Source organism: Osmerus eperlanus, chromosome 17, assembly GCF_963692335.1.
Source record: "Osmerus eperlanus chromosome 17, fOsmEpe2.1, whole genome shotgun sequence".
NCBI lineage: Eukaryota > Metazoa > Chordata > Actinopteri > Osmeriformes > Osmeridae > Osmerus > Osmerus eperlanus.
The window spans coordinates 3027247-3143599 of record NC_085034.1 but is presented as its reverse complement, the minus strand read 5'-3'; the positions used below and the strand labels follow the sequence as shown (position 1 = coordinate 3143599).

Here is a 116353-nt window from a genome sequence, read left to right as displayed (position 1 = left end):
GTGTGTGTGTGTCAGTGTGTGTGTCTGTGTGTGAGTGTGTGTTTCAGTGTCTGTGTGTGTGTGAGTGTGTGTGTCAGTGTGTGTGTGTGTGTCAGTGTCTGTCTGTCTGTGTGTGTGTGTGTGTGTGTGTGGTTTTGCATGTACCGTGTACTGACCCACTTGCCCACAAAGCCTCTAAGGCCGACCATGAACAGTTCGTCCCCTGATGATCAGTCTTAATCTGAGAGGTTTGTTCAGTTTCTGTCATCTGTCGACAGCAGCGTGACGTTATGAATATGGTTACCCTTTTTCATCATTATAAAACACACAGAGTACACTTACACACACACACACACAACAGTGGCCCTTTGTCAGTGCCACCAAAATAGTTTCTCAGTGGGTGGAGTGTTTTAGCAGACGGTTACTAAGTGTCCCAAAATTATCATGCAGGGAAAGTACACACACTCACAACTACACACATACACAGTAACAGATGGATGGACACCACAGGGGGCACACATGGAGGGTTTCTTCACAAGAAGAGGAGATGAAATGAGAGAACAGAAATTGAAAAAAAGAGAAGTGGAGAAGAGAGGATGGAAGAGAAGAGGGGAAATGAGAGGACGAGAGGAGGTGACAGAGCAGGAGAGGAGGCATGTGCTTATCAGCCTGCAGTTCATTTAGTACAAGTTGTGCACTTCTCTCCTCCTCAGCCATGAAGCGCATGCACGCCGTCTGAAGTCAAGCTGTCTAAACAGCTGTCCAGTCTGTACTATACAAGTTATTATAATCTTGAAGTTGACTACAGAGTACTGTATATGGGCCAAATAATAATACCAGCAACTTGACATTTACCAAGATGAGTTTCTGAAACCCGTGTTTGTGTGCATGTGTGGGTGTGCATGTGTGTGTTATATTTATCTGGTACTAAACCTTACAATGCGTCAACATGCTGTGGCCTCTATAGACCATCCCTGCCAGTATATAGAAGCCAGTCTATAGAGGCCATCCTATAGAAGCCAGTCTATAAGGACCAGTCTATAGAAGCCAGTCTATAGAAGCCAGTCTATAAGGACCAGTCTATAGAAGCCAGTCTATAGAAGCCAGTCTATAAGGACCAGTCTATAGAAGCCAGTCTAAAGCAGCCAGTCTATAAGGACCAGTCTATAGAAGCCAGTCTAAAGCAGCCACTCTATAAGGACCAGTCTATAGAAGCCAGTCTATAAGGACCAGTCTATAGAAGCCAGTCTAAAGCAGCCAGTCTATAAGGACCAGTCTATAGAAGCCAGTCTAAAGCAGCATTGTTGGACTCCTGCACATCCTCCTCAAAACAGGCACTTCCTGACAGATTGGCTGCACACATGGAGGAGAGAGATGTGTGCATGTTCTATGTACAACAGTGTGTGGTTGTGTGCGTGTGTGCATGTGAGTGTGTGTTAGATTGAAACACCAGTTAATGTGAGACTGTGGGTGGGAAGACTGATCATTTGAGCATCTGTGAACATTACACAACATTACATCACCTCTCATCTGTGATAATCAGGGGCTGAGGTCTCAGAGAGAGAGCAGAGACCTCTCTAGGGGTGAATAAAGAGACATTAGAGTGACACACACACACACTGCAACTCAGCAAGGGAGGTCTCCCGTATTTACTGTTCTCCTCCCCCGCCATGGCCCCTCCCACAGCAAATCCCTCCCCCTCCTAAATGGCTGATTAATGAGATTAGGGGTGAGTGGGTGGTCTTAATTAAATAAGGAAGTGGATTAGTGTTCGAGTTAAGATGATAGCGGCGGTCTGAGGCGTCTGAATTGGATTCCACACAGACTTGACTAAGACACACATACATGCACATACACACACACATACACAGAGACACACAGAGAGACACACAGACACTCAATATCACCCTCCATTTCTTTCTTACTTTCTCACTCGGCCTCCCCTGTAGATATTTTCTCTGGAAATGAGATCTTTTCTTGAGGAAGCCTTCTCCCTTGGCTCTTAGCAGACCCTCCCCCCTTACCTGACACCCCCTCCCCCTTCCAGTGATGGATGCCTGGGTTGCTATACTGACCCTCTGATTGATAGGGTGGCTACATCCCTTACTACCTTCATCACTCCTTCTCCAGCCCTGGCTAGCCTGCCGTAACAAGGCTAGAGATGCAGGTTCTGAGGCAGGCCACTGATAAGCCTGACAAACCTCCATGTCTCCCTCCAGACTCAGACTGAGAAAGCCACAACATTTCCCTCCAGGTGATTGGTCCTTGTAGCTACAGGGATCAACCTCTGCAGACAGACGACTGAAGGGAGCCGGTCTCTTCAGTTTACTGGTCTCCAGGAATCCAACTTGAGATCGACCATCGTTTCTAGCCAGAGCTTGCTAGGTTGGGAGCTACTCTGTGAAGATTCTATGTGATAGTGTCATCGTTGCGTGTTTTGTAGAGGAGATGGGATTGTGTTACGGCCCTGGATGTGAAGTTGTCACTTCATGGTCTTGTTCATGGGAAACAGAGGAGCTGTGAGTTAGATGATTTTATGTGAACACACACCCTCTCATCAGAGCACACCCTGTCATCTGAACACTCCAGGCTGCACATGGGCTTATTCTTTCACAATGACTAATGTTAGTCTGAGCTCAGTGTGTGTGTGTGTGTGTGTGCCAGTGTGCATGTGCTGTCTTGTTCTTTGAGGAAAACAATCAAAGTCACTTCAGATGTCTGGCACAAAAGAAAAAATACATACAATGATTTGTCTCATCCCGTTTACCATTGATAATTATCAAATGGATGACTGAACGGCAGACGGTGAAGTTTGCGAGTGTGTGTGTAATGATGGAGTCATAGTAGTCCATCTGTCAGTCAGGGATTTAGCAGCAGACAACGCCAGTTAAAGTGTCAACCAGATGGATGTGGGTAAACTTACTGGTTTTTGTCTTCCTCTGTAGTGATAAAAACAAGAGGCATCCCTCCATCTCACCATCCCTCCATCTCACCATCCCTCCATCTCACCATCCCTCCATCTCTTCTGCTCACGTCCTGGCATGTTTCAGACAGAGCAGAGTGGATCATGGGATTGTTTTCCTGTAAGTCTCGTGAAGGTGTGAGGAGTCTGGCAGCAGGAGAGAGCAGTAGGGAAAGAAGGAGAACAGAGGAGCCAAGAAATAGGAGCGAATAGAGAGAGAGGGAGGAGCCCAGAGAGAGGAGCTTCAAATGAGGAGAAAGAGAGATGCAGGGAGAGGAACAGAAAGAGAAGGTGATAGCAAATAAGAGAGGAGCCAGCAGATGAGGAGGAGGTGATGTAGAGGAGCAGAGAGAGAGAGATGAGGAGGAGGTGATGGAGAGGAGCAGAGAGAGAGAGAGATGAGGAGGAGGTGACGGAGAGGAGCAGAGAGAGAGAGATAAGGAGGAGGTGATGGAGAGGAGCAGAGAGAGAGTGGGACGGCGTGTGGGGCTGGGAGACCGCAGTCTGTTTGGCAGGAAGTCTGTGACATTGAGGCAACATTGAGGCAGTGACAGCTGAATGCATCCATCTCTTTAGTGCATGATGCATTCAGTGTAATTATTATTATTGCTACAAACTCATCTCCCAGATGTTCAGCTATGAGCCCCTCTCTCTTTTCCAGAGCCATTCTATCCCTCCGCCCCACCCCGTCTCTCCCCCTCCCTCACATTCTTTCTCTTTTTCAGTAACCCACCCTCTCTCATTCTTCTCAGTCCCTCCCTCCCTCTATCCCATTTCCACAGTGACTCTACCTTCTTCCTTCCACTCCTCCACCCCTCCCCTTATCCTCCCATATCTCTCCATCTCCACCATCTCCACCTGTGTGTGGTTAAGCACCCCAGCCCTCCCTCCCTCCTGCTAATCAGTGTAAATGTTTCATTAGAGGATATTGTTACCATAGCACCACGTTGGTCTGTTCCGGTATTTTCTCTGAATAGGCTGATTCTTATTCAGCAGAGGAGCGTCTGGGTGGAATCAACCCAGTTCCTGGTGAGATGTTGCCACCTAGAGGCTGAACCCATCATCCACAGTCAGTTATAAAGCAGAAAGAGAGCCATGGACAGTTATAAGGCCTTATGGTGGTAGTGGAGGAAATACATGATTAGTGCTGTGAAGAGTGTTGAAGTCACATAATAGCAGGGGTCTGGATGTTTTATTCATGGGAAAAAACTATATGAATTATTAAACAGCTGTAAAGATTCTTTTTGGTACACATATTTTGCAGTAAATTCGGTACTGGTGCGTGTGTGTGTTAGTGTCGGTGTGTATGTGTGTATGTTTTGGGCTTTTTTTTTATTGAGTCAGACCACGTTTTATGGTTATTTATCCAGCTCTGTTTGTTTAAAAACAGGCTGGGTGGCCTGGGCTTCACAAGCAGCACAGCTGGACCCAGACAGAACCAGACAGACCTAGACAGACTAAGACAGAACCAGACAGATCCAGACAGAACCAGACAGACCTAGACAGACTAAGACAGAACCAGACAGATCCAGACAGAACCAGACACAGACAGAAACAGTTGCTTGTCAGATGTAGCTTTAGGGGGCTCTCAGGCCTTGAGAGCCCAAACCCTCCACATTTCTCATGCTTTTTCTGTTGTGTTCTCGTCCTCTGATCCTCTGACAGGACAGGGAAGGCCAGTCTGAGGGTTCCACCACCAGCTGCTGGGTGTGGCTCTACTGTGCAAACAATTAAACATAAATGGGTTATATAAACAGATTAATTATTACTTAGTACTGTATGCTCTGAGACAAAGTTATTTACAACTAATTGTTGTATGGAGTGCACACTGTGTACACACACCCTGTCAAAGAGACTCCACTCAAACATCACTGTTCACACACCCTAGAATGAAAGGCATGGCAGTCCAGGTTTAGCTCTGGAGTTGGGTGTGCTCTGGGAAACTGCCACAGTCAAGGAGGGAGGCCGAGTACCCACTCATATCTACAGGCTCACAGCCAGGGAGGCAGAGAGCCACGCAGGCAGTTATAGCACAGCTAGGCTTGCTGAGCGACTGATAAGCAGACAGGCAGACAGGCAGAAAGACGTCAGGCAGACCGAGAGAGGGGTTCGGAAGGGGGACGAGTCAGCAAAGAGACGGACAGTCAGACAGACATCTAAGGAGTCAGAGAGACTGACATGGCAGAAGTCAGGCAGACAGACAGACATGCTAGTCAGGCAGGGAGGCAGCCTGCCTCGAGAGGGCTATTATACAGCAGACTACACCACAGCTTTGGGCGTTGTTTTACTAACCTACTAATCAAGAAGCTCCTGGTCTGCTGCAGTCCCCGCCATATCATTTCCTTCTCACACTGCACATGTGTTTTTAGTTTACCTCCACCCACTCTCCTCTCCACTTCTCTCCCCTCAACCCCCTCGCCCCCTCCCTCATCTACTCTCCCTGTCCTCTCCCACTGAACAAGAAATAATATTACACAATAATTAAATTAGTTTATAAAGAGAGTAGAGGTGCTGCATCACTGTCGCATTCCCAAGAACTGACCAATTGCGCGCGCGTGCCCGCTACACCACAATGTTACCACGACGTAATGACATCACGGCCGCAGCTCTGATTCCTGTAGTCCAGTTCCTTCTTCCTAGTTCGTCACACTGCTTGTTTCTTCCACCGGCCAGCAGAACGGAGACGCGAAGACTACAATGTCTCATCAAACGGGCATACAAGGTAAATGTTCAGCATTTAATATACCCTGTTGCCACACACCACTGGAAGATAACACACGATCGGCTTCCAAGAAACACGGCCAGGGGATTATGGCAACTGCAAACCTGTTGTTTCGTTATGCATCAGCGACAATATTGCCCCGGTGTTCTGTATCGGGATAGCCGCGGTGCTCTGGCGAAGGAGAGGAATTCATGACAAGTGTATCCAGCGATGCGCTGTCTACTAACATAGTCCTAATATGGTTAGACGACTCAGCCTAGATTCATATTTCTATTCACAAGCGGTAGCCTATGCTTTTGCCAGGAAGCGATGATCTCTTTAAAGCGGTCAGATACTAAGTTTCAAAGATCCTTTGCACGGTAACAACCGGCTGTCTTCTCACCGACGCGTGAAATAAATCTCGGTTGTGATTGTTGAGATTTTGGTGGTGAGATACGTTGACATAGTCGAAAGTAGTTGTTTAAGTAACAAGAAGTTGTTTAAGTAAATGGTGATTAGAAACATGTCAACAATTTTTTTTTAAACAGTAGCCTAAAGCAAAAGTATTTGAGGCCAAGAGAAGGGTTGGCCTGTGCACTTGACATTGTCCTTTAATTACCATATGGATAGTATAGTGTTGTTGGCTTGATTTAGTAAACACTACCAAATATACCAATATGTTTTAGTTATGTGAGTGTAGGAATTATGTCATTTATAAATGTATTATATAGCTTTTTGTTGCCAATGTCAAGAGTTACTTGTCTAACCCAGTCCCTGTCCATGTCTCCAGCGGCGGGGGAGGTGAGGGAGATATTCGCCAAGGCCAGGAACGGTGGCTTGCGTCTCATCAAGGTGGTCATAGAGAATGGTAAGAACTGACCAGACAGCAATGATCCCCTACTCCTTCCAGCAGGAATGTCTCCATCAGATAAGATGAGGGGTGGAAAGAGTGTTCAGAGGTTCCAGGCTGGGAGGAACCACCTCTGACACCCTCTGACCTTCACCTGTCTGCTCCACCTGACCTAACCTGACCTTCACCTGTCTGCTCCACCTGACCTAACCTGACCTTCACCTGTCTGCTCCACCTGACCTAACCTGACCTTCACCTGTCTGCTCCACCTGACCTAACCTGACCTTCACCTGTCTGCTCCACCTGACCTAACCTGACCTTCACCTGTCTGCTCCACCTGACCTAACCTGACCTTCACCTGTCTGCTCCACCTGACCTAACCTGACCTTCACCTGTCTGCTCCACCTGACCTAACCTGACCTTCACCTGTCTGCTCCACCTGACCTAACCTGACCTTCACCTGTCTGCTCCACCTGACCTAACCTGACCTTCACCTGTCTGCTCCACCTGACCTAACCTGACCTTCACCTGTCTGCTCCACCTGACCTAACCTGACCTTCACCTGTCTGCTCCACCTGACCTAACCTGACCTTCACCTGTCTGCTCCACCTGACCTAACCTGACCTTCACCTGTCTGCTCCACCTGACCTAACCTGACCTTCACCTGTCTGCTCCACCTGACCTAACCAGCTTGTGTGTCCCAGCCCTGAGTGTGTGTCCCAGCCCTGAGCACCTGTGTTTGTCCTTAAACGTTAACACCTGTGTGTGTGTGTGTGTGTGTGTCCTGACCCTGAACACCTGTGTGTGTGTCCTAACCCTGAACATGTTTGTGTGTGTGTTCCAGAGCAGCTAGTGCTGGGCGGCACCAGGCCAGTAAGCCAGAAGTGGGACCAGGAGTACGACAGCCACGTCCTGCCTCTTCTGGATGACCTGCTGCCCTGCTACCTCCTCTACCGCCTGGACTCCACCAACAACCAAGGCTACGAGTGGATCTTCCTGGCCTGGTCCCCCGACCACTCACCGGTCTGTATACTCACCGCTGGCTAAGGGGGGGAGCGGGGCAGTGGGTGGGTTTGGAGTGAATGTTATTGAGCTGTTTTTGAATATTCAGACTGAGAGTCTGAGTGTCAGAGTGACTGAGATGTTATACATACATGTTATAGGTACCTTTGTCTGTTTGTCAGTTTCCTTCCAGTCACATCTGGTCTATTGTTGACAAACTTGTTAGGCTAAAGTTGTTATTATCAGGTGTGTTTGGGTGTGTGTTTGTGTGTGCGCACGTGTATCTGTGAGAGGGAGATAGAGAGACAGATAAAAGCTTGAGGTCTGTGACACTGTGGATTGCCTGTCTAGCAGAAGAGCTGCCTCTTTGTGGTGCTAAATAGAATTATTTGCAAGTCTAATGATCCATTTAGGTTTTCAACGGTAAACAGAAGACGCTGTCTCTCTCCTGGCAGGAGTCAATAAACATGGATTCCTACCAAGCACACCAGCCAAACTTGCTCTGTGTCTCTGGCTCTAGTCTGCCACTGCTAGCTTATCATTTTTCCTTGTTAGGATAGGCAGATTGTCAATGACTAAAATATGTTTTTTCTTCTCCTAGGTGCGTCAGAAGATGTTGTATGCTGCCACTAGAGCCACACTGAAGAAAGAGTTTGGTGGTGGACACATCAAAGATGAGATCTTTGGAACAACTAAGGTTAGTTGAAGCCGTTTTGCTGGATGGGATTCCTCTGTGGTCCGTCCCAGGTAGACCCCCTCACGCTGCTGTCTCTCCCCAGGATGAAGTGTCCCTCAGCGGGTACAGAAAGTACCAAGTCTCCCAGGCGGCTCCACTCCCTCTGACCGCTGCTGAGGAGGAACTCAGACAGATCAAACTAAACGAGGTACACACACACACACACAATTAAGCAGACCTTGCAGACGTTGAAAACAAAGACCCAGCCTGACGCATTAGTCCACAGTCCGACAGTCCAGTCAATACTGACAGATCAATACTGTTGATTTGGCTCGTCCAGACCAAACAGCCAGACCACTGTCCTGGATCCTGCTCTGTCTGCCTTCGGCGGGACCATGTAACAGGGTTCACTGTTTGTGACAGATGAGAGGATGGGTTGTCACGGTGACCAGCTATCTACAGGCCGACACTAGACTCTGCCCCAGCCCCTCTGCTGCTCTGTCAGTCCAACACTACAAACTTACACCCAGCATGTCCCCACCACCAGGCAGCACTTAGAGTAACACACATTGTGGGATTGATCAAATTGGACGGAAATCTCCCTTTTCCCCAAATACTTTACAGGCACACATCTGAACAGCAAACACATGCTGTTCTTACATGCGACAACATTTTTCCATAAAAGGAGATGGCCTGTGTCCAGCTGCAGAGAGCAAGCCCACCAATAGTATCCCACCAGGAAGCTGAGTTTCACATCACATGCATCTCTATGTCTGTGGTTGCGGTTAGGGCTGTGTGGCCAGATAATACAACACTAATCTACATGTTGGAGGCCGCAGGAAAGAAGCTTTCACATTTGACTTTATTCATTTGCTGAGAGACGGTGCTTATTAAGTAGATGGATGAGAGGATGCAAACCCCAATCCTCTAGGTTAAAACCAGAGAGAGCATGTCACCCGCCCACTGCAATCTCCCTTCATAAATCTTCCAGCGACATGACATGTGCGGCAGAGCCAGGCATGAGCAATGAATGTAACAGGCATCATTAATCCATCATATTCTACAGATGTTATTCAGGCCTGATTAAGAGGTTTATAATCTTCCTCAGGTTGGTGATTGCTTGCTGCACTGCTACTACTGTCTGTGGCGCTGCAAGTGCTGTTTGCATCAGTAGTGGTTTTTGATCTGCTTATGTAGGAAAATCATGTGTGTTTCATGCAAAGTTTCACACAGGGGTTTACCCTAGGTGAGAGACTTCCTTCTTCCAAATTAATCAACTGCCTCTTTGTTTGAGTTGAACTGTCGCATGACTGATTTTGTTTACACTGGATTATAATTCCTGCTCTCTCCCTCTCACACACACATTGTCTCTCTTTCTCTGTGTCCCTCTCTTCCTTCTCTCCCCCTTTACCCTCCTTCTTTCTTTCTTTCTTTCTCTCTCTCTCTCTCTCTCTCTCTCTCTCTCTCTCTCTCTCTCTCTCTCTCTCTCTCTCTCTCTCTCTCTCTCTCTCTCTCTCTCTCTCTCTCTCTCTCTCTCTCTCTCTCTCTCTCTCTCTCTCTCTCTCTCTCTCTGTCCGTCTCTCTCTCGGTCCATCTCTCTCTCTGTGTCTCTCTCTCTCTGTCACTCTGTCCATCTTTGTAGGTGCAGACAGACATTGGTGTGGAAACCAAACAGCAGACTTTGACAGGAGTGGTGTTCCCCATGCAGAGAGATGCTATCCAGGCTATGGAGCAGTTCAGAGACAAAATAATCAACTATGTTCAGCTGGTCAGTGCCTGGCTGAAATAAGAGTGTATGTGGGTGTGGTGCCTTTCTGTGGCATATCATCATCAGCATCTTCATGTTCATCTTTCCCCTACCCCCAGGAGATAGACTTCAGGAATGAGTCTATCAAGTTGTCCAGCACTGCACCAACAGAGCTGAAGGAGCTACCCAAGAGGATTCCCAAGGACGCGGCACGCTACCACTTCTTCCTGTACAAACACAACCATGAGGGGGACTACCTGGAGTCCACAGGTGGGCCTCCGCTACCCTGCAAGGGGAGCTCTGATGGAAGGGGAAGAGAGTACTGAGACTGCTACGAAAGGGAATATATATTTATGATCATTGTCTCTGTGTGCAATTGCAGAAGAGCCTAATTGCTCTATTACTCATATGGCCTGTGTGTGTGCGTGTGCATGCTTTTGTGTGTGTGTGCGCGTGTGTGTGTTCTCCAGTCTTCATCTACTCCATGCCGGGCTATAAGTGCAGCATCAGGGAGAGGATGCTGTACTCCAGCTGTAAAAACCCTCTGGTTGACACAGTGGAGAACAACTTACGCGTACACATAGCCAAGAAGGTAGGACTGCTTTTAGTAATGGATGTCGAAAGGGCTGGCCATGTCAAGTGAAGATGCAAGGAAGTACTTCTCTGTCCTCTCACCTTCTCATCCACCATACTGATATCCCAGGTAGCGTTAATGCCATGTTGTATGATTGATATGTGGTTGGGACGCTGCATATAACAGTACAGTATGAATCAGTGAATATTACATATTAGGGGTGGGGGAAAAAATCGATTCACATTTGAATTGCAATTCAGTCTTCTAGCAATTCACATGGATTCACAAATGTAAAACATCTTTTTTTTTTCTAATATTTTTTTTTTTTGGAAAACAATTTTTGGGGATTTTTCTTTATAAAAAAAAAAAAGATTTATAATCGATTTGTGACCCCAAGAATGTAGTATTCACTGTACCAAGGAGGTAAACGATCCCCCCCTCCCCCCGCCATTACATACAGAGCCAGCCTTGACAAGGAACAGCGCAGTAGTGTGTGTCGGAGCTGTAACAACTGACCTGTGTTCCTGGGGCAGATGGAGATAGACAACGGCGACGACCTGACAGGAGACTTCCTTTATGAGGAGGTCCACCCAAAGCAGCACGCCCACAAGCAGGCCTTCGCCAAGCCCAGGGGCCCGCCGGGGAAGAAGGGAGGACGCAGGATCACACGGGCTCCTGGGAAAGGAGACGCGGACGAGTGACCTCGAGCCTGAAACACCCCTCCTTGTAATTCCAAAATGGAACGGTCCACAAAGTAGTTATTTTAACAACCCCCTTGTTGTGAATCATTTCCTTAACACTCCTTTAACTCTTTAGACATCCAGGTAGACTGAACTATGCACTCAGACCAGATACTAAAAGCCATATTAACACTCCGCCCCAAAATTTGTAGCATGTCCAACAGTAGGCTTCTCAGTAGTGTGTGTCCATGGCTGCATGCACGGGAATGTAGAGCTAGAAGGCTGTGAAACAAGGACTTCCCCCTATAGAAGACCCCTTGTTTATAGCCTGTTGGTAGACTATTAGATGAAGCCATATGTATGCGAAGCCTAATGCTTTTATACTGTTTGACGTGTGTATGGAGCGTGTTTATACAAGCCTAGTTTAATTTTAATATAGAGTATATGAATCTTTCATTCAGTATATTTGTAAAAGGAACAGGGATCAGCTAGAAATCTGTTTTAGTGGTGCTGTAGAGAGCATCCTGTGATTATATTTAGCATTCTTTTACTTAAGAATGAAATCATAGAGAAGCTATTTTTCTATGCTTGTAATATTCTGTGTGTGTTAGTGAGGGTGTTTCCTTCTTAGCTGTCACAGCCTGAAGGTAAAGAAATGGCTGGGATTCAGCCTATTGTTTAGCCAAACAAATTTAGTTTGAGAGAGTCCCAGATCAGGTGTAACTACATTTCACATTGGAGGACCATCCCATAATATGCAATGCATTTGAACCACAGCAGTGCAGCAGCTTTTCTACTTGATAACGTCACGTGCATGTGTTGTAAGGAAGGAGATACAAGCATTGGGTCAGGTACGATCCCTCACAATATCGTTTGAGTTTAGGATGTGATGTAATCATATATCTGTGCTTTGGGTCAACTTGACTGTGCATGCGTAGTAGTTACGCACATAGTAAGGGAATTGGATGACATTCCCCGGTCTTCGTTGATGTGAACCACTGTTACCCAAACTACCTGTAGAGGGCGTTTCATTGTGAAACTATCATTCTTTAAACTATCATCATGTCTCAAATTATGTTTTTTCTATGGATCAAATGTCAAAAAAAGTGAAGGATAATAAACTATTTAAATCACAACCACATATTTTGGTTCATTTATATATGAATAGTTTACAGAGTTGCTTTAGGTTACATCGTGTCTATCAATGTAGGAACCGCATTGGCCCTTTAAGATCTTCCATAGTCACATGACGCGGAAGCATGAACCCATAAGAGCCGCATGTGTTTGTTTACTTGACGAAGGTAAGAATGAACCGCTAGTTTCGTTCGTTTACAGTGCAGGAAAACGGTATGTGTAGGTTATAGTGAGTGAAAAAGTATGACTTAAAGCTGACGCAATATAAATACTTACTTCTGTTAAACAGAACGTAATGCCAATATACCATCAAGTAGCTACTGTACAATTAATAACAACAGTAAAAACTAACAGAAGTTGCATAATTAATCTGGTCACATCAATTACATAATTATGTCTTTTTACTACATTTCAGGACACTTGCCTTCATTTATTTATGTGCATATGCAGTGTAATGTATTGTGGTGTATCTTTCTCTCAGAGGTCAGGTTAGTAATGAGATAACGATGGAAGATGACCCCGTAGCTGCGAGCGTGCCTGTCCTCGACAGCTTCATATCAGACCACGACGGTTTCTTTGGGACCATTAAAAACTGCTCCAGAGACTTTGTGGTCACTGAGATAGACATCGACGGACACGTGGTGACTGAAGACAGCAGCTCCGTCGTCTCTCAGCCAGGTGTATGTTACGACACCAAGGAGAGGACATCCCAAGCTCCGTCTAAGAGGAGAGAGAGTGCTTCCTCTGCATGTAGACCCAGCCTCACTCAGGACTGCTCCATCCCAGGAGTTGAACCTACAGACACAGCAGCTGGTAAGCAGCATGATGTCCCCTCTCTCAGAGGAGAGAGTTTGGACCTGAGCTTAGTCTTGGGCCAGTCCACTCATGCAGAGTTGGAGAAGTTTGTCACCACATTCAGAAACGGACAAAAGGTGCTCGCCAAGCAAGAGCTAACTCTGGGATCTTTCCCAGATAAACTCCAGCGGGCCAAGGTGCACCGCGCAGTACGACATCATTTCCCATTTTTGATGACGGTGACCAGCCAATCAGAAATCAGAGTGAAGGAGGATCCTGACTACAAAGAGCTGTCAGGATTAGTTAGTGAGGAGGACGCAGAGAACTTCTTCAGGTTCCTGGATGCCAAGGTCCCGGGGACGACGTATACCTTCAGACCTGAGGACAGGAAGCAGAACAGGACGGCAGTGCATCACTTCCTGAGCCGTAGGTTCGGCAAGCTGGTGGAAACTAAAAGCTTTAGCCAACAGGGGGTGACAAAGAGCTCCAGTGAGCAAAAAGAGAGCAGCCAGCGGGGAGAGACCAGGATCTCTGTGAGGCTGAGAGAACGAGGAAAGACCACCAAGAGGAGTGCTGGAGAACGTAGAGAAGAGCAGGAGGTCTACACTGGTGAGACAACCTGACATAGTGGCGATAGAAAAAAAACTTGATAGAAAAACCCTAAACTCTTTCCACAACCTTAATTTCTATGCTCTGTTCTCTGTATGTGTGATTCCTGTGTGTGTGTCCTCCTGCAGCCTTTACTCTGCGTAAGGAGAATGTGGAGACCCTGGAGGCAATCAGCCTCATGGCGGCAGCGCTGGACGTCGTGCCCTCAGACTTCACCTACGCTGGCATCAAGGACAAGAGGGCCATCACCCACCAGGGCATGGTGGTCAAGAAGGTCTCAGCTCAGAGGTAACACACCCACCAGACACAGTCAGCTGCCTGTTTACAGATGCTCTATGGTAATGTTGGACTACACGGTATAAATGATGCCAATGTAACGTGGCCCAAAACGACAGGGAGTGGGGGATTTGAACCTCTTCTATCACTGAGATATCCCTTCATAACTATGGTGTGTGTGTGTGTGCTGCCAGGCTGATGGAGAAGGCACCAGACTTGGAGAGGAGAGGTCTGGTTCTGTCCCGGGTCCGCTGGGCCTCCGGGCCGCTGAGCCTGGGGCGTCTGCAGGGGAACCACTTTGACCTGGTGGTGCGAGATCTGAGACCACACCCGTGTCACGGCTCCCAGAAGGACCTGGCTGCTCTGGTGCAGGAAGCTGTGGACAACGTCAAGGTGACCAACTCACATCCTCCAAGATGGTTCTCAACAGGGCCTCCTTGAATCCATCATGTCCTCCTTCCTTGTGGACCCGTGGGAGTTTGAGGAGGCTTCAGTCAGTCTGTCTGTATGTGAGCGTGATGATCAGATACTTAGTAACTGCTGCGGTGCTTCCTGCAGACCAGAGGATTCGTGAATTACTACGGCCCTCAGAGGTTTGGCAGTGCCCAGACTGTCCAATCAGATGAGGTCGGACTGGCTCTGCTCAAAGAGGACATGGTACTGTCTGATTACGACCTACACCTAGCCCTGCATACATGCATATCTGCTCAATGAGACATACCAGATCTACATTTTGACTTGGAGTGTGTGTGTGTGTGAGAGGTGTTGGCAGTGCGATTGTTCTTCACCCCAGAGGAAGGTGATGACCCTCAGAACCAGGCGAAAAGACTCTTCCTCCAGACTGGTGAGTAAATCAACACCTGCCACAGCAGACTGGAATCAACAGTGTCTTATCCTCTCCTCTCTCTGTGGTGCCCAGGTGATGCCAAGGCCAGCCTGGCGCTGATGCCCATGTCCAAGCCTCGGGAGCGCATCATGCTGCGGGCGCTGCACCGCTACGGTACGGGCCCCGAGGGCTGTGCCCGCGCCTGGCTCGCTCTGCCCCATGGCATGAGGGTGTTTTACCCCCACGCTTACTGCAGCCGGGTGTGGAACCATGCGGTGGCTCACAGGCTGGCCATGCTGGGGCACAAGCCCAGGCAGGGTGACCTGGTCTGGGTACATGGTGATACAGGGGGACTGGAGACCCTGGAGGAAGCAAACCAGTCTCAGGTAACCAACGACGCTCACACAGTATGAAAGGCTGATAATATTGCTGTAGGACTTGAGTGGAGCTCACTCCTCCACTTCCAACCTGAATCCTGTCTACTGCTCCTGCAGATCCATGTGGTCACCAGAGAAGAGGAGGAGCAGGGGGTCTACTCACTAGCTCAGGTGGGTGTGTGTTCAGTTTGGAACGGTTAATTTTGCACTTCGGGACGGTACTGGGACAGTGAGTAAAAAAGTTAAGTTGCGAGTCCTGCCTGGCTGGCTGTATTGGTTAATACATTTGTGGCGGTAAATTTGTTATTGTGGCGGGCCGCCACAAATAAATCAATGTGTGGGAAACGCTGATGTCTGGAAATGCCCTTAGTAGCTGTCCTGATGTGTGTTTCAGGTGGTTCTGCCCATGCCAGGCAACAGTGTCCAGTACCCAGAGAGCACCCTGGGAGCGTGGTACCAGGCCAGGCTGGCGCAGGACGGACTGCAGAACTGCCGTTTCAGAATCACCAGCCTCAAACTGAACCTCCCTGGCTGCCATCGCCCCCTGCTGGCCCTCCCAAGCAATCTGACCTTCAGCCTGCAGGTCCTGGGTCGGGGGGCTGGGAGGAGAGGGGGAGGAGGAGAGGAGTGCCAGCTAGAGGATGATGCAGCATCACCCAAGCCACAGAACGACACAGACACGGCCTGTCTGAATATGACCTTTGACCTTGACACTTCATGTTACGCCACTGTCTGCCTGAGGGAGCTCATGAAGCATGATCTCTGAGCTGATTTGGTTCAACTGTTGCCTAGGCGATTGAAACTGCATGTGTGTCAAAGGTACATTTCCTTTTTTGTGTTATGGCATCCTCTGTCTGTGATTTTAATAAAACAAACTGTCAAATGCCTGCTGAATTATTCCAGTTAGAACAGTTTTAGTTTAGATAGGAGTTTAGGTTCCAGTAAAACAACCCAGTGGACACTAGATGGAGACAAGGTACCATCAGCAGATATATGGCCCGTTTTAGCTGAAGGATGATACGATTATGTCAAAATATCTCACTTTTTTCTGTGTGTGATTCACCAGCGGGGGGAATATTTAAGTCAAACTATTAAATGATGGCATTCTGTGGAGTTCACCTCGAACTGTGCCTTTGGGTGACGTAGGGAAATCTGAATAATTTTCAGACAGGCCTCATCCTGTAGTTGAATTATCATTTAAAATGTAGATTGATCCCGTATTTAAATAGCTGTATACACTCTGCTCTCATCCCACCATCCAGCCTCACCTAACATCCTCCATTCCTCTCCACTGATGAGCCGCGATGTGATTTCACCCAAGGATAGCAGAGCCATCAGACACAAACCGCAACATTGAAGCTCAGCTAAGCCCCTGGTAGGATCTACTGAAATCTGAGGAAATTGTCTTCAGATGACTCGTTAATGTGGAACCTAGCCATGTGAGAACTAGCTATACTGTTAGGTTTGACTGTGTGGAGACTAGTTAGACTTTGGCTCACACTGTAAAACGACTAATTTGAGCCCGGGTCTTGTCAGGTCTTTTGGGTGTATGTGCAGACACAGACATGGTTGAGTGACTTTGGCCCAGTGCACTTCCCTTCCAGACGACCCAGAGTCAATGTTGACCCACTTAGGCGTTAAACATGACAAGTTTCTTCCATCTCTCCCTCGTTTGGAGAGATATGACGCATACATGGAGAGGCAGGAAGACTAATGAAAAACATTGCGTCGAAGGGAGGTCTTTCTGCACGAGCAGCCTTGCAAAGTGTGACTGGGAGCCATGTCAGCCTCATGTAGTTCTGAAGCTCAGCAGCTCAGCAGAAGGACACATCTTCAGGACAAGGAGGAGAGAGGAGACAACTACATTTAGTCATTTAGCAGACGTTCTTATCCAGAGCGACTTACAGTAAGTACAGGGACATTCCCCCCGAGGCAAGTAGGGTGAAGTGCCTTGCCCAAGGACACAACGCCATTGTGCACGGCCGGTAATCGAACCGGCAAACGTCTGATTAATAGCCCGATTCCCTAACCACTCAGCCACCTGACCCCCGGAACTAGCTGTGTCCACAAATCCAGATAGCTCAGCACGGTGTTCGTAAGCACAGTTACAGGTGGAGTAGTCAGCCTTATGTCATATCTCAGGGTTGTCTGTCAGACCATGGATTGGGGGGGGAAAGAAAGTTGGACTATCAGACATGGATGGGAGGATGTTTGTGTGAAGTAACTGATGCAGATGTTGTGCAGTGTTATCTTAGTTTAAACAATGTGTGTGTGTTTCTGTGAGAAGAGTTTGTTGTTGTAGTCAAATGGCTGTCTGAATATAGTCCAGATGTGACAGCCTGTGTACACTAGGTTGTCAGCTGTGGTCAGGAAAGACTGGAAAAGCAAAAGCAATGTTTTTGTTGAAGATGTCGAAATACGTTCCGTGTTTGCTAAGGAATGGAAAGAAATGCTTCAACAGATAATGTGTATTCTTGTTTTTCCAGTGTCACAGTAGCTTTGATCTTATTTTATATGCTTGCGCCTATGTTTTTAAGATGTCTGATGATGTTACACTGCTTGTGAAAAGCACTTTATGCAAAGCAGTTGCTCAAAACCTTGTGAATCCCTTCAAGGTTCATTGCGAAAGCTAGTCATGCTAATACAGATCTATGTTCTCATTGAGATACAGTGTGAAGGCTGCTAGCTTGGGCTAACTTGGCCCAGTGGGCAGCAGCAGGATGGACCGCTTGGCCATCAGGCCCGGTGACCCTGCACCTTGACCCAAGGACACATCGAGCTGTGGAAAGTCTAAAAGGATTTTATGGGGTGAATCCATTGACTGACAGTGTCAATGCTGGGATGGCACAGCAGTTCATTTCCGTAACGCAGATCAATTGGAGCTTCTGTAATGTACAAAATGCCACATGAGAGAATGAGGACACTGCCTTCATCTAGCGGGTGTCTGAAATCTGCTTTCACTTTCTAGCTCATCATTTCTCTTGATCACTCTTTCACTCTATTCCCTCTCTCTCTTTCCCCCTCTCTCTTTATTTCCCTACCTGTCTCTCTCGCTCCGTCTCTCTCTTTTGTCCTCTATCATTATTTCTCTCTCTCTCTCGGTCCAGGAGGCAGCTGCTGCAGTGCTCTGGGAAAGTGGTATTTAAAATAATCAGGAAATAACTGTCACCCCTCAGCTCCTTTCTAGAACCCTGGCAAGCCATCCATCACCTCTGACAGGAGCCGCACACACACACACACACCTTAACTCACACACACACTTCACAACTCCCGTGTGTTACTCTTTTGGCTCAGTCCGTCCCTCCCTCCTCTGTCTCCCTCTCCCCCGCTTTTCTCCTTCATCCAGCCATACCCAGTTCATCCCATCATCCTATGAGATGCCTAAAAGCTCTTTCTATCCCACATCGTGGACATGCAGCAGAACTCTGTGAGCAAACTCAGTGCACGTCTTTCTCCCGGATGTGTGTATGTGTGTGTATCCACCCATGTTAACACGGCCCGGAGGCAGCACGCAGATGGCTGTCCTGATGGCTGCTATCCTCCTGTTCTCCCCAGCCTGCTGGCCCTTCCAGGGGCCCAGCCCAGCTCTCTGTCCTCTGTGACCCATGAGCAGCACTCCACTGACTGTGGCCAGACTCACTCCCTGCCTGGCTGTGACCACCATGAAGGCCTCTGACACTGTGGGATGTGAATGTGCTTCGACCGTGACTTGGCTCCCCGTGAGCAACCTCTGACCGTGACTGATTAGGAACCTCCTGACCATCACTCTGACTCTACCGAGTCCTGAGTCTGACCGTCCCTCCTGACCCTCCTGACTCCCTCTGCTCTCCTCCGTCCATCTGGCCCTGAGAAGCAGATCCAGCCCCTCTGCTGCTGGGGCTGACGGCTCTAATACTGCGGGCCTGACTGCCACCATCCTGGGGCACAGCTACCCTGGCTGGACCTGGAGAGGAGCCTGGTGAGGTCGTCTGCACGGCCCGTTTGGGTGCCCAGACCGTCTCCGGGCACTGTCCTCAGACGGACTGACACGGTGCTCTTGCATAACCCCGCCCTCGCATTCCCCAAGTCTTAACTTCCCAGTGATCACATGTTCCAGGATCAGAGTGTGCCTGTCTGGAGACCGAACAGAACATGACTGAGGAACATGACTGAGGAAGCCCAGACTTAGAGGCCACCCAGCTTACACTCCCCTGTTCACCCCCCCCTCCCTCTCTATCTCCATCTCCCCACCCCCTCACCCTCATGAGATGTTCCCAGACAGACCTAGTACAGGACAACTCACACAGAGTCACACAGCCCAGCCACAGTCTGAATCATCCTGTATGGAATGACTGATGAAGTGAGCCAAGGCTGACCGAGGTGAACCGAGGCGATCAGATGAGCCGCGGTCAAACAAGCCTCCCCATCTCCCTGCTCCGTGTCCTTGTGTCTCCGTCTGCGGGGACGTGAAGATCGTCTGACGCATTCCGACAGTGCCTCGCAGTCGTGCGCGAGGACACCACAATCTGCCATCTCACGTGCTTCCCACTATAGCACACGGCCCAACACACAAGCACACACACAAGCACACACACAAGCACACACACAACCACACACACACAAGCACACACAATCAGCTGTCTGGCATCTAGTGATAGGAGACATGCTCAGACTGTCAGCAAGGCTGAGACTTATCAGGTTGAGGTGAGATGTCGGACAGTGTGTGTCATGCTCACAGTGAAAAAGAGGAGAGAGAGAGAGAGGTCTGTTGTGAGGTCACTTCCTCAGCCCTGCAGCCACAGTGTTGAGGTTCTCACACAGGGCCCTCCAGCCCTGCCCCTGCCCCGGGGCCACCAGGGAGCTGAGGAGGTGGGTGTCCATGAGGGGCAGTGTTAGTGTCAGAGACCATCAGCTTCACCCTTGAGTTAAAGCTCCATAAACCCCTCTGAACAATGAGCCAGCCAGGGCCCTGTGAGACAGGATTTAGTGAAATGTGTCTGAATTGGCATGTGATGGAGCCTTAATGTCCCTGGCACTCCGATGTCTCCCACCGTGTGAAATGACCAGCCAGCCAACACAAACCGCTGCTCGCCAGCATTGCTCTGCTCTGCTAGTAGAGAATGTTATTGCTTAGGTGGGAAAGATGTTCAAGCCAAAATCTATAATGTGTTGGACAATGTAATAGTATGCTTTAAGGACTTCCTGGCTCCCAGCTCCATTACATGCTGCTAATATTGCCTCATGCTGCAGACTAAGCTGTTCTTATGTCCTGCTGTGATGAGATATTTGCCAACGATTTAGTCTTTGTTAACCAAATCTTTCTAGACAGGATTTGTCGCTGTGGCCCCTGGCTATTTGTCAGAAAAACCCCAAAAACAAAACACGTAAATGGTTTCATAAGGTCCTTGAAGATCTGTTGAAGGGTGTTGTAGAATTCCCCCTGATCTTGAAAGAACTTTCCTCCAGGTCCTTCTCGCAAACTAATACCAGGGGTCCTACTGAGGCCTTTGTGATCTGCCCTGAGTCCCGCTGTAATGGCAGCAGGGCGCTGTGTCTCCAGTGCTCAGCAGAGAGAGAGCATGTGTTCCCTGGGCTGGCTATGCGTTTACCCTGCTATTAGACCTGCATACTCAACAGGCTGATTTCCATGTGGAGGTCATAGATAAACACAGGGGCAGCATTTGAATGCATGAGAAAGGTTCAGGAGGAGTTCAAGGGAAACAAGGCATCGTTTTCATAATTAGTAGGTAGGCCTGTATCACCTGGGACGCACTCACGCTAGCTATGTTGTGAGTGTGTGTGTGTGTGTGTAACAGGTGTGTGCGTGTGTGTTTACATTTACATTTAGTCATTTAGCGGACGCTCTTTTCCAGAGCGACTTACAGTAAGTACAGGGACATTCCCCCCGAGGCAAGTAGGGTGAAGTGCCTTGCCCAAGGACACAACGTCAGTTAGCATGACCGGGAATCGAACTGGCAACCTTCGGATTACTAGCCCGATTCCCTAACCGCTCAGCCACCTGACTCCCCTGTTTGCGTGCGTTCGTGTGTGTGCATGTGTGAGCAAGAGCGAGGGTTGAAGGGGCCCGTGTATCTGTCTGATAGGAGTTCTCTGTCTCTCTGACACAGCAAAAATAAGCTTTCAATTACACCCTATGGAAACGACCTCAGATTTCCATACCAAGCTCACGATTATCATCTGGAGATGGAACATAAACATGCATCCTGTCAGGACCCGTCCCATCCCCCCAGGGCTGCCAGAGACAGCCACACTCTGGGACAGCTCTCCGGCACACTTAGGCCAACAACACAGAACAACCACAAACGGTAGAAATTAATCAGGGCGTATTGGATGTGGCTCGCCGGTAGCTGGTTCCGAGCCACTGGATTCATCACAGCGAGCAAGACAAATTGAGTAGCGTATTGGTATTGGATGGTATTTGCTGTTCTTGACTGACGCCTGCTCTGTGTGGTAGGTGTGGTGAAGAGGAGGGAGGGGGGGGGGGGGGGTTGGTGTGGACGTCTCATCTGTTATTCCTCTGATTGTGATCACATCCCCAGCTGCTCAAGGACACTCGGCAGACGTTTATGTACTTCCTCCAGGAGCCTGGCTCCGCAGTGATGGATGGTGCGTTCAGGGGCAGCAGCTGTCACAGAGGAATGGAATAGCATTATTCGACTCACTCCATCACAAGCCCAGGCACTGGAGCTTTCATGGTTATTAACCCACATGTTTTACATAATCACAGTCAGTGTGGGTGTCTTATCAGTGAGAGTCTGACTCAGGAAGACAGCCCAGTATGCACGCCAGCTGGGCTATTTTTACATACGCACGTCAGAGCAGACACAGAAGACAGTGGTGCGTAGCTCTGCCTCGGTGCAAGACTGAACTTATTTGTACAGTTAATGGTTTCCCACAACCGCGCACACACACACACACTGCCACTCGTTCTCACAGAGAACCTGACCTAGAACCCCTTCTAAACTGCAGCCATGTGTCGAGCACCCCCAAGATCGCTCTGAGAACCAGTGCCAGTGATTGCTCATGTGATAGCTAATCTGTCCCAGACAAACAATCTTCCGTTTACGTCTCCACACCCGTACGGCTCTCCCAGCTCCTTCCCCCCTCTGCTCTCCTTCTCCTTCCCCCTCTCCCAGCTCCTTCCCCCCTCTGCTCCCCTTCTCCTTCCCCCTCTCCCAGCTCCTTCCCCCCTCTGCTCCCCTTCTCCTTCCCCCTCTCCCAGCTCCTTCCCCCCTCTGCTCCCCTTCTCCTTCCCCCTCTCCCAGCTCCTTCCCCCCTCTGCTCTCCTTCTCCTTCCCCCTCTCCCAGCTCCTTCCCCCCTCTGCTCCCCTTCTCCTTCCCCCTCTCCCAGCTCCTTCCCCCCTCTGCTCCCCTTCTCCTTCCCCCTCTCCCAGCTCCTTCCCCCCTCTGCTCCCCTTCTCCTTCCCCCTCTCCCAGCTCCTTCCCCCCTCTGCTCCCCTTCTCCTTCCCCCTCTACCAGCTCCTTTCCCCCTCTGCTCCCCTTCTCCTTCCCCCTCTCACAGCTCTCCCCAACCCTCTGCCACTCCACACACAGATAATGTCTCCCCTAAGCCATCATTAATTGATGAGACCTCTCCTATCCTCCTGTAAGTTGTTATAAATCTATTCTCATTCCACTCTGACAGAGAGGCTTGTGGAAACTATTAAAGTATGTCCGTGCTTGACAGTGTGTGTGCATGACTGTGTGTGTGTGTGTGTGTGTCCACTCACACATATCCGGTTACCAAGGACAACCTTTTCTTTCCATTGCCATAAATCCACTGTTAGCTGTCCTGATGATAAGGGCTTTGATGTCTGAACGTTTTCTGAATGGTGCAGATTCATTCTAGCTTTTTCCGAGTGAATTATACTCATACATAGTGTACAGTTATCAGAACCAGGATGTCACCTTCATCTGTCCCATTAAAACTCCACCCATTGTCTGAGCTGTGAACAACCTAACTGGTACATAAACAGAACACGCACACACACACACATACATGCACCCCCGTCACTGTGCTGCACCTAACACAGACACCCCTCACAATCTCTTGTTAACCCTCGGAGGTCCAACACGGCGTGACAGCCCATGTCCCGGAGGCAGCGGAGCATGCTGTACAAACCCCAAACATCCCCAGTGAGTAACGCACCTCTCAGCCTTCTGGAGGCTCCTCACCTCCCTGTGAACCCTGCGTTGGTGCAACAGCCAAACCCTTCCCCACATCAAGGAATGCTCGTGTCAAAACAATTGGACACCCCCTCATCTGATCATCTGACATCCAGTAGTACTCGAGCAGAACTCCGGGCCACGCAGGGTTAACGGGGGAGAGGGCAGTATGAGCTCATTTCGAGAGAGAATGGAGGAGCGGTCGTCAGGGAGGGATGCGTGGAATAGACTGGCATCCCTGCCACAACCGCCCCCCCCCTCCCCCCCTCCGAATCGGTCATCCTACCTAATGACTGTTCTGAACCATTCTCCTGAGATCACCCCTTTCTGGATTCTGTGATTCTGTGAGCAGAATGGAGAGGAGGAGATGAGATAAAGGAAATGTGATAAGAGGAGAAGAGAAGAGAGAACATGAGAGCAGAGGAGAAGAGAGCAGAGGAGCAGAGGAAAGGAAAGGAGAGTTATAAACCAGGGCGAAAGGTCATTCTGGTAATGATTGTTAATGGCCCATAAACCTCAGCATCGTCATAGTGATGACTACAGTGGCGTCCACACAGTCTCACATTCCTGCCATACCAGAAGATGAGCCAGACTGGGGAGGGAGTGGGGAGAGGAGGAAGGAGAGGGTGAAAACAGTCTTCGACACTCCTTCTGACACCTGGAAGAGGAGGAGGTTGGGAGAAAGACTGTAACTGTGGTTCAAACTGGAATCCCACAGTCCCAGACACTGTGTGTCTGGATTCCAGTCAGTCATGTTCCTTCCAGAAGGCAAAATAGATGTCCTCAGGTCTGCCTTTCCTTCAGCCTGTTCTCTGTGCAGAAAATGCAAACTGAATTATTGAAATCTCATGACATCTGACTGATTACAAGGCATCCATTCACCATCCGGCTCTGTCGAGTCAAACTATGTTCTCTTTGCACTGGAACACATCAAATCAAATTTCCTAAAAAACTTATGAAAGCGAAGTTGTGAAATGTGTTGTCAGACGAGCGTGTGTTGGGAGTCACTGGGGTCTCCAGGCGGATGGCTGAGAACTGATGGTGTGTGACCTCAGATGTCCGTCACTCTGGTGTAGTGGAGCGTGAGTCATGTGGATCTGCTCAGCCTCCTTAATGAGGAGGCAGGAACTGTCTCTCTGCCTCTCCTGCTGCCTCTGCCTCTCCTGTCACCTCTGCCTCTTCTACCGCCTCTATTTATGCCTCCACCTCTGGCTCTTCTGCTGCCTGTCTCTGCCTCTGTCTTTGCCTCTTCTTCTGCCTCTGGTCTTTCTACACCCATGTCTATGTCTTCCCCCTCTGGCTCTGTCTACACCTCCACCTCTGCCCCTTTGCTGCCTCTGTCTTTGAGTTCCCCTCAGCCCGTACGCCCTGCCTGTCAAACACACCCTCTCTGATGAGCTCCCAGCCTGTCGCTCTGTCACCTCGTGTCACTCTCACACACGTCTCAGTGAGCAGGGACGGAGGAAGGAACAACCTGGAAATCATCTGATTAGCTGTTTCCCACGTGTCTGCCCAGCAGCTCCCAGACAGAGACCGGCTCTCCGTCCTGCCTGGACTCTCTGGGAGGTCTCTGCTGAACGCTAGATGGATACAGACAGGAAGGATAAAGAGGCAGGCTTTAGCTTAGCTCACTAACACTGTCTTAGTGTATTGGCACCAAAGCACAAACTGTACAGACAAAAGCTTTGTAACAAAGCTGACCTACTGAACCTAATGTGGGCTGTGTTCAGTGAACCTCAGCACCTTAATGAACCTTGAAGAACCCTGGGCTGAGGGGGACCTTCCTGTCCCCCTCAGCCCAGCTCAGATGCTTCCACCCTCCCCAGAGCACGACCCTGGGGTAGGCTGGACCACCGCGCTGCCCCAGGGCGCCGGGCAGTAACCCGAGCCCAGTCCAGGTCAGGGGTCAAGGGTTAGCTGGCATTATGGTCTGGGGGGCAGGGGGCACGCCCCCTCGTGTCACGCTTTTAATTGTAATTGTCATGTTGATGGAGAGGAAAGGGACTGGAAAATTAGCGAGCTAACATAAATTAGAATGAAAGACCTGTTTTTGTACAGGGAGAGGAAAGGTTTGACACAGTGAGCTATCGTATCTCGGGGCAACCTGGTGTCAGAGGTTGAGTTGTAGCTGTGTGTTTGTAGCAGTAAGTTGTCTTTGGGGGTTCAGGTTGTAGGTCTTGTCTGGAGAGCTTCTGAGCTGTTTGTTCCCCACCATTTCAGTTTATTGTAGCGGCACTGTTGTGTAAGGAGTTGCGTGAGTACTGAAGGACACACAGTCTTGGAGTGATGGAGAGAGAACGAGAAAGAGAGAGAGAGCGTGTGAAAGATGGACAGTGGTAGGAAGAGGAGGACAGTAAAGAAAACAATCTTTCTCTGATGAGCTGATGATGTGTCCTGTCTGTCTCTTGCTCTGCTGGCTGTATCTCCAGGACAGTTCCAGAATGTTCTGTGAGTTCCAGAATGTTCTGTGGGTTCCAGAATGTGTCCTTGGAATTCGCAGTCCTGCAGCCGTGGTAGTAAAACACATGTGGGCTTGTAGAGGAATGGAGAGGCGGGGGGGGGGGGAGAGCCTCAGACCTATGCTCCCCCACCCCCCCGCCTCTCCTCTCCAGGGATCACCACCCTGGTAAGCCGCTGCAAAGGGACACGGCTGGTCTTCACAGTCAACATGTAACCTGACACGTGTGGGTTGTCCTGGTCCAGGGTGTACTGTGGGTGTGGTTCAGAGGGTTAGTGTCGTGCGCTGTCTTCTGATGGCTCTCCTGGACACTGTATAGACTGAAGCCTGGAGCAACGTTTGTTTCATTGTCCTTTGCGTAAAAATAAATAAATAAATGATACAAGATGACTATTTCTCACCCTGTCCTTCTGGTTGACAAATCAAGTCGTTGATTAAATGGTAAATGTGTGGCCACATCCTTTCCGTCTCACAATTTATTTGTAATTAAAATAATTTAATTACCTTCAAGTAAGTATATGTTTAATGGTTTAAAGTGTTACCTGTGAAGCTCTGTCCTCAGTACCTCCTTGACAGTGTGACATGCCCCTATTCACTACACAGGCCATTTTTGGCTTATCCATGTGTGAGTTCACCTCAAAGTGGCAGTTCTGCCAATCCCATCATGCCCTGGTGTCCTATGTTTCTTCTGTGTCGATGGCAAGCCTAGGCTATGTATTATTGATCCGTAGCCATGACGATGGAACCTGATCGCTAGTGACATGAAGCCTGCCAATAGGTGTCAGATGTCCTGGTCAGGTGATGATGACATCACGGTTGTTAGATCATCACTGTGGGCCTCACTTCTAAACACAATCCTGGAGTTGATACAAACACAAAATCAACTTTCAGATGGAGCTTACACAGCCTAGTTTCAAATATAGCACTCAGCACTGAGGTACACCATGCTCTCCGAATTACTGAAGTGCAATTTGTAAAAAGGTTGTGTATAATTAAAATGCAATTATTCAGTTTTAGTTATTCATAAGTTTGTGCTTACATAAGTGGTACATTAGGCTAAATTATGGAATGAAACACATTGCAGCTACCAGCATACAGTTGCATGCTCACAAACACACACTCACCCTTTCCTTGTATTGACTAGCAGACCAAGGAACTCAACTTATCCTATACTCCTTTGGTATGAGTCTCCAAGAAGGACAGTCCTGTTGTGACTGGAACCCTCTCTCTGTCCCCTGCAGGAACGCTCACAGCAGGGGTTTGTGTCACAGTGAATAAAGAGTGTGGAAATCATAACATAGAATACAAACAAAATCATACATGGAGCAAGACACACCATCTTAGCTGCAGGGATGAAGGAATGGAGTGTTTGAGGAGGGCCTGCAGCCTGTTCGTCTGTTGGACAGGTCCATGAGGGACTGTAGCCTGAAGACAGGTAGAGAGAAGTCAATCTGAGTTCACCTGTCTGTCTGTACGTGACTATATCTGCCCATCTGCTTGTCTGCTTGTTTGCCTAATTTCTTGCCGCATGCCTGTCTAGCTGTCTGCCTGTGTGTGTATACGTGTCTGTGTGTGTGTGTGTGTGTGTGTAAGGCTGTGTGTGTGTAAGGCTGTGTGTGTGTGTGTGTGTGTGTAAGGTTGTGTGTGTGTGTGTGTGTAAGGCTGTGTGTGTGTAGCCTTTGGCCTCACTTGCCACCTGCTCTAGTGACTGACGAGACAAACGACATAGTTTCCAGAGAGCAGTGTTTTATGGGGGACAGGTAACACCTGTCGAGAAGGTTCAACAGTCTCCATGCAGATCTGTATGAGTAGGGCTGTTTGATCTGGGGTGTGTGCGCAGGTGCCCATGTCGGTGTGTGTGTATGTGTGTGTGTGTGTGTGTGGGGGGGGGGGGGGGGGTGTTTACATATTATTGGTCCTATGCTAGTAATTAGGCTAGTGAGTTGAAGTATTGATTCCTGGCACCTCCTCATGGTGATAGTATTGATCTATTGATGGGGACCCTGTGGGACTACACACAGTGATGTAACCACTCTCCATGTTGAACCGCACCGCATCTACATCGCCTGTCATGCGTTCCTCAATCCTCCCCCCACACACACGCTCTCTTTTTCTCTCTCTTTCTCTTTTTCTTTCTTTCTGTTTGTGCCTTGCAACGAAGCATGTCAAAATACACAATCTCAGTGTTCCTGAGAAATGGTTTGCATGTGAAGTGGGATCTCACAACAAGTTCTCTCCTTTTGTCTTCCTCCTTGGTCGACCTCAATGTATGCTGCCTCGCCCCTACACAACGTTTAATCCCACTGTACATCGCCAGATGACCAACAATGATGTCAGATTATCGTCTACGGGGGTTTGGGGGAGAGTCTATTGTGAAGAGCCACAGTGTGTGGCTCTTAAATCCCTGGCCTAATATTTACATTAAATCCTGTGTTCACCGCAGGGGGCCAAGTTCTTAGTATGTCTTTAACAAGGACTGACACAGTAAAGCTAACCACCCCCATCCTCGCCTGCTCATGGTCAATCAAGCAAACGAGGTTAATCAAGCTCCACTGTTTCAGATGGCCTGTGTGTGTACGCCTCCCCCCCCCCCCCCCCCCCCCCCGCTACAATGGCATTGTTTATGTGCTCTGAGTGATTACTGTGTCCAACCCCCCTTTTATTTTCAATTTTCCATAATGCTTCTGTCCCCTCCCCCTTCTGTCCCCTCACCCGTCTGTGGGTGCGGGTCGTACCACCTTGGAGACGGGGGTGGGGTGGTGGGGGATGCGAGGATGGGGCCGTATGGCATCAGGACTGTCCTCTCTCTAACTGTCACCAGGCGGGGGAGAGGGGGCGTGTTAGCCTGCACTGGCAGCATTGTGAGCCAATGTGGCGTGAGTAATGTTCGTTGGGTTTCACCGAGGGCCCCTGGGCATCGGCACAAACAAAGGACCTGGGGGTGTGGGGGACAAACTGTAAGACACACACAAACACACACACACAGAAACACGCACACACAGACGTACATATAGAGAGATGTTAGCCAGCTGACATTACTGTAATGGACACCACTTTTCTTTCATAGACATGCATTTTGTTTACTCATCTGAAATATAGTATAGCATGTAAAATTGCTCAAATTAATATATCTTTATTAGTAAAGACCATTATGTAAGTACATTTAGATTTCCAGACATGGAGTCAGGCCATGGAACATTCCAGAATCATTCTGCGTTCCCTTTCTCAGCAGTGATCAGGTCAGAGAGTTTTGGAATCAGACCATCTTGATAAACTTACAGCAGTAATCTGTCTCAGTCTCTCACCATCGCTATGAGTCTATCTCACATCTCAAACAAATGGGACATGAAGAATAAACCAGGTTATGTCTAAAAGCTCCAAAGGAAGATTTACAAGATTAACCATGCGTAGCCCAGCACTTGCATTTGACAAACTAGATTTGGTGGAGGACTGGTAACACAGAAGAAGCTTTGGATGTGATTAGCTCAGGCTAATGTGACTAATGTGGCTGTAGACGACACAGTGCCTTCTCCCTAAAGTCAGAGTTACAACGTTAGCTGTCAGAGATCCACAGCCCACTTAACCACATGATGAATGGTTTAATCCCCAAACTACAGAGGGTCAGCCGGAAATGCACATCAGTCAAACCAGCAAACCCCATCCATTAAGCTCCTGGCACAACACTTTATGAAGCTCCTAATCCAATTGCTTGACACTGAAGGAAATCCCTGAGAAGGAGTCACTGGGTGGCAGGGGGGTTTCAGACCCTAGGTCTCCCACATGAAAGACACGGGTCAGCTCAGTAAGCCGAAGCCTTTGGTGGTGGTGAAGCCTCCCTCTCTGACCGTGATGAGGCTCGTCTGGTCTGCAGCTCGAGGGTGTCGCCACTGCTCCCCCCGAGACCCGCGACCTTTCACCCCGCTAGCTCACAGGTCATCTCTGAGGTCAGCCCTGGACTGCCCGAGTTCCCACCGAAAGAGTCTGAACCCACAAGGCCACGGATACACACACACACACACACACCTAGCCGTCTGAAGAGATAGACAGAGGAAGAGACCTCCACAGTTCCTGATTAACATGTGTTCTGACACACACTCAGCCAGCCTGCCTCTCCACCTCCCCAGGTGAGCAAGTATCACTTCACCATTTAGATGAAATTCAGCTTTAATGTTTGAGCAAGGACGTTATTAAGTTTGCCCAGAGTCTAGAAGTCTAGCGATCTGTATTAATTACACATTACGGTAATAAGTAACCAGTGATTTATGGTGCCGCTTTTGGTGTCAACTGCACTGCAGCAGAGACAGGTATCATTAGTCTGCTAGACTCCTAAGTCGTGGCCGTATAAGCATAATGAGGTCTTTCATTATGGTGCGGCAGGAGAGGCACCAGTAAGCTGTTTATCCTACACTCTCTCCCTCTTCCTACTCTCTCTCACTCTCTCTCTCTCTCTCTCTCTCTCTTACTCTCTCCCTCTCTCTCACACTTTCTCCCTCTTCCTACTCTCTCTCCATCTCTCTCTTACTCTCTTACTCTCTTACTCTCTCACTCTCTCACTCTCTCTCACACTCTCACACTTTCTCCCTCTTCCTACTCACTTTCTCTCTCTCTCTCTTTCTCTCTCTCACACTTTCTCACACTTTCTACCTCTTCATTTTCTCACTCACTCACTCTCTCTCTCTCACTCTCTATCTATCTATCTCTCTCTCTTACTCTCTCTCTCTCTCTCTCTCTCTCTCTCTCTCTCTCTCTCTCTCTCTCTCTCTCTCTCTCTCTCTCTCTCTCTCTCTCTCTCTCTCTCTCAGTCTCTCTCTCTCACACCTCATTGAGGCTGTTTAACTTGGCACTAAACAATGTGGGCTATCAAACCCAAGCCTGCTTTCTCTCTATCACCCAACCCCCTCCCCTCTCTCTCCTGTACTCCTGGCTTTTCTCTCCCTCCTCTTTTCCTTTCCTCCCTCACTCCCTCCATCTGTTTCTACCCCCTTGGTCTCTAACGCTGTCTTCTCCCTTTTGCTCTCCCTCGTAAACCTCCTCCTCCCTCACTCTTCCTCTTCCTCCTGGGCTCCTCTCCCCAGGCACGTTGACATCATTGTGCAGTAAGCCAAGTTAAAACAACAGGCTGTTTTAATGGGGGCCCAGATCTCACAGCAGGGCCTGTCTCCTTGCTGCTAGCGTACTGGACTACTGGCCTGAGTCTGACTGGGTTTATTCCACTTCAGTGAACTGTTTTCCTGTTGTTCCAGATGCTATTGAAGCTCCTGCCTCTGCCCCAGCCCATAGCCTTAGCTTCCTAGCCCTGGCCACGGCCCCGGCCCCGGCCCCAGCCCATAGCCTTAGCTTCCTAGCCCCAGCCCTAGCCCTGGCCCCAGCCCTAGCCCTGGCCCCAGCCCTAGCCCTGGCCCTAGCACTAGCCCTGGCCCCAGCCCCAGCCTTGGCCTCTAGTCTTAGCCCCCTAGCCCTAACCCTAGCTCTAGGCCTAGCCCTGAGCCCCTCTGTCTTAGCCTTGTCTGGGTTGGGCTGTTCACAAACATCTGGCTCTGGAACAAAAAGTGATCCCATGTGTTTCGCTGAGCTGTGTTCATTGTCTCCTCAAGCAACCTAATTCTCACAAAACTGCAAAAAGAAAAGAAAAGATCTGCCCGAAAATACAATAATGGTTACATCCTGTAAAGAAGATTGGCCACGCTGGGTTTTCAGAAAAAATATTTTCGGTTGGAATCCATCTGTTATCCTGCTGTTGCAAACCTGAAGGAGTGTACACTGCTGGGACCCAAGGACGACATGAGAACAAGAGGTGGTGCTTTACTGCTTTCATGATGATCAGTTGAAAGCTGTGAGTCTCAGAGCAGGGTCAAACAGGTCAGCTCAGTCTGAGACAACAGTCCCTCAACACCCAGACACCGTCAGGTTGTTTGATGCCAAAGCAACCGTGTGTGGTGCTGCCATGGTGATGAGTCATAGGTAACAGGAAAACAGAAAGTTACCATGGCACTTAGTTGTGTGAATGCTTTCTCTCTCTCTCTGCCATACACACACATGTATAGCGTCCAGTGGAAGAAACCAACGCTGACACAGCAGAGTTTTCTCAACCCTGAAACGATGGAGGTAAAGATCGGCTGTTGTCAGATTCCACCTGAGGACCTTTCTCTTATGCTTCCTCTTGGAGACCAAAGCCCAGAGAAGGAAACCTACCTCGGTCACAGAAATAGCTATATACCGTAGGGTAGATATGGAGCCATTGAGTATCATGTCCATATTGGCCATACCTGTGACTACATACCTGGGACAGTCTGTCCAGTCATTTTACCAGAAGTAGAGAAAGAAAGAAAGAAAGAGAGCGAGAGAGAAAGAAAGAAAGAGAGAGACAGAAAGAGAGAGAGGGCGACAGAAAGAGAAACAGACAGAGGGAGTGGGTCTGTACAGAGAGACCAAGTCAGGCTAACAGTGATGAAGATTCAGCTTGATGCTGGCTGCAGTAGATTCCCTGTGATGTGGGGGACCTGACCCTGCATGTGCTTTCACTGGCTAAGAGAGATGGATGATGGGTGTGGGGGGAGCCTTCAGAGAGCAGGAAGGGGAACAGGAGGAGGGAGAGTTGGACAGAGGAGGAGGAGGCATGTTCTTTGCAACACAAGGAGCTGGAGTGAAGCCAAGAATTCTGGGAGCTAGCGAGTTCTGAGGAAGTGCTGCATGGTGGGGTATCTAACCCCCACTCCCTCCGCCCCCCCCCCCCACACACACACACACACACCCCTCCCCTCCTCACCCCCTCACTACTCCTCCTCTCCATTCCTCTCACCTTCCCTCCACCCTCCCACCATTTTTCAACCTCTGCCCTCCTTCTTCACTCCCCAGTCCTCCACTCCGCTCCGCTTCCTGCCCCAACCTATCCTCCTCTGCTACTTTCTTGTCCTCTCTTATTCCAATTTGAAGGAGCCAGAAGACAGACATTTGGCTGGAGTTGTGAAGATGACAAGAACATTCATTTCTGGGGACTGTCAAAATGATTCACTTTACTGGTAGCCCCAAAGGGGTCGACCTCATTGCTTTTATCCACATCCTCGTGTGTGCGTGTGTGTGTGTGTGTATGTGTGTGTGGGTGGGTGGTTGTGTTTGTATGTTAGTTTGTGACTGTGACTGTGTGGATTTGTATATGTTACAACAATGATTCTTTGTGTGTGTGAAGCCTAGCCCTTAGGTGTGTGTGTGTGACATTCCTCAGTGTGACCCTGAAGCTACATACCGTCAGCCACTTCCTCCTAACTACTCAGACCCCCGCTGAGAGAAGTGAGCTTGACACACACACACACACACACACCAGCCACACACACACCAGCCACACACACACCAGCCACACACACACCAGCCACACACACACCAGCCACACACACACAGAGGTTTGTTTCTCTTTCAGATTGACTCACTAAACAACCAGTCAATCCTTCCTCCCCCACTGCTTTCTACCTTCCCTCATCCCTCCCTCTCCTCCTCAGCCCTCCTCCCCATCCCCCTCTTCCTGTCCTTTAGCCCTTCAACCCTAAACCTTCCCCTCCATCATCCATCCTTTTAATTACTGCTAGGAGAGAGCTAGGGACTTCTGGAGATTTCAGCAAATTGGGCCAGAGAGCCTGAGAGTCAATCAGCATGAACAGTCACTGCGAGTGTTTAGGTATGCCTGCTATGTGACTGGTGGAGGTAAGGGAGAGTTTCCGGATGTGGCAAGCATGTGTGTATGTGTGTGTTAGCCTAATTGGGCTAGGTTAGTTTGAGTGTCCATAGGGGGGTGGCCTGGACAACCAATCCACTTAAAAGGATTAACAATTAACCAGGGACCTCACTTCACTGTCACACACCTGTCAGAGACAAATACCACTGGGAAGCCAAGAATCTGTATGTGTGTGTGCGTGTCAGCAGGGGGTGACCACTGTTGATTCCCCACAGTCAGTAATCACCCCCTCGGTGTCTGGAATGCCAGAGAGGAGGAAGTGGTTTGTCATGCTTCAGTCATTCCGTTTCTTTCCCCTCATAAGAAGACGTGTTGGGCCAGAGAGCTTGACTCTGGGCCTGCCTTGTCACTCCAGATCACCATGACCGCTCCACCTGGGAACAGAGGGATAGTGGCATGTAGATGTGGCAGGGGAACGTGAAATCTTCTCCAGATTCGAACCCTCTAATAAGGCCTTTACAGAGGAGGAGGGGCAGGTGGGGGGGTTAGGGGTGTGTGTGGGGAGGGGGGATTACATATGAGACCACTAGGGCCTCTCGGCTGGTTGACAGGGAGACAGGTTAGCTTTCTGACTTCTTGCCAGTTGATTATTTGACAGACTGGTTGATTAGCTGGTTAGTTGACTAACTAGTATGGCAGGTGGGACAGCATTGAGTAACCTGACGCCTCCTCACTTTGTCACCCTGAGACAGTTGTGGAAACGGATGCTATATGTGCTTGCATGCCCAAACACCCATGCATGCATTCACACTCAGAAACACACACAGACTCAGAAGTATGTGTGGCACTCAGCTCAGGGGTTCGTCTACATACCTGTGGCACATGTCTAAATGGCAACCAATTGATCACAATGATTGTCTTCCCATGATGTGGGATTCAAAGGCTTGCATTCTAAGTATAGTCACTCAACCGTCAAGTCCAAGTTGTCTCAACATAAGACACTTGAAGAAGTGGCCTCTAATGATCTGCTCTAGTCCATGAGGTTTTCCAATACACAAGTGTTTTCTTTTTCTTTTATTCATATAGTGCATATATAAAGTACATCAGAAGGTCAAGGATCAGAAATATATTGTTCATTATTTTGGTGGAAGGAACCTTGTATTGACCAGTCACAGTGCAATGTAACCACATCTCAGCTACCAGGCTCTTGAACAATAATACTAGTAGCTTCACTTCAACCTGCCTGCCTGCCTGCCTGTGTGTGTGTGTGTGTGTGTGTGTGTGGGGGGGGGGGGCAGAGGGGGGCAGCGGGGGGCGTTGTCTGAGCCAATAAGCAGAGAGCAAAGCTAATGTCATCTGGCCGCTCGTGAGCCTCGGTGTGCTTTAACTTGTAGTGCTGAACAGCGCTGTTTACTCTGGGTCCTCAGCTGTCGGACTGTGCGCTGAAACCAGACCGCGGCTCCACGATGTCAGGAAAGCCGACTGCTTTCTAGTATTGGATTTCAGATACTTCTACTTTTCGGTTTAGCTTGTCGTCTATGACGACAAAAGTGATTATTCTACCAGAATAAAGGAATAATCCGTCAGGACCGAATCCCTAATCGGAGTCTGGTGAGTGTCTGTTCCCAACACAGTTTTGTTGTGTCTGTGTTAGGGTGATATCACATTGCAGGTTTAGTGCACTTTTCAATTATTTGCATTTCTTAGTCAACTGTGTTAGAGTTTTAAGACGTAGGCAACTCAATAATCTCTAGGTGTGCGTCGACGCACACCTAGAGATTATTGAGTTGCCATCATCCATCATGCTTCACATGTAAACTGCCTTCTCGTCTCTGATGGAGTTTGTCTACTTTTCTGCTGTCTTGCGAGAGGTGTGGTCCTCACGAGCGGTGCACTGTCACATATGGATGGTTGGCTCTGGTTTCAATCGTTGTTTATGGTAGAAATGGACCAGCATTAAACTTCGAAGAAATGGGTGAACACTGAGTAGCTTGTCGAAAAAGTCGAAAGGGATTTTCAACTTCGGCGCAAAGACGCGCAGAGAAGTGTTTGCATTCTGGTGCTTGACGCGCAGCGCGACTATGTGGGGTTCCAGATGTGTGGACTCAGCTGTTGCTGTCATTCAGAGTTTTTTTCTTCTTCTCTCACTCTCTCTTTCTCTCTCGCTCTCTCTCTCTCTCTCTCTCTCGCTCTCTCTCTCTTTCTCTCTGTCTCTCTCTTTCTCTCTGTCTCTCTCTCTCTCTCTCTCTCTTTTCCTTGCCAGATACATCCATCATTAAGGTATTCGGTCTGTGAAACCTAACCTGTAGTGACGCTAACTACCTATTCAGCAGTTGTCAAATTTACTTCATCGAATATAACCCTTTAAGTGTATGTTGAGACTTGATATGTGTAAATTCTCCCCAGTCGTTCAAGGCAGTTGCCAAAGTTGCCCTATTAAAAAACCGCAGTGATGATAGTGGTGTCACCTAGTGGTAGTTAACGACGATGCACAATACAAGGTGACTGCATTTGTAAATAATAACTGAACAAAACGTATAATTGCAAAGTCATATACCAGATGTGACAGTGTTCCAAGGCAGTCCAGTCCTCCGGTGAATGACAAACTACACCAGAAGCATGTTACTGCTGACTGAGGGGGTCTAGGGAGGGGTCAGTAAGTCCAGTTAATACTTCAGCCATTTAGACCACATGGAGGGCTTTCTAACTTACCTTTACCTTTAGCTCAGGTGACTGGAATGCATCACTGGAATGCTTTGTAACAACATGTGATGATAAGCTATTACGTTGACCTACCTGAGAGTGAGGAGAATGGTTTATTTTAGTGAACACCTAGGTGTAAGTTAAGCATTCTTTACTTCGTATTGGGTATGTTTTGTTTGTTCTGTGTGATCGTCATAGAGACTTCTTGGGAACATGTTTTCTGCATCAGCACCTTAGAAAGCCAGTGTAGTCTACTACCCCGTACAGTAGTTCTGTGTATACTTGGGTGTTTGAGGAAACAGCAAATAAAATGTTGATGTTCTTGGACTCCATTCTGGAAAAACTTTTATTGGTTAACTGACTGAGAGGTTGGCTGGCTGGTTGGCTGGCTCCATAGTCCACACACCTAATTCTTCATATTATTTTTGTTAATAATGCAATCAAGCCCTAATGTAGGGGTCGGAGTCTGTGTTCTCTCTGTGTAGACTTCCTCTATATGTTAGGGCATGCAGGGTCCAGTTCATATTCTCTGCCAGTCGGTTTTTGTCCCAATGGATTTACTTACTCTCCGTGTTTACGTTGGAACTGAAACAGCTATGACATTAAATAAATGTATCCAACATGAAGCATAAACATGAGTATGAAATATATATGTGTATGGGAGAGAGAGAGAGTGTCTGTGTGTTTGTGTCACCTCATCCATTAGTGTGTCAACAAGGCTGTTTGTGCAGGGCTGAGGTGTAACCAGAGTAACCGTGCACAGAGCCTCGACTGTCCTCCCAGAGAGAAGCAGGGCTGTAAGCTTCTGCTGACCACAGCACTTTCCTGCCTGGACGCTCCAACTTTGCACTGAGGCCAAGTTCTGAACAAGTGGAGTGACCAACGCTCTGTCATGGGGGACTTGAACTAAATTTGTCAGTCAGGCTAATGTTTGAAGACCGGGGTTATGAGACATGTGACCAGCAGAGAACAACAATCTAAAGGTTAGAAAATAGGACAGTATTGCAAGTTTGTGTTTGTGTGTGTTTCTATACTTGTCTGCATAGTACTCATGAATCATGACTAGTGCTTGAGGGATAGTCAGTGAAGGGTGAGTTTGTTCCAACTCCTCGTCGGTGTTTTCACACCAAGCTCCTCTGACCTGAAGCAGTTTTCTCGTTGGATGAGGAGGAAGAAAGAACACTTCCAGAATCTCTCTCACTCTCTCTACATTGGTCGTTATCTAGATCCAGTTCTTCATGTTGTGTGTTAGGACTTGCAAAGCAGCAATGAGGAGCCTGCAGCAGAGAATGATGCTGTAACTGATCTGGGCTGTTTGGACACTTGTGATTCATGCCTCACAGTGCAAGTCAGTTAGGCACCACCTTAATTACCCACACACGGCTCTGCATTTGATGATGATTAAAGGAAGGCATTGGTTTTCTCTCACTATCCCTTTTCAGTCTGCTCTCTCGTGGCTCCCTTTCTCTCTGTTCCCCCACTTCACACCTCCGCACACACACACACACACACACACACGCAAAGTCGTCAGTAATACTGATACCGGTTATTAAGCCATTCAAAGTAATTGTCATTAAAAGCATGTGATAAAAGGCTGTAGAGTAACGGTAAACACCATAGCTAGACTCAGGGTCTGTACGCACAGACAGGTGGAGTTTACCATGACCACATAATTACTGGATGATCTCTCTGAGCTCATAGCTACATGAACAACTTACACAGTGACTTACAAGCAAACCTAATCCCCAAGCTTTGATAGGCGGTATCTGATCTCCAGGTGGGGGGAATGTTCAGACAGTGGAAGAAGAGAGACAATATGTAGTCTTTGACACCTGTAGACACTGCTGTTATACAGGAGATATATGGGAGAGAGGGAGAGAGAGAGAGAGAGAGAGAGAGAGAGAGAGAGAGAGAGAGAGAGAGAGAGAGAGAGAGAGAGAGAGAGAGAGAGAGAGAGAGAGAGAAACTGTCGATTCCAGCCAGCTAATACACAGCCAGAGTGGTTAGTAGGTTCTGTAACCACAATATTAACAGTTATGATTAAAAGCTTGTAATTAATTGCTATAAATGCCAACATAATTAGGAGGTTGCTTCACTGAGGGATTCATTCATCTTCCCAAACCAGTCAACTGTCGAATCCAACATGTGTGGACTTGTTTTTCCTGCATGGATGTGAGTGTTTCAGTTTTCTCCGGGGAAAGCTCTCTCAAAGAGCCCCCACCTCCTGCAGAACCCACCCCCTTCAGAACCCCTTCCCCCAGGCCATTAGACAGCAGGACGCTCACCTCCCAGCAACATAGCCCATTGGCTTCAGGTCAGCGCTCTACTCAGGAGTGGGAAGAGTGGGATTGCAGTATGTAAGAGTGTGTGGTGTGGAGAGTAGGATTGCAGTATGTAAGAGTGTGTGGTGTGGAGAGTAGGATTGCAGTATGTAAGAGTGTGTGGTGTAGTAGGGGATAAGGTTGTCTTCATTTCTGTGTGTTTGTCCCCAAACCTCAGGCCAGACCACGCCAGCACCTAGAGAGGCTGTGTGGAATGTTGCTGTCACTGAGGTGTCACATACAAACCCAGCAAAACAACCATTTATCTTTTCTCTGTCTAACTCTCTCTCTCTCTGTCTCTCTCTACATCCGGCTCAACCTTTGTCAACACATGTAAAGCTTTATAGGTAGAAACATATACTATATGGGTACAGTGTAGGGAGTGAGATGGCTGAGCGGTTAGGGAATCGGGCTATTACTTAGAAGGTTGCCGGTTCGGCCGTGCCAAATAACATTGTGTCCCTGGGCAAGGCACTTCACCCTACTTGCCTTGGGGGGAATGTCCCTCTACTTACTGTAAGTCGCTCTGGATAAGACTGTCTGCTAAATGAGTAAATGTAATATGGACAGGGATTTGTAGTATACTCGAAACAGTTTCACTCTTCCTCCTTCTCCTCTTCCTCAGCATTGAGTCGGGTCTCACTGAACAACTAGGCCAAACTAACCAGCTTAGTAAACTGTGTCAGGAAGCCAGAAGCATTTAGGTTGGTCATGGTACCCACTGCTTGTCACGTTAGGACTTACGAATTATGGGAAATCATGGCCTTGTGTAATTGTGTGTGTAGTGTTGAGTGTGATGTATTGGATGAGTGTGTGTGTGTCTGTGTGTGTATGTTTATCCTGCTTGACTGACTGCTCCCCCCTGAGGCCTGTCATTACAGGCCTGTGTGGCCTTTCTAAGGAGAAGGGGAGAGAACTGGGAGGGGGGGAAGAGGGAGGTATTACATTATACATCAGGGCGACGATACAACGCTGTCTCTCTCTTCACCTTTCTCTCTCTCCCTCTCATCTCTTTCTCTCACTCTCTGTCTTTCTCTCCAAGGACTTTGATGTCGTTGCTAGTCCCCTGGCGGGGTGTCTGATGTCTAATGGTCATTATGATGGTGTGAACAACAGTGTCCCATCTCCTGTGGGAGGTGGTGAGGACGTGTGAACGTGCTCTCCCTCCATGCTAATCATCTCTGTTATTACCTGGCCTCACACTCCATAGAGGGGCCCGACACACAAAGAGATCCCTCCCTGCTCATGTCTATGGGCTCACACACATACGGTCGCACCCGTGAGGTCTGCTTACGCTGTCTTCCACCCGCTATACTGGAGAACTAGCTTAGCGGGGGAGGCTGCTGTGAGTCCAGAAGCCTACATGGACCGGAAGACAGATGAAGGTAGACCCACGTGTGGCGTATGATTCCTGACTGTCGTCGCTACTGACGGCGTCCACATCGATCGTCCGTGACGGGGATGTGAAATGTTGTGACACATATGTCTCTCTCACGAGCAGCTTTGCCTCCTGCTTGGCGTGTATTGAAAGCGGCTGGTAATGGGATGTGTGGCATTGTGCGCTGACATGGTATAACACCTCTTCCCTCCACCAATCTCTCCTGCACATCATAATCCCTCAGGATATCATCCAGAGATGGATCACGACACAGACAGGATTCAGGCTCCACAAGCGCCACTGTAATCTATCTGTGCGTCAGAAATAGATATCTGATCTGAGATAAATATTGGGTACGTTTTCAAACTAAAGAGGTTATTTGTACGTCAGCTAGCTGTTGTTCCTCGCAGGTCTAACCGTGGCACTGCGAACTGACTGTCCAAAGGTTCTAGAACTGTAAAACACAGGTTATTCACAGGTTACTTGGATAGCATGCTGGTGTGTGTGTGTGGGTGTGGGTGTGGGACTGTAACTGTGGCGGTGAGTTGGTGGTTAACAGCAAGGTCCTAAGTGTTCTGTCAAAAGAGGAAAGTGAAGGGTAATTTGGATTCAGTTTCAGGTGCACAAAAGTCTCAGGGATGGGGTATCAAATCTCAGTGAGTGAGCAAGGTGTTTTAAATGTTTTTTTATTATTGCTTGTGTTTATTGTTGCAGAGGTGTGTTAATAACTTGCTGTTAGGTTGTTAAACCCTGGCACACCCCATATCACGCAAACATGTCATTTTCTCTCTGTGTCAGAGGATATTAACACTGCCCTGGCACTTTGCCCTGCACCCACTTGCAGAGGGAGAGTTGAAGGTGTGGAGCACGAGAGGAGAAGCAGGGAGCCTAACCAGCCTGCCTTCACAGCGCCGGCATGCATCTCTGGTTGTAACGGGATAGGTAGCGGAGTTAGCATTCTGTTAGCAGAGCGACTGTTCTCTTATCAAGGGCTTGTTGTCTCCTAGCATACCTTGTGTTCTGGAGTAGCATTTTGTTAGCAGGGGCTGCTGTTCTGTTAGCAGGTGTGAAGGGTTGAAGAGGATTGCTCGGTCTGGGTGTGAATGGCCTACATATTGGATGATAATGGATGTGAATTGAGACGTGAATAGTCCCCCTGGAAGACCACTTGACAATAGAGAGCCAGTGAATGACATGCTAATTTACATCGCAATGGAAACACTAGACTCCTGTTATTTTCCAAGGGATGGGTAGGGGGGCAAGTTAAGATTAGATGACCCTAGGCTTGGTCTGGCCTGGTTCTGTGTAGTGGGTTGATTTTCTGGTATCTGTCAGACGTGCCTGTGATATGTAAAGAACTAGCGTGCCTTATCAAACTATCTGTGTTGTCTGGTGTCACAGCTCCTGTATGCTGGCACAACAGTCTCACATCATTAGCACACCAATTCATCCCAAATAAACACAAACACTCGAAGAACATGAACAACACAAGCACCAGCCAGGACATAATTAACCTTGTTCCAATGTTTAGATGTGAATAGGACCTCATGATCAAGCAGTATGTTTCTAATGTTTACATCAGGGGCTTAATTTAGCTGTCAGGGCTTTCCCTTGGTGGTGAATTAAAGGTCAATCTGAATACAATACTGCACTTGGATTGGAGGAGATGAGAAAAGAGGAGGGGTTAGGGTTGTGTAGGTGTTTGCGTGTATATATATATATATATATGTGTCCATTTGTTAATGTCAAAGGTCACTGTATAAACCGCTCGTTTTTCATGTAGACTGGTCAGAGGTGGACATGTGAATACAGCCAGGGCTCCGTCCATTCAGGCGTTCACGCAGGTTCACTGGCTGTCAGAGACCCACCCCCCACCCCCCCACCCCCCCACCCCTCCACCCCCCCACCCCCCCACCCCCCACCCCCCCACCCCTCCACCCCCCCACCCCTCCACCCCTCTGGGGTGGAGGGGTGAGGGGGGGTTCCAGAGGGGCTGGGGCGGACACCCTCCAGAACACAGACATTTCACCCGTTCTTTGGTCGTCCTGGTCAAGCAAAGAGTTCTTTTCCTCACGTCCTTGACATTTCCAGAGCCGTAGAATGCTGGTATAGATTAGGATCTTGAAAGGGAAGCTGGAAAGATGTTATTTTCAGATGTACCTGAAAGTGGCTTCTGGGCAGCGCTGCCAAGAGAGCCTTTCTGGAAAACTTGAGAGCTTCACTTAAAGTTCTCAGACTGAGAGAGCTGCCAAAATGTCTTTCTACCCCCCCTCCCCCTCCCACTTCTCCCCCTCCTCCCCCTCACCCCTCCATCTCACCCCTTCCTCCTCACCCCTCCCCCTTGCTTCTCCTGATGTCATTAGGACAACATCATGTGTCATGTGACCCGGCACAGCCGGGTCACATGACACATTCCACAGCCTCCCAAGTGGCAATCAGGCCGTTGTCATGGCGAGGAGTGTCTTTGTCTGTCTGGACAATGCTCAGGGAAGCATCCATCATGTGGTCTAAATAAAAACAGTCTGTCCTAAGCTTCACCATGATGGATGAACCAGGAACACTGACAAATCCCAACAACGTTCCGCCACGTCGGTTGGTGGAAAGTCAAGGCTGAGAGAGGTTTATTCGTGCACCCGGTGAACGCAGCAGGTCTGCTCTTCTCGCTACGGCGAACCGACCACTTTTCCCAGTTCGTCAGACTGTAGAGTGTTGAAGAGAAGTGTCACCCTTCAACAACATCATTGTGAGCTGATTAGGAGGGAGATGAATTTCGGGGGTGGGGGTGTAGGTGTGGGTCCTCTCTCCTTCCTCGTTCGGGCAGCAGTGTGACGCCTGGGCTTGGTGAGAGAGACTGGCCTCCTCGTGAGAACCAGAGATGGAAAAAGTACACACATCCTTCACTCAAGTAGAAGTACAGATACTCATGTTTAAAAAGACTCGGGTAAAAGTTGAAGTGCTGCCTACACTTATTCAGTCAAGCTCCAGTAAAGAAGTATGGGCTCTGACCTACTTAAATAAAAAGTAGTTATTACTACTACCTGTTTTAGTGTCACGCTGGTGACACTGGACCGATATATCACTATAGATAGAGAGAACAGGCTACATTAAGATTAGGAGTTTGGTTGGGTTTATAACTGTAAAGTACACTTTGAGGTGTTGCAACAACACACCAGTGAAAACGCCAGTTCCTGTTAATGTTTGTTTAGGCCTGCCGCCCTGCTGTGTAAGAGGCTGGAGCTCATCTACATGCAGGCTCTGCAGGGGGAAACCAGCGCAGGATTGAGGCTGTCTCTCCTTTCATCACAACGACCAGCACTGTCCTTGAGGCCAGGCACTGATCCAGCTGGTCATCAGGAGAGAGAGAGGGAGGAGAGAGAGAGGGAGAGACAGAGTGGGAGAGAGAGGGAGCGAGTGAGAGAGAGAATGAGCTAGAAACAGATGTTTGTGATAGAGACAGATGAAACCAGATGTTTGCTTTAGCCAGTTCCGGTCTGTGATGTAACATCAACATTACAGATGGGAGGTCTGGAGGGAGAAACAACGTTGAGAGGGAGAGAGAAGGAGAAAGAGAGAAACTGGACTGTCATCTGGATGAAGGAATTCTGAGTGGTGAGAGGAGGGAGGGGGGGAGGGGGAAGGGGGAGGGGCGTTGTTGATTCTGAAGAGTGTGTTTGAAGTGCGGAGAGAGGAGGGCTGGGCAGAGAGAGAAGAAGGAGGGAGGGAGGGGCTGACTTCAGCCTGACTGCCACACCACACACACACACACACACACTTACTCCCACACACTCTCACTCCAACACACACTCTCCACTTGGAGCCAGAGCACTTGGAACCAGAAATATCTCCTGTCTTTGCTGTGGGGGTCAGCCAGACTGACCGTAGCCTCGTGGGACATTCTCTCTGTGGGTTCACCTGATCAGCCTCTGCTGGAAGCAGGCTTGTCTGTGTAGTGTAAGACTGGATCTAGACTGTATCTGAGGAGAGTGAGCGGGTCCTGTGCCCATGTTAGATACCTGCTGCTGCTGCTGCTGCTGCTCTAGCAGTGTGACTGGACGAGGAGTGGAACCACTCATCTCAACTGTTTGTAGGCTGTGAGAACTAGCAGTTCAAGAGAGTAGCATGCTCCTTTTACAGGTAAGACCACTACATTCTTATTTATATCTTAATTTGATGCCACCCAAGTCAGTTAAGAACAGACTGGTATTTAGAGGGATGGCCTACGACAGTATTAATCCTCTAGATCCTCCCAGTATTGATAAGTCCGAATTCAGCCGTGCTGAGGCTCTGCTGTGGGTGGCTGTGCTGTGGCTGTGCTGGAGGCGTCTCTGTGCAGAGGCCTTGAGCACAATACTGCACTTGGATTGGAGGAGATGAGAAAAGACCCTCCTCTTTTCTCATCTCCTCCAATCCAAGTGCAGTATTGTTAGGGTTGTGTAGATGTGAGGCCCTGCTGCTCACACTGACATCTAGAGCTTGTATACCCAGCTCCTTAAACGCCTTTTTCAAAAGTTTTTTACCCCCCCCCCCTCACCTCCCCTTGTACACAGCTGGGCTTTAAAGGGAAGGTATGGATAGAGGCAGGGGAGAGATGGCAGGGCCGGCCGAGAGGGTAACGGCTAGGCTGAGGTTAGAGGCAGACGTGTGTTTTTGTTTTGGACAAAGACGGACATTGTGTTGTTGCCAGCGTTGTGCCCAGGTGTAACATGAGCAGCCCCAATATTCCCATATGGGCTCCAGACTCCTGGAGAGGGGTTCTGGAGGGGGTGGCTGTTTTCTGAGAAGCATTCGTTGACTCTTGTTACTCACTGAAAATCATCATTTCAATACTACTCATCAGGCTGGAAAGTTCTCCTGCTGCAGTGAGAGATTGTCTTCTACCAGACAGAACCAGAGCTGATGGTACCATCGCTACTCTGATCAGTCAGAGTAACACTGGATCTTCTAAGTGCCGTGGTTATCTGTCCGTCTTGTCAGACTTCTCTCTTTGTAACATCTCTCAGATCAGTCGCTGAACAACAAGGCTCTAGTGTGCTGCGTTAAGGGTGTGGTTGAAGTTGAGCCACTTTCATATGTTGTCAAATTTGTTTTTCGAGGCTTCCAGCCATGTTGTAACAGTTTTTCTATGCTAAGTGAGCCTGACACATACTATCCGTTGTAGAATCCTTTCCATAATGTGCTGTGATTGGTTGGTTATGGCTGATGTAGACTGGAGGGTAGATGTACATGCCTGATTGGCGACTGCCATGGTGTTCAGACCTCAACATTAGCCCAGTGAACTGTGTTTGACTCGATTCTTTGACACATTTGAATGAAGCTGAAGGAAGATTGTTAGAACTGGTAGAACCGGTTCTCGTGTTCTGCCCCACAGCAGTATCTGGAGTACTGTTGGGAGAGACCCTCGCTGGTGTCTGAAGGTGTGATGGAGGAGGATGTGTAGGGGGGGGGGGGGGGGGGGGACTCCTCCTGTCTCATTAACACAGTACAGGAGCTGAGCTCAACTCAACACAGGTGTCTGGTCCACCACCTCCAGACAGTAGGGCTGTTATCAGTGTCAGGCTGGTGGTGGTGGTGGTGGGGGGGGGGAACACCGTGACACTGGGCCACCTCACACACAGTCAATAACCCCTACTTCTGATGCAACAGCCTGGTTCTTATCAGCCTGTAAAACTCACAACATTTGAAAGGATCAACGCTGAAACCGCTTAGATTAGCAAAGTGTGGTCTTTGTGTGTGAGTGTGTGCGTGCGTGCGTGTGTGTGGACATAAGTGAATTGTCGTTCTGCATGTGTACCGGTTCTCCTGTCTTTCGGTCCCTACGTAACTTGCACACCAGCTTTTACAAGGCTTTTCACTGCAATAAAACACACCAACTGAAGCACATGTGCTTAGTTAGGTAATACAGTAGGCAGTCATTACTTATACGTCGTTGCAGACACACACACCCACACACAAACCACACACAAAAACACATGGGTTTGACCCCCCTCCATTCCGACCTCCTGGCATGCAGCTATGGTGGAGCAGGGTACACGCTGTCCTATAGAGATTAAACTAACTGTGGGATTAGGTCCTTTTACTCTCCTGTCTGTATTATTTTCTCTACTCCTCTATCCTTCTTACTATTATCTCCTCCACCGCGACAAGAACTCTATAATATGCATCATGTCCTAAAACATATCTCTCCCCCCCCCCCCCCCCCCCCCCGCCCTGTGCTCTCCAGAGCCCCCGTGAGATGAACCTGGAGAGGGAGCGCGTGGCGGCGCGAGGCCAGGACATGGAGCCTCGTGTCGGGGGACAGCTGAAGCAGCTGGGGCTGGGCTTCCAGAGGAGCTCCACCTCCGACGACGACTCAGGCTGCGCCCTGGAGGAGTACGCCTGGGTTCCGCCTGGACTCAGACCTGAGCAGGTGAGACCTGGACAGCCCTCACACACACACCACTCCCTCCTTTCCCTCACACACACACACCATGCAAGAATAGCCTGTCATCCTGCAGTAGCTCCAACCCAATTTGGCTGATGTGTAGCCTGATACAATTAAAAGAAGATTGGTCACAAGAGAACACATTAAGGAGCATCTCCATCTTGGGCGTGGGATGCCCACAGGGAGTGCCAGCCGTGGGGAGAGTTGCGCCTGTGGAGCTGCTCCTCTCCGACAGGATGGAGAGAGACAGCCGTGGGACTAAGTGAGGAAACATGGCTACAGCAGACATTATTCCTGCCGCTGCCTGATTTTGGCTAACCCCCTCCCGGACAGCTCCTCCCCACCCACACCCCCGCCCCCACCCCGCCCCCACCCCCCCCCACCCCCTGGCAGTCTCCTACCCACCCACCAAGCCTCCCCTCTGTGACCAGACGGAGCAGCGGATATCAGCCAGAGAGAGAGAGGGAAAATCAGAGCAAGCCATAATGTACAAGGTCCATAAATATACACTCCATATGTAATCTATAAACACAGAAACATTGACATGTTTGCCGTGTGATCACACACAAATGTATGTCGCAGTTCAGAACAATGTCAACAGTTCTGCCAATTGTTAATATACTGTATGTGTTTTTACTTCCCAGTGAGTCAGCGTTTGTGGCTCTGATGTCACAGGCTGTTTTAGGAACACTGAGGCAGTGTATGGCAGAGCACAAAAGTCTGTTTTGGCAGAGCAGAGCACAAAAGTCTGTTTTGGCAGAGCAGAGCAGCAGTGTTGGTAGAGTAGAGCAGAACAGCAGTGTTGGTAGAGTAGAGCAGAACAGCAGTGTTGGTAGAGTAGAGCAGAACAGCAGTGTTGGTAGAGTAGAGCAGAACAGCAGTGTTGGTAGAGTAGAGCAGAACAGCAGTGTTGGTAGAGTAGAGCAGAACAGCAGTGTTGGTAGAGTAGAGCAGAGCAGCAGTGTTGGTAGAGTAGAGCAGAACAGCAGTGTTGGTAGAGTAGAGCAGAAGTTAGTGTTGGTTTGAGTTCTCACGATACAGTTGCTGGTTATTCATCAGCTCCATTCCGTTTCTTCAGTCAGACATCCTCGATGGCAGCTGGATGTTGACACTGTGTCAGGTGTCCTGACTTGCTCACTCAGCAGATGGTTACAGGCGACTCACAGCCTAGGGCTGCTGTGGAGTGAAGTCTGCTCTGTGTGTGTGTGGTGTGTGTGTGGATGTGTTGTGTGTGTGTGTGTGTTGTGTGTTTGTGTTGTGTGTGTGGTGTCTGCAGCACTGTTAAGACCAGCTCCTTTCTCTACAGTTCAGCTCCATCTGCAAACAGGATTGGCCTCTTGTCTGCAGGCGATGTGGCACGTTACCAGCCTCTCTCTCTCTCTCTCTCTCTCTCTCTCTCTCTCTCTCTCTCTCTCTCTCTCTCTCTCTCTCTCTCTCTCTCTCTCTCTCTCTCTCTCTCCTTTCTTTCTCTCTTTATCTGTCAATGTTTTTTTCCCCTTTCTCTCTCTCCCACCAAACGTAAGCACACATGGTATTAATGAGTGCCAGGGTAACATAGAGTCTGACATCAATTGGAGGCCTCCAAACCCAAATACCTCCCCCCCCTCACCCCTCCCTCCACAGCCTACAGCCTGAAGCACATAAAAAACATCTTCACTGTCAGTATGTGGTCACTAAGACCTCCGCAACAGGAAGTACAGCTGTGGTGTATTTACCTCACATGCTCTGTGAAGGCCATGCCTTGTCGAAAGTCCCTGTACGGACAACGTGTTTAACCCCGAAGCCTGTCAAACCTCATATTATCCATCTAACCTCCTCCACCCCCCCCCATCCCTCCTTCCCCAGGTGCAACTCTGTTTCTCCTCTCTAACCTTGTATTATCTCTCTACCTCTCCTCCATCCCCCTCTCTCCTTCCCCAGGTGCAACTGTACTTCTCCAGCCTTCCGGAGGACAAGGTTCCATATGTCAACAGTCCGGGAGAGAAAGACCGGGTCAGACAGCTTCTATACCAGCTGCCCCCTCACGACAATGAGGTAGGAAACCAGACTGACTGGCTGGCTGGCTAGCTGACTAGCTGGTTGACTGTATCCAATGATGTTTGCTGACAAACCAGAAACAGTACCCTGGGAGGGGATTCCTGACATAGCTGTGGTTTTACAAGGCTGAGAGGAGCCCTATGTGTGTGTGTGTGTGTGTGTGTGTGTGTGTGTGTGTGTGTTTGTGCATGCCAGCACAGTTTACCATCATTTAGAGAACAACAGAGTTGCTTGTTAGTGTTCTTCCTGTCCTCTATATATAAACATGAAGCTTGGTTAGTGTTGGATTGTACCATCTGTGTTGCCGGGGAGGGGGGAACCTGTTTAAAACCAGTCTCTGCTGTGCACCAGAGCCGGTCAGGGGGAGAGGCTGGGACGACTCCTAATGTAGGGGAGTCAGGTGGCTGAGCGGTTAGAGAATCGGGCTAGTAATCAGAAGGTCACTGGTTCGATTCCCGGCCGTGCAAAATGACGTTGTGTCCTTGGGCAAGGCACTTCACCCTACTTGCCTCAGGGGGAATGTCCCTGTACTTACTGTAAGTCGCTCTGGATAAGAGCGTCTGCTAAATGACTACATGTAAATGTAATGTTTTATTCTCTCTCTGTCTCTGCCCCCCCATGTGTGTCCAGGTGAGGTATTGCCAGTCGTTGAGTGAGGAGGAGAAGAGGGAGCTCCACATGTTCAGCCTCCAGAGAAAGAGGGAAGCTCTGGGCAGAGGGACACCCAAAATACTGCCTCGCTCACTGCAACACACACGCTGTGAACATGTAAGTACACCACACACACACACACACACATTCAATCCCACCCCATAGAGAGTGAGGAGAGGAGCAGGTTGTGTCTCTCTGAGCGAGGAGGTCAGACCACCCAGAGGAGTGAGGCTGCTTCCTGCCCAGCCTGCGGCCCTCTGCCTGCTGGGACACCCAGCCCTGGTTGGTCTCCAGAGAGCAAGGGGGATGGTCAGAGTCTGGCCCTAAACCCTAGTTTAAACACATCCCATGGCGAAGCTTGTTTAACTGTCCCGACCCAAAACCCCTTCCTCTGGGAGGACCCAGCTCCTGCTGAGCGGGTGAGCAGGCGTGCCTGCCAGCCGTGCCGTTAAGGAAACACAACCACCAAGGTAGACAGGGTAACCCTGCTGGAAAGCAGATGTGGAGCTGTCCCCCCACACACACACACACACACACACTTTGGTTTTTGGTTTCCAAGTGCCGCAGTACCAGGGGACACACGACACCCCTGTCTAGAAGGCCAACGTGCTGTGGTCATAGCAGCCGGCAGTCTAGTGTGGTGTCTGCTGGCTGTGAGTTGCTGTGGTTATAAAACGATCAGCCACCGGCCGTCCAGGCACTCCTCTGTCATGTGATCACGATGTCATTCATTCACGATTCGTTCACACGATTTGCATTGAACCAGTCATGGGCAGATTTTTCTCTGTACATGAAGCTTGGGTCTTCGTGAGGTAAAGAGGTCATACAGTGAGGCCCCTCACTGAGCGGATATAGACCTCCAGAAGGGGTCTGTCAGCTGTGCTAACCTAGCGGCCTACGGTCTCTTACAGTGTGGCGGGGGCATCAGCGGAGGAGAGATGGCCATCTTTGCGTCCAGGGCGGGGCCAGGACCTTGCTGGCACCCAGCATGCTTTGCGTGTTCCACGTGTGAGGTTCTGCTGGTGGACCTCATCTACTTCCACCAGGGGGGGCGGGTCTACTGTGGACGCCACCACGCCGAGTTGCTGAAACCTCGCTGTTCCGCCTGTGACGAGGTAGGTTCTACCGACGGCCGACACACAAACACATTTTGACCCATTTTGTAGCTAGGAACACCACGTCAAGAGGTATATCCAGGAGTTAGTAGAACTACATCAACAGTGGCTTTCACCTGCGAACCCTGCTGTCCCTCTCTCCCATCAGTGTGCTGTGTAGCTGAGGTGTGTGTGTGTGTGTGTTTGTCCACTCAGATCATCTTTGCGGATGAGTGTACTGAGGCGGAGGGCCGCCACTGGCACATGCAGCATTTTGCATGTGTGGAATGCAAGACCGTGCTGGGAGGCCAGCGCTACATCATGAAAGATGGCCGACCGTTCTGCTGTGGCTGCTTCGAGTCGCTTTACTCCGAGTACTGCGAGGCCTGCGGACAGAACATCGGTGAGTCACGGTCAAGTCTGAGCCGCATCCCGGTCGCATCTGGGTCAAAACATCATTGACCTTACAAAGACTGACACTTTTCAGGAATTCTTTCGGACATGTTTCAGTGTTCGTTCTCCTTAGTTTTATCTTGGCTGATGTCATGGTTAAGACATAAGATAACGAGGACTCTCCTGGTTCACATGAACCAGATAAAACACGACCACACCCTGTGTATTCAGACAGCGTTACACTGGCCGATTATTAACCACCTCCTCTCCTCCTCCCTCCCCCTCTTCCCCCTCTTCCCCCTCTTCCCCCTCTTCCCCCTCTTCCCCCTCTTCCCCCTCTTCCCCCTCTTCCCCCTCTTCCCCCTCTTCCCCCTCTTCCCCCTCTTCCCCCTCTTCCCCCGCCCCAGGCGTTGACCACGCCCAGATGACCTACGAGGGCGTGCACTGGCACGCCACAGACCAGTGCTTCAGCTGTGCCCAGTGTAAGAGCTCCCTGCTGGGCTGCCCCTTCCTGCCCAAGCAGGGCCGCATCTACTGCTCCAAGGCCTGCAGCCTGGGTCCGGACTCCCACCAGTCGGACTCCTCCGACTCCGCCTTCCAGTCCGCCCGCTCCCGCGAGTCCCGCCGCAGCGTGAGAGTGGGCAAGAGCAGCCGTCCGGCGGACCACTGGCGCCAGTCACAGCTGTTGAACCAGACCCCCGCGTCCGAGTCGCACTACCAGACCCCCCGCAGCGCGGGCGCAGGCCCGGGCAGGGAGGCCGACGGAGAGGGAGAGATGGACATTGTGGGCAGGAGGCTGGGCCACCTGGAACTGCAGGAGGAGCAGTTCTGGAGGGAGGGGGAGGAGCAGGAGGAGGCGGGGGAGGAGCCAGACAAGTGGGCGGAGCATGAGGACTACCTGACCCAGCTGCTGCTGAAGTTTGGCGACCGTGGGCTCATCCAGCAGCCCAGCGAGCCCAAGAGCAGCCTGGGAGCCAACCCCAGAGCCAGGTCCAGCTCTGCCTCCACCAGCAGACCCTCCGCTCTGGAGCCCTGGCTGAAGCCTAAGAGCACCTTCACCACAATCTCCAACCCCAACACCCCCACTCACACCCAGAGCCACGGCCTGGGGCCGGGGCTGGCTGGGAAGAACCTGCCCGAGATGTTCTGGGCCCAGTCTCAGGACGGGCTGGGGGACTCGGCCTATGGGAGTCATCCCGGCCCGGCCAGCGCCAGGAGGATCCAGGAAGTGGACCAGGAGCGGGAAGGAGGTTCTGCTGCTAAGCCTGGGTTCTGGCTGGAGCAGAGGGAGTGGTACCAGGACTCTCTGGAGTGTCTCACAGATGAGCTAGGAAAGGCTGAGCAGAGTGTCAGGGACTCGATGGACTCTCTGGCACTCTCCAACATCACTGGTAAGACTGAAGCACACACAGCACAACTTAGCTAAGTCATAGACATGGACAGAACCACTGCAGTTGTGTTTTTGTTCACAACTCTTCCTCCCTCTCCTTCTCTCCCTTCCCTTCCCTCCCTCCCTCCCTCTCAGGAGCGTCAGTGGAAGGGGTCATCAAGGAGCGGAAGCTCCTCCTCTCCCTGCAGGAGGCCCCGACTCCTCCCGACGACTGTGACGAGATGAGCGTCATGGGAACCCTCAACTCCTCCCTGCGCCATCACGGCGACTCCTCCCTCAGGAGCCTGACCTCCGACCTGTACCTGCGCCAGGGAGAGGCCCAGGGGGAGGAGCAGGGGCGACGAGGGGCTCAGGAAGTCTCTGTCCCCAGTGTTCCTGTGATGAGGCGGAGCACGTCCCAGTCCCAGGCCCGCCCCCCTCAGATGGTCAAGTTCACCGCGGATACGGTAGATAACGGTCGCTACGGCGACGTCCAGGTGCGCCAGCCGCCCATGAGCGAGAGGGCGAGGAGGCGTGTCTACCACCCGGAGGAGCAGGGCCCTGGTCCCAGCCCCCAGCGCGCCCGGCAGCATCACGGACGCCATCGCAGCCGCAAGACACGCTCCCACAACGCCCTGGACCTGATGCCCAGGCAGCGTGCTCAGTCCCTGCACTGCCCCGGCCAACACCCCCGCCCACCCCTCACGCTGCCCTACCCCCACGCCACCTCCGACTACTCCCTCCAGACCTCCATCCAGCGCTCCCATTTCGATGGCGAGGAGGAGGACTGGTGCTCCACCTGTTCGTCCTCTTCCTCTGACTCCGAGGAGGAAGGTTACTTCCTGGGCCAGCCCATCCCTCAGCCCCGCCCGTCCGGACGCTACCAGTACCAGGCAGAGGACCAGCCCACCAGGGTCATGGCCCTGGGCTCCAGGACTAGCTCCGAGCGGAGGAGCCAGAGGGGCAAGAACTGCATCATCTCATAATGGAGACGACACTCTGGAACTACGGAACTGTCTGCAATTCCTCCTGCCTCCTTCTAGCACTAATGACTGAATAGGTTATGATCTGTTCCTTTAGGCAAGCATTTTACTCTGTCATGGACCAAGAACTAATGGACACTTTTGAGTGTTGGACACTATTCAAGTCAACATTTCTTGTCTCTAATTATTCTAGTAGTTCAAACATTTTGACAACAAAAGCATGTTTTATATCGCAAATTGTATAAACTATTGAAAGTTTCCCAGCAATACCGTTGTGTGCATTACATGGCAATACATCTCTGATAAGGAAAGATTCTGTAGTAACTTGAGACTAACCAAAATAATTATTTAATAGCACATATTAATAATGTAAATATTAAGTTGAGATTGTGACTGATATTTTTTTTATATACTTTGGTTTTAGATGAGTCTTATGTTTCTGATTTGTGTTTGGGCATCACTAATGTGACCATTTACTTCCACACACTTTGCAGAAGGTTTATACCAAACCAAATGGTGCCACTGAAGCCATCTGCTTCAAATCAAAGTGCCACAACTTCATGTTAGCCCAACATCTACCCTGGGCTACCACAGTACACAACCATGACGACTGACATGGACAGAACACATCAGTTCAGTCTTGGACCACACTTTGTTCTTCCCTGTAATAAAAACATGCAATGTTTTAATAAACACTCCAGATCTTTAAGGCTGTGTTACATTCTCAGGGTTCCTGCAGGTAAATTTAAGACCTTTTTACATTTACATTTAGTCATTTATCAGACGCTCTTATCCAGAGCGTTTTTAAGATATTTTAAGACCATAAAGATGAAATGTTATCGAATCGTGACCCCAAGAATCGAATCGTGAGGTACCAAAAGATTTCCACCCCTAATAGACGGTAGGCTGTAAATTTCTGTTTAATATTTAACCGTGTTGTAGAGATAAATAAGTCTATTCAAGAAAAGTCTATTTATCGTCACTGTATTTTGTGAACGAGTTTTTAGAAATCCTTAAGCAAACTTTCACTTGTTTTTTAAGTATGATTAGAAGGCAGAGTATTCTGTTTTAAAACTTGGCATAAGCAGAAACAAAACGTACGTTGTCATTTAGTAGTGTCATAAGGTAAAATACACCGTCTTGTAGAAAGTAACTTTGCAGGAAACCTCTGTGGCTCAGTGGGTAAGCATGATTTGAACACAAGACCCCTCACATGGTAGCCCACATCCTTAACCACTGAGATTTCAGGGGTCATAACAATATTCACTCAACATTTAAATGACATGAAACTATGTAGTTGTAATAACCTGCAGAGTTGGGGTGTCAGAAAACCAGAAGAAAGCAGGGCTCCCTGTTAGCTCACTGGGTTAGTGTGCATGCTCTTTCAGACATGCTGGGGCAGTACCGCAACAGCCTGGGTTCAAATCCCAATTTTAAATTGTTTATTTTAACTTAAAAATGACATTGTGGTCATGTGAGATGTGGGACTTCACCTTCACATAGTTATATGATTCTGATCTCCACGATGTACCTGGGGTTTAAAGACTGGAGGCTGGACGAGTCAAGGATGTGCATTTCAAATTCCTGTTTTATTCATCTCTTTTTCAATGTCTTTTAAACAACATAATGCAACACAAACAATCAAATCCGTTGTCAGGAAAAACAGTCATAACCACCACCAAATCAGAGTGGTTGGTTAGAGCGTCCTAAATCCATACACAGCTGTCAAGACGGGTATTACAGGTACTGTTACATTACATGAGATTGCAAGGCCAAATTTATAACACACTATAAACATATATTTTGAAGCTAGAGGTCTTTATCAGATGACCTACAACAGCTCTCCTTAAACCCTGGAGTGAGAGCCACAAAGACTGGCTCAATGTGACCGTTTCTATGGAAACAGAAGAATAGAAGGTTTGTAAATTGTTTGCTGAGGGTGTTTGAACTCCTGTTCTGAGGCCGCTCAGGACATTGTACAACCAATACCCTCTGTTGGTAAAAAATAAAATAAGTTCAACACTGTTTCATCTCAAATGTACAGAGCTTAATGCCGAACATGAGAACATTGGTGGTCCACTTCTATCCATTGGATGGTGCTAGGTTTAATCTCCTGGTTAGATACCACCCGGCAGAGGTCATCGTGTCTCTCCGACACGCAGTATTCACTTCCTATCTGTAGGGCCGCAGTAAGTCGGCTCACATTTGGCCATCGTCTCTGTGAAATGGCCATGACTTTCCAAGCATCTCTCTCTCTCTCTCTAGAAGGTGTGCTGTGATTGGTCGGCCGCTCACACAGAGGGCTCCTGCAGTACCACCTGGTCCAGCTCGGACACAAAGTGTTTGAGGTCGTTGAAGCAGCGCTCGCGGAGCTCCACGATGTTCTCCATGAGAGGCATCTGCAGCTGAGACTCCAGAGAGGCGTCCTTATCAACGAGCATCTTCACAACCATGCTGAAGGTCTCACAGTCCTGCCTGAACACCTGCACACACACACACACACACGCTAATAACAAAATGTGTTTAGAAAAGAATAGTTACATAAGGCAGCATGCGAGAGCCAAGCTGCCCTGTCTGTCAGGAAGCAACAAGAAGCGTTGCTGCACAGGCCTGTCCTGGAACAGGAGCTCCTCGGCTGAGCTAGACGTCCCATACATCATCTGTCCTCCACAGCTAATGTGGGAGCGCTCCCTGTGTGTCTGGACATTCCAGAGGTCATGGGGTCAGCTAAACAGTCAGCTAGCCAGACTGATGTGAGAAGGAGAGGGCCAGAATAGCCATCCATCTAGCTCTGGGGGAAGCACTTATCGCAGCTCAGCACCACACAGTGAGGTGTGCTGGGAAAGTATTTCCTAAAGCGGGCTGAACTTCCTGTTTACTTCCCCCTTCTTTCCGTTGCCCCTCCCCTGTTTACCCAATCACAAACAATGGCAAGCTGTTGACCTCTGAGGGGAGGGGACCACGGAGGTTATGAGGGGGTGATTGATAGAGGATTTGTGTGTGTGTGTGTGTGAGGATGTTAGAAGCACACGGCTAGGTATAGTATGCAGTTGGAGATGAGATGGCTAGACCAGATAGAGGGCAAAGCTAAACATCTGGCATGTGCAGAGAGCACTTCAGAGATGGTATGGGGAGAGCAAACCAGAGTCAACTACCCTCTCTGTGTGTGTGTGTGTGTGTGTGCGTGTGCGTGTGTGTGTGTGAAAACACTGGGCGTGCGAGTGAGTGAGAGTCAAGAAAAGGTCTAAAACTGTTTGCAAGATGCACTGTCGACAGTTTAGCAACACTGGGCTCTGAGGCGCAGCTCCGTGTGAGGGCCCAGTGGGCCCCACGGCAGAGTTGTCTCAGGTTTAATGGGTCCAGTAAAGCAGCAGTAGGCCCAATGGTGCAGGCATGGCCTTCATTAGAGAACTGGGGGAGCCTGGAGCAGTGATCCTTAAACTGAGAGGGGGAGTGGCTATGGAGTAGGGCCAGGGGAACCAGAGAGCCAGAGCGTGTCTGTTGAAACGTTCCTCACCTTCTCGATCTCGTGAGCCTTGGCAGCGATGGCCTGAGCTCGTCTCTCCTTGAAGTCCTCCAAGATCTTGTGGCTTTCATCCAGAGCGCCCAGCCCCTCGTTACGGTCTCCGTCCAGCACATGTGCCTCTTCCTGGGGTTCAGACAAGACCGAAAGACGGACACACACACAGAGAACATGGGTCAGACAGAAGCAAAAAATAATAATCTTTCCCTAAGCTTACCGTGTTGCACAAATACAGACGACCATTCACAAAGAGAAATCACGGGAGACCAGATTGTTGAACCAAAGGTCGGGTCTTGTAGATGGACATCAAGGATCCGACCACATACCCATGATATAGATGGATAACCATGCAGTATAGCCTGTCTCAGTCCACTAGAGTCTGGGCTGATATCACACCACAGAGCCTGGAGCATCTACTGGGCTCAATGTGTCAGAGGGAGAAGCGGGACCAACATGGACCACTGCATCTAGACTCTTCTATTCTCCTGCATCTCCGTCTAAATCCACCTCCTCCATCTACGCTTCCAGATCATCTCCATCTTTCTCTCCCCGGCCCTAGTGGGCTAGGCCAGGAGAGGGGAGCCGGTCACGCATGACTGAATGTGCTCATGGATGGAGGAAATCAAGCACAGGCTTCAAATCTTATCACGTCCCCTCTCAGATGGCCACGAAAGAAGACAAAACGAGAGAAAATAGTTAGAGGGGTTGAGAGGCCAAGAGTGTCTTAAAATACAAACACGGCTCGTAAACCCATCCAATTATCCCCTGTTCCATTTCCCCTGAAGTCGTGTGTTTTGAGACGTGGAGGAGAGAGGGAGAGAGCAGGAGGAGAGAGCAGGAGGAGAGAGCGGGAGAGAGCGGGGCTCTTATAGGGTGATCTTGACCATGACTCACAAGAACAACATCGCTCTCGGTCCACGGGAGGAAACGGTGATGACTCAATATCTGTCTCCACCTCGTTAGACACAGAGCAGCCTCTTAGCCTTGGAGGAGCAAGACAGACTCCCACTTTCTGGACCGGGCCACAGACAGCGGAGGGGTGGAGGGGGACTCAGATTTGATCCAGGGACGTTAGCCTGCCTTGGGGATCTGGTGGATTTACAGCCCAAGATGTGAAGCTGTTGGGGCACCGTCTAATGAAGCTCAGATCATCTTCCCTACTGATGACGGCTTGTGTGACCCAAAACATCATGATCCGGAGATAGTATATAAAGTTAGAATAAAGAGTTGCATGCTTCATGCTATGGTTTCTCAGAAGAGGTTGCCGGTTTTTCTCCTGGCTTTACAGCCCGAGACCTCACACACCCTTTCAGACCAGGATCCTGCCCATGTGACCTGTGTGTGTGTCCTGTAGACAGAGCGCCCTACCGCACTTGTTGGAACGTAGAACGAGCCCTTTCATCTCGACCCTGTGACCGTGCCTGTCTGAGCTGACCAGATCTAACACTGGGGTGTGTGTGCGTGTAGCGCGTGCGTGTGTGTAAGAAGAGGCCAGGGTCTCTAAAAGCATCTTTCATCACAGCAGTCGACTGGAGGGCGTTTTTTTTTTACGACGCTCAGTAGAAAGCACACACATTGGGGACCTGAGTGAGTGTTCCTGCTGTGTGGGAGGGTTCTCTGATCTCTGGGCTACTGAACACAGGGTCGTGTTCGGGGGGCAAATATTTACGAACAAACCCAGCAGCAGACACTTTGATGAAGTTGGGATTGCACTGACGTTGCGGAAGCATCTGGAAGTGTTTAACAGATGCTTCAACGTTGTCTTGGCGAAGAGGCCTTTGTTTTGTGTGTGTCTTCATACATGCGTGTGTGTGTGTGTGTGTGTGGAGGGTCAGACAGTGCTCACCTTGGAGGTGGACGCTGTGCTCTGAGGTGAACCATCTCTGGACACACTGACAGAAAGGCCTGCTGGTCTGTCTTTGTCTGCAGGAGAGAAGAGAGACAGACAGGGGGTGGAGAGATGAGGGAGAGGAGAGAGACAGACAGGGGGTGGAGAGATGAGGGAGAGAGGAGGGAGAGGAGAGAGACATGGGGGGATAGAGAGAGGAGAGGTGAGGGAGACAAGAGAGACAGATGAGAGGACATGATTTGTCTGCTTCTACACACCAGGTAGGCAGTCTGATGACTAACTCTACCAGCTGTTCTGGTCACCTCACATAACTACTCAACTCACAGGTACTCTAATCTAGACAGTACTCACCAGCTACTCTAGACAGTACTCTACTCACCAGGTATTCTACTCTAGACAGTACTCTACTCACCAGGTATTCTAGTCTAGACAGTACTCTACTCACCAGGTATTCTACTCTAGACAGTACTCTACTCACCAGGTATTCTACTCTAAACAGTACTCTAATCTGAATATCAGTATCTGCATACTGAGGGGGACCAAGCAGACCCAGTCATGTCTTTTCCACAATACCATTTAGCAGACGCTCTTATCCAGAGCGACTTGGGAGTCAGGTGGCTGAGCGGTTAGGGAATCAGGCTATTAATCTGAAGGTTGCCAGTTAGATTCCCGGCCGTGCCAAATGACGTTGTGTCCTTGGGCAAGGCACTTCACCCTACTTGCCTCGGGGGAATGTCCCTGTACTTACTGTAAGTCGCTCTGGATAAGAGCGTCTGCTAAATGACTAAATGTAAATGTAATACCATCATGTATCCCACTACGGCTACGAGGGGGGCTAGATGACATGGCACTATTATGGGATGTTCGATATATTGTGGTAGGCATGGAGATTAGGCAAAAGACTGCTAGTTGTCCGTACGACACGTAAATGGCTTTGGAGGGGCAGGCTGGGGTAACACTTTATCTGCCGGTCCAGATTCTGAAGTAGCACCTCAACATTTCCCTGGCATTTAAGACACAGTGAGGTCAAAGGTCAGACATTGGACAAACAAATAGTGTGAGACCACTGGATGTCCCCTCCAGGGAGTGGTGGCTACACAGCACAACACAGAAAGCTCTACAGACTGGGTGGCCCTGCAGGTTCTGGTCTAGGACCAGCACCACCTTCCCAGCCCCTAGTCTGAACTAGCCAGATGGGAAATGCCGAGCTGGTCTTAGGTCAGCCGCTAGAGCCGGTCCAGCTGAGAGTACAGACCCAGGTAGTCATGTCCGGCCTGCGGGGGGTTCAGTGTCCCCCAGAGGAGATCTGCTCCTCCACCGTGTCCCTGGGGACAGTCCACACCTGAAACGCCAGTGACATCATCACACGGGGACGAAAGAGACATGGAGATAGGATAGGGGGGAGACTAGAGAGAGACTGATTTCGGAGGCTGAGGAGAATACAGAAGGGGTACATACTCTTTCCCTGCGGGGGGTAGGCCAGCCCCTTGGCCCTGTCTGGGGAGTACCCTCTGCTGCTGACCGAGGACCCGGAGCGACTGTGGGGGGAGGGGGGCACGTCTCTGCGCTGGGGGGAGCGCTCCCTCAGGGGGGGGAACTGACCCTTCCTCCTGTAGGGATCTCTCTCCTCGCTGGGCGGGGGGGGGAAGAACCACACCATGGGTTGCTAAGTGACATTCATGACGCTGTAACACCATCCACAAAGGCACTGTGGGTTGAGAGAGAGAGTGTGTGTGTGTACCTTCTGTCCAGGCTGAGGATGGCCTGCATCAGAGTGTCATCACCCCCCTCTGGCACCACGGCTGAAAGGGAGCGGGGGGCGGGGTACATCTGACCTCGCACGCTGGGCGGGGCTGCAGCGCGGCTGCTGCTGCTTCTGGAAGGAATCACACACGCACACACAAACACACAGAGTGAGGCATCAATAAAAAGGTACAGAACTTTACCTACCTACCCGTCTGGGGGAAAAGCAAAATTCAAGCTATTCAAAATGCTACTCAAGGCTTTTGCTTGACCAAATAAAGTCACAGGTTTTAATAGCGTGTTGGCATTCTCAGACAGTTATAACTGCTGTAGAACAAAGCTGTTTATCTGTGCTTCATCACTCTGAGCAGAACTGAACAGCCAACAACAGACTGACTAAGGACAGGCATACAGGACTGTGATCAGGTCTGGGGCTTGAGAATCAAGTCTCTGAAACTGTTGGACTGCCTTTATTATACAACTCAAGAGAAAGCACACTCCCCGGCTACAAGCAAATGTGTGTTTGTGAGTCTGAGGGGTTGTCCCAGGACAAGAGAGCATGCAGAGACCAGTCTAAGTGGGCCAGGGCTGACTGTGATTTATGGTGCTGTGTAAACAATCATCTCACACACACAGGAGTGGCACATAAAGTATAAACACGCTGCTGAAATGACTTGAAGGAGCTGCTCAGAACTAAATACATGGAGCAATGCTGCTCCCTAATGGTAATTATTGTCCTTACACCAGTGGGTCTCAATCCTGGTGCTCGAGGCCCCCTGCCCTACGTGTTCTAGATGTTTCCCTGCTCCGACACACCTGATTCAAATGGAGGGATCGTTTTCAGGCTTCTGCTGAGCTTGATAATGACCCACCAATGCAGCCTTACAGTCAGTACCTAAAGATGCCATCTGACATGACACCAACAAACATCCTTTGTGAATGCCTCAGTGTGTGAGTATGTACGATTGTGTGTGTGTGTGTGTGTGTATGTACGTGTGTGTGGGTGTGCAGGCCAGGAGTTAAAGTCAAAGCTACCTAAAGTCCATCTGGCGTGTTGTGTGTGGCTCCTCTCTGGGTCCTCTGTAGAGGTATGGGTCCTCCTGCAGTAACAGAAAAGATGAAACATCCACAGAGGTCAGAGGTCAGAATAGACTGAAGGACTGGGCATGGGTTCATCCCATGCTTGCCACTCCCAGATAACTGTATGGAGGGTAGGTACAAACAACCATGGCTGAGCTGAGACTAACCAGACCTCTCAGACTTATAAAGAGATGGGACACGACACATGGACCGAGTGCTGCTAGGAAAAAATACTTAAAACAGGGGGATTCTTATTTAAAAGCCTTTATTCCGAGTATTTCATATTCAAGTCTGGGGTACAACTTTCAACTTACTCTTCTAGCGGGAGGAACAGCCCTGCGCTCGTTCGGAAAATGCAGGCTATCGCCATGGTAGCCTCTCTGTTCCTCGCCATGGTAACTGCGTGGGGCGCCTCCATTGGGGTAGAAGCGGGCTGGGCTCTCGTACTCAAATGCCCGGCTATATTCCTCCTCTGGCCGACCTAAAGTCGACCTCCTCTCCGGTGCTCCAGGGCCACGAGGGTACGGCCCCTACCATCGAACACAGGGAACAGGTTAGGATTACATGCAGGCCTTTCACTTTAACGGAATGATTGTGTTTGAAACCGCATTACTCACCGCTCTGTCCTGTATGAAGCGTTCCTCATACACCTCGCGGATGTTCCGTTCCCTCCTATATGCCACTAAGAGGAACATTCAACAGAACAATCAGGCAGTTAGCCTCCACCAAGCTCTGATTTTATTTTTACAAATGTTTTGATTGTGTAGGATATGAGGCTGCTATAACGGATGCAGTTGAAATGCATGCATACACATTTGGTGTTGGATCTCTTGTTTCATTGAGATCCTGCCCATTACATTTTTTGAAGAGACACATAACATCTCGCTTCCTATTGATGTTCTAACTCGCTCTACGCGAATATAAAACCTTGATCAGGTTCGCAAAAGTGTGTTACTTACTTGTTAGTTCAAGAGTTTGAGGAATTGTTGTTGATGATTACCTAATCCAAATCTTCAAAAAGAACTGTGGAGAAGATGGAGGATTACGTGTATGCAGATTATACAGCAGCAGCTAATGGTGCTAATTGTAAGCAGCTAATAGTGTCAGACAATTAATCATATCGCTTCTGCACAGTCCAGCAACTGATGGAGCATGATTGGCAACCCGGTAGAAAGCAAGCGCTGGGAGACTTTTAAAGAAATTTTAACATGCAACATACAACTGAAAAAATACTAGTGATATGCTGGATATCATAACTTTAGCAAACAGCGACGTAACTAACCAGGATAGCTTTGTATATGTAATGTGCACGTAATTTGACTCACCAAGTAGCAATAATATGCTAACTTTAAGATAGCTAGCTAGCTAGCTATCCCTCACTGAAACGTTGTACACTGCTGCACAGCCGTCCATGCTTTGTTCTCACAATTACGTTAAACAGACTTAAGAAAACTATATTTATCACACACTGATACCTAATAACAATATGAATATCACATGGCAAGTCCAAGTAAATTATGTTATAAATAAAGATTTACGATCGTAAAAGTATGACCGAATCTTCTGATCATTGCCATTTAGTCACCTTTTCCGGTTGTTGCAGTTTGTCATTGGTCAGATCACTGTTCTAACCGTTGTGCGTCATTTTACTGCGCCTATTTACTATCTTGTTTAGGTGTCCCATTTTTGCACGATTTTAAACGTTATTGAGGGATGGCTTTGCAGCAAATAGCGAATATTTAGCCCGAAGACCGATACTTCGCCAATACATGTTCGGTAGGTACTGTAAGATTAAACAGAATATCTACCATTTAGCGAGCTAGTTATTTAGCTTGCTAGCTGTGTCACTATTTGACTGTTGAAGCCATCTAGCTATAGCTGACCAACTAAACTACATTATGAGGACCATATTAGATTGTATTTTATAAATAATTCACTGTATTTTATAGAGTTGTACCCTTAGAGTCTCGTCAATATGAGTGGGGGTTTGGCACCAAGCAGAAGCACAGTCTATGTGTCAAACCTGCCTTTCTCTTTAACCAACAATGATTTACACAAGGTATGATATTCACACCCCACCCACTTGATAGTAAAACGATCTCCTGTTTGTCTGTGCATGTATGTCTGTGTGTGAGAGAGCTAGAGAAATCATTGTATACCTTAAGAATTGTATACCTTGATGATGGTTATTAAAGTGTTTCCTCATCACTTTACAGCTCTTCACAAAATATGGCAAAGTTGTAAAGTAAGTTCATTTTGGAGAGAGTGCATATGTCAAACAGACTTTACAATACAGTTTTATCGGTAATTGAACTGTGGTCAAATAAAGTTTGATTCTTTCAGAGTGACCGTAGTGAAAGATAAAGAAACACGCAGAAGTAAAGGAGTGGCGTTTGTTCTATTCCTGGATAAAGAGTCGGCACAGAACTGTTTTAGGTCACTAAACAACAAACAGGTATGTTATGTTTTCTAGAAATACGTCAACATGAACAGTGTAGTCCCTTTCATCCTGGATCCGCTGATGTGTTCCTGGCTGCTACTCAGCTCCCTCTCTCTGTCTCTACTCAGCTGTTCGGTCGCACGGTAAAAGCCAGTATCGCCGTCGACAACGGGCGTGCCACAGAGTTCATCAGGAGACGTAACTACGCAGACAAATCGAGATGCTACGAGTGCGGTGTAGGTTGCCGTCCGATAATCCTGTCTGATACCTGTCCTTCTCATCCGGTAGAATATTCGGTTTGAAGATGCTGAGTTGTATCTAACACAATATGGGTGTCAGATGTGTCAGATGGCTGAGCGGTTAGGGAATCGGGCTACCAATCAGAAGGTTGCTGGTTCGATTCCCGTCTGTGGAAAATGACGTTGTGTCCCTGGGCAAGGCACTTCACCCTACTTGCCTTGGGGTGAATGTCCCTGTACTTACTGTAAGTCGGTCTGGATAAGAGCGTCTGCCAAATGACTAAATGACAATATGACTGGGCTCGTGTTGTAGGATACGGGTCACCTGAGTTACGCTTGCCCCAAGAACATGCTTGGAGAACGAGATCCCCCGAAGAAGAAGGAAAAGAAGAAGAAGAAGAAAAAGGTTGAGGAGCCTGAGGAAGTGTACGTTGAATTTACATTCATACATATATACATATAGTATAGTAATAAAGTAGACAAGCCAGCAACGCTGATATGCACACACTGCTTCCCTGTGCATTTTGGACTGTTCTGTAATTTCATACTCCTCCCACCAGTGCAGGCAGTTATATATTTGCATATTTTGCTTTGTATCAGTCCAGAAGAGGAAAGTGAAGAGGAAGGTGAGGATCCAGCTCTGGACAGTCTGAGTCAGGCCATCGCTTTTCAGGTCAGTTCAAATGAGATCAATGTTGGAACACACAGCATAATCACATTGATGACCCATCACAGCTACTTCTAGTGTTCCATGCCCTGCTTCGCCCCCCCCCCCCCTGACTTCCTGTCCCCACATGGACTTCCTGTCCCCTCAGCAAGCTCGCATCGAGGAGGAGGAGTGTCGCAGGAAACGGACAGCCCTCGCTGCAGAGGACGCTGCTCAGGCGTCTACGTCGGACGACTCCAGGAAGCCTCGGATCAAGAAGAGCGCCTACTTCAGTGACGAGGAGGAACTGAGTGACTGAGAAGGTCTGGTCTGAGAGACTATGGCCAAAAGACAGTTGACAACACTGTAGATCTTTTTTTTACAAGAGGATAAAGTGGGGTTACATGGGAATGAGAGGTTAGAGTAAGTCCAGTGTAACAGTATGTTTTTGGTATATTTATACATTTGTCTACCTGACGTGGCAGATGACCAGTGGTAAGATGATTGGGGATGGAGTTTGACTCCATGGTTGTGGTCAGAGATTGACTCAGTATCTAACTCTCCACTAAAACTTAGTTGTAAATATCATTGATGTAACTGCTCCCTGTTATTGTTGTCCATGTTTGGAAATAAAACGTTTCAACAAAAGCTTATCTCCAAGATGATGAATAATAATATAATGGAGATCTCACTGAATGCTCTTTATTGTATTATGTCGACCAAATGGCTAAAAGCCGTTTGAATTAAATGAGAATCACTCATCGGTGTTCATCAGGAATGTTGGACCTGTTCACAGCGACAGGAAATGCTGTGAAATCTGATTGGAGGGAGTGGGTCACGTGATAATTCGCCAACCGGAGTTTCCACGACAGCTGAAGCCGTGCGGTTCGGGCGCATCGCTTTATCAACATATAAGGACTACGTCCTTATTTAAACATCCACAAACTAACTTTTGATAGCATGGGAGACAAGAGAAGTCCTACAAGGTAAGTAGCTGCTCACTATTTTTGTGACATTGATAGTAGGCAGTGGATATTAGCACACATTATTGAAACAGTCCAGGATCGGTGTGTGTGTGCTTGTGTCTGCGACGATGTGTGTGTGTGTGTGTGTGTCTGGAGGGGTAATGTGTGAGTGTCTCAGAGTATGTGTGTGAGAGTGAGGGATACAGTGTAGCAACCATGGCGGACTGTCTGTTTTATTACGGTGTCAGACCAGCTCGTGCCTTGTGAACCATATCCGTTTCGACGCTAAATGGAACGTTTCCAGATGTTTAACGGCGATTGAGAAGGCTGCAAACACACGCACTCACAGCACCGTCTGTCGGGATGTGCAAGTGATCTCTGTCCGTTTGTTTTGTTCGAAGGCCGAAGCGTCAACCGAAGCCCTCTTCAGACGAGGCATACTGGGATTGTAGTGTCTGTACGTACAAGAACACTGCCGAGGCTTTCAAATGCATGATGTGCGATGTCAGGAAAGGAACGTCAACACGGTAAGTAGTCTGAATCAGTTCTGTGTTGTCGATAGTAAATGTAACAAATACGTCTTTAAATACCAATTGCTTTTCGTAGTTGCAGCTTAAATATTACAAGTCATTTGCATTACTCAACACCGTACTTAATGTAAGTACCAAAGACTTAACACGATAACATCTCAGATAATGTTTGTTACTTACATTTCAAAACAGTGAGACGTCAGGATAATAGGCGGGCCTAGGGCAACGTTAATGGGGGAAATATTTTTTTTCTACCGACGGAGCAGCCCCTCTCGGTAGTTTATAGCCATTTAACCTATTTATTTATTACAGAATAATGCAGATTAGTACATTTATGGTATTTGTAAAGGCGTATTTAATGTTCACAATACATGCAAATATAATATGAACACAGTCTTAACTATCCAATTACATTTATCAGTCCTGGCAGATGATCACCACCCAGTCTTTGTCCAGGCTACAGCCCCAAACGGCGTCTTTAAGTAGCCAGCATATGGACCTCCTATCTCCCCCTTCTCAGATGCCAGAGAGTCTCATTGATAGAGCTGAGTTGTGGCTGTGTTAGATGGATGATCATCCGGTATGGTTAGAGGATATCCCTTCTGCTACCTCACCTAGCAAGCTAGTAGATCTCACCTCAGTAGACAGGAAGAGGCTGGTGACACCACAATATCTCCACGGGCTGGTGGGGGTGGGGTGGGAGGTGAGTGTGTAATCATGGCTGCCCTCCTGTCATCCATCTTGTGGTGTGATGTTTTGGTTGCAGAGAGGGGGGGAGGGGGGTCTGTCTCTGCTCTGCCCTGGGGCTTCTATTTGACATCAGGGCCTCTGACTCACACTCTGAAGAGATGACACTAGCCTTGTCTTCCTTTGACACAGTGTTCCATAAAGGCATTCCAGCTTGGAAGAACCGAGCTCCATGTCTGGTCTCTCTAGCGGAGCTTGAACGTTATCTCCCTCCTCCATGCTCCACCAATTATCCCAGTTTGAAAGAGACGTTTTTTAAATGAGGCAGTTAACTGTGCAGATGCAATTTGCCTCGTTCGTAGAGTGTGTGTGTGTGTGTGTGTGGAGGGATACTAGCTGAAAAGAGGGTGCCACACCAGCTGCCAGACAGACACCCAGAGCTCATTAGTATGCAACGGCTTAATCAGGGAGCTGTCATCAGAGACACAGCGATCTCATCAGGACATTAAAGCAGCCAGGGGGGTTCAGCACACGCACACACCTACACACACTGAGAGAGAGAGAGAGCGAGAGAGAGCTGTAAGGAGGTTATGCTTGTCCTTTGTACACTATAGGCAAATCTGTCCTGATTGCCCTACAGAAGGCCCTGGCACCGGAAAACAGCCTGAGTTGAAGCTACAGGGACATGACTGAATTTGACTTCCTGCCATCCTGACTACACACACACACAAACACACACACACACACATACAGTTATGGTGCTGTGGCTCATAGAAGACTCTGGTAATACGGCTGACAGACGAGATTATAGGATTCCTTTGTCTGCCATGTTAGTAGTATTAGTATCATGTCTGAGGACATTGAGTCAGAGCTGGTCTTGTATTTAGTGGGTCAGTCATAAGGTCCTTTTATCTTAGTCACATAACATTTACTCCTAAAGGAAGCCACAGTCACAGAACTCAGGAGGGCAGGGGGAATAAGTAAATGTGAGGAGGTGAGGGAGCAGAGAGGGAGGGAGAGGCAGCTGTGTAGGAGATTGCGTGCGGACAGCAGTTAAAGGATGAAGATGAATGTTTTATGAAGCTGAGCTTCAGCAACGCCAGAACAGCAGACTCACTGGAAGCACATTGTTCAGCCAGCGATCAAGCACACCAATCACAAGAGCCCATTCGGATTTTGACTCATTATGAGAGAGGGTGAGAGGACGAGGGAGAGAGGAGATGTTTATGTGCCCGTAGAGGCCACAGCACAAGATCACATCCTCACGGCTGTCTCTTTCATTTGACAACAGCTGACAAGTTATTGAGCTATCAGAGGGGTTTAAAACAAAACAAAGCCACTACACAAAGCCAAAAACATATTCCGCAGCCGAGTACTGGGAGCAAATTGTATTTGACCTTCCCCTGCGAGCACACAAACACGCACACAGCGCAGTACAATACACACACCCACACAGCACAACACCCACCCACACACATACACCACCTGCCCATTAATCTGAGTGCTCTGACTCATCAAGCCCAGGAGGAAAGCAGTAGCTTGTATCAGAGTATAACGTTTCCACCAGTTAGCCTACAATGTTTTTTGTTTGTGGAGGTGGGTTCGTGGGTGATCTGACTCAGGCTTTTTCCTTCACCTTTACAAATACACGCACACACACACACACACACACACACACATAGAGAAAAGCATCCTCATTCCTTCTCACTAGACCATGATGGTGTTAATGTTGGAGCCAGGGTGCGTGGTGTGTGTGTGAGAATGGGGGGGGCTTAGGAAGTGTTATAAACCACAGGAGAGTGAGAGCCATCTGTTACAAACTCACTGTCCCACACATGCACACAAACATTCACACACACATGCACACACACCTTGCCACACAGAGTAAAAGTGACATGTTCAAGCAGAGAGAGACATTAATCAAGTTGGATTCTTTCCCACATGCAGCACGCAGAACTTGCTGACAGGGAGCACATACACATACGCACACACCAGGTGTCTGATCTGTTGGGGCTCTGGGTACTTGGAACAGTGTGTTACTCATCTCACTGTTATCTCTTGGTAGTGTCATCTTCTAGGAAATACATAGACTGGGGACGGGAGTAGGAAATACATAAATGGAATGGAATATTGTATTCTTGTAAGAGACAGTTTTGCATAGCACCAGTCCAATAATGAACAAAACAAAGAAACGAGTTGGCCCATTGATCTTCCAGGACTGCAGGATGTGTCACAGACAGACAAATAGTTCAAAAGATAGAAAGATAAGAGACTGTGTTTTTCCTTAACCTCATCTTTGATTTCTAAGTGCGACTCCATTCATTTGTTCCAAAACTGTTGGCCTTGTTGACTATCGATCTGGATATCTCTTCACATATACACACACAAACATAGTTCAACAAGCAGCTGCGTTTAGAGTGTTACAGAGTGAGAGGGAGATTCAGTACAGACCCCCTGTGGTGTAATTGGACTCTAGGTCTATGTTGTGCTTCGATAACATCTCCAAGGTAACATCATAATCGCCCTGTAACTGGGTTATGTCAAGACAATCCTCTGAAATTCTCTTCTGAATTGCATTCCAGCGTTCTAAAAGAGATTTAAACGTGTCAGCAGTTCTGCGGTGGTGTTCTGTGAGGATCCCTGGCTTCAGCTCTGTACTGTATATAGGCCAGCACATTCATTTACATACTAGTCTGTACCACCATATCCTATCATGGCTACACTTTCTAGATGAACGTGGATTCAGGTCATCCAGCCACACCAGTGCTATCAGACTGTTTTCCTGGTCTACTCTGGATGCCTGCAGGGCTCTGTGCGTGCATGCGTGTGTGTGTGTGTGTGTGTGTGTGTGTGTGTGTGTGTGTGTGTGTGTGTGTGTGTGTGTGTGTGTGTGTGTGTGTGTGTGTGTGTGTGTGTGTGTGTGTGGGGTGAGTGACAGACTGAAAAGGGAGATCACTCTGCAGTTACAGGTTTTTTTCTCTCTCCCCTCCCACTATGGTGAGACAACAGATGGGTCTTTCAACACTTGTTTTCCGGGTAGATCTGCCAGTACTCAAGTCAGACAAGCAAGCAGGACCTCATGTATGCCTGGCTTCCTGGAGCAAATGCTTAACTCTTGTGTATACCGGTATTTCAGAAGATTCATAAGTTATTTCAGATGAGGGTGGAAGTGGTTGCAAGTGCATCTACCAGACAAGAGTATGTGGTTTCATAATACTCCACATCTCTCTGTGGTCTTTCGTCCCAGTACTATTATTACTCAGCAGGTGCCACTTTGCTGACTTCAAGGTGACTGCATGTCTACGGCCGTATGTTAGGATGGACAAGTCTATTAAACCTGCGCACAGAGATCCACGTCTGAGGACAAACCGCTGCTTTAGCTGCCTCCTGCCTCTCGGTCCACTCACAGGACCATGTTCAGATATGTTGACGTGTTCATACCTTAATCGTCTCTTCTGTCCTCTCCTCTTCCACCGTCCCCACAGGAAGCCTCGCCCTGTCTCTCAGTTAGTCTCCCAGCAGGTAACGCCACAGTTTGCTTCTCCCACGCAGCCTAAGAAGGAGAAAAAGGAGAGAACAGAGAAAGAGAGACATGATAAGGAACCAACACTAAAGAAGAACAACCACAAGAAGATGAGGTGAGCGTTTCAAGCTAAGACAAAATAGAGGGTTTTCTATAAAGGGCAGATTAGAATACAAAGTATGCGTGTATAGTTTTTTTTTTATATATATATACGTTATATGGTTGTACTGGATATTATGGGATTGAAGAATTGCATGTTAGGTTTTTCGCTGGTTTTTCTATTTAAATATCCCTCTCTACTTTCCCTCCCTTTCCCCACCCCTTCATAGGCCGAGGTTAAAGAACATTGACAGGAGCAGCGCTCAGCACCTGGAGGTGACGGTGGGAGATCTAACTGTCATTATCACAGACTTTAAGGAGAAGCCTAAGCCCTCGTCCACATCCACCACCACCACCACCTCCTCCACAACCTCAGTCTCCGCAGACCACCACAACCAGAGTGGCTCCAGCTCAGACAACACAGAGAGGGGGGTCTCTAGGTCATCCTCACCCAGGGGGGAGGCCTCTTCCGTCAATGGAGAGCTACACTAGGCCCCAAACCTGGCAACCCCAACCCCCCATCTCCCATAATGGATTTACCATGCCCAAATCTCTCTGAAGTCACCAACCCTCTACATTTGACCTCACCCTCTCCGCAATGCCAACCTGGACCTAAACTCCCAACGTGGCAACCTCAACCCCCACTCTGGACCTCAACCTCCGACCTGGCATCCCCCAACCCCCACTCTGGACCTCAACCTCACACCTGGCACCCCCAACCCCCACTCTGGACCTCAACCTCCAACCTGGCACCCCCAACTCCCACTCTGGACCTCAACCCCCAATCCTAGCCACTCTAAGGGACCCTATCTATTAAACCATAATGTTACTTCTGGACGAGTCTTTGTTCTAAATTGTAGTGAATGGTTCTAGATTCATTGTTTAGAACTTGGTTCCCGGCCTGGCTAATTCTGGACCTATACATGTAGCAACTACAGGTTGTGCTTAGTTAGCAAGATTATGGTCCACGAGGAACAGCAGACTCCCCTATTGCAGGCATTGGTTTGTCTGGCTTCTGGAATACACTACAGGTTCTGAAGAAACATTTGAATAAAATTCCAGTTTAGATAACTTTAGGTTGAAACAGTTGTTATATTCTATGTTGATAAACCTGATCTCCTATGACCTGTTGTACAGAATTGGTGTGTTAGACATCCCAACAGTGTTACCATTCTCCAGGCATGACATTGTGTTTCAGAGTTCAGTACTTGTTGCATTCTGGGAGAACATGTGAGGAAATGTTATTTCTTGTGTCACAATGGAGACTTTAAATATATTCTAATTGGTTCACTACACTAGCTGGGACTAGACGTGGATTAATGAGAAATATTTTGTTGGTTAACAATGTTCATTTTTTGTTGTGTCCACGTTAAACCACCTGGTACCATTGATGTCACACTCACCATTTTTATTTTTGTTTTGTTTTTTACATTATTTGAATTGACCAAAATTTCCTGTTTAGAAATGTATGAAAATATAGGTTCATGTCTGAAGATTAACGAAAGAAAATTAATGAAATTATGTATTCAAAAAGTATGCTGTCTGATTTTTTTTTCTGTCTGGTTAGTGATTGGTAAGAAGTCTGTTACATATGTCGAAGATGAAAGAAAAGCAATAATAGTTATTTAGTAGGCATAGCTCTGAATGTCTAAAAGTAATGATATGCTTTATAAATCTACTGGGATTTATCAGCACCACCTGGTAAACACAATAGCCTCCTATTCAAAGCAACAAAATAACTCCTAGTTTGATGTAATAAAATATTTTGACGATAAAAGAGTGAAAGGAGTGCATATTTAAGTTGTTTCTGTGAAAGGGGGTTTAGGTAGTTAGAAGTGTATTTTCCCAGCTAATAAATTACACGTAGGGGGAGGGCCTGACTTTTTTGTCTCTCTCACCCCTCCCCCAGACCCTAAAGTCCTTCCAAATGTGTACTAGCACGGTCCTGTGTCATGCCTGTGTGCTCTGAAAGCGATTTAACTTTCGATAATGCGGCGATACATTCGTGCATTCCTTGTGTGCACGGTGTTGGCAGTGTTATCGGTATTGTACGTGTACAGTAAACTGTTCTACTCGACTCTGTTGGACGGAGGAGGCGTCGGTAGGATGACGTTCTTGTCGCCAGCTGCTTCCCAGCGGAGAGCCATCGGACAAGGAACCAAGCTGCTAGAAGACAGAAAAGGCCCCGAGAGCCAACATTGGAATAACAGGTATGGTATTTATAGACAATTTGTCTAATATACCGGTCTCACTTGTAGGAAATGTTTCATTTGTTTCTGCTGTTTGAACTTCCATTGAAGCCAATGGACCAGCGATCACTTAACCCTTGTGTTATCTTCGGGTCATTCTGACCCATCAGTCGTTGTGACCCACCGTCGTATTGCGACAACTTTACCGCATACAAAAACAAAGTAAAGCAATTTTGTATTTTTGTAAGCATGCGTCAGACCCCCCACATTGCGAAGGTTAAAAGAAAATTATTTTTATTTGTTTTTGTATTGGGTAAAATTGGGTAAACACAATGATGGTTCGTTATGAACCTTTGGGTCATGTGACCCGAAGGCAGCACAAGGGTTAAATAACTTGTTGCATCCCTTATCAGTTATAAATGATATCAGTATACAGTAGTAATTTGACTAATAGGTCTAATTGAATGAGATGCAGCTTCTGCAGACACACATTTGTTTTCTCAGTTGCTCTTTTTCTGTAACTGTAACTCTTTCACATAATCTCTCTATAACTCACTCAGGCACTCACACACAAAAACACACTCCTGTTCAATTACCTCTCAGCCTTGTGTCAATCTCTGGAGGTGTGACAGAGCCAGAGCATTCCCAGAGTGGGGGTGGATAGACCATGGATAAACCTGAATCTAGCTAACCTGTTTAAGTGGTGACACTCATTTCAGCATACACCCAGGGTTTGTCACGTGTACTGAGTGAAACTCATAGTGTTTCTATAGTGAAACAGGGTTCATATTGTTTGTCTCTAACAGAAGTTCCCTCAGAGTGGTCACATGTCTCATTTATGTCTCTCTCTTTTAGGAACATCATGCGTCAGAGGGTTGAGAGCGATCCCAGTCCTGCTCCCATCATGCACCTGGGCGTGGTGGCGTGCGGCCAGAGGCTGGAGGAGACCCTGACCATGGTCAAGTCTGCCGTGCTCCTCAGCTCCAAACAGCTCCTCCTGCACCTGTTCTCTGAGGAGCTTCTGCACAGCAGCTTCACACTGGCGGTGGGTTCTGCTGCCGGTGCAGGACTTGTACTGAGTCATGGAAGTACTGACTGTAATGCTGCTTATACTATGAAAGCACTGGTTGTTACTACCGGCATAGTACTGTCTTTTTTGGCTGTGCTACAGTTGCTTTACTTATGGTTTGAAGTGTGTGTGCGTGTCTGAAATGCTTGCTCTCCTGTGCTGCAGTTGGAGTCTTGGCCTGGCCATGTGCGCTCCAGGTTCAGCTACAGGCTGTACCCCATCACCCTCCCCCAGGAGCACGCTGCAGAGTGGAGGAAGCTGTTCAAACCCTGCGCCTCCCAGAGGCTCTTCCTCCCTGTGAGCCCATGTCTGCTCTCACACTCATTGGCTCTCACACTCTCCTGTCCAGTAGATAGACTGTTAACTCTTTCCTGGGATGTGGTCATAATCAATGTGTTTTTTTGACTCCCTACCTTTCCTCTGTTCTGTCTTTCACGCTTTCTCTCCCTATATATATATATACTCTCTCTCTCTCTCTCTCTCTCTCTCTCTCTCTCTCTCTCTCTCTCTCTCTCTCTCTCTCTCTCTCTCTCTCTCTCTCTGTCTCTCACCCCCCCCACACACCCTTCACCCTCAGCTCATCCTGAAAGACGTAGACTCCCTGCTCTACGTAGACTCTGACGTCGTGTTCCTGGAACCTGTCGACGCCCTGTGGGCGTTCCTGACCGCCTTCAACTCCACCCAGCTGGTTGCCATGGCGCCGGAGCACGAGGAGCCGCGCATAGCCTGGTACAACCGCTTCGCCCGACACCCGTACTACGGACGCACAGGGATCAACTCTGGGGTCATGCTGATGAACATGACCCGCATCAGGAGCACCTACTTCAAGGTCTGGGGTCAAAGTTTCACATTTAACTCTGCTTTCATACACGTCATGCCTTAATTCACACTTGTAGATGGGTGTAGCTCAGTGGTAGAGTGTTTGGCTGCAGAGTAATAGGTTGCAGTAGTAAACCCGTCCGTACATCGCTTTGGAAGTGTTTGCCAGTGTTTACTAAATGAATGCATAATTATTCCACTCTATACTGTATGTTAGCTGGTTCACGCTAAGGAATGGACACTAGGGTGAACCACCAGGTGGCATCAGAGAGTCACAATCCTGTTTGAGTGCAGTGGTGGTTGTTGACCGTGTGTTTCTGTCCTGCCTGTTCAGAATGACATGACGTCCGTAGGACTCAGGTGGGAGGAGCTACTGAGGCCTCTGCTGCAGAAATACAAGCTGAACATCACCTGGGGAGACCAGGACCTGCTTAACATTATCTTCCACCACAACCCTGGTCAGACACACACACACACACACCACATTTAACTCAGTGAGCCTACCTGCTAGCCCCAGGCTGTGTTATGAGATCTAACTCCACCATACCGTCCTCCAGAGTGTCTGATGGAGGTGTCATGCCAGTGGAACTACCGTCCAGACCACTGTATCTACGGCTCCAACTGTGTCTCAGCAGAGGAAGCTGGGGTCTGCATCCTCCATGGCAACAGGGGGGTCTACCATGACAACAAACAACCTGCATTCAGAGCTGTATACGATGCCATAAATCAGGTATGCGTGCACTCACACACAGACACACACAGACATACATTGTTCCGAATTTTTGTCAATGATATTGCTTGATTTGCTTAATGGCGTGGCCATATACAATGGCCTACAGCAGATTCTTACACACACACACACTTGCTCTGGTCATGTGTGGCTGCTGTTCTGCAGGTAATAAAGTCTCACTGTAAAAGCCAGGCCCAGGAATGAGCAGTAAAGTTTTAGTGCTGACGCTACATCTAGAGTTTGTGTGTGTGTGTGTGTGCGCGCGAGTGTGTGTGTGTCCATGTGGACAGCACTCCATCATCAGCACCAGATCAATACTCCGACTGTAAATGCTGCTTTATGACCAGGCGCGGGTATGTGAGAGCGTACTCGTAAAACACTGTCGTTTTAGTGACCTGATACTAGCTGCCGCTCCCAAGGCAAATGAGTCCATGGTTAAAACCTAATACCCATTTGATTTCCTGTGTGCGTAGTAAAAGTCCCTTCATTATTAAACAGTAGGCTTGGTTTTTACTTTAATTGCCTCATGACATCAGTAAAACAAGAACAAGTAAATCAAAGTATATTCCTCAGGGTCTGTCATCCTTAACAGATGTATCACTGACGTTGTGTTGTTGCAGCAGTGTTGTGTTGTGATGTGGTTACCTGGTGAAAGACGGCTCTTCTTGTCCTCAGTACTCGTTTGACGCGGACCCAGTCAGCTCTCTGCTGCGCCCCCTGGAGGCCGCACTGCAGAACACCACCCACACCTACTGTGGCAAGGCCCAACACCAGCTCACCAAAAGACTGGCAGTCAGTCTAACCAGCACACACAGAGGCTGACCTGTCAGAGCCTTCCAGAAGGGTCTAGACTTAAGGATGACAGCAGCTCACCTATGTCTAGTACCTGAGTCTGGCCTGGACAGCTGCAGATTGTTGTGTCCAACAAGACTCTCTCCATATTGGAGAATCTACGTTATCTCCATGTTCACATGGAATATACACACTGTGGGGTAAACACCACAATGATTCTGGTAAAGGCACATTTTGTCAGGAAATCTGTTTAAACTGTCTGTGACCCACTGTGCCATGTGGTTGTGTTACCAATGTGCATAAGTTAGTGTTTGTTTTTCTATTCATATGCAATGCCAAAGTTTGTTGTTGTGTTTTTTATTTGCACTGTTAAATGTACAAACAATGATGAACATCAGGTAAAAAAAAAAAAGAAGAATGTTTCTTCTGGAATGTTGTGTTCTATCTCCTAAAATGTTGTATTTGTGGATTGTGTAGCATCTCCATGTGTATCCCAGAATGTGTAAACAGCCAAATGTTTATGCAATTTATGCAATAAAAACTAGGGGTGTAACAATATATCATGGAACAATATATCGCAATACAAAATGTTTTATGGCAAGTTATGGCAATACAATATGACGTCCGTTTGATCCTATTGGTTGAGCTACCAGTGCGCGACCTACCTGCGTCATGCGTTCATTGCATTCACAGAAATTGCTTGAACTGAGTTAACAAAATTGTATGTACAACAAAGAAAATTATTGAACATGTTTAATGTTTTGGAAATAAATCTGTTAATTGAATTTCAGTTTCATAATCTTTTTTGTTCAAAATATCGTGATACGTATTGTATCGTACACCCAGTATCGTGATACGTATTGTATCGTACACCCAGTATCGTGAAGTATTGTATAGTGAGCTGAGTATATCGTTTCACCCCTAATAAAAACCCACCGTCAATTGTGCGAAAGTCTTTCCAACAGGTGGCAGCATTTCACATCATATTTGATGAAGACAAAGATGGTTGCTTCGTAGTACCAGTGCCTTCTATATATCAACACCCTATCAGCAGGACCTGTTAGATGGCTTGGCATATCCTTGGTGTCCACTGACCACACTATATAAAACCTAAGATAAACAGACCATATATTCAACACAGATATTACATACCATGTAATATCTCACACACTCCAAACAACCCGCATATTTCACGTAGATGTTTATATTTTCCCCAATACCTCGACCTATTTGTAATCCATCCCACAAGAATGTTTTTAGAAGTGGATGGATGCCATGTCTTACTGGATCAATACAACAGCCAATAATCTATGGTTTGGTCCTCTGGGGCCACCGTAGCCTGACTGATGATAAAGTGCAGCTGATGGACCAGAATCTCCAGCCAACAGCCTGTCATTCTCCAACCTTCGGGCAATGGGAGAGAACAAGGGGCCATCCATCTGACTCTCTGGACCAACTCATAACATTAACAATAGGGCCCATTCATCTCAATAAGTCAGCAGGAGAGGTTATCAATTATCTTTATTGGTACGCCTGGACAGAATAACCATGTAGTATTCATATCCCCAGGGAAGAGAGATCCATGGAACAACTCCTTATTGGCATGCTGCACAATTTGCCTGGAACTACAACTTTTATATCATAATAAATAACAAGGATTTTATCTCTATTGTCATCGGGGATGGTAGAGGAGATAATAGATACAGGGCCCTGAGCTAAATGAGAGTGTGCATTTGTGTTGATGTACGTTATTGTCCATCTGAAAGGCTGCTGGTTCCAAGGTTGCAAATCTGGCAAATCTCTGTGTGAGAGAAAGTGGGGCGAGAGTGGTGTGAAGAGGAGAGAGAGGAGAGGAGAGGAGGAAAATATAAATGGCAGCGAGATTGAAGAGCGGCCATGAGATTGAAGATGAGAGGCGAGCAAAAAGGTCTTGAAACTCTCACAAAAGAGCACAGAGGCTTTTCGTAGTACACTTCCACTGGAGTGTTTTCGACAGGAGAACCAACAATTATAAACACTAGGGCTGAAAAAATCCCCTTTTACCAGAGATAGAAAATAACAAATGGCGCTTTTTGCTATCGATGTTGTTTTGATTGAGAGATAGAGAGAGTGCCGTCTCTCTAGCTGATGAATTACCACAGCAATGGGTGAGCTGATTACCTATCAACAGGTCAGGACTGATGATAGAATGTTCATGACCATTCCTCATGTCTGGTCAGTGGTTGCTGTGGAAAACCGATGGAGCCAGTGCGCACTTGTTTTGTCTTTTTTGTGTGTGTGTGTGTGTGTGTGTGCGCATGTGAGCATGTGAGTGTGTTTGCAGGTGTGTGTGTGTGCATTTGTGAGTGGGTATATGTGTGTGTGTGTGTGTGTGAGTATACTATGAGACGTTAAGCTCAGCCAGAGGACACCATAGCAACTCTGGGTGAACTCACAGCTCACAGCACCAGGGCTTCATCACACCAGCACAGGCATCCTCCTACCACACACACACACACACACACACACACACACACACACACACACGGACACATCCTTCCCTCCCTCCCTGCTCTCCTTTCACTCTACCTCCCTCCACCCATCCCTCACTTCCTGCTACTCTCTCCCTTCTTGTCTCCTTCTCTCCCCCCCAATGCTAACCTGCCTCTCTCCCCCTCTGGCTTGCTCCCTCCCTCCCTCATTCCTTTCTTCCTTCCTTCCTTCCTTCTTTCCTTCCTTCCTCCTTCCTTGTCCCAGACACAATGAAATTCAGCACTCATCCTTTCGGTATTCTCTCCTGTGTTCTCTGCCCCAGTTCCACTCTGCTGATGCTGGTGTCTTTCTCCCCAACAGGCTACACTCTTCCAAAGACAAATGACTTCATGAATAAAGAGGAACAGTTTCTACAAGCTAAAAGAGCCACATCTGAGCAGAGAGCCAGTGTGGTTTCCACCTCCAAGCTGAAAGCCAGCTAAGCCCTGGGAGGGCTCCCTCTGCTCTGAAGCACACACAGGAGGAAAGGAGAAGAAACCAGCAGAATATTCCAGACTTACCTGGAAACATGAGAAACGTTACCCAAGGACTGGAAGACAGATAAGGAAAGAGAGAGAGAGAGAGAGAGAGAGAGAGAGAGAGAGAGAGAGAGAGAGAGAGAGAGAGGGAAACTTCTCCAGGCTTTCTCAGAAGCTGCTAGTTTTATTTTCTACAGTCTGTGGGTTAGAAATTGCTCTCTGCTGTTCTCAAGGCAACAGACTGAGACTGTGCCATGGGAGGCCTGTGTGGAAGAGGAGAATGTGAGCAATGCCAATCCAACCAGGAAAGGTGAGGCTGGTGTGGGGATGGGGGTGGGGGTGGAGCTGGAGAGGGGGGCGGGGGTGGAGCTGGTGTGGGGATGGGGGTGGGGGTGGAGCTGGAGAGGGGGGTGGGGGTGGAGCTGGAGGAAGGGGGGGTGTGAGGCTGGTGTGGGGATGGAGGTGGAGGTGGGGGTGGAGGTGGAGGTGGGGGGGAAATGGGTCTTCTCTTTTCTCATTATCCTATTTTCTGAGACGACCAGCGGGGAGACGGGGAGAAAGGTGTGAGAAGTGGTGACATCAGAAACAAGAGTCACCTGGCCTCGTGGTTCTGTGACCCTCACCCCCCCCCCCCCCATTTCTCTGCCGCTTCCTCGCCCTTCCACAATACACCCATTACGGCTCCCTCTTTCATCCCTCTAGCTCTCCTTCCCTCCATCCCCGCTCCACAATGTTTACCTCCACAATGATCTGATGGATAGTACTGAAAGGGAGCCTGTGGTTCTGTGGGATCGAACTGGCACAACCTTATCTCTCTCCCTCTCTCCCTCTCTGCCTCCGTCTCTCCTGTGTGCTTCTCTATTAGGTAATTACTGTGGCGTGAAAGGGGTAGGCAGGCTAGCGTGGCTCTATTGTAGCAGCACCTGTCCCCTGTAGACCGCAATTACCTGCCAGCCTGGAGGGGAGGTCTCCTTTATGTGTGTGTGTGTGTGTGTGTGTGTGTGTGTGTGTGTGTGTGTGCGTGTGTGTGTGTGTGTGTAAGCCTGTGGATTTGGAACGTCCTTGATGTTTGGTTCCCCAGGTGAAATCTGTTTGTGTTGGTGTGGGTGTTCTGATCAGCATCCATTTCTCTGTGAGTTGTGTCTCATAAACAGCCAGGTATTACAATGGGTGTTTAAGTCTATGGGTGTTTGGTCAACATCGCACAGTCCTGGACAACTGCCCAGCACCTGGGTCACTTCAAACCATGCTGCTATCGATCCGCTGGACACACTCGCAAGCATCTAAAGCTGGAATAAAGTCAGTACAGATGTGTTTCATACACAGACAGTGTGTGTGTGGGAGTCAGGTGGCTGAGTGGTTAGGGAATCGGGCTAGTAATCTGAAGGTTGCCAGTTCGATTCCTGGCCGTGCTAAATGACGTTGTGTCCTTGGGCAAGGCACTTCACCCTACTTGCCTCGGGGGAATGTCCCTGTAATTACTGTAAGTCGCTCTGGATAAGAGCGTCTGCTAAATGACCAAAAAAAATGTGTGTGTGTGCGTGAGTGTGTGCGTGAGTGTGTGTGTGTGCGTGAGTGTGTGTGTGTGTGTGTGTGTGTGTGTGTGTGTGTGAGTGTGTGTGTGAGTGTGTGTGTGTGTGTGTGTGGAGAGACACCCTGTAACAGGCAAGGTGGCAAAACACGTAAATACCACGCCATGGCTGTTCCCATGGCGATAAGGATCTCCCTCCTTACTGTAATTAAACCGCCCAGTTCCCAGTTGCTAGTAGTTACCAGACAGGTTAAAGGAGCAGAATCACCAACAGGCTTTTCAGTCCATCCGTGCGATCATTTCCCACCAAGCACCCCCGTTTCGTGGCGTGACACCATAAGTGCAGGATTCAAGCAGAACCATTCTCCTGTGTTCGTGATGGGATGTCAAACAGTCCACCGGAGCAGACATGAAGGGCCCACATGTCAATGCATTCGTCACCACACAGCACTCCACATGATGTCCCCCCCTTTAAGCCTGCTAGACGGTGCTGTGAGTGTTCCTGGGAAGACGACCGCAATCAGTAGCATTCAACGGCGCCCCACTCGTCCTTATCGCGTTTGTCTCCCAACCAGAGAGATAAGCCACGAGGAAGGTGGATCCTCTCACCAAGGACAGTTCAGAGGCTCACGGGGAAACACACACGCGCTATCACACACGCACGCACACACACATGCCTCGGCGAAATGAGTATAACGAACAACTCCATCTAAACACGCTCCATCACAACATGTTCCGCGGCTGAATGAAACATGTCGTTTCGTCAGCTTTTGGTTTTAGAGAGCTGTCCTAATACCGTACACAGGACAGCTGGTCACGTGTACGCATTAAGGAAGTGAAGAAGGGATATGAAATTGCTTCTGGCTCCGGTTCAGACTCAGGACACAGTAGGTCTGTCTGGCTGAGAGGGGAGTGCATGTGTTTGGGTCGAACTCCCTCAGTCTCCATAAGACCATCAGGGTGCCATAAACCTGATGGATGCTAAACTACCTACAATAACTCTCCACCACCCCAGACGGTGGCAGCCAATCAGGCGACGGCTGGCTGGCCATAGTGGTTCATCCATGTTTGATACGCGACAGTAATAAAGCTAGCGATGGTGTCTGTGAGTGAGTGAGTGAGCCCTACCTGCCAGACTACAGATGGGCCCTGTTGTGATGTCACTGTGGGCCGGCGCTCGTTAAGCTGTCACTTTAAGATGACAGAAGGCGCAGGTTGTCCCCATTTTCTGGTGATGGTGAGGGATTTCGCTCGTTCGCCGACGGCTTCAGAACAATGCCGTTACCTCGTGGGGAGCAATTAATCCAGGGATTGACCCATGAATCTCAGAATCCTGATGATGTCCTCTTGGCGTGATGGTAGATAATGGGGCTTGATGCGAGAGGAGTCTCGAGTTCAAACCCTCGTGGGTTACTGCTGTTTGTGTAAATCATGTTTATACAAAACAGTATATTATTTAGTGTTTGATATGATGTGTATTGGCTTTGATAGTCAAACCACCAAACTGTGTCCCACTAACAAGGGGCTTCCCAATGGGAACGTTGTTTCCTCAACAAACTTGAAGACATCAGTGATGGAAGGACACAGAACAAATGACATGAGACCGAAAGGGACTCGTGTCCCAGATATAATGAGAAAAAATGTCATCATCAGCTTCTGATTGGATCTTGTCTCCCTGCTGCTACCGTGCTGTGATTAGTAGTGTTCATGGGAGGATTTGCCTCCTTCATGTTCAGCTCCGTGTTATGCTGTCTCTGTCTTTGTCTGGGTGTAATCAGGGATGATGAAGAAACAAAGGCACAATAATGGGTAGCCCCGCCTCGCCTCGCCTCTCCTTCCTGGGTCCCCCACTCTCTCTCTCTGTCTACCTCCTCCTCTCCCCCAGGTCGACCGCCCCCTCCTTCTCTTCTCACTTCCCACTCCTTTTCTTCCTTTCTCTTTAACTGTCACCACTCTCCTCCCCCTCGACCTCCACTGCCTCCACCTTTTCCCTCCTCTTCTCCTTCTCCTGTTCCTCCTCCTCTCCTTCTCCTGTTCCTCCTCCTCCTCCTCTCCTGTTCCTCCTCCTCTCCTGTTCCTGTTCCTCCTCCTCTCCTTCAACCTGTTCCTCCTCCTCTCCTGTTCCTGTTCCTCTCCTTCTCCTGTTCCTCCTCCTCTCCTCTCCTGTTCCTCCTCCTCTCCTGTTCCTCTTCCTCCTCCTCTCCTGTTCCTGTTCCTCCTCCTCTCCTTCAACCTGTTCCTCCTCCTCTCCTGTTCCTGTTCCTCTCCTTCTCCTGTTCCTCCTCCTCTCCTCTCCTGTTCCTCCTCCTCTCCTGTTCCTCTTCCTCCTCCTCTCCTGTTCCTCTTCCTCCTCCTCTCGTTCCTGTTCCTCCTCCTCTCCTTCTCCTGTTCCTCCTCCTCTCCTTCTCCTGTTCCTCCTCCTCTCCTCTCCTCTTCCTCCTCCACTCCTGTTCCTGTTCCTCCTCCTCTCCTTCTCCTGTTCCTCCTCCTCTCCTCTCCTCTTCCTCCTCCTCTCCTTCTCCTGTTCCTCCTCCTCTCCTTCTCCTGTTCCTCCTCCTCTCCTCTCCTCTTCCTCCTCCTCTCCTGTTCCTGTTCCTCCTCCTCTCCTGTTCCTGTTCCTCCTCTTCTCCTGTTCCTCTTCCTCCTCTCCTGTTCCTGTTCCTCCTCTTCTCCCGTTCCTCTTCCTCCTCCTCTCCTGTTCCTGTTCCTCCTCCTCTCCTCTCCTGTTCCTGTTCCTCCTCCTCTCCTTCTCCTTCTCTTCCTCCCGTTCCTCTTCTCTGCTCCAAACCTCAGGAAATTGGTAGTGTGGCCGTCCGTAGGCCTGGTACCCTTTAACTAATGTATTTGCCCAAGCTAACGATGGACCTGGTAGAGACAGATAAGCAGACTGAGGCTAACCGTGTTAACGTTATTTCATCAGTGAGGTGGGGGGCGGGGTGGGGGGTGGGGAAGGGGGAGTAGGGGGTGGAGGAGAGGAGGGAAATCACCTCGTTAGCCGCTTTGATGTATTGTTGACTTGGAACTGTACGATTTGCTGGCAGATTAGCAAAAGGGTTTAATTGAACCCCGAAGAATGGGAATAATAGCCTTTTTAAAATGTTACTGCTTACTCAGCTTTCTCTTTCTGGTTCCCTTTCTGAGGTCCACAGTCATCTACAGTAGGAATGCATTTGAACCTGGAACATTCACAGACCAGGCGGTGAAACGCGGCGGTTGTACAAGATGAAAACCATAGATTCAGTTTGATAACCGTTGATGAAATATTCACACGTGTGTGTGTAACGTGTGCGTTCCCTCTCCTCATCCTGGCTGTGGAACAGGCAGAGGCAGAGGGACGGTCTGCGACAGGAGAGACGGATCAGGATGGAGATTCCCCCTGACAGTTGCTGCCTGTCATCTTCTGTTCCTAACCTGAGGCTCCGTCCCTGTCCTTCTCCACCATCTGCCTGCCTGCTCCTCTAATTGATTTGTCCTTGACGATCAGTGTTCGCGAAAACTGCAGATGGAACACAAACGCGTTTGCATGTGTGTGAAAAGACCGAGACTGATCTGACAATCTTCAGCAGGTATCTTGTTTATGCAGTTGTTTTCTTTTCACAGGTGAAATGGAATTCCGGACGCTTCTGAGAATAAATCGCAGTAGCTGAGTGGGATCTGAGCTTCAGGCCCTGCAGTATGTATGTATGTGTGTGTCGTGTGTCTGTCGTGTGTGTGTACACCCCATGACTACTCATTCCTTCCACACACGTCTACAGGGAACACACACGCATCATAGAACACCTTCCTAACTAGGTGTTGCTGTTTCAGTCAGTAGGGTTGTCTTGGAACACCTTAGTCTCTTAGTCTAGGCTACAGATGAGAGGGTTTCAGCATAATCAGAAACTAGTGCCCTGCAGCCATGAACATGAGAACCTGAACTTAAGTAATCAGCCCAAAGTCTTCCTTCAAGTTTCCTACAGACAGACCAGAGTATTTAATGATTACTTCAGGGAGTAAGAATGATTATTCAGGGGGAAATGCCTCCAAGACAGAATTGCACAGTTACTGAGAATCGCAGTTAGTGAGTGTAAGCCATTGTCTATCTGGCAGATTCTATTTTCATTTTAAAAAAACAATCTCAGGCAGATGCACTTGCTGGCAACAAGAGAAACTGTGGAGAAAGTGGGTTGTGATGACATGCTTTACTTTCAAAGTCAAACTCGTCTAAAAGAGTCAGCAATATATGTTGTTTATGATCTCTGCAGATCTTTCCTCAAGGGAATTGTTTGGAATGAGACCCACAGAAGAAAGTTCCTATGTGGAGCATGAACGAGGCCCAGTTCAAGAGGGACCCCCACTCTGTGATCCATCATTGTCAAAAAAACATACTCTGGAAATATTGAATACATTAAATATTCATAGTTCAATGTGTGTTGAATATGGAGTCCGGTTCAGCGGGATGCCCATTAAAAACCAATCTGTTTGAGAATTCTCATCTAAGTACTTTCAGGATCTAATCTGATGTGATATTCAGCACACAAAGCTACTGCTGCAGCTTGTGCAGCCAGGGCCCATCATCCTGTCTGGCTGTTTCTCCCAGAGCAGGGTGTTGCAGTCAGTGGAGACGTGGCCTAGCCGGGCTAATTGCCCTGGATCTGGATATGAGTGCCGTTCCCTGGAGTTTCTATTGAACGGCAAAAAAAATTATCCTGTATCGAGGTCAGAGAATGTCAAACGCTCGCATGGAAGTTGTAATGTAATTAAGGAGGGCTCTTCGCCATGTTTAATGGAGAAGCAGATCGGATTGACAACACACACACACACACACACATACATTACAATGTCAGCTTGAGCTTAGCTTGGTGTAGTCAGGCAAGGTAATGCAACAGCTACAACAACAACAAGCTCCCCTGGGTTAGTGAAAGGGGAAGCTGGTGGTTAATAATGTAGCTTTAAATATTTGATGTAAGCCCAGCACTATCAGTTATCTGTACCTTGGTAACCGTGGGGACAGCAAGCAGGAGCGCTGGACCACGGGGCCCCTGAAGGAGGATGACAGGAAGCAGGGGAGCCATTAACCATTTGCATTTAGATGATATGTTGTTGACATCGTGGACACAACCCTGCGCTTTGTAATAAGTGTACATATGTGTGTGGGTGTGTGGTTGTGTGTGGGCGCATGTATGTGTGCGTTTCCCGGTATCTGAGGTATCCTGTTAATTACCACGTCTATATCTCCTTCCCTTGACTTTCTCCCATACAGTTGTGGGTGATGAAGGACTGTGGGATTCGTAGTCCTATTGGTTAAGGCGAGCCAGACTGCCTGAGGTGAGGCTGGATGGATGTGAAGGATTAGGAAAGGCTCTATCTAGTGAAAAGGAAGGATTACATGATTATGGAGAGGCCTGGAGGTACGTCTATAGACTGAACCACCGAAAAACCTGGGGAATGAGGCAAGAGAAGGACAGAAAGAGCAGAAACCAGGTACTGACATGCATGCAGACACACTGAGACTGTAAATCAGTGGTGTAGAACCCAAATCATTACATAGATACATTGTTGTGTTGTTTAATTTTTTAACGTTGTTTATAGTGTTAAAGACAAAGATCAGTTTGATAAAGTGAGGGAAGACAAATGCATGCAGTAACAGATATTGAGTTAGTTTTTATTGACTAGCTGTTGGGCTGGCATTTGGAGAGCATTTCCGTGTATAGCGTTTATGAGTTTAATCAATGCTACACATCTCTGCTCTTTGTCATCCTGACAGATAAACGACCTCACCCTCTCTCTCTCTCTCTCTGTTTTTATTGATATTCTTTATTTGTTTGTTTTGTTTGTTTAACCCACTCTCGGGGCTGATGAATCTTTGATCCATGACATCCTCAGAACTGATCTGTCTCCACGTTGCATCACCAAGCTCCCAAAAAGTGTTTGTGTGAATGAGTCGTACTGTGTTTTTCCATGAAAGTATGTCTACATAGAGGATAGAGTGACTGAGGGTATGTTGACCCAACAAACTTCATAATGGGACTGAATGCAATTGGGTGAGGAGGAAGAGAAGGAGAAGGAGGAGGAGGGTAATGTGCCAGTCTACTGGCATTTCAACCCCTCTCAGTTCTCTGCAGAGAATTCGCGTGATGCTGTGTTGCGAAAGTTTATCAATGTTGAGATATCACTGACGTTTTAGAATAAATGGAGGGCAAGAGTATTGTAGCTGTCTGTGGGCGTCCTCTGCTGTACGACACTACTTCGTATTTGTTTATAGTCGTCATTTCGGACATGGTTGACGACGAAAACTAACTGTTGGCTCTTACGATTCGTGCGAATAAACACAAATGAACGTGAAGCGGAATAATTTGCTTTGCGTTAGGTTTGAACACAGCATTAGGGTTTGAATGATGAGCAAATGAACCAATCAGCAGTCTCGACCAGCCGACAGGCTAGAATACACAACTTATGAGACCAATCAGCAGAGCAGACCAATGAGTAGGCCAGAACAATCAGTAGGCTCGACCATTCGTCTTGCTACACCAATTAGCAGACCAGTCCAATCAGCACACCGGACCAATCAATAGGTTACACAATCACCTGGCCAGACCAATCAGACCCTGTCAGTCAGTAGACCAGACCAATCACCAAGAGAGGGATCTCCTCTTGTCCTGGAGGAGGAGAACACCACATGGTCAGATCATCCCACCCTCTACGCCATACTATGTTTTCATGTTGAGCTCAAGTTTTCCTTCCATCCTCCTGCCAATGAAATCAATCAGCTTTCATCAGGACTAATGGACCTCGGTACAGACCACTGGGCCAGAGAGGCAGATTGGATGGAACCACCTGGAGAAGAGAGGGTGGAATGAGTTGGGCCATATGCTCAGTAATGCTAAAAGCACTTTTGGCACAAGCCTTTCAGCTACATCCTTCCCAGTCTCTCCACTGAACAGAAAGACAGAATCACAGCAATACTTTTATTGCTGTGAAAGACTTATGTCCCCCCCCCCCCCCCCCAAGTAGAGTAGAACCACAGTCACCAGATGTAGCAGAGATATGGCGTGGAAGACATCATTCTTTAAGAAGAGAAACACAGCACTGTGTGTCTGCCCTTCTGTGCCTGTCAGATCAAGAGCTAGCTGAGCACAGACACTTCAAAGGGTTCAGCCAACACAAAACAGTCAACCCAGGTGCCACCAGGATTACGAAACCTCCTGCAACATCACCCTGCTGTGTTGTCTGTCCCCGAGCAGGGCATCACATATGATCATTCAGTGGAGATGGAATACCTTGGGTCTGTAAGGAGATTAAAAACGACAATATGAAAACGTTTGTGTGTATGTTGTGTCAGCTTGGAGGCAACAGAGGACAGACACACACTCAGCTCTGTTTTACCCTCTTCCAGTCAGTGCTGGATTTACTGTGTCGGTTGTACGCTTTCCAACTGGCAGGTTTGAAGGTTTTACAACTTCCTTTTCATGAAACGACATGAACAGTCCTCTCTGTTCTTCAGACACACAACACTCTATCTCTGTCATCCTCTCTTCCCTCTCTCTCTTCCCTCCCTCCCACCTCCTCCCTTCCCTTCCTCCCTCACTTCCTTATTTATTGGGAGCATCCCTGCATGGTTTCTTCCGTAAAAGTATTTTTTGTTCCTCAACAAACCCAGGTATTCTTTTCCAATTATCTAAATTGTTAACTCTGCCATGGCTTGGGAGATGAATATTTCATCCAGCTCATTAAGCAAGAGTGGGTTCTGGTTTAAAACGCAGCTTGAACTCCCTCTGACTCCCTGCTTCATGCTGAAATTGCAGCTCTTTACAGGATTAGACTGCATGGTGAGTGAATGGAGCAGAGCTGGCACGAGGAGGGGGTGGGGGGTGGGGGTGGGGGGTGTCACCACGCCTGGGAAGGGAGCTTCATTGTTGTCGTTCTCCACAGCTCCCCTGTTCCACACTGAGGTGCTTTCAGCTTTTCTGCAGTCAGCCAGTCAGTCAGCCAGTCAGCCAGTCAGTCAGCCAGTCAGCCAGTCAGTCAGCCAGTCAGCCAGTCAGCCAGTCAGCCAGTCAGTCAGTCAGTCAGTCAGTCAGCCAGTCAGTCAGTCAGCCAGTCAGCCAGTTTGTCAGTCAACCAACAATCTCTCAGCAGTGGCCAGATTAGCACGGAGGTAGGGCTGAGTGCTTTGGAGAAGACTCAGAACCCAGGGACAAATCCCACAACGCTGTGAAAGCAGAATGAACAAAAGTGTTTATGAAACAGGAAGGCACACCTGAAATACTATCAGGAGGCAGTGTCCGAGCAGACACGAGGGAGATTAAGAGGGTACACGGTAGACTGTTGTAAATGGGGATTAAAGACCTGTTTTTGTGTGAGGAACATGGTCCAGACTGAGATAAAGCAGATGGACTAGACATCCTTCATTCCTACATTTGATCTGGATTAGGAATGAAACAACCATTGCATGTTTACGTGTACATACAATGTCAGAGCCACATCGATTCGATTATTATTTCTTTGTGAAAAGATGACGTGGGCTAAGCTGATGGAGTAGATGAACATCCATCAAATGACCCCTCGGATTCAGAGAAGGAACAAGCCATCGTTGATGGAATCTGACATTTGAATGATGGATGAGTGAGTTCTTTCTAGTCTAATTATTTGTCACGAACAAACGAGAGTGAAAAATGTTCCCGTTGTTGATTAGAACTCCTAATGAACCATTGTCTGCAGTCTAATGACGGCTATGAGATGGACTTAATGAATGGAAAATCATTGTCCATTAACTCGCCTTAATCAGTCGGATATACTTCATCTACTTCATTTTCAATTCACATCATTATAAACAATTTGTGTTCCTGCACAGCTTTGTATGAAACGCAGAGCCATGTTTAAACAACAAATAAAGACATGCACACCACGCATGCACACACATGCATGCACGTACGCACGCACACACACATACAGAAACACAGACTGAACATTCACGCAGGACAGACACACAAACACACGGACGGAACATACACCCAGAACACACACACAGACACAGATCCACAGAGCCTAGCCAGGCACGGTTCTCTGTGCCTCCTCTGAGCTGTGGGTGGAACACCTGAATGTTCCACTGCTTCAAAGAGGAGTCAGATTAAAGGGCTGGAGGGAACCAGGCAGATACGCAGGCCTGCTCCGCAGAGGGAATGGGAATGAGACAGATCTGTGGGAGCCGGGAGAAAGGCGAGGACTCCACATGCCTAATTCATCTTCACAGCCTGGATATACAACTGCTGATAGTTTGTGGATGAAGCTTTGTTATGCTATTTTTTAATGTTTGGCTTCCTCAGGGTCTGATATCAAACCTTGAGCTCATAGGAGCATGGTGGATATGTGTGACTGGTGTGCTGGTCCATAGCCCTGTGACAGATACATATGCAGATAGTCAATTATCTGTGGTGTGCACACTGGAATGAATCATTCATAATTCCTCTGTTCCCCTGTCCCTGACAGACAGACTAGCTGCGGTGGGGGGGGGGGGGGTGGCGGGTGGGGGGGGGGGGTTGGGATTTCAAACAGGAAGTCAGAATCAGAGAATCCTGTTCTCACCTGAGGTAATGACAAGCGGAATGGCCTTGTGTTTTAGCGGCGCGTTTGATTTACCTCTCATTAATTCCCATACTCATTCACTGGAGGCTGGACAGGGGATGATTGACAGGGAGACTGGGTCTCAATGGCTTCTTATACTTTGAATTAGTGCTATGACTGACTTTGATGTTGCCTATTGCTAAATGGACCCTCCCCCCAGCCCACTCACACCAGCCACTCAACTCCCAAACACTCTCTCACTTGGTCTTGCAAACTCGTGAATGTAGTAAATGAATAGGGGAAGCTGTACTGACTGTCCATGTCTGACTAATCACTCTCCATACAGTATGTTGCAATCAAAGTATTCAACATTCCTGTTTCTTGAATATAAATACCAACAGTAATTTATTAACGTTTCTTTTGCATGGTAATGACAATCCGCATACGTGAACCAGCAGTTCAGCAACTTCATACTGTCCTGTCTGTCTCCGAGTGAGGCCAGGTGGGAAGGCGTCTCGCAGTGGAGGAAACTGGACAGAAGCAAGCACCGTTTTGAAGAAAAAGACATAAATATACATGTAGTACCTTATAGACAGTAACTTGTTGCATTTTGGCAGTTCAGAGATGTCAAGGCAATATCTTCGAACATATCCCAAATCATTTTTTGTCATACATTTTCAATAAATTAAAAAAAGCTTTGAAACAGTAAAAATACGTAAAACGTTTGAGATCGGACTGCTGTAACTGATATTCTGTGTTTTGAGGTAAGACTGTTGAGGAGTGAAGTGTTTCAGGAGGCAGATAACTGCATCAGGCACACCTTGTAGGGTGTCAGCCGCCTGGGTCTAGTGACACATTCACAGACACATTTTCAGAAGCTTCCAGGAAAACTCACCATGAAAGCACAACCTAGTTTAATGAGACAGAGAGGAGGCCGAAAGTTACAGGGCCAGACTGGATACTAGTTGTTGTGTCTCAACTCTGTCTTATTGGCCGTGCTGGCAGAGAGAAAGGAGAACAGAGAGAGAGGGGGTGTCTTCTCATCGTCGACTTGTTGACACAAATTTCTTTGTCGAGATATCAACTGGATGCACGTACTACAATTCTGGCTTCATCATCATCCTGATGTACCTTACAAAGTTGTGTTATCAAAAGGAAACGTAGACTTGGTCAAGTGATCTTAAGACAAGCAGTTACAAAAACATTTACAGTACATCCACACCCAATGTAAAAAAACGTTACAAAATGTCACTAAGCTTGTAAAGTGTGAAAAATATTGTTTTCCCTTAGAAAAAAACGCCACATTGAGGCGAAAGACATCCTGTACCGCTAAGCTGGCGATGAGAGAGCGACCGAGGGGAGGAGAGAGTCAAACACAGTTCTCTATAATCAGGCTTTACAGACCAACATGAACACAACCCCTTTTTAATAAGGACTGTCTTGAACATGTGATCGACTGTCCAGGAAACACAGAATCTGTATACGTTGGTGTCTGTTCGTTCATGAGCAGACATGCCTAGACCGTGGTGACAGACAGGAAGTTGTTGTGGACACGGGCCCCCTCGGGGGCGGGGCTTCGAGCCCCGTGACTCATCAGTTCCTGGATGGTCATCCAGCTGTCCAGGATCTTGCGGTGCCTCCTCTTCATCATCTTCTTGTGGCTCAGCTCCACGATGTTCACCTCCTTCCTGCCCTCGGCCCCGCTGGCCGGGCCCTCCCTCAGGCTGCGCTGCAGCAGCTCCCTCCTCCTCCTCTGCTCCCTCGCTCGAGCCAGCTGCTGCTTCCTCTCCTCCTTGCTCCAGTAGCGTCCCATCTTCATCTCGCTCATGGCGTCGTCGTCCGTGGTCATGCCCCCGCTCCTCTCCTCCCTGATGCGCAGCGCCCGCTCCCTCAGGATGCGGTCCCTCGCCGGCCTGCGGGCCACGTAGCGGGAGCCGTCGGCGCGCACTTTGACCCTCCACTCCAGTCGGGGCTCCCCGGGGCGGGGAGGGCGGTGCAGGGGTGCTGGGCACACCCCCAGGCTGAGCAGACTCACCTGGCTCTGGGAGTAGTCCAGGGACGAGCTCTGCTGGAGCAGCTGCATGTAGGACTGCAGAGGGAGAGACAGAGAGGACAGTGTTACTGTGACGGAGGAGACCAGACTAGGCGCAGTGGAATGTTCTGGAAATCAGAACTGATAACCCGCTCGGAGCTGTTGTTACCTGCCGGGCGGCAAACCCACCTGTAGCTGCTTGTTGTGTGAGGCGGCTCCGGGATGCGGGGCCGTGTGATAGGGCGACGCGTAGGGAGGCGCCCTCTGACCCCCGCGGCTCCGCCCCTTCCTGTCACAACGCTCGTCGTCCGCGGGCATGGCGGGGTCTGACTCCGAGGGGGAGGGGTTGCTCTGGTCCGGGCTGCTGGAGATGACGGGGGACGGGTCTAGCCTGGGGTGGGACGGGGTGTGGGTGGAGGCACAGGCCAGGGTACTGCGGAGGTTCCTCTGATTGGTCAGACTGATGTGTCTCTGGAGGGAGTGTTCGGGTGACATCTCCACCCCCAGGGGCGTGGAGCGGGCGCTGTCGGCCGTGTGGTAGGCGCTGGAGCTGTCCTTGTCCCTGATCCTGTCACTGTCGCCCTTCTCCAGACCAGGCTGCTCCCGGATGTCAGCCAGCCGACCGTGGCACCGCAGCCCGTCTCTGGGGCTCCTTCCTGGGGAAAGGGAGGGAGAGGACGGGGGGTCCTTCTGGGTCTGACGGAGCTGGTGGGCCTGCATGATGCTCTGGCACTCCAGCTCAATGCTCCTCAGCTCCTCGTTCAGCATCCTTAGCTCCTGCTCCACCCCTGCTCCTCCTCCTCCTCCTCCTCTCGGCTCCGTCACACTACACTCGATGGTGCTGCGTCTGCTGTAGAACAGGCCACACTCCCCGCTGTTCCCGATCTGACACTTGAGCTCCAGGAGCTGTTGGAAACGGTCACACTCCACCCCGACCCCGCACCCGCCTCTGCCCACTCCGCCGTCTCTCCCCTGGGCTGTGGTGAAGGAGTGGCCTCCCTGGGTCTCCCCCCGACCGCCCTGCCCCTGTCCTTTCCGCGTCCGGGCCCTCAGGACCTGGGCAGGCCGCCTGCATACCTGGGCAAGCTGGAGCTCCTGCTCAGAGCTGTCCTCCAGGCGACCCAGACCACTGTCCTTCTCCTGGAGGAGCGAGGAGCAGGTGGCCGTGTCGGTCGTGTCCTCCTCCACCTCCTCTCGACCCCGGAGCTGGGAGGAGCACGGGAGAAGGAAGAGAAGTTATAACGAAAGAATCAGAAAGATACATACACTTATGAAGTAAACATACTTTACTAAACGTGTTTTGGTTTTATCGTGGTTCGACTCTCACCCCTCTCCTCTGATCCTGAAGGATTTCCATCTTCAGCTCCTCCAGGAAGTCCCTGTGGTCCTGGTCCAGCCACACCTCCTCCATCTGCCCCACAGGACCCAGAGGACCTGCTCTCAGTGCACGTGTGTGTGCATGTGTGCCTCAGTGTGTGTGTGTGTAGGCGTGCTGGTCTGTGCTGGTCTGTGTGGCGTGCGTGTGTGTGTGTCTGTACTGTGTATGAGTGTGTGTGTGAGTGTGTGTGTGTGTGTTGGTCAGGTCTGTGACCTCCTACCTGTGTCTCTGGCCTGGTGAGCAGTAGCATGATGCTCCTGGTGTCTTCTCTGCTCAGCAGAGCCACCGCCTCCTCTCTGTCCTGCACGTCGCAGCCATTGATCTGACACGACACACACCATGATGGGGAACTGTTTACACATCAGTCTGAGTGAAGCAATGACAAACAGCGATTGGATCTACGCTCAATTACACATCCACGTATGCACATACAGACAACAAGATGGACACGCGCTACATAGACACACACCACAGAGACACACACCACGGATACAAACACATACACACGCATACACACACATCCGTTACAGCGAGCTGAGGTGCTGGGTGTTCATCAATGGAAGACTGAGGAGCACACACGTACACACACACACACACACGTACACACACACGTACACAGACATGCACACACAACACACAATTAACTGCTGTCTGACAGCTGGCGTTCATCTCTCCTCCAGCAGAGTAATGGGACTGTCAGAGGAAGATAATAGGGGCAGCAGTAATGCTGGGATATATCCCCCCCCCCCTCCTTACACTTCCACACACCACACACACCACACACACCACACACACCACACACCACACCACACCACACCACACACACCACACACACCACACACACACCACACACACCACACCACACACACCACACACACCACACACCACACACACCACACACACCACACACACCACACCACACACACCACACACACCACACACACACCACACCACACACACCACACACACACCACACCACACACACCACACACACCACACACACCACACACACCACACACACCACACCACACACACCACACACACACCACACACACCACACACACCACACACACCACACCACACACACCACACACACCACACCACACACACCACACACACCACACACACACCACACCACACCACACACACCACACACACACCACACCACACCACACACACCACACACACCACACCACACACACCACACACACCACACACACACCACACACACCACACACACCACACAGACCACACACACACCACACCACACAACACACACCACACAGACCACACACACACCACACCACACAACACACACCACACAGACCACACCACACACACAACCCACAAACTCTGGCAGTGGAGCTGCAGCTTCTACAAAGGCTGGGCTGGAGACTGAGACTGAAAGTAGCTTCTGGTACATCAGAGAGGGGCCTCCCACTACCCACCTGTAAGATCCTGTCTCCCTCCCGGATCCGCCCGTCTCTGCCAGCGATGCTGTTGGTTCCCACCTACACACAGGAACACAGACTCCAGTACAGATGGCAGCAGGTAGATAACGCAGGCAACACCTCTCTTATCTGGAGAAACAATAGATTGTCCTCCACGCCACCTCTCCCCAGCTCTCCCTCATCAGAGATCCTGCTCTTCATGGGACTATATTGCTTTCAGAGCGCTGCAAACGTTCAGTCGTCATGAGGCTGTTTAACTGAACGACAACAAGGCGATGCAGATTGCAAGCTCTGACAGTGTGATTGATTCTGTTCGAACCCTCTTGTCAGTTGGCATCATGATGACTTTCTGCCCACTCTGATGACACTTTGATGTTTTATTGTCAACAAACAGCCAGCTATCTCCCATCCGGCAGCCTTGAGCCTTCATGAGCGAAGACAAAAATAGAATGATTGTGTTGAAACATTTATTGGTTTTCTCCATTCAGTATAGAGCCATGTACTGTATAGAGCCATGTACTGTATAGAACCATGTACTGTATAGAACCATGTACTGTACAGAGCCATGTACTGTATAGAGCCATGTACTGTACAGAGCCATGTACTGTACAGAGCCATGTACTGTATAGAGCCATGTACTGTACAGAACCATGTACTGTATAGAGCCATGTACTGTATAGAGCCATGTACTGTACAGAGCCATGTACTGTATAGAGCCATGTACTGTATAGAGCCATGTACTGTACAGAGCCATGTACTGTATAGAGCCATGTACTGTATAGAGCCATGTACTGTACAGAACCATGTACTGTACAGAGCCATGTACTGTATAGAGCCATGTACTGTATAGAGCCATGTACTGTACAGAGCCATGTACTGTATAGAGCCATGTACTGTACAGAGCCATGTACTGTATAGAACCATGTACTGTATAGAGCCATGTACTGTATAGAACCATGTACTCTATAGAGCCATGTACTCTATAGAGCCATGTACTGTATAGAGCCATGTATTGTACAGAGCCATGTACTGTATAGAACCATGTACTGTATAGAGCCATGTACTGTATAGAGCCATGTACTGTATAGAATCATGTACTGTACAAAGCCATGTACTGTACAGAGCCATGTACTGTATAGAGCCATGTACTGTATAGAACCATGTACTGTACAGAGCCATGTACTGTATAGAACCATGTACTGTACAGAGCCATGTACTGTATAGAGCCATGTACTGTATAGAGCCATGTACTGTATAGAATCATGTACTGTACAGAGCCATGTACTGTATAGAACCATGTACTGTACAGAGCCATGTACTGTATAGAGCCATGTACTGTATAGAACCATGTACTGTATAGAGCCATGTACTGTATAGAACCATGTACTGTATAGAACCATGTACTGTACAGAGCCATGTACTGTACAGAGCCATGTACTGTATAGAACCATGTACTGTATAGAGCCATGTACTGTACAGAGCCATGTACTGTATAGAGCCATGTACTGTATAGAGCCATGTACTGTACAGAGCCATGTACTGTATAGAACCATGTACTGTACAGAGCCATGTACTGTATAGAGCCATGTACTGTATAGAACCATGTACTGTATAGAGCCATGTACTGTATAGAGCCATGTACTGTACAGAGCCATGTACTGTATAGAGCCATGTACTGTACAGAGCCATGTACTGTATAGAGCCATGTACTGTATAGAGCCATGTACTGTACAGAGCCATGTACTGTATAGAGCCATGTACTGTATAGAGCCATGTACTGTACAGAGCCATGTACTGTATAGAACCATGTACTGTATAGAGCCATGTACTGTATAGAACCATGTACTGTACAGAGCCATGTACTGTATAGAGCCATGTACTGTATAGAGCCATGTACTGTACAGAGCCATGTACTGTATAGAACCATGTACTGTACAGAGCCATGTACTGTATAGAGCCATGTACTGTATAGAACCATGTACTGTATAGAGCCATGTACTGTACAGAGCCATGTACTGTATAGAGCCATGTACTGTACAGAACCATGTACTGTACAGAGCCATGTACTGTATAGAGCCATGTACTGTATAGAGCCATGTACTGTACAGAGCCATGTACTGTATAGAGCCATGTACTGTACAGAGCCATGTACTGTATAGAACCATGTACTGTATAGAGCCATGTACTGTATAGAACCATGTACTGTATAGAGCCATGTACTGTATAGAGCCATGTACTGTATAGAGCCATGTATTGTACAGAGCCATGTACTGTATAGAACCATGTACTGTATAGAGCCATGTACTGTATAGAGCCATGTACTGTATAGAATCATGTACTGTACAAAGCCATGTACTGTACAGAGCCATGTACTGTATAGAGCCATGTACTGTATAGAACCATGTACTGTACAGAGCCATGTACTGTATAGAACCATGTACTGTACAGAGCCATGTACTGTATAGAGCCATGTACTGTATAGAGCCATGTACTGTATAGAATCATGTACTGTACAGAGCCATGTACTGTATAGAACCATGTACTGTACAGAGCCATGTACTGTATAGAGCCATGTACTGTATAGAACCATGTACTGTATAGAGCCATGTACTGTATAGAACCATGTACTGTATAGAACCATGTACTGTACAGAGCCATGTACTGTACAGAGCCATGTACTGTATAGAACCATGTACTGTATAGAGCCATGTACTGTACAGAGCCATGTACTGTATAGAGCCATGTACTGTACAGAGCCATGTACTGTATAGAACCATGTACTGTACAGAGCCATGTACTGTATAGAGCCATGTACTGTATAGAGCCATGTACTGTATAGAGCCATGTACTGTACAGAGCCATGTACTGTATAGAGCCATGTACTGTACAGAGCCATGTACTGTATAGAGCCATGTACTGTATAGAGCCATGTACTGTACAGAGCCATGTACTGTATAGAGCCATGTACTGTATAGAGCCATGTACTGTACAGAGCCATGTACTGTATAGAACCATGTACTGTATAGAGCCATGTACTGTATAGAACCATGTACTGTACAGAGCCATGTACTGTATAGAGCCATGTACTGTATAGAGCCATGTACTGTACAGAGCCATGTACTGTATAGAACCATGTACTGTACAGAGCCATGTACTGTATAGAGCCATGTACTGTATAGAACCATGTACTGTATAGAGCCATGTACTGTACAGAGCCATGTACTGTACAGAGCCATGTACTGTATAGAGCCATGTACTGTATAGAGCCATGTACTGTACAGAGCCATGTACTGTATAGAGCCATGTACTGTACAGAGCCATGTACTGTACAGAGCCATGTACTGTATAGAGCAATGTACTGTATAGAGCCATGTACTGTATAGACACTGGCATGTGGACCAACCCCCCCCCCCCCCCCAGTAAGTGAGCAAACACTAACTCACGCATGCACGCACATACAAACACACACATCCATAAATACATATTAACGAAGCGGATTAGCATTTCCATGCTTTTTCAGAGGTACAGAAATAGATGTGAGGTATGGCTCCCATCTGGTGAGCTGTGCTGAGGGGGGTTTGGGTACCTGGTTTTGGTACTACATGTGCTGGGCTGCTCCTGTCTCGGAAGGTCTACTGGAAATGAATCTAGTGTAAGAGCATGTACTACTCTACAGACAGAGCAGAACCAGCAGGTTCCGAGTCATGACTCCTATACTATACCTTGTTGCTGTGCGAGTTACATGGCGAAGAAACCAAATTCTTATTTGATTCTGATATGAGAGCCTGGTGGTGACTGATGTGTCTGAAGTACCGAAATGAACAAGAGGAGACTTTCTCAGTTAAAGTAGCGAGATGCGTAAAGACTCCTCTACTTTCCTCTTTGTCTCCGTGTTTGACACACAGGAGCGTCTGGTGGGTAAATGTGTCATTTTACACTCCACAGGACATGAGGAGGGTTTCACTGTGGACTAATTAAAATCCTCAATTAAAAAGACGTCGGAGCTGAAGGAACATAGGGAGGACTGGGAGGATAGGGAATCATATTTCAGCCTTGACTTCCTCTTCCTCCATGGTCTGTTTACTCTCTGCCGCGCGTTCGACTTGCAAACAGTCCCCGTTCTTAACCCTCTTCTAATTCAGTTAGACTTACTCCATGCCTATCCAAAAGGGGCTTCACATTATCTTTTAATTACATCCTAGAAGAAAGCTAATGGATCAGTGGGGTTCCATGTTTGATTTGTCAGCCCCCAGTGTCTGCGTGGGGGGGGGGGGGGGGCAAAAGGGACTGGGGAGGGAGGTATCCTAGAGTTAGGCATTGGGGTGACAAAGACTCTCAGCAGGGTATCCACAGCAAGGTATCAGTCCTGCTAAACAACGGAAGACCCAACTGAGTGACAGCACTAATGTGACTGAATTTGGTCACCAGCACCAGCATTACTTCAACTGTCTGTCATCCGACCAAGAAGACACCCCACCCCACTGAGGCAGGACTGCTGAACACTACAGCTCACTGGTTCCAAACCACCTCTGCCTTTTCCAAGAAGAAAAATACTTTGTTGACTCAATGTTGTAAACGAGAGCTTAATGCATTTTTCATTACATTGATCTTTTCCTACACAATTGGGAGTGTATATGAAATCCACAGATGCACAGAGCTGTGTGTCTAACCTGGCTGACGTAGATGCCTGTGTCCTCCTCATCATCAGTCCTGTAGCACAAGGTCAGACCCAACTTCTCCTGGCTGTTCAGCCTGAGTAGCTCCACCTCCTAGACACACACACACACACGCATCACAAGCACACACACACACACAGCAGAGAAAGATATACAATATCAACATCACAATGAACAACAAAAACAGTACTATGGAGCCCCAGTCCCAGCAGGGACTCTCTCTTGGCCGTGCTGCTGATGGGGTTCCTCTTCCCTGTCTCCGGCACGTGATTTAGACCACAACTGCAGCGACGTGTCCCGTGTTGTTTGATCCCACAGTGTGTGAAGTGACAGACAGGGCCTGAGACGGAGATATCATCTCTATTAACCCAGCTCCGCCAAAATCATTTTACTGTCTTGTGATGTTACAGTAAGGTGGTGGTGGGGGAAGGGGAGGGAAGAGGGTGCTCAGCAGGGGGCTAAAAAGGATGGAGGGGGGGTTTGACTAGCCCAATTTAAAAAAGGTGTCTTCCGCCAGAAAAGAACAAAGCAGGAAGAGTGACAGGGGGAGTAATTAGTTTGTGTGACCTGTGACTGTTGAGAACACCAAGCTCTCCTCACAGGAGGAGGAAGCTGTTCCACAGGCTCTCATCAGTAAACACTCTTCATTTACACTGAGCAGGCTGTTACAGTAGGACCACACAGGAGTAGATCTGGCTGGCTGGTTTGTTGACTGGTTGGCTGGTTGGTTTGCTGGCTGACTGGCTGGCTGGCTGGTTTGATCCCAGCCTGGTATGTGTGGATGAGTAGAGACAGAGATCACACCACTGTAGAGATTAGGATGGTTGACAGTATATATACTGTATATAGGTCACACTGTTCTGACCAGAGCTAGGACACTACCTTCTAATCATCCATATGTTTCTGCTCTGCACGTGGGCCCCCATCAACACAGCAGCCACCGTGCTGCCCTCCTCATCATGGGAAGTGTGTACGGCATCCCAGCGCACTCCTGATGAGCTGGACTCAGAGGTCATGGAGGTCAGAGACTCACTCCTGGAGGTCAGGCAGGGAGCCGTGGCTGTGATTGCAGCTGAGCCTGGGACTGGGCAACTCTCTGTTGGGTCCCTAGAGATTTCCCATCGGGCTGTCTGTATGTGCAGTGTACGACATGCAGAGTGTAGAGTATGCACACGCACACACACTCACTCACACACACACACACACACACACACTCAAAAGGAGTCACAGCTGTTGAAGGAGAAAGCCTAATAACCCAGAATGCCATCCAGTGAGAAGAGCTGCCCATTACAGGAAAAGCCACTGACACATGTGACTCCCGTCACACCACATCAGCTTCCCGTCACACACACGCTCACACGTACACACACACAATACACAAACATTTACACACACACAAAACAGATCCACCCCTATCTGTCGATCACAAACACACTTGGTAGTTACTCGCCGTCACCCACACAACCCCTTACACAGACACAAGCACACACACACATACACAGATGCATGGGGATCAGCCCTATCAGAAGGAGCAGCTGGGACGTGTGCAGTGGTGTGTAGACCAGGCAGAGATGTATGGTGTGTGTGTGTGTGTGTGTGTGTGTGTGTGAGCAGGATGATCGGTCAGGAGAGCCTCAGAGATATGCACCACCACAGAGACACACCAGCTCTGTCTCCTGCTTGTCTACTTGTTCTCCAACAGCTGATGAACAAGTCCCATCTTGAGATGTGTATCAGCGTTTGTTTGTCACAGTGGGACACAGACCCAGTCGAACAGGATCAGTTTAGGAACAGAAACATGGAAGAGTTTGGCTGGTTTAGAGAAATAGAGAAACGAGGGTTGTGATTGTCATCAGGATTCAAGGCGTACCTCATACTCCATCTCCTCCACTCTGCCACCCTGGGCCGGGGCCTGGGACAGGTACTCCGGACACTCGTAGAACTCTGGCTCCATGGTGTGGAGGGAGTGACAGCTGAGGACAAGGAGGGAGAGAGAGAGGGTGAGAGAGAGAGAGGTGAGAGAGAGAGAGAGAGAGAGAGAGAGAGGAGAGAGAGAAAGAGAGAGAGAGAGAGAGAGAGAGAGAGAGAGAGAGAGAGAGAGAGAGAGAGAGAGAGAGAGAGAGAGAGGTGAGAGAGAGAGAGGGTGAGAGAGAGAGGGTGAGAGAGAGGATGAGAGAGAGAGAGAAAGAGAGGGGGTGAGAGAGAGGGAGAGAGAGAGAGAGGATGAGAGAGAGGGTGAGAGAGAGGGAGAGAGAGAGACAGACAGAAAGAGAGAGTCAGACAGACATTGTGGAGTAAGGGTGAAAAGAAGGAGGAGGGGTGGGGAGAAGAAAAGACAGAGAGATAAGATGTATCATCAATAGTGAATAAATCATCACACACTCCCCTCCTCCCTCATCTCCCCTGTCCTCCTCTCTGGCCTCCTCTCCCTCTCCTCCTCCCAGCCTACAGACTGATGTCTGAGCCCCGTGCAGCTCTATAAATAGCAGAGTTACCGTAGCACCAGTGGGCCCTCACTATCAGGCCATTGGCTGTTAATCTGCCAGTAAATCCTCCATTAAAGAAAATGGATGTAGCAGACTGAAGCTATTATGACACACTGCACTCTAATGATGCTGTATGGACATGCTGGAGGCCACACTAACACACACACTAACACACACACACACACACAGACGGACGTGGTGCCTTACCTATCAGACAGCAGGAAGGGGCAGATGTCCGGTACAGGAGGGGTGGGTGAGCGGAGCTTGGCCAACGCCATGATGTGTTCAAAGGTGATGTCCGTCTGCGTGCACACGTCCGCCACGCCCACTTCCTGTCTGTCGCCGTGGAGACGGGGAGTCCGCCGCAGCACCTGCACCACGATGGGCTCCCTCCTCATGGCCTCCACCACCGCGTCCTCCGACCCCGCCTTCGAGAAGTCCCGCCCATTCACCTGGAGGGGGGGGGGGGTGGGGGGGTTGTAGAGAGGTCATCACATGGGAAACTTGAGTTTCACATCAGGGTTCGCCTTCGTCCTTCTCTAAACACACACACACACACGCACACCTCTTGTCTCCAGTCATCTGTGACTTCTGACAGTCCATCCAATTAAATGAGCTTGTTACAGCCTGGCTGTCAGGTTCTCAGATTCTGTCATCCACAGATTGATTCTGCAGGTTGATTGTTGATGACTGAGAGGGGGGGGGTGGTGGGCTGTCACAGCTTGCTGGGGAACCCGTCGTAACAGGAAGCATTTGGAGGTCTAAACAGTTATTATCATAACATCAACTATCATGACAAGCTGTGTATCAGTGTGTTTCTATGTATGTGTGTGTGTGTTTTCTGTGTGTGTTTACAGCATGTGTGTGGATGTGAATCCACCTGTGAGCATGTGTGTGTCTGCGTGTGAATGCAGCTGTGTGTGTGTTTCTGTGTGTGTTTAGAGCATGTGTGTGGATGTGAATGCACCTGTGAGCATGTGTGTGTCTGTGTGTGTATGCACCTGTGTGTGTGTGTGTGTGTCAGTGGGAGTGCATGCACCTGTGTGTACGTACTGTATGTGTGCAGGTGTGTATGTGTGAGTGTGTGTGTCCTCAACAAAGGCCAGCAGGGGGGAGGGGGGGTCTTCCTCAGGGCCGGAGGGTCAGAGCCAGGCGCCCGCTCAGAGGAGCTGGTCTGTCAGGGAAGAGCGCCTCATATCGACCACACACCAATAATCACACCTCAGCCTGCTGCAGCCAAATGCCACATCACGCCATCCACATCCACCGCTGCTGTAGCCTGGCCAGGGACGTGTGCTCCTGTGTGAGGGGGAGGAGGCAGGCAGGCAGGCAGGCAGGCAGGGGAGCCAGGGATGATAGTGTGGGGAGAGGAGCCCTCTTCATATCCCGGACACGCACTCCACTCCCCTGCTGAGAGGGCTTTCAGCAGGTGATGGACTGGGCTGGAGAGGGTGTTCTGGCGGTAAATAAAAACAGGCGGAAACAACAGCCAGCCGGGACGGAGCGAGTGGAGGCTTTTAGACGTGGAGAGAGGTCAGAGGTCGGCTGGGCTGTTTCGTTAGCTCAGGATGTTATCATCAGCCACTTAGCCGCTGTAATGCCACTGGGTCTTTAGCTAGGGACAGGGAAGGAAAGTAATAAAGCACAGCGATAAGACCTTAGCTACCACACAACGTCTGGGTATGAATTGTGATGTGTGTGTGCAAAACACGTGCATGTTTTGTCACACTGAGATAAGAGCTTGGTGGAAAGCTCTCAACAAACAGCTTCTGCGGCTAGATAGCAGGTCATTATAAACTAATGGAAACATGCCGCATGCATACACACACCCACACTCACTCATGGACTTAGTCCAGTATGACGTAAACCCTGACAGCGCTGAACAGCACCAGTGGTTGTTTATACAGATCCCCTTTGACTGCATGATGCCAGCAGCTCAATGAGAGAGAACAATTGGTCAGAACACAATGCAGAGGCTGACAGTCTCCTCTGGAGAGCTGGCTCTTCCACACCCAGAGATCCCACGTCGCTCTGCCCAGCAGGACGGAGGGAAAAGGGCACTTCTCTGACACATTGCTTCTCTCAGGTTGTTTTCAATCTCGGAGAGTTGACGATGAGAACAGAAAGCTCAGCTGCCCTAAACCAGACAATCTCCCGACCTCATCTCCTCTGATCCGCCGTCAGGAGACGGAGGAGACCTCTCATCTGTTGAAGTCAACCAGCAAATGTCTCATTTCAATAATCACCCGGTAAGCTTGCGTATCCTCCAAAGCTGCAGGCGAAAGTAAAATGTGACCAACATTTGAGAGAACCTCAGGGAGGGTAGACTGGAGAGTGTCCCAGGCACAGTCAACCCCTGGCCGACCGGTCTGGCCCAGTTAACACATGCTAGCACAGTTGTCCTCCAAATTACCCAGACAACACAAACACCTGCGATGGAAAAACAGCTCCTGCATGCTCTGTTGTTTAGGTTGTGTTGTGTATCACACCAATTAATCACGGTGACAAGTTGCTAATGAGGGGCCATTCAACTGTTAACCAGAAGGAAGGGGTGGGTGGGGGGAGGGGGGGACGGGGGGGGTGTCCTCCAGTTCCCTCAGAGCCCAAATCCTGAACATAGCTATGGAGAGAATGTGTCCTTATTGTGGTGTAGCTGTTCATCTCATGAACTCCCATGTTCTTTGGAGTCAACTGCTCTCTCAACTGGCTTACGACATCCTGCGTGCCCCACACATCTATTCTCCGCCACTCTAGCAACAACATCACAATTAGCTTTACAACACCACACACTCAGACAGCAACACCCCCCCCCCCCCCCCACATACACACACACACACAACATATCCCAGTTGTGCATCCCAGCAGGTGCTAGATCCAGCTCTTGGATGTTCGACGGTGGGTGTAGGTGTCGAGGCAGGTGGGTTGTATTGAAGTGTGCCTGCCCTTCCCGGGCGCCGTGCCAGCCGCAGCCCTGACGCCAGACCAGCAGGGGGCGGCGGAGCCCTGGTGCCACCACAGAGACGCCGTGGATTCACAGCGCGAGAAAGCAGCGTGCCATCTGTTTGTCAGTCTTGTTGTTGTTGCTGTTGATGCGGCATCATGATGAGCTCCGGGAGATCTGACTGGAGCTAAACATTCTGCATTAGAAGGCGTCATTAGCCAACCAGCTTAGGCCCGGGGAGGTGAAAACTCGAAGGCGATGTATGTGCACAACGTTGAGAGAGGAATTCTTTAATGAGGCGGTGCGATGTGAATTCCACTTCCTCTCCTGGCCTGCTGGTAATGAGATGCATATTACTGGTGAAGCACCTCTCCCATTAGCATATTTCCTGTCTGCCGTCAGTTCTTGGAGAGAAACATTGCCTCACACTCCATCAGAGGCAGATGTGCATCGCTGTAGGTCCCTCAAGAGCTCTGTTACTTAGCTCAGCTAAACGTGCAGTACAGACGTGTTGTTTACAATCATTTCACATTCACTCCTAAAACCTGAGCTAGTTTATTTTTCTTGTCATGAATCCATGCATGCCCAGGCCACATATTATAAGAGCTATTTTCAGCCGTGCACATATGTAAGGGCAGATGGCAGGGGTTCCTAGCAGTAATAGGAAACCGTCCTTGAACACAGATAATGAGTTTTGCAGGCCAGGTGGTTAAGTGGCAACTTTACACCAGGCAGCACCAGGCACTGCTGTAACCTGACCTGCGTCTGGGATACCTGGACCAGCTACAGACCCACAGCACACACCTGGACCAGCTACAGACCCACAGCACACACCTGGACCAGCTACAGACCCACAGCACACACCTGGACCAGCTACAGACCCACAGCACACACCTGGACCAGCTACAGACCCACAGCACACACCTGGACCAGCTACAGACCCACAGCACACACCTGGACCAGCTACAGACCCACAGCACACACCTGGACCAGCTACAGACCCACAGCACACACCTGGACCAGCTACAGACCCACAGCACACACCTGGACCAGCTACAGACCCACAGCACACACCTGGACCAGCTACAGACCCACAGCACACACCTGGACCAGCTATAGACCCACAGCACACACCTGGACCAGCTATAGACCCACAGCACACACCTGGACCAGCTACAGACCCACAGCACACACCTGGACCAGCTACAGACCCACAGCACACACCTGGACCAGCTACAGACCCACAGCACACACCTGGACCAGCTACAGACCCACAGCACACACCTGGACCAGCTACAGACCCACAGCACACACCTGGTTCTAGACCAGCCTTCAAGACTTGCAGACACAGCACAATCTATCTATTTAGCCACACAACTATTCATTTAAACACGCACACAGGACAAACACAGGACAAACACAGGACAAACACAGGACAAACACAGGACACACACAGGACAAACACAGGACAAACACAGGACAAACACAGGACACACACAGGACAAACACAGGAAAAACACAGGACACACACAGGACAAACACAGGACAAACACAGGACAAACACAGGACAAACACAGGACAAACATAAACAGGATGTCACCTCAGGAGGAGACTCCTCCTGAGGCAGACGGAGGGATGACGACAGACGGACGGACGGACAGACAGACCGGGAGCACTGGAGAGGAACAGACATGTGTCAGTGTCTGGTGTCTGATTAGTGAGGGGAGGGCTGGGGGGAGGAGAGGAGGAAGGAAGGGGAAGAAGAGGATGAGACGAGAGACGAAGAGAGAGGGTGGATGTTTTTGCACATACAGCTTGTACACACAAAACCTCTCACCTTTCTTTTTCTTTCTGTGTTAGTTTCTCTCTCTCTCTCTCTCTCTCTCTCTCTCTCTCTCTCTCTCTCTCTCTCTCGCTCTCTCTCTCTCTCTCTCTCTCTCTCTCTCTCTCTCTCTCTCTCTCTCTCTCTCTCTCTCTCTCTCTCTCTCTCTCTGTCTCTCTGTCTCTCTCTCTTTCGCTCTCTTGCTCTCTCTTTCTCTCTCTCTCTCTTTCTCCTTCTCTGTCTCTCTCCAGGGTCATAATATTAGTCATATTCCAGAGCCCTCTGTATGGTAATAAAAGATAGTGCTAAAACAGGGCTGATAAAACCTATGGTGTGTGTGTGTGTAGGAGTGACATGTTGGGTCTCACCCCATTGCAGTTTCAGGCAACCCTTATCAGGGGAGACCAGGGGGGAAGGTGACCTGTGGAGTGGAACCAGCTATCCCCTCCACACCCCCTCACACCCCCAGCAAACCCCCTCCATCCCCGGCTCAAACACACACAAAACCCCCATGCACATGCCCAGCACAGACATATGCAAGCACACACACTTCTTTGTGCGAGCGTGTGAATGCAAGGTCAAAGCAGGTCACATGACAGACTAATTAGACACTCTGAGCATTTTTGGTCGCCGTCAGAGTTCTGAACAGAGCTCAGATCGCAGGCGGGTGGCAGGAGGGGGGGAGGGTGATACTGGGGATCAGGGTGTTGTAAGATTACATTACATCCAGAGCCAGTAAGATTCAGCGCTGGGTTTTTAATGTTGAACTAATTTGTTTGTCCTTCTGTGTGTGTGTGTGTGTGACTGACATTCGCTCTCACTGTTTCTCTCTCTCTCTCTCTCTCTCTCTCTCTCTCTCTCTCTCTCTCTCTCTCTCTCTCTCTCTCTCTCTCTCTCTCTCTCTCTCTCTCTCTCTCTCTCTCTCCTTCCCTCCCTCCCTCCCTCCCTCCCTCCCTCCCTCTCTCTCTCTCTCTCTCTCTCTCTCTCTCTCTCTCCCTCTCTCCCTCTCTCTCTCTCTCTCTCTCTCTCTCTCTCTCCCCCCTCTCTCTCTCTCTCTCTCTCTCTCTCACCCTGGCCCCCTTCCTCTGTTCTGTTTACTGTTAAAAGTCTAAAGCCAAGAAATGGACATTCATGGAGACTGCCTGTGATATAATGCATGGTATTATGTGACATTAGTTGGCACGCACACAGACACACACACAGACACACACACACACACAGCCTGCACTCCATAAGGATCCTGTTCATAAAGGGACAGCGGAGACAGACAGAGCAGAGATGAGAGGGGAGGAGAAATACAGATTTTGATGAGTCCCCCTCCCCACAGGTGGAACACCATGACAGGGATCTGACACGTTCCTGATAAGGTCACACGCACGCACACACACACTCACACAAAAACAGAGAGGAACCGGAAAGGAAAGGTCACTTCATCTCCACTCCATCAAAACGAGGGAGTTGGTATCGGGGGAGGAGGGGAAGTGAGAGATGAGAGAGGGAGGTCAAGGAAGAGAGAGTAAAAAGAGGGGGGTGGAGGAGGAGGGTGGAGGAAGAGGGAAGAAAGAGCGAGGAGGAGGGAAGATAACGGGTGCAGGGTCAACGACACATGTACACACCACACACACACACACACACACACACTCCGTCGGGGAAGGATGAGGCAATGCTCCAGGTTGTGTGACCATATGGTTGTGAGGGTGTGAGTGTGTCCACAGTTTCCAGCTCTGTATGGTCCTGCAGGGACACCATAGGTGGGGCAGAGGTAGAGGGGCTGTCTGCCCCCCCCCCATGCTGCTCCACAGACTGGACATGTGGCATAGCATCTGTCCATCACAGACATGACACACACACACACACATATGTACACACACGCACCCAAGCGCACACACACAGTCACACACACCTACACACACACAGACACACATACAATTACATGTACACCACTTGCCTCCACACACACACACACACACACACAAAGTACAATAGAATCAATGTGAACAGTCACCCTGGAGTCATAAATCAGTGGTTCTGAGGAGCAGGTGGGGTCATGGAGACAGGAGGGAGTCAGAATGGAGGAGAGAGTGTGAAAGATTCCCCAGACTCTCTCAGGATGGTTAGACTCACACAGGACCACTGACACACTTTCTCCTCGCTGTGCCACTTCTCTCCTTCTCTCTCCTCGTTCCCTTTCTACCAGTCATCTCCCTCCCTCCCTCCCTCCATTCTCTCCCTCTCCTTTCTCCCTTTAACCACCCCTGAACTTCACTTCATATTACTATCCCCTGTATTCCTTCTCTTCCTAAAGGGACACCCCTTGTCTATCTTCATCATACCTGGACGGAACAGTACACTCATCACCACTACACCACATGACAGTACAAAGGACAACCCTACACGTGTGGGGCAGACAGTGAGACAGTCAGACAGTGAGATAGTCAGGCAGTCAGACAGGCAGACAGGCAGACAGTGAGATAGTCAGGCAGTCAGACTGCTCCCTCTGCGTGTCTGGGATTAGAGACACTGCTGTAATACCGTAGCTAACACTGGCCACACTGGTGGAGTGATCAACCCTAAGCCCTGCCATGCTGACAGGCACACACACACACACACACACACGCACACACACACACGCACACACACACACACACACGCACACACGCACACACGCACACACACAGGCATGCAGACCTACACACACACACACACACACAATCTCTTGGAGGCCTGCCATGGCAGCGGGATGCTCAGTGTGTGAGGAGGAAGGATGAGCAACAGAAATCCTCTCTTTGTTGTGAGAGGAGCCAGCAGAGTCTCTACCGACACATCAGCTTCAACCACCACAACTTCACAACAACACTGACAGTGTTCTTCATCAATACCTCTTACTGTGTACTGCCTACAATATTAGACCAGAGAGACGACTGGATATCAGTGCGACTAGTCGTCTCAGGTAGTTTCTCACAACATGAGTAAACTGTTTAGACTGTCTCCATAGTCACCCTTCACATGTCTGGTAGAGACAGACACATACACACCACAGACCTGGGGCTACATGGGTCACACATGCCACAAACCTCAGGTTCGAATCTGCACCTCTCCTCTCTGATGGACAACGACACAGACTCAGTTCTGCTCCACACAACCTGAACACTGTTTGGCTCTTTGTTTTCATTCTGCTTCTTCCTCTCTCTGCTTCTCACACATTCAGTCTCGGCCAGGTTCTAGAGTCTACACACAGAATGTTTAATGTTTCTTCTGTGTTGTCTTATTAGTGAGAGCATAACTGAGCAGGAGAGGAGACACGTGCCTCTCCACCACCACATCACAGACGTACACACTGTAACACAGCATCATATTTCCTCTATTCCTCTTTGATGTCAGTCAGAGAGAGCAGGGTGGAGGGAGAAAAGGAAAGAGGGAGAGAGAGAGAGAGGTTTGATCCTCCCACAGGCAGAAAGCCGCACATCTCCCAGCGAACAGAAATAACTAGCGGCGCTGCTCAGCTTTGAAGAAAACACCGTCTCTGGGACACAGAGTTTTGAAGAGAGATCCTCTCATCCTCTCTCTCTCGTTTTCTCTCCCCACACATCTTCATCTCTCTGTCTTTATCTCTTTATCTCCCCGTCTCATTCTCTCTCTCTCACGCTCTCTCTTTCTCTCTCTCTGTTCCTGTATGTCTCTCTCTCTCTCGTCATCTGCCTCTCTAACATTCAGGCATGCCTCCACCCAACCATAGGGCACTGTACCCCCTCTCAGAGATCGTAGCCCCTTCCTGCCCCCACGTGTTCCTTACCTGAGCAATCTCATACAGCAGCTTGTAGTGTTCCTCCCGCTTCTGTAAAGTGCACAAATTGCAGCCCATTCTAGTTGTCAGGGCGACGGTGAGCGCTGTGCTGCACGGTGCCGTGTGTGTTTGTGTGTGTGTGTGTGTGTGTGAGAGAGAGGGTCCCCCGTGGCGATCAGGCAGCGGAACACACTCCGTTAAAGCATGTCTCATCCGAGTCTCCTCAGAAAGCGTCTCTCCTGTTACACGCGTCTACCGCGCTGTACACACGCGCACACGAACACACACTCCGGTGTACTCCAGGAAGGTCTCTCAGAGGGTGCGCGCATCTGTTTGTTTGTGACAGCAGGACAAGTAAGAACAACTGGCTCTCTATCTCTATGTCTCTCTTTCTCTCTCTGTCTCGTTCTCTCTCTCTCTGATTCTGTAGTCTGAGCTCTATTTCTGTCGTTTGTCGTTCCCCCTCCTCTCCCTCTCTCTCTCCCTCTCCCTCTCTCTCTCACTATGATCACACATTCATACACACACGCTGGGCTGCTGGGGACACACCCCCTCTGTGTCAGGATCACTACAAGACCACACCTACTCCTTCTCATGAATAATCAACAAGCTGATTGGCTGACTGGGAAAGGGGGTGGAGGAAGGTGTATGTTCATGTGTTTGAGGGTGGGAGGGAGGTGGGCATGAGGGTGAGTGTTCTTCGATTTTATATCAGACTAGCTGTAATGTTCAAACACACTGAGTCAAACAAACTTGGTCTTTCTTAGCGTGTGGATGATGTGTGTGTGTGTGGGTGATGTGTGTGTGTGGGTGATGTGTGTGTGTGTGGGTGATGTGTGTGTGTGGATGATGTGTGTGTGTGTGGGTGATGTGTGTGTGTGGGTGATGTGTGTGTGTGTCCTCTCCCACTTGCTCCTGTGTGTATGCCGTCAAACCCAATTGAACTCCTTCTGTTGAATTGTGTTTACACTGCTAATCCAGTTACACATGTTTGACCAGTATATTTCTTTAACACAATCAATCTCACTCAGGTCCAATCAGATAAAACCCTGAGAGCGTGTGAGTGGAGGAGAAGTGCTTTCCAGAGTAATAGATTCAGAGCTGTGAACTGTCGGGGACTGAGCAGCTGTTAGCCTAGCAGTGCTCAGGAAGACACAGACTGCTATTGATTAGCATCAAATTAGCTTCCACTCTAACTGACCCTGCTACTCACTGCAGGGGAGAGGGATGGAGGGAGGGAGGGAGGGAGGGGGGGAGGGGCGGGAGGGAGGGAGGGTGTAAATACAGAATAATGGAGACAGACTGAAGGGAGACTGAAGGAGGAGGAGAGAAAGTGAAGCAGAGTGGTGTGTAACTACTCCCCAGAGATGAGCGACCACAACTGGAGTTGTATACGTTAAGTTGATATGCAGACAGATGGATGGATTTAGGAAAACTGCACTGAATTGTATCTCTGAGTTTTAAGTGTCCGCTGAAATAACCTCCTTCCTTTTTCCTGTACAATCACCAAGTCAAGGGCATCAGATATCACCACTCTCACACACACACTTTCTCCTAGGGTCTGACTCTGAAGGTGACTCTGAGATGACATCACTGTGACTAACTACCTCTAGGGTCCCTCCCCTTTATCATTTTGTCTATCTCTATCTCTCCACCACTCCATTCCTCCATCCCTCCACCTCTCTCCCAGATACAACACTGGCCTTCAGGTTGATCCTATAACTGTTTAATAGGGCTGTTTATAAAGGTCACGGCAGAATCATGCAAATAACGATTAACTGTTTCCTGGAAAACATGATTCTCACACACAGGAAGAGAGAGAGAGAAAAAAAGAGAGAGTGGAGACAAAATGACAGGGAGAGGGAGGGCCGTCAGAGGTGTCATGGAAAGGGTGAGGTTCAAAGGTCACCTCTGAACAGTGCTGCCGGAGGGCGACGCCTGTCACTTCAAAGGAAAGCTAAAGCGCCTCATTTACATAACGTCCTGTTTGACAGCGGAGGGTCACATGGGTGGGCCGTTGTGTTCGGGAGGAGAGAGTGTGTCGGTCATGTGACCCCTGCACTAGACCAGAGAGGCCAACCAGGAAGAGGGTGTTGTGTAAAGGCTCTCAGCCCCCCCCCCCCCCCCCCCCCCAGCATCCTGGGAGCTGCCTCAGGTAGATACATTACCTCCTGACACGGAGGCTGACAGAACTCACGCGCCACCCTCCTGAGAGACGCCTGCCTCTCTCTCATGACAGCAGGAAGCCGAGATCTGAGAGTGCCCTTCACGCAAGGGCACTCCGGAGCTCAGATGACTCAGATGACTCCGAAGAGTTAGGATCTTCTGAGAAGCGTCTTGATCGCTTCGCTTCAGCACAGCTCTGACAGATGGTCATTAGCGCTGTGCATTCACCCCCTGCCAAAATCCGTCGTGCAAACTTGGTTAGGTCAAACCACGATGACAGCGCCATGAGATCAGGATGTTCCTACGCCAGTAACCGATAGCAACAGTGAGGGATCAACTACTCAGATCGGGGATGGATTATGTTGGTCTTGACCATGGGGAGAGGAACACGTCATAGTATCACTGTTACCTTGCAGCACTCCTGTCCTCCACTAAACAGTTTCTCGCTGGCTGGAGACAATTCATCATATAACAGTCTAAACCTTTCAGCTGACTGTGAACACAGTCTGGAGCTTTTTGTAGTCCCATAGGTGACGAAGCTAATTACCATGCTGTGTTCCTTTCTCTCTCTGCGTCCCAGTAATTATATTGTCACAATCAAGTCATTGTTCTATTTTTGCATTGCAAGGCTAACCATTCAGATGGTCACTATGAATCTCCTCTCGCTGTCTCTCTCGTTCTGTCTGAGCTTTCTCGCTTATTTAATTAACAGCCAAATGAACAGCATCACGAATGGAACAGAACCGTGAGCTCAATAAAAGACGAGGAAGAAAATGTCTAGTCCCAAAAGGAGGACAACTGAAGACAAGCCCAGTGAAATGAGCTCAGTACAGAGAGAGAGAGAGAGAGAGAGAGAGAGAGAGAGAGAGAGAGAGAGAGAGAGAGAGAGAGAGAGAGAGAGAGAGAGAGAGAGAGAGAGAGAGAGAGAGAGAGAGAGGGAGGGGAGTGGGAGAGAAAGACTGGATTATGTCGACATTTAGAGAGAAAGAAAGAGAGAGAGAGACAGAGAAAGAGAGATAGACAGGAAGAGAAAAAGAGAGAGATATCATATAGCTAAGGGCTAAAACAACCTCACCCCACATCGCTCAATAAGTCAACTGCCCATCTGGCGGCAGACGCGCTGACCCCAGACCTGTCACGTGGGCTCAAGCTGCCCCAGGGGGCTGGAGCTGGCCTCCTCAGGCTCTGGTCTGGGATCAGCTTACCACCTCTACATCTGGCTTTGACCATGCAGGACATTCATCCAGTATGACCTTCGCAAACATATCTCCTCTAGAATAGGATATCACAGCAAGCGAGCAGAGCTTGTTTCACCAAATTCATAAAATATACCTCACCACCATCTCTGCCTGTCTGGGCATACATAGTATACATACAAGTACAGTAAACAGCATAGTAACCATGTACTCACACTGACCCGTGAACAGTGTGGTGTTTCTGTGACTCATTGTGAGTCTCACACAGTCTCCCCCTCAGAGTGAGGGAGCAGGCTGTGCTGTGGCAGCAGGCCTGAGGCTGGCTGGCCTGTAACCTGAGCCCTGCCCGGCTCAGTCCAACCTCAACGCCTCCGTCAGGGACAGGAGCACATCTGCCCTGAAGCTGCCTCAGGTTTCTCCCTGACAGTCTGCATGTGCGTGTGTGTGGCGTGTGGGGGAGTGTGTGGTGTCCCAAGGCTGTCATTTTCATGGCCTAAGGGAGCGAGTGAACACACACACACATTTACACACACGTCTGTGTTCCAGCCATGTCCCTGATGTGTTAACCCAATAGTCCTGCCCCCCATAAACTTGATTAGTGAGGTCGTCCCTGCTGGCAGAGCTTCCAGAGGGTGTGTGTGTGTGTGGGGGGCGGGGGGGGGGGAGAGGGAGTGCGGTCCGGGGGGGCAGGGGCTTAGTTACCTCTGGGGGGGTCCAGAGCAGAGGGGAAGAGGGAGTGGGATGAATGCTGAAGAACTACCTCTCCCCTCGCCTCAGTTTCTAGTTCTCCTCCTCCAGTTTTGTCTCTTGCTTCATAAGAAGGCCACAACAGCTGGTCCTCTATTGTGCTGCGGTTTAACAGGATTAAAGGACTGCTAGTTGGCCCTACACACACACACACACACATAAACTCACTGATGTATGCTGTATGGGATTCTTCAATGGAGCCCTTTGTTTTGTCTTATCTCCACTGTTTCATTCGGTCTCTCCTTCTCTTTCCTTCTCAACTCTTCTCTTTACTTCTCTCATCTTTTCTTTCCTTCTCTCTCTTCCTCCCTCCATACCTACTCCCTTCCCTAAAAGCATGCTGCCACTGAACTGAAACCGAGTGTGTCCTTCTCTGCCACACAGGGACAACATGTATGGTGTGGTTTTAACGACTACAAGCGTCAAAAAACTATTTTCCTTAATTCTCTCTCATCTTTTCTCCACTCTTCTCACATGCTCTATCCTTTACTCTCCATTCTCCATTCTTTCTTCTCCCTCTCATTCTCTTCATGCATGTTGACCCTCTGTCTAAGACCACCCTTTCATCTCTGTCCCTGCTGAACTGTCTTGTGGAGCTCTAAAAGCATGGCAGAGATGAAACCGCCCAGAGCTAATGTCTTTCTAGTCTGGCCCACTGCACACAGAGAGGATGTGTGTGTGAGAGCATGTGTGTGAGTGTGTTTGCACATGTGTGTGTGTGTAGACTAGCGGGTCGAAGGGCGGTGATCAGTCACGCCCCAGCAGTCCCATCATGAGGCCCGGGTGTCGCGTGCCGTCTCGCTCCCTGGGTCCAGCTGGAACAGCTTCCTGTTCCTCTCTAAGCCCATTGGACGGCTGCCCTTCCTGTCAGTCAGATAAGGAAGCAGCCATTGTGTCCTGAGCTGTCCCTGTCCACCAAGACAGAGAGATACCAGATCCATCAGGCTGGAGGACAAAGAGCCCATCTGGAGGGAGAGAGGAGAGGTGAGGCTTCATCCCTGGCTGTGGACGAAGGGGGAATCACACTGGGCTGGGTCAACATCCTGATGGGAGGACCAGCGCTCACTGGCTGAAAGCACAGGGGAGTGTTTAGCTTTAATATGCCACTGCTCACCTGGCCACGAGGACAGACAGGAGGTCACCTCAGGACAGACAGGAGGTCAGAGCAGCACACATCAGGACTCTTCTCATGCACACATACACACACACAATAGATTCACTGGCAGAACTCTCATAGATCTGCCATTAGTTCCTTCTATAAGTGTTCTCACATTGGGATGCTGTAATGGACGGCACACAATAACTAATAAGTACCTTCCGACAACATGTTTTGTGAGATGGAGTGGTGAAAACAGGTTGCGATTTATCACATTTATTGATTGGGTCTCAGCCGGTCTTTGTCCCACCCCAAAAGAACCTATAAAACGTTATTGTCCCCCTAACCATCGTCTAACATGGCCCACAGACTAACAAAGATGAGCCGACTCACAACTCCGCCCAGACCCCCCTTGAGGTCACCTCACCACAAGACCACAAGACCCATGTTTACAAACCACCGTGGCTACAATCACAGTCACGTCAATATCACCATCTTAATGATGACAGATAGGAGGCTTCATGTGGACAAATGCCGTAAAACAAGTTACCCATCCTGGTTGTGACCAGGTCGAGGGCACAAGGCTGTATCGCAGGTCACAGCTTGACCTTTGACCTCTGGAGGTCGACGGCTAGGAGAGGTCAGGTGGTCCTTTGCCATGGTAACTGTCTTCCAGATATCTGGACAGAACATTGAATGTCACTCCTACACAGTGACATACAGAGACTGAAGAGTGAGGTGTTGGACCGCAACACCACAGAC

General features: G+C 49.0%; 8 protein-coding genes and 1 long non-coding RNA gene across 16 annotated transcripts; 7 read left to right on the top strand and 2 right to left on the bottom strand.

Moving 5' to 3' along the window:
* Window positions 1-5512: 5512 nt before the first annotated feature.
* On the top strand, window positions 5513-12307 carry twf1b (twinfilin actin-binding protein 1b). The gene is made up of 9 exons (XM_062483022.1): window positions 5513-5663; window positions 6433-6510; window positions 7337-7515; window positions 8096-8191; window positions 8274-8378; window positions 9813-9938; window positions 10037-10187; window positions 10388-10509; window positions 11025-12307. The coding sequence occupies exons 1-9, from the start codon at window positions 5639-5641 to the stop codon at window positions 11190-11192; spliced, it is 1050 nt and encodes a 349-aa protein (XP_062339006.1). The 5' UTR covers window positions 5513-5638; the 3' UTR covers window positions 11193-12307.
* Window positions 12308-12387: 80 nt separating this feature from the next.
* pus7l (pseudouridine synthase 7 like) lies at window positions 12388-16563 on the top strand. Of its 3 annotated transcripts, none has more exons than XR_009932548.1 (10): window positions 12388-12472; window positions 12787-13709; window positions 13838-13997; window positions 14180-14378; window positions 14544-14642; window positions 14748-14829; window positions 14905-15197; window positions 15306-15359; window positions 15583-16007; window positions 16451-16563. XR_009932548.1 is itself a non-coding variant. In XM_062482997.1 (10 exons), the coding sequence occupies exons 2-10, from the start codon at window positions 12812-12814 to the stop codon at window positions 15952-15954; spliced, it is 1998 nt and encodes a 665-aa protein (XP_062338981.1). In that variant the 5' UTR covers window positions 12388-12472; window positions 12787-12811; the 3' UTR covers window positions 15955-16071. The 3 variants fall into 3 exon arrangements, 2 of the variants coding, with proteins under 2 accessions (XP_062338981.1, XP_062338980.1); XM_062482997.1 differs by lacking the exon at window positions 16451-16563 and having other exon boundaries at window positions 12787-13118; window positions 13278-13709; window positions 15583-16071; XM_062482996.1 differs by lacking the exon at window positions 16451-16563 and having other exon boundaries at window positions 15583-16071.
* On the top strand, window positions 16449-53538 carry prickle1b (prickle homolog 1b). Of its 3 annotated transcripts, none has more exons than XM_062482985.1 (8): window positions 16449-16563; window positions 46102-46287; window positions 48223-48336; window positions 48970-49107; window positions 49902-50105; window positions 50301-50487; window positions 50885-51868; window positions 52003-53538. In XM_062482985.1, exons 2-8 carry the CDS (start codon window positions 46114-46116, stop codon window positions 52830-52832), a joined length of 2631 nt encoding a protein of 876 aa, XP_062338969.1. In that variant the 5' UTR covers window positions 16449-16563; window positions 46102-46113; the 3' UTR covers window positions 52833-53538. The 3 variants fall into 3 exon arrangements, with proteins under 3 accessions (XP_062338969.1, XP_062338968.1, XP_062338967.1); XM_062482984.1 differs by lacking the exon at window positions 16449-16563 and adding an exon at window positions 34852-35090; XM_062482983.1 differs by lacking the exon at window positions 16449-16563 and adding an exon at window positions 43617-44015.
* Window positions 53539-54399: 861 nt separating this feature from the next.
* pphln1 (periphilin 1) lies at window positions 54400-62629 on the bottom strand. Of its 3 annotated transcripts, none has more exons than XM_062483015.1 (11): window positions 62350-62629; window positions 61984-62047; window positions 61642-61706; window positions 61339-61554; window positions 60980-61044; window positions 59943-60074; window positions 59660-59832; window positions 59457-59543; window positions 58199-58275; window positions 56347-56478; window positions 54400-55312 (listed from the first exon to the last, which is right to left on the bottom strand). In XM_062483015.1, coding segments are annotated over exons 2-11 (1140 nt in total). In that variant the 5' UTR covers window positions 61985-62047; window positions 62350-62629; the 3' UTR covers window positions 54400-55120. The 3 variants fall into 3 exon arrangements, with proteins under 3 accessions (XP_062338999.1, XP_062338998.1, XP_062339000.1); XM_062483014.1 differs by having other exon boundaries at window positions 59943-60077; window positions 62350-62628; XM_062483016.1 differs by lacking the exon at window positions 59457-59543 and having other exon boundaries at window positions 59943-60077; window positions 62350-62628.
* A 15-nt stretch (window positions 62630-62644) lies between these two features.
* zcrb1 (zinc finger CCHC-type and RNA binding motif 1) lies at window positions 62645-64997 on the top strand. The gene is made up of 8 exons (XM_062483029.1): window positions 62645-62800; window positions 62974-63083; window positions 63241-63269; window positions 63368-63479; window positions 63593-63700; window positions 64017-64129; window positions 64304-64376; window positions 64519-64997. Exons 2-8 carry the CDS (start codon window positions 63000-63002, stop codon window positions 64666-64668), a joined length of 669 nt encoding a protein of 222 aa, XP_062339013.1. The 5' UTR covers window positions 62645-62800; window positions 62974-62999; the 3' UTR covers window positions 64669-64997.
* Window positions 64998-65178: 181 nt separating this feature from the next.
* yaf2 (YY1 associated factor 2) lies at window positions 65179-70851 on the top strand. 2 transcript variants are annotated; one of them, XM_062483034.1, is made up of 4 exons: window positions 65179-65335; window positions 65716-65841; window positions 70017-70169; window positions 70384-70851. In XM_062483034.1, exons 1-4 carry the CDS (start codon window positions 65310-65312, stop codon window positions 70643-70645), a joined length of 567 nt encoding a protein of 188 aa, XP_062339018.1. In that variant the 5' UTR covers window positions 65179-65309; the 3' UTR covers window positions 70646-70851. The 2 variants fall into 2 exon arrangements, with proteins under 2 accessions (XP_062339018.1, XP_062339017.1); XM_062483033.1 differs by lacking the exons at window positions 65179-65335; window positions 65716-65841 and having other exon boundaries at window positions 69655-70169.
* On the top strand, window positions 65849-68916 carry LOC134037629 (uncharacterized). Its single transcript, XR_009932551.1, has 2 exons — window positions 65849-66540; window positions 66745-68916. It is a non-coding gene; the product is annotated as an uncharacterized LOC134037629 (long non-coding RNA).
* A 1186-nt stretch (window positions 70852-72037) lies between the features above and the next one.
* gxylt1b (glucoside xylosyltransferase 1b) lies at window positions 72038-76580 on the top strand. The gene is made up of 7 exons (XM_062483013.1): window positions 72038-72363; window positions 73198-73387; window positions 73577-73708; window positions 73989-74240; window positions 74565-74688; window positions 74788-74960; window positions 75636-76580. The coding sequence occupies exons 1-7, from the start codon at window positions 72143-72145 to the stop codon at window positions 75780-75782; spliced, it is 1239 nt and encodes a 412-aa protein (XP_062338997.1). The 5' UTR covers window positions 72038-72142; the 3' UTR covers window positions 75783-76580.
* A 13632-nt stretch (window positions 76581-90212) lies between these two features.
* pdzrn4 (PDZ domain containing ring finger 4) lies at window positions 90213-110837 on the bottom strand. Its single transcript, XM_062482987.1, has 9 exons — window positions 110396-110837; window positions 102047-102291; window positions 101224-101326; window positions 99348-99446; window positions 94675-94737; window positions 93447-93548; window positions 93176-93259; window positions 92038-93054; window positions 90213-91905 (listed from the first exon to the last, which is right to left on the bottom strand). The coding sequence occupies exons 1-9, from the start codon at window positions 110597-110599 to the stop codon at window positions 91333-91335; spliced, it is 2490 nt and encodes an 829-aa protein (XP_062338971.1). The 5' UTR covers window positions 110600-110837; the 3' UTR covers window positions 90213-91332.
* Window positions 110838-116353: the final 5516 nt, after the last annotated feature.

What these genes read in the sequence shown, in the direction of transcription:
- prickle1b (XM_062482983.1), top strand. An exon ending in GGCCTGCGGACAGAACATCG is followed by an intron (nt 50,488 to 50,884) that starts GTGAGTCACGGT and finishes CCCCCGCCCCAG; the next exon opens with GCGTTGACCACGCCCAGATG. An exon ending in GGCACTCTCCAACATCACTG is followed by an intron (nt 51,869 to 52,002) that starts GTAAGACTGAAG and finishes CCTCCCTCTCAG; the next exon opens with GAGCGTCAGTGGAAGGGGTC.
- yaf2 (XM_062483033.1), top strand. Translation starts at nt 69,850, where the DNA reads ATGGACAAGTCTATTAAACCTGCGCACAGAGATCCACGTCTGAGGACA. An exon ending in AACAACCACAAGAAGATGAG is followed by an intron (nt 70,170 to 70,383) that starts GTGAGCGTTTCA and finishes ACCCCTTCATAG; the next exon opens with GCCGAGGTTAAAGAACATTG.
- pphln1 (XM_062483014.1), bottom strand. An exon ending in ACACGCCAGATGGACTTTAG is followed by an intron (nt 60,078 to 60,979) that starts GTAGCTTTGACT and finishes GATTCCTTCCAG; the next exon opens with AAGCAGCAGCAGCCGCGCTG. An exon ending in GGCCGGACATGACTACCTGG is followed by an intron (nt 58,276 to 59,456) that starts GTCTGTACTCTC and finishes TCTCTCCTGCAG; the next exon opens with ACAAAGACAGACCAGCAGGC.
- pus7l (XM_062482996.1), top strand. Translation starts at nt 12,812, where the DNA reads ATGGAAGATGACCCCGTAGCTGCGAGCGTGCCTGTCCTCGACAGCTTC. An exon ending in CTCTGCTCAAAGAGGACATG is followed by an intron (nt 14,643 to 14,747) that starts GTACTGTCTGAT and finishes TGTGTGTGAGAG; the next exon opens with GTGTTGGCAGTGCGATTGTT. An exon ending in AAGACTCTTCCTCCAGACTG is followed by an intron (nt 14,830 to 14,904) that starts GTGAGTAAATCA and finishes TGTGGTGCCCAG; the next exon opens with GTGATGCCAAGGCCAGCCTG.
- zcrb1 (XM_062483029.1), top strand. Translation starts at nt 63,000, where the DNA reads ATGAGTGGGGGTTTGGCACCAAGCAGAAGCACAGTCTATGTGTCAAAC. An exon ending in CCAACAATGATTTACACAAG is followed by an intron (nt 63,084 to 63,240) that starts GTATGATATTCA and finishes ATCACTTTACAG; the next exon opens with CTCTTCACAAAATATGGCAA. An exon ending in CGAGATGCTACGAGTGCGGT is followed by an intron (nt 63,701 to 64,016) that starts GTAGGTTGCCGT and finishes CTCGTGTTGTAG; the next exon opens with GATACGGGTCACCTGAGTTA.
- twf1b (XM_062483022.1), top strand. Translation starts at nt 5,639, where the DNA reads ATGTCTCATCAAACGGGCATACAAG. An exon ending in CAAGGTGGTCATAGAGAATG is followed by an intron (nt 6,511 to 7,336) that starts GTAAGAACTGAC and finishes TGTGTGTTCCAG; the next exon opens with AGCAGCTAGTGCTGGGCGGC. An exon ending in AGATCTTTGGAACAACTAAG is followed by an intron (nt 8,192 to 8,273) that starts GTTAGTTGAAGC and finishes GTCTCTCCCCAG; the next exon opens with GATGAAGTGTCCCTCAGCGG.
- gxylt1b (XM_062483013.1), top strand. Translation starts at nt 72,143, where the DNA reads ATGCGGCGATACATTCGTGCATTCCTTGTGTGCACGGTGTTGGCAGTG. An exon ending in AGCCAACATTGGAATAACAG is followed by an intron (nt 72,364 to 73,197) that starts GTATGGTATTTA and finishes TCTCTCTTTTAG; the next exon opens with GAACATCATGCGTCAGAGGG. An exon ending in TATCTTCCACCACAACCCTG is followed by an intron (nt 74,689 to 74,787) that starts GTCAGACACACA and finishes ACCGTCCTCCAG; the next exon opens with AGTGTCTGATGGAGGTGTCA.
- pdzrn4 (XM_062482987.1), bottom strand. Translation starts at nt 110,599, where the DNA reads ATGAGACATGCTTTAACGGAGTGTGTTCCGCTGCCTGATCGCCACGGG. An exon ending in AGGGAGACAGGATCTTACAG is followed by an intron (nt 93,549 to 94,674) that starts GTGGGTAGTGGG and finishes GTGTCGTGTCAG; the next exon opens with ATCAATGGCTGCGACGTGCA. An exon ending in TCACCAGGCCAGAGACACAG is followed by an intron (nt 93,260 to 93,446) that starts GTAGGAGGTCAC and finishes CCTGTGGGGCAG; the next exon opens with ATGGAGGAGGTGTGGCTGGA.